A 144,179-nucleotide genomic window follows, 5' to 3' on the forward strand; every position below is an offset into this window, starting at 1 on the left:
ATTGAATCAATTTTTTTAGGTTTTCAATTGTCATTCGTATTTTGTGCGTTTTTCTTTTAGTCTTAAGTTTATGTTGTTCTTCGTTTTATGATGGTTCTGGTATTGGTTTTGTAATTTTGTCAATTTATGATTTAATCGCATAATACGTTGGACTATTGAGCTGTTTAATTTACATTTTATTTACTTAACTTTGTTATTTGCTATTTTTATCCTTTATGGTAGTTGATTTAAAGCTTAGGTTTTTGGGCAGTAGGTTTAGGTTTGCTTTTAAGTAACGAATTTTATATTATTTTAATGTATGGTGTGCATTTTTTTTTTGCATGTATATATTATATCATTAAGTGTTATTTTCAACTTTAAGTAAATAAAATTAGTATTATATTTGTAGTAATTAATTGATCTAGCATAAAAAAAATTGATTACATGTTAGTATAATTTTAATAAGTTTTTTTTAGTGTATAGTTATGTGTATTTTAGACTTAAATATTTTTTTTCAAATGTGTGACATTATTTAATTAGTTTTCGCATGGTAACCTCATGTGCATAACTCGACATTATTACATAATTTAACTAAGGGTAATATCCTTTTAATTTAAAATTGTTGAAGTGGGCAGTCATAACTGATTTGAGGTCCGCTTTTAATGATTTTAAAATAAAAGTGTATCCCGAAAGTGAAACTAAAAAATTAATTCGTCACCTAAAATTTGGGAATGAGAGAAAAAGAAATGTTCGTTTATTTAAATATATCGAGAAAAGGTTGTTATATCTTTTAAGATCTGGTCTCGATATTTGTAAATAATCGAACATTCTTTATCTTTCTAAAACAATTCGGTAATTTTAATTTAATTTATTTGAATGCTTTTGAATGTTTTTTAAATTTACATCTTTGTTTTACGGGATCAAAAACCAAATTAAGTTCGAATTTATAAAGTTCACTGCAAAGACGTTAATTAATCGACTAGGTACCGACTTAGGGCGTTGTGGTGGTGTTAATCCTTCCCCACACGTAATCGACTTCCGAACTCATTTTTTGGTAACGCAGACCTCAATTTGTTGTTTTAATTAAAATTAATTTTTATTTAAAATGACAGCATTTTTGGGTGCCCAATCACACCTTAATCAAAGATTGGTGGCGACTCTTTGAACCGTAGTTTTTGATCGTAAGGGAAATTCAAAATTTTTCGAAACGAGAGATATTTTAAATTGCATTTGTTTTTAAATTAAAAAGAGACAATTAAGAATTAATGTGGTTTTCAAAATCTCACCTTTTTTCACCTTTAAGAAAAAATCGTTTCGACAAATGTGACAGCTAAACACAGTAATGAACATGCTTGGTTTGAACCTTCCTTGCACTTTGTACATAAGCCGCATTATAGCAATGCTTCTCTCGAATTTGTAGCACATGGTTCTAAAAAGCATCAGGTTGCCGAAGGATCTGCCGTGAAAAGCCACCCTGCTTGTGGTTCTTTGATGCAAAATCCAGGTGAAATGATTGACAAGCAGTTTGTGGATGAAGAATTTGACATGGATTTGGAGTATCTTCGCATGACATATTGACATTCCCTGGTTTATCCAATGAGTCTCTTACGGATGTCTACTTGGCTAATGATGGGGACTTTGAAGCCACTGTTGACATGCTGAACCAACTTGAGGTAAATTTTACCTAATGTTTATTTTGTTGTTATAAATATCATTGTCAGAGTGATGGTTCTGGATTATTTTCCTTCATTCCTTTTCAAATTGAGTTTTACCTCTCCCTTTTCTTTTCTTAAGCCATGGGAGGATGAATGTTTGAGCTCCTCTCCTTCAAACACAGCTCCGATTGTACAAAATAGCGAAGTAATTGAATTTATGAAATTTTATCTGATTTATTGTCTAATGACAATATTAACGTGATTTTATATTTTTGGATTTGACCGAAAGCTGTCTGGTCAAAGAGTTTAGGATCTTACTCCACTTTCTGGCCCATCGTGGCAATTGGCATAGCTTTGTTTTCTTCTTCATTTGCTTAAGTCTTTTCTTTTGTGCAACTTCTGACCAGATCACAGTGTTTCTGGTTACTGGAAGTGAAAGAGATCTTTCCATCAGCTTTCATTTGATCTAATTATTTGATTTATGTGATTGATTTTTCGTACAAATTTTTTATTCTTGCCATAAGAATGCCAGTGCATACTTCTGTTGTTTTTATTCACAATCACATCACTGTTGGTTGAATACAATGTGAGGGTTGTATATTAGTTATTTTGTTCTGTAAATTTGTTTATAACATTTCTTTACTCCATAACCCATTGATAATTACTGTTAATTGGTTGGATTAAGGAGGTAGTGTGGCCAGATTTTTTGTTATTCTTTATGCAGTCTGCTTCAGCTTATCTGTAGTTTACTACTGGTTTTAGACTGAGCCAAAATGTTTAATTTGTATAAACCATGGTTAGAAAGAAGTAAAAGAAAATGTTTTGTTTCTTAAGGTGATTTGATTTCTTTGGAAATAATTTCTAGAGTATGTCATGTTTTATAGTTAGCCGATTAATTTTGAAAAACATATTCCTTCTCTTGGTATTCATGGATAGTGGATTTGGTCTTGTCCAGATGCATGCTGTAGAATCGTCTGAATCACTTCCCGACACTTTGGATATTGGTGATGTCTCTGAATCTGTGTCTTCAGCAACCTGCAATCCTCTTAAACTGAAGAACATGGCTGGCAAAACAAGTGCTTCTTCATCAGGTGCTACGAAATCAGCTGCTGTGTCATGATCGACTTTCTCGAAGGATTTTTTAGTGGGTGTTCTTTTTTCTTAATGTGTCTGTGGAATAGAAGTATACACAAGTAGGGGCTTTCTTGAAGGCTGAGAAATATGGTATGTGAAATGCTTATGTTGTATAGTTGTATGCTGATGCTTGCCTAAACTAATACTGCTGTTGTGAGCTTTTATTGTTTGGTTAAAAAGCTCCTTTTGCAGTTAACATTGCAAAATATAGTTTTCATCAGAATTGAAAATGGTTCTACAATGTTGTTGTCGACATGTTGCACTCTGTGATAACTCTAGTTGTGTGTAGTCGTCGAGGCTCGAGACGAGGAGATGGCTCGAGCCTCCTCGTGTGCTATTATTCGGATGACAATGCATATTTCGGCCACTCAAATCTTTCTCCCAATGTGCATTAGAAAGTTGTCTTCAATATCCAGCCGCCGTTTGGAATTGGCCCTCCTTAACAGCCTGCTAAACCCAATTGCTCTCCCGTTTCTCTTCAATATCCAGCCGCCGTGCTCGTCCCTCGGAAGGGACATTTGTTACTGGAATGCAAATTCACGGTCAAGAATGCTTATGAAATCACCTTCGGAACGACCAAAACACTTGTTGGAAAACAATTTGGAAGCTGCAAGTTCCGGAAAAAATACGTTGTTCCCTTTGGTTAGCTTACCGGGACAGACTTTCCACGAATCATAACCGCTGCAACCGGTTGATACATCCTGTGCAGCTCTCAGCGCTCCTGACGAGACGATACTCTATACTCTTCGGGATTGCACGGTTGCTCGTGCTGTGTGGCGTTCTTTGATTCCTCCTGAACACACGTCGACCTTCTATACCTTCCTCTTCAAGACTGGATTTTGAGCAACCTTCCATCTCCTTCTGTTTGTGCCCTTATCCACTGCTCATGCAACTTCTTATTCTCGACCATAGCTTGGCATCTCTGGAAGGGGCGAAATACGACTGTTTTTCAAGATATTTCGGCTGAACCGGGTGGTCTAAATACTTAAACTATTTTATAATTTATTCAATTACACAACATTACTAATTACATAAATATTTATTTAACTTTAAAAACCAAACCATTTTGGAACAAAAAGGGGGGAAATATCCAAAGAAAAATGGCCAAACTCATAATCCAAAGGCCTTGCGCCCTCTTGCTCTTCAGCCGACTAAAACCCTCCTTTGTTTCTTCATTTATTTTCCTTTCTTCTCCCATTTCCCAGTCTTCTGCTGGTTCCTTGCTTCTTAACATTACCCCTTCTGTATTCATCCAGATTCCCAGCAACCCGAAGAAGTTCAGTTCACCTCTTGACATATATTAAATGCAATTGTATCTCCAAACTCCAACCTTTCACTTCAAATTTCCATGCCTTTTAGTTTATCTTCTGCACTTGCTTATTCATGTAGACTTTGCAGAAAGTTCCGCTTTTTAGCCACTTTCCCACTTCATGTGCTCTTAGTGCAGTAGATTGCTTCAAAGAAGTCGACACCCATGTCTCCGATTATCCCGAATTGCAGCGCAGCATGCGGGGTTATGCTATCTCGGGTGACTTTAACAATGCCCTCTGTGCTCTGAATTTGACGAAACGCTTTGATGGGAATCCCACAGTGTATGATTGTAACGCCTTGTTGTACTTTTACTTGAAGTCTAACAACGCATGTTGGCAAGAAAAATGGCTGTCTCTTATTCCTATATATAATGGGGTAAGGAGAAGTAAGATAGTAGCCTGTCCCAACATTAAATTGAGAGTAATTTTCGTAGGAGACCTCCAAATTATGAAATACTCTCCGTATGTTGACAAGAGTTGGTTGAAATGTATATGGGGATGAAGAGGTATGGGCCTCGGCCTAATGTTTCCACTTTTAATACCCTTCTTCGTGGAATGTTGATTCTTGGTAATTTGGAACATGAAGTTTTTATTGTTGAAGAGATGTATAGGAGTGATTTTGTGCCATCGTTTACTTCTTTATCGAAAACCTTGAAAATGGCGATCAAGGTACGGACTTTACTCCACTGTGTTTTTATTGCTTTGCTGTCGCGCGCTATTTTTTGCCATGTATTTTTATTCATCTCCAACTTATTCAACAAGTTTTAAAGCTCCATTGTTTTGTTTGCTACGACTTGTATCTCTTGCTCTCTTTGAATAAGTAGAAGGCTTAACATAAAAAAAAAAAAATAATAAGTGATTAAATTTTATCTCGAAATACGTTTTAGTGTTTTAAAAAATTCGTTAAAAATAAATATCTAATATTTTATCAATTATACTTTTATATGTCTATCGTTTATTTTTTTTTTAATAATAAAAAAATTATTTTTGATTAAAAAATAGGGAAAAAATTAATTTATTTATTAAAAAACTCAATTTTCATTGAAACTATAAAAAAAATCCTAGAAAGTTAAAATCTCTCATTTCAACCCCATTGTCAACCGTCGACGGTTATCTCTGGCCACCATCGTCATCGCCGAACAATCACCTACCCGTCGTCACTCACTCAATGATCAATCGTCGTCCTTACCGTCACTCAAAACCCCTAAATCTAAAATCTCCGATATAAAAATTCCTTAATTTTAAGAATTATTTTATTTGGTTATGGTTGTTATATTTTTTTGTAGTATTATATTATTATATTTTAGTATAGTTGTTTTATTTTTGTACTATTATTCAATATTTCGTTTAGTTAATATAGATTTTGTATAATATAATATATTTTTTTAATTATTAAAGTTTTGTTGCCATTTAGAATTTCCATGCTCTAGTTTTGTAGTACGATATTATTATATTTTAGATACTTCAACTTTTTTTCCTATCATGAGATTATCCTTCAACTTTTTCAAGGTATAACTTTCTCTTTTACTCAATCTTATAACGTAAGTACGAATCGAGTAATCTCAATAGAAAAAATTATTGCTATTCTTTGATGTTCGAATACGAACACTATGAATACTAGAGATGTGAGCGTTCAATATCATATGATCGATAGTTATCTTTAAATAAACATTATCTTATACTTCCCCAGATTAATAAAAAAAATTAATGCCCTCACCACGAACATCATTATAATTGTCTACCTTGTTTACCTCACCTATATTCACACCATTAGTTTTCATACTATCAATTTTAATTCATTTTAATACTTAAATTTTTATTTTATAAAAAAATTATACCTAAAATTTAATTTTTGTTTCATTTTAACACTATCATTAAAAAGTTTATTTTTTATTTTATTTCAATACCTATGTTCAAAATTTAACATTAAATTTTGAAAAGATTAAAAATTTAAATTCTAAAACGAGTCAAAACTGATAATTTAAGTACTAAATTCATTAAGTTTTTAACTGTGAGATACTAAATGAAAATGAAAACTAAACATTAAATATGATTTTGAAAAATTTAAAAACTTAGATACCAAAATGACCAAAACTGATAATTTATATATTAAATGCGTACTTTTTAAACCACCAATCCTTAAACTTGATGGTTCCCCTTTTCTTTCGCATGTGAGATTATGTCGCTCACCTCTTCAAGGCGTGATTAAGTGGACGAGTAGAGCTCTGTGGAACATAGGGTTGGGCATGAAACCAAGACAATGCAATCCAAAACACCAAATAAGACAGAAACGAAAGGTCTGGGAACTTAATAAGGAATGTCCAAGTTAAACATACAAGGTTACATATCATGCAGTTTATCATACAATGCTAGCTACTGGGGGGTTTTAGGGAAGCCGAAATCGGGACAAACCACGACATGGACACATTTGAACAACCACAACAGCCATAAACTAGCGATTGTTGCAGATTAAAAGAAGAAAAACAAAACAAAACTAATGGGAATTTTATCAGGATGTTAACTTCAAATTCTGCTAACAATTGTACGACTTCCACAATTTAACAAACCTGTCATGACTAGCGGAAGAAACCAGCCCCGTCACAGGTGAGACTGCCAATGCAGCTATTAGTCCTTCATGAGCCGGCAATGTCTTAGTCTGATTCTCTGCCATATTCCACAGCTCCAAAGACTGTCAAAGAGGATCGTAATAGTTGAGAAAGTAATTAGATCCAAGTTATGATAAAGAGGAAAAGAAAACCAAGAGCGCCGTGATTAGAGCCAAATGAGAAAGCTTTAAAAACATTTTCCAAATGTTCACAACAGATTTTCACCTGATTATTCATGCATGTTTTGCGCATGCATGATCAACTATTCATGCAACCATGATTCACGGTAAGTTAAAGTCTTTCAAGAAGAAATATAATGTGGTCATAATAAAAACTGGCATCGTAAATACAGGCCATACAATACAAACAAGAAAGTTACTTGCCTGGTAACATCCAATGACCAGCAATGATTGACATGTAGGATGGAAAACACACGAGTGAAACTTCTTGCCACTACAGCTCAATTCATGAACACATTCCCCTTCACTTCCTGATCCAAAGCTCCAGACTCTGACGGAGTCCTCACTGACAGATGCTAGGAACTCACCCGAAGAGTCCCAGCACACAGAATGGATCAGTTCTGTATGTCCCTGTCATAATAAAATGAATAAAAACATCACGATCCTTATATACATGTACATATAAAATTTCAAAGAGTAAATAGGTCAACAACACAGAAAGAGCAAATCTCTCAAATTAATCCACATGATTCACCTGTAATGAGTGTCGACATGCTTGAGTTTCTGCATCCAATATAGATACAACATTCTCTGCAGCTAAAGCAAGATATTTTCCAAGGCGAGGTTGAAATCTCAACTGGGTCGTACCAGGAGCAGTAGCACCCTAATCCACACAAAGGAGACAATCTTAACAGGCACATATCAACCTCAAAGAGAGAGTCCTGAATTTGATTTAGTCGCACTGCAAGAAAATCTGATGTAAGATCATACCTTGAAAACTCTTGCACAGCTCCCGTTGTTGATACTCCAATATCTGATTTCACCATCACCATCACAAGAGCAGATAAGGTCATCCTTAGTCGGGTGGAAGTCAAGTGACATAACATTACCGGAATGTCCCACAAAGGTACGAAGTGAGTAACCAGGCTTCAGAAGAAGTCAAGAAAAGCAAATGTTAATTAAAAAAAAGGCGAGAACCTTCTGACGCAAACAAGCTCCCAAAAATTAGAGTTTTCATCAAAAGACAAAATCTAGACATGCATTAAACTAGAAGTTGTGAGAAATAACTGGCTGCACCATGCTAATAAAGAACGTAAGACATAAAATCTGCAAAATAAGGCATCTTTAAGTTATCTCGATGCAATTGCATGGATATCCAGAAGAAAGAAACTTAGAATGACAATAGCATGAACATGCACAGCATGTTTTCAATTAACACTTCTTTTTTTTGGATAGAAAATTAACACTTTAATGGGTATAAGCAAGAGAGCGTCATACACAAGTTGAAGAAGACATCATTATCCCAAAAGTTAAAAAAATTGAGTAAAAGAAAAGGAAAAATGTCTACTAACACTATCAGCATCCCAAACTCTGACAGTTTTGTCAAACGAAGATGTTGCAAGACGTGACATGCTTGGACTGAAACGAACATCAGTAATTAAACAGGAATGCTCTTCAAGTGTAGACTTTGGCTTCAAAGTATCTGCATACCATAATACAGCCTGTGTTGGGGGCGGGGGGGCGGGGGAAAGAAGGTGCAAAGGATTTCAATTCTTAGCATGATTTCAAAACGAAAACCAATTATGAACATTTCAGAAGTAACCAAATTCCATCTCTCCTCTGGGAACTCACCTTTTTATCATGGCCACCACTAGCAAGCAACTTTCCATCAGATGAGAAATGACAAGACGTAACTTTGCTACTGCTTGCTCGAACAGAATTTACTTCCATAAATGTGAAACCTGAAGAAAAATTAAAATTTGGTATACTGTTAAAGCATGGAAGTAATCCACTTATGATGATTGCAAATAAGGATAGATATCAGCACCAATACAATAGGCTCAATTTCTTTTGGTCAGATTCAATTAGCATTTTAACATATAAACCTGTGGCAAACAGCCGTGTGATTAGTTAGTAGAGTGCTGAACTCCTGCTTCCAGTGATCAAGGCTGAATCCCTTGTAAACTCAAGTGCCAAAACAATATCGATGTGGCAAGATCATGAACTTAGTAGTAATAACCAACAATTAAAAGGTCAATTCAGTATGAATAACACCAAAAAACATGTGGTGGATTCCAATGAGTATGAATCAATTGCAATAATCATTTCACAAACAATTTAACTCGGGACAAAAAAAATTCAAGATAACAGAACTACAATATTCAAGAAAAGTGGCGATATAAGATTCCCAGCAGCAGAGTTTAACAAGTCATAACCATAAAAGTTATTTTATAGACCTTTAGTGGCATCCACACATCGGCCAACTGCGTCTCTAGGATCAGTATCATCATGGGATAAAAAAGATTCAACATTATCATCAAGTGATCCATCCTCCACAAATCGATCCATATCAGCCTGCAATTCAAGATCTTTATCATCCCACTGCCAAAATGGAATTCCAATGAGAATTCAATCAAGAAATTTTGAATTCCTTCATCAACATGCAAAAATAATAACGTACTCACCAACTGGTTTGATGGTGATGTAAGTGTGCCAGCGGCATCAGCGCCAAACATCATCATAGGCTTGGAAGAACTACCACTCTGAGGCATTGCGGGCATTGAAATCACATCTCCAGGGGTGTGCGTTGACGGTGTGGAAGGTGCTGAACTTGGGGAAGGACCAGCTGTGTTTGCTGTCCCTGTGCTATTGGCTGGCCCCGAAGAAGATACTGGCTGTTTTCTCTTTCTTCCATTCTGATTTTTTGGAACCTAAAAATAATTCAGGAAACTATGTTAGGAACGAACCAGCTCAGATATTTACTTAAGCGCAGGTTGCAGTGTACTGAAATAGAACTTATAAATGCGATCCAAAATCGCTTGAACAGGAAAAAGAAATAAGCAATAAAGCTTAAGACCATACATTACAGGTTATTCTTGGAATGATTCTACGAGATAAGTATTATAAAGAAAAGGCGAAGAAGACGGTAAAAGCGTGGTTTTAAGCTAATCTATTATAATATTAGGGAAGAGCAACACATAAATAAAACATTCATGGTTCCATCCAAAATAAATTAATAAAAATGGGACATTACAAATCTCTACCATGCACCACAACGAACACCCAGAAGAGTGCCACATAGAAGCAAGATAAAACCATCAGGAATCCTTTTGGCAAGATGAATTGAAGGTAACCAGAAAAGGGCAGACCTGGTCATTCCCTCGAAATGAGTTAGACATGCTACCATCCACGGTGACACTTCCTCCACCAACTTTATCTTGTTGAAGTAGACTTGGATTAGAACTCTGTGGCTGCTGATTCAAGAGTGCATGCTGCAGAAGCTGCTGCTGCTGCTGTGAGTCACTGTTTTGTTGCTGTTGCTGCTGCAGCTGCTGCTGCTGTTGCAACTGAGCCAATTTTAACTGCAAGGCAGATTAAATATCTAAGAAATTGGAAGATTATAGAACTTATGTCATAACAAAATACCTAGCAAACAAAAGGGATTTAAGGTACCAGCTTCAGTATACAAGACCCTAAACTCTATTATGTCAAATTTTTTATGGGGTGGAGGAGGTGGGAGAAATAAAATCCATTGGGTAAGCTGGTCCAACGTTTGTAAACCAAAAATTGAAGGAGGCTTGGGAGTTCCTAATTTAAATACGATGAATAGGGCTTTATTGGAAAAGTGGGCTTGGAGGTTTGCTATGGAGAGGAAGGCAGTTTGGAGGGAAATGATTTGCACTAAATACAAATTGGATTCTTCATTGATGCAGCTTGATAGTAAGGTTTCTCCTAAATCTTCTTGGATATGGAGATCTTTGGTGAATAATCATTTTAAAGCTGATTCGATGGGCTGTAGTATCAGAAGCAATTATAGCTACAAAATTGGCAATGGGAGGAATATTCGGTTTTGGCAAGACAATTGGGCATTGGATCATCCTTTGAGGGTCATGTTCCCTAGACTATTCTCTATTGCAGTGAACAAAACCGGAAGATTATTTCAGTTTGGGGATTACAGTTCTGGGGGCTGGTTTTGGAACGTCCAGTTGAGAAGGGAGTTGAATGACTGGGAATTTGAACAATGGTTAAACTTGATGGCTGTTATTTCAGAATTTTCTGTTTCTACTGATGCGGTTGATGGACTGTTGTGGAAGGGGAATGGAGAAGGGGTTTTCAATGTTAAATCATGTGCCAATCTATATTATTCGGGTATTTCTGATTTGGAGGAAGCTAATTTTGGAAATCTATTGTTTGGAGGGGCATGCTGCCTCCAAGAGTGGAGACTTTTCTTTGGCAAGTTATCTTAAAGAAGCTGGCAGTGAAGACAGCTCTGGTTAAGAGAGGTGTTCAGGGCATAAATGATTCTATGTGTCCTTTTTGTAATCTAGAAGAAGAGTCTTCATCTCATCTATTTTTTTCATGTTCGGTTGTTTGGCCAATATGGACTAAATTCATGGGTTATTGGAATTTTCAGTCTGTTTTTCATGAAGATGCAAAAAAATTCCTAGTAGCATGGACTAACCTAAAGACCAACTCTCTGATGTGGTCATTTATCCCTGGAGTGGTCTTATGGACAATATGGAAAACTAGGAATTATATAGTGTTTGAAGGAGGGAAGTTTGATCGAGTAGAAATATTCTATCTAGCTAGGTGCAGGCTTGCTTCATGGTTTCTAGCTAGGGAAACTCAGATTTCTATTTCCAAGGATGCTCTTATTGCCGACCCGTCCTTAGTGGATTCTTGCTCGTCTTATACTAATCGGATTTCATCTAAGGTTCCTTGGTCCCCTCCTCCAGAAGGTTTTATTAAACTTAATGTGGATGCGGCTACTTCTAGTGATTGGAAGAGGAGTGGTTTAGGTGGCGTTCTGAAAGATAGTTCTGGTTCGATTCTCGGCTCCTTCAAAGACCCTGCTGGTCCGGGACCTCCAACTTTGATGGAATTGAAAGCTATCCTAAAGGGGTTATTTTATTATGAATCTATTCGCCACAAATTTAAAGAGAGATTGATTATCGAGAGTGATAGTAAGGTGGCAATTGGTTGGGTCAAGGATGTTGGTTCTTGTCCTGTCGTTTATGTTCAAGTTGTTAAGGAAATTATTCAAAAGCTTAGTGTTTATGAAGGTCTTATTAGATGGGTTAGTAGAACAGCCAATATAGAGGCGGATGTTCTAGCTAAGTCTGGTATTGGTTGAGTATTATGTTCTATTAAGGGCTGGTTCTTTTTGGCTTTTTATCTCTGGAGGGAGATTAGACATTGTATTACTTTGTAATGTTTTAAGATTAATGAACTCCTAGGGCACTCTTTTCCTCCTTCCGCTGATTAAGGAACTATTTTCAAGTTCCGTTAATCATGAAGGGGGTTTTTAGTGAGGCCTACTATTCCTATCAAAAAAAAAAAATTTTCTTCCAAGAGAAAGGGTAGGAAAAGACGTGTCAGAGGCAATAATACCTTCATCAGCATATCTGCATCTCCCCGCTGCATCAGCGGACTGCCTGCCTGCAAAGACGATACATTTGGAACATCACCAACAGAATTTGAAAGGCTCATGGTTCGATTATTATTCAACAGCATTCTCAATCTTCTGTTTTCATCACTTCCAGATGGTGATGTCAAATTCTGCTGAGCAAGCATGAGTTGTTGCTGGTGTTGTGGTGTCAACATCTGAAGCTGGTGGAAGGGCTGAGGAGCCTGTATAAAAGGCTTTTGTTGTTGTAGTAACCCAGATCGCAGTTGGTCCAGTCCCTACAAATGGATAAAACGATGACCTTTCAAAAGAAATACATGAAAAGTAAAATTTACAATTCATAAATACATGAGATGAGAAAAAATATTATTTCAAATAGACAACTATAATTCTTATCACTCCAGTGCAAAGCAACTCTTTATAAAACTTACTGTTAAAGGCCATCCTTTTAAAGTCAAATTATTACCACCTTGATTCGAGCCTGAAAAAAAAGTTAACATTAACAATTTATTTTTCAAATTTCAAAAGAGCCCAGCATCACAAGAACAAGCAAACAGTAGTTGAGTTAAAACTATAATTTTTCTTCATTTTCAAAGTAAAGATGCAATTCAAACAGAACCTGAGAAAGGGAAACAAGCCTACCCGGAATTCCTATTAAAGATCCATCTGGACCAGCAGCCCTGGGATTCAATACTGGATTTATCTCACTCTTTATGTCCTGCAACCAGATAAATTTTAGAAAATGACTCAGAGAAGCAACAAATTAAGATAATATAATGTGACCCTACCGGTGTTGTTCCTGGCAATTGCTGACTTCGAGCTTGAACTTGCGGAGACATACCACCAGTAGAACCATGCAACACTTGCCTGGGATTTGCAAGATGCCAAACAAGTTTATAGGTACAAACAACCAAGAGCAGGATGCATGAACAACCCCTAAATGTGTTACTGGCTATTTTAGATAAAAAGAAGGTGAAACAATTCCATTTGTTTGTGGTTGTTCTGTGGCTCAAATTCATGTTAGAGCAGAGTAACCACAAGATTGAAGGGAGTTACCCTAGATTTTAAATCTAATACCTTGCGAAGCATTTTTGCAAACAGTCTTAGTTAACATCCATATGACCTTGTTCAGATTGCAACACAAAATCATCTGCAGCCAAAGGCTTTTGAGTAATAAAAAATATGAAAGTTACTCACCCTGAAGGTTGGCTGGTTGCTGCCGCAGGCTTCAATAGTGAGGCATGATTTGGATCCAAGAGCTGGCTAACATTCTCGCCATACCTTTGCTGCAGGGAGTTTCTTGATGGTTAACAACTAAAAGAATAATATGTTTCTAAGAAATTAAAGATGATCCACCTACCTTTATGGCTGCATGGCCCGCATCATCCAAAGAGTCCCTTTGAAGTGGCAACTTTAGTCTTTCCTCATACATCTTTGTTGCCATGGCATTAGCAGTTGCAGCAGGCTGACGCATGAGAGTGTCATTTCCAACAAGTCCATTTGTACTGCCATTCAGGAGATGAGGCCCATCCCTTCTTTGCTGCAGCTGCTGCTGCGGCTGCTGCTGCTGCTGTTGTTGTTGCTGCTGCTGCTGCTGTTGTTGCTGTTGCTGCTGCTGTTGCTGCTGCTGCTGTTGTTGTTGCTGCTGCTGCTGATGTTGTTGCTGCTGCTGAGCATGCCTCTGCAATAAAATTTGTTGCATCTGCAGTTGCTGCTGCTGCTGCTGCTGTTGCTGTTGATGCTGATGTTGAGGTTGTTGAGGTTGCTGCTGCTCTCGTGCTTTAATCAACTGCGTCTGCAATACACAATGCACCATAAGCATCACTATATCTTAAAGACAAAATATCATTAGGAATGGTTAAGGATTTGATATGCTATATTTGTAAATGATTAACAAATTTAGCAGAATTCAACAGTGATACTTGCCTAGCCATCAGTCACTAAGTTCATAATGCAACATCCTTTCAGGGTTCAGGAAAAAATTCAATTTCCGTGTAGAAGTACAATATGCAATGTGTGACTTGCTGGTGTCTCTAAGTTTTCATTTATCAACAAAACAATTAAATAATAAATACTCAGTACCATATAGCAAGAAATACAAGAACAAGTTACAGGGATGTACACTACAGATAAACTGTAAGGCATCCCAGATGGCTGTTAACCTTGAACCCAACCCTTTCTCATTGGTCCCTCTACCCAACAAAAGATGCAAAAGGAAAAATGTTGACGCTAGGCCATCAAAGTAAATTGACAGTTTAAAAATTGAGAAAGAGAAACAAAATCAAAACTTACCTCGATATAAGATGCAGCAACCTCTGAGTGCTTCTCATTAGTCCTGGCGATGAATATGTCCCAGAAAACGGACCACCATTCAAAGAGAAAACCTCCAGGCGCATCAATAGCTGGATATCCGGAAATATCATCATTATAATCAACAAAAACGTTATATTTTTTACAGGAAAATTTGATGCTAAGAGTGAAAAGAAGAGAACCCAGACAAGCAAGAAAAGTCTTCTTCGGCTTTTACATAATTCATGAACCCCACTTAGTTACTTACCTACGGGATCTGATGATACTTTCCCTTCAGCTTGAAATGCCTGAGCTGAAGCCTTTAAATCCCTCTTCACTAAATAATCATGGATATACACATCTAACCTGTTATTGAGAAAATAAATAACCAAAAATCACTAATTATAGCAGCAAATCAAATTTCACAACCCTACCAGCAAAGGCAACCGAATCTATAGCAAAAAAAGTAACCCATATTCAATGAAAATCAGATGAGCAGCTTCATAAAATTTTGGATTTTAACAAAGCTATTGCACCAAAAGAGTTCTTCAAAAACATAAACATAAAAAATACCCTAAATCAAAAATAAAGAAAACAACTAATGCAAAACAGCATAAGGATAACTACAAGTGCCAGAAAGAAGCAAACCCTAAGAACTACCAGCTTCAACGAACTAAACTTGGAATCTAAAACACTTCAAAAAGAACAAGGCTAATCCCATAAAGGCATACATAGCCAGAACTCAAATCAATCCAAAAAAAGGAACTAAAAATATTATTGAAAACCAAAAAAAAAAAGTAAACTGTGATAAGAAAAGGGGGAACAAGAAAGGACTTACATTTTATCAGCTTCCCAGTTGGTTTGAGACATCTTGTTGAGCCTAACAACTGCCCAAAAACAATTTAGAACAGCTCCAGATTCCTAAGTACTAGTCTGAAACAGCTTCTCTTCAAGTTTTAATGGCTAACCAGAAAAACAAAATCAAAACACTAACTTATGAATACACCATTAACCCATAAAAGAAATGATTAAAGTGGTAGAAAAAAAGGAAAATAAGAATAATCTATGCTGGGGAATAAAACATGGAAAGGTGCAGAACCTCTCTAATTTTAGCAACATGAAAATTATACAAATTTATTTATAAAAAGAAACAGAGAATTAAAGAGAGGGAATGAATTGATAGAGATACCTGCAATCCATAAAACGTTTATTGGGGTATTTTTTTCAGAACTTTCTCATTTTTTTTTTAGTTTTCTGTAGCTTTTGGTTCTATTTGGCTTGCTGCTCCAGATATCATAATGGCTTTGTTAGTTGAATTTACACCAAAAGCCCTTTTAATGTATCTAATTTCCAAAACAAGACCGATTCCGAGAGACAGCTTTAAGTTGAAATGACTATTTTGTCCTCGTCGTTTGCTTCACACTACGCAGTGTTTTATGTAGGGGTATGAGTTAGTTGAGGTTATTGAGGAGTAATGGGTAAATTCATTAGAAAATAAAACTCTGCTTCTTTTTCGTCGTGGGACTTGTACTCTTTAATATTTGTGAATTAACACCGATATTATTGATTTTTTGTGATCTCTAACCTTCTATTTTATTTCCATTTTCAGTTGTACCCCTTGGTCTTAATTTTTTTTCTGTAAAAAGAATTGAAATATACATTTATTTTCGGGAAATTGAATTTTTATTGTTTAAATAATTTTATACAGATTTATGAATATTTCATAATTCATATAAAATGAATTATTATGACATGAATATATTTAAACTTATTATATTTTAAAGTTAAACGCATATAAGACAAATTGTATTTATAACGTAGTTTTTTTTTCTTAAATTAGACTAAAATAATAAATTATTTAAAATTAAATTGCTTAATTATTCACTAAACAATGTCTTTGAATCTACGATTAGCGCTTCTCATGTGACAGTGGGAATAGTTTTTATAAAAAAGTTATATAGATAATTTTTATTAAATAACAAATTTTAATGTATTTATCAACAATCTCTATAAGATATAATTAAAAAATGAGTAAAAATATTTTAAAAAAATAATATATATTTATAAAGAATAATTTCATTCAAAAATAACAAATAAAGTAAAAAAATATTTAATTTAGCATTAGATTCTCTGGAATCAGAATCTCATATTATCCAAAAGTAGACCTATTTTTTTCTATAATTTTCGTGTTCAACTTATCAACTTATTAATTCATATTATGTATTATAAAAATTTATTATGAATCTAATTTTTTTTTTGTATTTTTTATAAAAGGGTAACTTTTACTCATGTAATATACCTAATTTATCACTTTCGTATTTTTTATCAATTTAGTCCTGAAATTTATTCAATAATATCGTTCTATACCCTATCACTAACTTAAAACTATAAATTATAAACTCTGAACCTAAACTATGACACTATAACCTCTAAATCCTGAATAATAAATCTCAGCTTAGGGCTTATAATTTAGGATTTTAAGCTAGGGGTAGGGCATAGAATGATGCAATTAAATAACTTTGAGTGTTAAATTGATGCGAAAATACGATAGGGCGAAAATGATAAATTAAGTCTACTACATAGGTAAAGATGACTCTTAAGCCATTATTTTTTTATATTGAGATTTGAATATTTAATCATGTGGCCAATTTGGTTTTCACGAAACAAGCATTTTCATACGAGGAAGAAGACAAGCATCACGAAATTTACCCTGTTCATTACAAATTATTGTCGTGAATTCAAAATTGTTCATAGCATAATTAATGTTCCAAGCCAAGTGCATTTGGCACGATGGCAACCCTCTTCTCTCCCGTGGGTGAAGGTCAATTTCGACGTTAGCTACAATCCTGCAATAAAGGAGGGTTGGTCGGGGGTGCTAGTTCAGGATGATGAAGGTCAGATTCTTGGAACTTGCATAAGGAAATTAGCTTGGTCTACCTCTATGTTTGGGGCTGAAGTTTTAGCGGTCGTGAATGCAGCCCAATTGGTGCTCGATATTGATTTTTCACATGTTTGTTTTGAAGGTGGTTCTAGAGTGGTGATTATAAAATTAAAGGATCGGCAAACATATTTTTCTAAAATCGAAGCGATGATTTTTTATGGCCGAAGACTTACCCCGCTCTTGCATGCAAGGTCCTTTCACCATGTCTTTAGATCTGCGAACGGGGCGACTCACATTTTGGCGTCGCTTTCTTTCGTCTCCGAGGAGGATGAGTTTTGGGTCGAAGAAGTCACACCCTGGTTTTGTTCTAAGCTGCTGAAGATCGAAGACTTTCCAGGTCGAATTTGTTCCGACCCTTTTCTCTCAGTTGAGTCAGAGCAGGTTCCACACCTGTTGCTTTTCAATTCCTTGTTCAAGTTTTAGTTTGTAAGATATTCTCTCCAGGAATTAGATGTCGGATTTGTTCCGACCCTTTATTAAATTATATTTTACTTTAACGATATTTGATTGTTTTATTATTTTTAATGGATTTTAAAATTCATGTTCAATCCGTCGACATATTGTTTCATGGATTTTTTGAAACGATCACATATAAAATTAATTGAATTTAGATCATTTAAAGAAAATGATATTTATATCACCAAGATCATTCTTTAAATATAATAGCCTATTATTTAATTAATAAATAAAAAAATAAGTAGCCAAAAATCTCGTTTAGTCAAACAAATTTCTTGTGAACATTGAAACGGAGAGCGAAATAATGCACACAAAATAACAATAAAACTTTAGTTCCATGGTCAAAATAAAGACAACCTAATAATTGAATGACTGACCCAATATTTTACCCCATAACTTTTAATCGATGTAAAATTCGAACGCCTTTCTTTCCCGAACTCGAGGGCGAAGTTGGGTTAAGTTTTCAGGATTCAGGACTTTAGTTAAGCATAATTAAGTTATGGGATTAAATTTAAAGGCCCATAAGTTTGGGTCAACTTTGACTAAAGATCCAACCCATTTATTTTGGATCCGAATGGCTATGATCAAATTATTTAAAGGTATAGCTAGGGATGGGCATGGGTCGGGTTTTTGATCCACCCGAACCGACCAAAACAATAGTTCACCCGATCCGATCCCGACTCAATATATAACTTAGAAACCCGATCCGACCCGACCCTAAATAATAATAAAAATATTATTTTTATTCAATAAAAATAGTGACTTAATTGAAAAAATATATATAGAGAGGGGTATTATTGTAATTATTAATTATTCCTAAATATATAATATAAAATTATATATTTTTCAGGTCGGGTATTTTTCACCCTAAACCCAACCCGATCCGAACATCAACCCAACCCGACCCGACCCTGATTTTTTTTAAAAAAAATCCGGCCCAATCAGGTCGGGTCGAAACCCGTCAGGTTCGGGTCTCATTCCCATCCCTAGGTATCGCCTTGTCCATCTAGCTATGATTTAACTTAGTAATTGGGTTGAAGGTTTTTATTTTATTTGAATTAATTTTATTTTATTTTAGGCATTTTTTGGATTAAAAATTTAAAAGTTTTAGATAGGTAATATATTCAAATAAAATATTGTTATGCAAATAGAGATGTTGATTTTATTAAAATATATTTAAAATTATAATGAAGGTTGTAAACTAAATGTATAATTAGAATATATGTAATTATTGACACAATAAATTAGTTATTTGAGATTATTCAATGAATTGTTAAAAGTTATTCTTTGAGGTCCCGAGTTTGAGCACTAAAAATGTTAAGGGTGTGAGCGTTTAATATCAAATGATTGAAAGTTAATTTTAAACAGATATTACTGTATACTTAGCTTAGATTGATAAAAAAAAATTAAAACACATAAATTTTCGAATAAAAACAGATACAAACAAATCTCATTTTATTAATAAAGAAACCACAATAAAATATTAAATTATTAAAAATCGAGCGTCTACGAAGATAAATTATTTCTCCAAGTAGGCATAGAGATGTCTCTTTCTTCCTATAAGCATATTATTTCTTCTCTCATAATGTCAGTCAACGTGCCACTCAGATCAAGTGGGCCCCTGCTCTCGGTTCCATCATCGTCATCAAGATCCAGAGAAGAAGAAGAGAATTTTTCCAAACAGTAAACCAAATTTGTCCTTTTCAGAATCTGCATGATTGGAAAACCCCATATTTATTCATCGGTTTAAGAAAAACCCAGAAAAAAAAATGAAGAGAGAACCCCATTGGGCAGGCATGCATGCATGCATGCAACAGATCATCAGTCTCTTTGATCACTACATTTGCATGCCGTATCATGCCAGCCTATTCTTTGAATAGACATGCCCCCTCTTCATCGTTACACCCAGCGAGTCCTTACCACGCGCCGTCCTTTCGACAACTACCCTCACAGGGTGGCGCGTGTATCAAAAAGGCGTTCATTTGCCTGATCATTAAAAACCATTCAAAATCTGCCTGCCACCTGACTGTGAAAATGTCAGTGAGAAGAAAGAGTAACGTAAGTGACTGAATACCGTAACGCATGCCACTGGAAGCGTGTGATAGGGATTTTCCAATTCAATGCTCCAAAAGCATTTCACTGTTTCTTTCTTTTTTTCTCGGTCAGGAAAAAATGCATTCAACTCTTGTGGTTAAGGAGTTTTGATTTATATAGAATTTGACTTCACATTCTTATCGAAAGTTGTCTCATGGCGGCAGCAGCAGCAGCGTTTGCGATTGTGATTGCATCAGCAATGGGTAATGAACGAAAGGTGACGGTAATGTGAAGAAATAGAGGAAAGAGGCAGATTGCTCCATCATTGCCTCAATTATCAGATAATAGTAAAAAAATCATACATATGTGTAGGAGTCTAGTTCAAGAGGGTTCAAATATGAGTTAAATGAATGATTATTATTCTTAAAGTTCAAAGATTCGAACATTAAATATAAGGTGTTCAAGCATTTATTGTCAAATGATCGAGTATTTATAACATATATTACCACTTGTAAACACCCTAGACTAATAAAAGAATATATGTATTAATATCTCGTTTACGAATTTACTTTTTATAAATAATTTAGATGTTGTATAGATAGTAATAGACTCAAGTATGAATAATTAAGAATTCATCGAGAGGACTCAATGGTTAAAGAGTATGTTGAACACTCTTTCTAGAGATTGTCAGCAGAAAAAATCCGGTCACAAAACATTATTATTTTGTACATTGTCAACGGTTAAGAAAGAATTCAAACAAATACTAATTTATAATCACCGTTGACTATTAAAAAATGAATGATTCCAACTTTACTGAATAGAGTTTTACACGGTTAAAATAGATATATTTCCATTTTAATTTAATATGTTTTTAAATTTTGAACACGTTAAAAAATATATTGAAATTATATAACTCTATTTATATAAATAGATAAATGTATAATGTCTCCATGTATCTTTCTTTATTATATAATGATATATATAAAATTATATCTCAACCACCCATCTAAACCAAATCAGTCAAGAAGCTATGCAAGGAAAAAGTTTGAAAAATAATTTAATTTTGGTGGCATATTTTGACCAATTTAGTTAATTGGGAAAGGAGCATGTACACACTCAAACAACCAAGTTCAATAGCTACCATCTAATAATGAAAGCCATTATGAATGAAAGGACCTAATGTGGTTAAAGCTATGTAGCAAGAAAGTCGGTCCATCCTTTTATCTAATTGACAATAATAAAGCATAAATATTTAGGTTCTACTAGGCTTAATTCCCGAAAAAGTACCCAAACTATTCCTTTTGTGTTAAATGAGTGCCTACGGTTTTTTCCCCATCCGGCTGTGTCTAACATTACAAACATTACCTTTTTAGGTGCTCAGGTTGTCAACGCCGTTAGTTTTTCCCGTTAAGTGACATGTGTCGACAGTGGTAATTTTAAAAAAAAATTAAAAATAAAATTATATATTTTTAAAAAAGGAAAAAATAAATTTTGAAATAACTCCTAAACTTTGAAAAATTTCATTTCAACCCTAAGCCCATGTCGATTATCGCCCTTTATCGTCGAAGAAGCTCCACCCTGCCTCCCCTCCCCCGACGACCATAACCCTATTAAATCTTGACCGACTGACTATCAATCGACCACAAATTAACATTTTAAACCTCACGAACCCTAGGATGAAAATCATGATCCCACGCGATTTCGACGGTGAATCGGCGACAACTACGACGACATATAACTAGGATAATGTCAATGACTATGTCAGCGACGACGATGGTGGCCGGAGAAGGCGCGAGAGGCAGATTAAGGTTATAATTTAATATTTTGGGGTTGTTTTATAATATAAGAAAAGTTAGGTTTTTTTTATAAACATAATAACATTTTTATAAAAAATAAATTTTAAAATTATCAGGTGTTGACACATGATACTTAACGGTGAAAACTAACGGTATTGACGACCTGAACACTTAAAATGATAACGATTGTAACATTAGACACTCAGATGGTTAAAAAAATTGTAGACACTTATTTAACAAAAAAAAAAAGCATAGTTTGAGCAATTATTTGAGCATTAAGCCGTTCTACTATGTAGATTAATACTAATAGCCTTTGACAAGTCTTCTTGGCCCTTACTTTCCTCGCATGCATTTGGACACGCCGTCTTATTAATAATATTTATAGGTAAAAATATGCACATATATTTATATTAAAAAAGTAAAATTTTATTAAGTTAATGTGATTATAAAATAATATTTATTTTAAAAAATTTAATTATTTGATAATTAACGTTCAATCGTTCTAATGCAGTCGCTAATATTTGAATTTGTAACTTTAAGAACTAAGTTGATTTGTACTATATTAAACAAGTAAACTTATAAAAAAATTTAAAAAAATAGAAAAATATATTTAAATTATATAAAAATTTAAAATCTTTATTTTATAGAGATATTGTTTGATTATCATATTATCTTGTTTTATAGACAACAACATACTTTTTATAAGTTAGAATTTTATATTTTGGATAGTTCTTTTTAGATAAGAGTTTAGTGAATATTTTACTAGCCATATTTCAAAAATAAAATGGGTTAATTATACATGTAGTATCTAAATTGTCAATTTTAGGGTTTTTAATACTTAAATTTTTAATTTTTTTGAAATCATACCTAACATTTAGCTTTCATTTCATTTTAGTACCCACCGTTAAAACTTAACGAGTTTAGTACCTAAACTATCAGTTTGGTCTGTTTTAGTACCTAAACTTACAATTTTTTCAAAACTTAATGTTAAATTTTGAATAGGGTACTAAAATGAAACAAAAACTAAAGTTTTTAATGGCGGGGTACTAAAATGAAACAAAAACTAAACCTTATGTATGGCTATGAAAAAGATTGAAAATTTATGTACTAAAACATATCAAAATTGATAGTTTAGGTTCTAAATGCATAATTTAGTCAAATAAAATATATGAACTGAAATTTTCAAGTCATATAGACCCTCACATACTTGTAAACAATTTCAAAGACAACCTTATAAACAAATATTGAAAGCACATTATATTTATGAAATTAATTTGTACAAAGTTAACAATCTTACATCATCATCATAATAACCCATCACAAGAGGTTCAAAGGATAGATGGACATGCAAAACTCCTTTGAAACAAAATTGGTACATTTACAATATTCTAAGAGGAAGGCTAAAAAAGAAGGAAAAGAAACCATTGTATCCCCCTATGGAATCATCTTCTTTGAGCTGGATAACATGACTGTTGTTGTTAATTGACCGCCATTGTTGAGCAATGTCTTTAGCAATTTTAATGGCGTCAGAAGCCGTTCCTTGGAGCCCTCTTCTCGAGAACCCGACCGTGTACAACCCCTTCTTGGCTTTCCATCCGTCGGGAAACGGCGTTACCGGCATCCCGTCCTGGTTGAAAAACGACTCGCATCCCTGTGTTTTCGAATGAGGTTATCCGGAATCGAATTCGAGGTTAATGTAAAACAACACAGTGTGTGATTGTTACCTTGAGCCAAGTAGGCACGTTGCTTTTGTACCCAGTCGCCAAGATGATTGAATCAATCTCCTTGTCTTGTCCATCCACAAACTTTGCTCCGTTCCTTGTAATCTCCTTCACGCCTTCCATCACCTTAATTTTCCGGATTTTATCAACGATAACGCCCCGACGTCGAGCACCGGCGTCTTCCCAGTGACGTTCTTGAGCTCGATCGGACCCGTCTTTGGCCGCCTGAGACCGATTCGATCGGTGTTGCCTAGGATGAAATTGGATACCAGCAATAAGAACTTGTCTACTAGTCTCAATGGGAACCATTTGAGAAGTGACATTGCTATCCCAAATGTTGAGGAACCAAACATTTCTCTTGGTAATACATGCACCTGCAGAAACGGGAGATGATGTTTGTCAGCAACAACGAACACATAATGTCTTTTGGACAATGATTTTCCGACAATCGAATCACGAGTTCTGGACTGACCGTGTTCCGAACAACCGTGTGAGGGATGGCATTGTATCGACAAAGGTCCAAGCTGACCTCCATGCCGGAGTTACCGCATCCGACGACCAAAACCCTTTGGTTTCTAAACTCGAAACCGGACTTGTATTCGCTGGTATGAACGACGGAGCCGTCGAACTTGTTGATCCCGGCGATGTCCGGTATTACAGGTTCTGCACTTTCGCCGGTGGCAACGATGAGCCACCGCGAAATGTACTCGGAATCTTCCGTTTCAACCTCCAAAACCCCGAAACATGATCATACTCGGCGCTTTGCACTGCCTGGTTGAACCTTGGGTGAATCGAGAAGTGTGAAGCGTAGGATTCCAAGTAGGAGACGAACTGGCGCTTGGTCGGATACTTCGGGTAATCTTGAGGGAAACCCATTAAAGGTAACTGGCAGAACTGTTTGGGGAGATGGAGTTTGAGACGATCATAGGTTCGGTGTTGCCAAAGAGAGGCCAAGCAATCGCTTTTCTCGAGGATAATGGAAGGGACGCCTCGTTGAGTTAAGCAAGCTGATGCTGCTAGACCCGAAGGTCCTGCGCCTACGATTATAGGTCCATGAACAAGAACGCAGTTTGTATCGTTCTGATGATGATGATGATGTTGAGAAGAACCCATAATCCCAAGGATAGTGAAGTAAAGCTTAAAAAGAAGTAAAAAAGAAGACACTTTTTTTTCTTTTCTGCTAACCTCTGTACTTTTCACTCTGTAAAGCTCTGTTTCTTTTTCTTTTTTCTCACTACTTCCCCGAGAAAAATGATAGATGAGGTAGGATTTATAAAGGGAGACGAAAGAAAGAGGAGGGGAGGGCAGGGGGTCAATGGGAAGATGGTGAGCAGGGAGAGGGCTTTTAATGCAGCACAAGAGTCTAAAAATATTTTTTTAACTAAAGGAGTAAATATTGAGGCAATTTTACCCGAATTCCACCCTAAAATATATTATTTATTAAAATATCACCATTTCGTCAATATTTATCAAAAATGTCATTTTTTTGTATGTGATTATAAGGGGGCGTATGGTTGGCGGCATATTAGATTACCAGGGGAATGAAATGTCATTCTCCCGTTTAGTTGGCAAACATTCTCATATATTACCGGGAATGTGAATACTACATTCTCTTAGCTATAGTTGGATTACTGGCGTTTTGGACTAAAATGCACTTAAATTTTTTTTTTCAAAAATATTCTTATTTTGTCTTTGAATAAAAAAATCTACGAATGTTAAATTATAAATTTATCCTTAAACTATTTTAGATTTACAAAAAAAATTCCATAATTAGAATTTTATATGAAGTTCAGGGATTAAAATAAAATTTTACCCTTTTATTAAACCTATTTATCTTTTCAATTTTGTAAAAAAATTATATAAATTTTATGAATTTAAAATCTGTAAAGAAAATATATAAATTAATTATAGTAATGTTATAGTAGAATTCAACTTGTTAAAAAATAAATATATAATAAGGACAATTTGGTAAAATATATATTCCAATAATATTTTATTTCTTTTAATCAAACACTGTAATCTTACATTCATGCTAAACGAACCAAACACAAAATACAATATTCCTAGTAATCTTATTCCCGCCGGTAATCTTATTCCTACTGATAATCTTACATTCCGTGAACCAAACACATCCTAAATACATTCTACACAATGCGTTTTTGGAGTTTTACGAAGTTCGTCATTTTTTTCGACATTAACTTTCATAAACTCAAATCAAATTGGATAAAAAGTGAAAGAATTATACTCGAGTCAAATTTATATACACCACAAATTTAATCTAACTCATTATCAATTTAAGTATAATTATGAATTTCGATTATAGATAATAAACAATTTTTATAATAAAAACTCTTAGTTGACACTTTTTCCCTCTTAAGTTATGAATTCAGTGCGAACCAACTTGCTTTAATAGTTAAATAAATCATTGTTTTTTTTCTAGAGATCTCGAGTTTGAGCACCAGCGATAACAGTTGGGTGATTGAGCATTCATTATCAAATGATTGAAAGTATCTATAATATATATTACTATGTAATCACCGCTTAATCAAAATAGTAATGAGTTTAATATTCACTAGAAATAATTTTTTTTCTTTTCCACGCCTAAATAGGAATTGTTCATATATATATATATATATATTATAATAATTCATTATATTTAAAATGTAGCATTAAGAAAAACTTATTGGTCAACGATTAATGTAAGAATTTTATGTTTTAAAAAACTCATGATTTAATGTAAAATTACTTGAAATCAATGTTTTATTGGTCAATGTGTTTGTTTAAATCTACTTTGTAAATTCAAAATATAAGAAATTTATATGTATATATGAATGTGTTACAATAATTTATCTATAAGTACGTAAATATGTTTTAATTTTTAGATAAACTATTTTCTCTTTACTCACTCTTCATTTATAATTTAACACTGATCTTAAAAAAAAGTAAAAGGGTAATTTTTGATCCTGTAATAAATTCAATTTATCATTTTCACCTCTGTCGTATTTTCGTATCAACTTAGTCTTTGAAGTTGTTCAATTGCATCATTCTATACCATACGTCTAACTTAAGACCCTAAATTATAAACCTTAAACCTTAACCATATAACCTCTAAGTCATAAACCCTAACTTAGGTTAGGTTTTATATTTTAGGGCTATAAGTTAAAGGGTAATGTATAAAATGATACAATTAAATAACTTCAAGTACTACAGTGATGCGGAAATATAATAAGAGCGAAAATAATAAATTTGACCTACTATAAGAATAGAGGTGACCCTTAAACCTAAAAAAACATCAGTCTTTGATCGTATTAAATCAATTGGTAATATAAATAAATAAATATATATATATATATATATATATATATATATATATATATTGAATAGTATCAAACTGATCTATCTATATTATTTAAAATTTATTGATTTAAAAAAAAAAGAACAACTATTAGATAAATCTAGTTTAGATCCTATTCTATATATAATCAACCGACTTGAAGAACATGCGCACTGGCGTACGTTAGCCATGCAATGAAACGAATTAGGTCCACCGTTACTCATATTAATAAAGATTAAAAAAACATACAATTTAATAAACAACGAAATCTCTTACATGTTTCTTTTAAAAAGGCTTTCATTAATTAATAAAATTATTCCAGTAAGTTAATAAAAATAATATTTAGTATATAATCTTCAAAATTTACAAATAAAGAGTCAATCGTATAAAAATAAACTAATATTATTAAATAATAAAATTTAAATAAATAAAACACTTAACAAAATTTTATTTATTTTCACACAAAGAATGAACAAAAAGAACGGATTGGGACAATCGTCCCCTCAAAATTTTAAATTATCATTTGCTTCGAATCATACTTCCAAAACTTTTTAAATTATCATTTAATCTGAATATTTTTTATATTTTATGTTAATATTTAATTTTCGTTTATATATGTATATATATATTTATAAATTCGTTTTTTTTCCTAAAATATAAAAAATATTCCTAATAAAAATTTCACGTTCGTCCCAATTCTGTACAATACAAATAGTGTGGGGCAAGGGCATAGGAAAGTCTACATAGCATGAAATTGTGAGTCGGAGTTGTGAGTCTTGACTCGCACATTTTTTAATTTTGTGATAAATATTTATATTAATTATAATATGTATAAAAATGATTAAAATCCTTATTAATTATAGATAACAGATATGTTAAAATAATGCAAGTAATGAATTATATAATATAATATATAGTTTTTATACGACATTCCACCTTAAAACGTGTATTCAGTATTGAATATTGATCAATACCACAATCTATGCTTTAATATTTACAAAACCAAGAATTATAAAAATTATCAAAACGGATAAATTAAATTATAGAATATAAAAATTTAAAAAAAAGAATAACATATAGGTTAAATTACACAATTCCTCATTGAACTATACCATCTCTTATTTTACTCAAGTACTTTTAATTCTTCTAACTTACTCACTGAACTTTTGAATTGCTATGTTTTGATCACTTTGAATTTTTTTATATTATTTATGTATGATGTGATATTTATTATTAAATATAAAATAAAACAGAATGTGGCCGAACACCACCGCCAGCAGTTAGCTACCGTCATCCCAAATTTAATGGGTCGCTTCGTCTCGACACCGTGAGTCTGAATATGACATCTATTTTCTCGAAAATTGCTCCGAAGTCCACGAATTATAGATTGAAAGTGATAAAGCCGAAACGTTTCAGTCGAGATTCACAGATTTTGGGACATTTTTCGATGAAACAACCATCAGATTCGGACTCAGGGGGTCGAGACGAATCGACCTATGAAATTTGGGACCGAACGACCACCATCTACGACAGTCGACGGTGGCCAACAGTGGCGTCCGATCACCTTATGTTTTTATTTTATATTTTTAATTATTTTATATTAAATAATAATAATAATAAAATGTCATGTCATACCGAAATAATAATAAAATAATTAAAAGTAATCAAAACACGAGTAATTTGAAAGTTCAATAAATAATTAGATAAAAATAAAAGTATGGTGAGTAAAATAAGAGAGAATATAGTTCTACTTGAATCGAAACAATAATATTAATGGATATTTTATGCGTGATTTTGGTGATTATCGACAATAAATTAGGTGTGAAGATGAAGAAATGAATAAGATTATGGAATGTTTTTCATTAGCCGTATATTACGGTTGTCGTACAGTAAAATTACCCTGAAGATTATGTATATTAAGAAATGTAATTAATTATGCATGGATTTCAATATTTTTCGTATATCCCATTTCAAGATTCATCTACTCTCTAGGATTACCCATCTACAGGTAACTTTACTTGCAAGACACCGTCTCTTACCTTATCTGTATTATTTTTAACATTACTCGAACTTGATTCGATTCCTTTTAAAAATAATTGATCTTATAAAATCGAACGTAACTTGATTCAATTTTCATCCGAGACCCATCCTCAATGACAAGCGAGTGAGAGTATTGTGAAATGTGAGATGACATTAACATATCCTAAGGAGAATAGTAAAGGCTAAAGGGTCCCCTTGTCGTTGAAACAGAACTTAACCCAGCAGCTGAGCAGATCAGCTCATGCATGCATCCATCTACGTCTAACACAAGGAATTTTGGCAGACACCTTGCTTACCACTCTGCACATCTTTAAATGCCCATTTGCCCCTTTCTTTGGATATACATTGTACCCCAATATATAATATTTTATTTCATCTACAATTTAATCAATGATTATTTAGGGTAAATTCTGTGTTTAGTATATACATTATCAGTTTTGATACATTTTAGTATCTATTTTTTTAATTTTTTTCAAAGCATACCTAAAGTTTAGTTTTCGTTTCATTTTAATACGCCGCCGTTAAAGACTTTAGTTTTTTTTAAATTTAGTACCCAAGAGCTGAATTAGGAATTTGTTATTGCGCGGGTTAAAATATTTTTTTATTTTCTATAAATACAATTTTTTAATTGAGGAAAGCATGATAATTTTCTTTCTTTATTTTTTAAAATATATATATATATATATATATATATTAATAATTAAAAATATAATTGGCGGGGACCAAGGGTCCCCTTACCCTCCCATTGGTTCCGCCCATGAGTACCCCATTCAAAATTTAACGCTGAGTCTTGAAAAAAATTAAAAGTTTAGATACTAAAACAAACCAAAACTGATTGTTTATATACTAAATATGTAATCTATCTTTTTTAACTCATCAAGACTTCTCGGTAGTTAAAGAGATGATTATTTTTTTCTTAAAGTTTTGAGTTTGAATTTCAACGGTTGCATTTGCAGGATGTATATACATTATCAATGATTAAAAATAATTCAAAAAATAAATAAATTTACTCTTTCAACTATATTCAAATTCTGTTTTAACTTTTTTTTTAATTTAAAGTATCTTTAAAATTTTATTTCGTCATTATTTTTAATCATTTTTACTGAACATTAAAAAATATCATTCTGAACAAATTAATCATTTTTACAGAATGTAAGATTATCGGCAGGAATAAGATTACCGACGAGAATAAGATTACTGAGAATATTGTATTTTGTGTTGTTAGTTAAAGGAATAAAAGATTATTAGAATGTATATTTTACCAAATTGTCCTTATTATATGTTTATTTTTTTAACCAGTTAAATTTGACTATAATTAATTTATATATTTTCTTTAAAAATTTTAAATTCATAAAATTTATATAATTTTTTTTTACAAAATTGAAAAGATAAATAGATTTAATAAAAGATAAATAGGTTTAATAAAAGATATATAGGTTTAATAAAAGGGTAAAATTTTATTTTAACCCCTGAAATTCATATAAAATTTTAATTATGGATTTTTTTGTAAATCTAAAATAGTTTAAAGATATATTTGTAATTTAACCTTCATAAAAAAAAAATTTATTCAACGACAAAAGAATGACATTTTTGGGGAAAAAAAATTAAGAACATTTTAGTCCAAAACGCATGTAATCCAACAATACCTAGGGGAAGTGGGTAATCACATTCCCGATAATATACTCCCAAAATATCACTGTTGAGAATAAAGGATTACAGGGGGTTGAGAATGTTTGCCAACCAAACAAAGAAATGACATTCCAAACCAAACACCCCTAAGGATATGTATTTCATTCTTCAATATGAACTAAATTTTGTTTTGACCTTTAGTTTATACAAGGGTTTTATGCATACTAATGTTTGAAAGACTATTCGGTCCATACAGGAAGCCGATACGATGATCTTATTCAGAATCCGAAGCAACCTAAAATTTATTAAATTCTGATGGTAGAGTAGTAGGGTTTTATTTGGCGGAGAGAAGAGCATCGATTTTGTGTTCGATGTGTGCTTCATGGTCCTCTAGACGAGCTGCGACGACTTGATTCTTCGAATCCCAGAGAATCAAAGTTGGGACTCCGGTTAGCTTGAATGTTGAGTCGACCCGCCATGGATGTCGAGGGTTCCTCCATGTTGGCCTATCACCCACATAAGCTCTCAGCAGCGCAACATCCCGGACGTTGCTTCTTCAAGTTTCTTGTATATAACAGGTTCAGCTCTAACACAGTCTATAAACAAAAATAAACAATCTCAAAATTAGAATACTTCACCAATCCCCGTTGCGTAACCATAGGCTGCCAACATAGCTCTATTGCGAAAGATTAATAAACAACAGCAAGGAGAAGTGTACCGGGACACCAACTAAGAGAGGTTGACGGGTCTTTATCGGCCAAGAAAAGGATGAAATTGGCTCTGTTGTTGGGCGTATCCGATTTGAATTTCTCAAAGATACTGCCAAATGTTGAAACCGTCGAGTCCACCACCTTCATCGGCATTCATTTTACTACCAGTGTTTCTTTCTCCTAAAGATTGTGTGATTCAATAACCGAAAATCATTCTCAACACTCACCATCAATGTCGTCTCATGCACAAACATTCAGTAAGAACAAATCAAAGCAAAAAACATACAATCACAACCACAACCACAACAATTGTTGACTATAACGATAACACATTTTGCTCTCCAACCTATGATAGTATGCCGTTTTAATCTATTCGAACAGCAATAGACCAACAATAGGCTAACTGTAATTTATCTTTAAGCATTAAGCCGTAGTTAGGAATACAAACCTCAAACTGTAATTTCAATTGTCGTCATTGTTGACTCTATTTGAACTTTCCAAAAACTCAAATGATGATAGATTACAAGTAGTACATATGCATTGACCAAAGATCAAGTACTTCATGGTTTCTATTTTTCTTTTCTATTTTACTTCTCTCTTCAAGTAGGAGCCAGCAATCGTTTTTTACATCCGGTTCGATCGGTTTTCACACATAACCGACTTAGCCTACCGACCTGACCTATCTAGGTTTTAACCTACCTAACCGAACCCCATGGTTTACCTTTTGGGTCTTAATAAAGCTTGAAGATTGAATTAGTTGAACATTAGCGGAAGATCTAGGAATCGATGTTCTAAGCATCGGAGGCCATCAATCGAGAGAGAATGGAACTGATTATTTAGGAATCTGTTTTCACACATAATCGAATTTTCATTTCAACAATTGACCTACCTTTACCCTAAAATAGATTAGGAATCTGTCGGACTTTATTCAAAAGATAAACTATTTCATGATTGTAAAGTAAGCCCTTCAAAGGAAGCAATTGAAACTCAGAGTCTTTGGAAACAAGATTACAATTTTACAACATACAATTAAAAAAAAGCCCTTGTTTGTTACAAGGTAAGAGATTGAAATTTCAAACAAACCTGGAGCGATGTGAAAAAGGAAGATGAATAATACACGATAAGGAAAATGGAGGCTGAAAGGGAAGCAACCGGTAGCGGCGGCGACAAAGAGAGTAATTATGTTTTAGTTGTTTAGGCCATAAGGTTTTCAATTCCATGTCTTTCTAAAAGTAAAATTTGTCATTAAATTTGTTGAAATGTTATAAAACAGGGTAAAGTACACAAATAATCACCTAATTATAGTGTGTTATTTTATTAAGTTGTCTAATTATTAAAAGTTATCGAACGGTCTTTAACTATAGAATATTGTTTTATTGAGTTTTCAACTATTAAAAGTTATAAAATAATCAAATATCAATTCATATATTCTAAACTCGTCTTTTACCATTTAAAAAATGATAGGCGTCTAAGTTGGATGTCAACCTGTTAACTAGAAAATGATAAAAATCTGATCTTAGAACCGTTTGAGTTGTAATTTGTGGATAAGATTTTATAATATCCTATTTATTATGTTAATTTTCAGCTCAAATGGTTGTCAATTTTTTAAAAAAAAGACGAATTTGGAATATATGAACTGTCAAGATGACCATTTTATAACTTTTATAATCAAGAAACAAAAAATTAACACTCTATACTTGGGGACCATATTATAATTTCTAATAGTTGAGGAATTCGACAAAGTAATATTCTATAATTGGGGGACAATTTGTATACTAAACCCTATAAAACAATCATTTTAACGTTATAAAATTATCATTAAATTTAATGAATTGTTATAAATAAAACAAATTATTATTATTTTTATCAAATTACGAAATGATCATTAATTTCTAAATAGTAACAAAATAATCATTAAGTTATATAACGTTATGATCATAGAAACATCATGGTGACTATTCTAACAATTCGATAAAATCATTTTATAGCTATTAAAAGATTAAGGCTTAATATTAAATAAGTGCTTAAATTATATCACTTTTCACGAATATGTGTTAAAAGTATTATTTAACTCATTCTAATGTCTAACGTTATAAACGTTATCACTTTAAGTGTTCAGGCCGTCAATGATATTAATTTCCTGTTACATGACACATGTTACAATTTGGTAATTTCAAAAAAATTGTTTAAAATTAAAAATTACGATATTGACTTTTTAGACTTTTTAGTCCATTAAAGTTTCAAATTCTGTTACGCGACACATGTTACAATTTGGTAATTTCCATCACGGATCTTGTAATGTTGTATAATGCCTATGGATATATTAACTTTTTTACTCAATACTGTTCTCACTAGGGGTGTATTCGGTTCGGTTTTTTACCAAAAATTGAACCGAACTGAAATAAACGGGTTTTCAATATTTAAACCGAAACCGAATAGTTAAAAAACCGAAAACACGGAAATCGGTTTTTTCGGTTCGGTTCGGTTTTTTTAACGGTTCGGGTTTTTCGGTTCGGTTCGGTTTATCGGTTTTTCAATAAAAAAATCACTTGAAACTATAGTTTTTTTTTACAAAAATTGCCTATTCGGTTCAATATGGAACAAATGGGTTCCATATGGAAAACCCGAACCGAACCGAATCAAAAAAATGAAGCCTTTAAACCGAACCGAAAACCGAACCGAACCGTTTTACTCGGTTCGTGTCGGTTTTCTCGGTTTCGTTGCTCAGCCCTAGTTCTCACTGCAGCGTAATCGTCTGTGAAGGCGTTGCTATCTATGGTGTTATTGTAGCAATTATTTTACAAACAAAGTTAGAGAGTGTTCCATCATCACAAATATATGCGCCAGAGTCTCTTAGAGCTGGATATGCAATCTTTGCTTCTGGAATTATTGTTGGCTTCGCCAACCTTGTTTGCGGGTTTTTCCCTTATCCTTTTCTACATCTGAAATATTTTAAAAAATTGGTATCTAAATAAATATTTTGCTTATTTCTGTGTACCTTGTTTTGGGGACAGATTGTGTGTTGGAATAATTGGAAGCAGCTGTGCGTTGTCTGATGCTCAAAACTCCTCACTTTTTGTGAAGATTCTTGTGATTGAGATTTTAGGCAGTGCACTTGGACTGTTCGGAGTGATTGTGGGTATAATCATGTCAGCTCAAGCGACATGGCCTGCAAAATCAGTGTAATTTCATGATCTTAGAAGAAAATAGCAATTCGATTATGTGAGAATGTAGCCTGTTTCATATGTCGGTTACCCGAAATGAGCTCCCCCTTGTTTTGTTGTTATTAGTAGTAATGTATGTAGAAACCCGCCTGGAAGTGTCGCCCTGTTTTTTTTTGTTAGAACACATTTGTATGAAAACTTGCTTGAAGATTTTTCGTTCTTTGATCCTATACCCCACATGTTGTGCCAACGTTGTTTGTTCTGTCGACATTTTTCTGGTGGATAGCCACCCTTTTGTGTGCTGCCGATTTCTCTTATTGCCATTCATATTTTGAAGTTACAGATGCAAAAGAAATGAGACATAATTCGTCAGTGCATATGGAAAATGTTCCCTTTGTGTATTTTGATGACCATGGTGAACAAAGTAACAAGCAGGTAACGGTTGAGAAGTTTGACTTGCCAAACAAGTTAACTTATATATCATTTTTATTTTTCATCTTTGGAGAAACAAACAGTGTAAGCCTGCAAGATTGGATCAACTAATTAATGATTAATCGTGAAGAATGGCATGTTCTTCTGTTGAAGATCGTTGAGATCCTCCGGACATGCTTTCTTTGGATCAAACGGCTCTTGATCGGGGAGATGCAAGCCTTGCTTAATCTGACCCAGCCACCGCGAGTGCAGCACTTGTTTAGAGGTAACAGGGAACCTAGTGGACTGATATTCTTCCAGAGCTGAGTGTAAATTTTCCACTCCCCAGTTCTCGAGGCATTTGCCAAGAACTGCTGCATCTAATATAGTCATGTTTGTGCTTCTTAGACCATGAGGAGTTGTTGGGTGAGCAGCATCTCCTATCAACACTACATTGTCCCAATAAATCAGCTTTAGAGGATCACAATCATATATGGCATTTAAGAAAAGGGTCCTTGATCTCCTTCATGACTTTTACGAGCTCCGGAACCCAAGTTTCCTCGGCTTCTTTGATTATCTCATCGATCATTCCTTCACTTACTTTCATGGTAAGTGAATTTCTCTGTACACGCAGGAAAGAAAAAGAAAGATGCACACTTTCAGATATTCCCAAAACATCATTGACAACATGAAATTGCTATGTAAGAAGCATAATGTATGAGATTAGAGCAAGCAAGAACCTTTATCTCAGGCTCGATTTGGTTGACATAAAAGATCCAATTGAGCCTTTTGTTGAGCAATTCATAAAGCACAGCATGTGTTCCGGAGCCAAGGTCGAAATACAAGCATTTCCCAAGGTCAGGGTATGCTTTTCGGATGCCTTTAATGGTTTCTGAATCCTCCTTTCCTGAGAAATCAAGAACTCCTCTCCATGCACAGTAACCTGAATACCTGCAATGAGCATTATTCGTTGTTCGCCTTCTCAAAGAAGAAGGATGTTCTACACATGAATACGAGCATAGAATATCCAAAGACGCTCTGAATACATGAAAAAGTACTCTTGTCACACACATACCCATATTCGACTCTTACACCCGAATCTAACTAGCATTCGCTATGGACTTAGAATTGATTACACCTATATATATTGAAATACCTCAACTTAAGGGCAGGGAGAAAATGCTGGCGGGTTAAAGAGAGGCACCTATCTGCTGCAATGAGTAAATCACCATCTATCTCAACGCCGTTATCATTTCGAAGAAGTTTAGCCTTAACTCTGACATGGGATTTGTCATCAGAGATGGTGAAAGAGATAAATTGATGGCCTCAGAAGAATACATCAGGTGACAATGCATCGTATAGAAGGCCATGGATATCAGACCAATGTGCTGCTCTAAAATTGAATTCCTCATCTCTGGTCAGTGTTCAGCTCTCCTTTGTAGCACCATCTGTTGCTTGGTTCTGTTTAAAAACCCATTTCCAGAACATATGAAATGTTAATTATTGACAGCCCCAATCGTCAAAACAAGGCATACCGAAAGTGTAAAATTCACATAGTACCTGATCGATAGTGAGGGGCAAGGTGGCCTGGTGAAGGAGCTGGGGATTGCTGATCCATGAAGTGATGAGCGTTTGAGACAAAGGGTCCAGCCTCAGTCCGGCACCGGTTGGGCTGCTGGTTGGGGGAGCGCTGGTTTTCTCGAGCACAACAACTTACCATCCTATTTAAGTGAGGGCATGGGCGCATGAGACCCCGGCTATACTCCCTCCTACTATGATTGCTTTAGCTTTCTTCTTCTCATGGTGATCCTCAACCATTTCCAGAGATTTCTCTCGTTCTCGATGGACCACGAATTCTATGGAGAAGGAAAGGTAGTTGCTGATGACAATAGGATCTTCTGATTGCAGATGCGGACACGTGACAAAAATATGTAGTACTCCGCTAGTCCGCTTGGAGCATCCTGAGAGGTGAGATGGGCATTCCAATCATCATGGTCATTTTTCAATGAAGTACCTAAAATATTTTTTAGTCAAAATAAGTACCTAAAGTATTCAATTTTTCATCTAAGTACCTAAAGTATTCTTTAATTAATATCACATGTCAACTTTTTTAGAACTTAGATGAAAATGTTCGAATATTTTAGGTACCTATTTGATTAAAAATATAACTTAGGTATTTATTTTGACCAAAAATACTTTAGGTACTCAAATGAAAAATAGAATATACTTTAAGTATTTATTTGTATTATAAGCCTATATATATATAATGAATAATTACTATTTATTAACTTCTTTATAATTAGGATAAAATAAAAAAAATTATTTTCAACTTTTATCCCACTCTTATTTTAGTAACTAAAGTTTACAAAATTTCAATTTACTCCTATTTTGGTCATTCCGACGTTAAGTTATGATCACACATATTTCTCTTAAAAGTTATGAAATGACCTCAACTTTATTTTCTTGTGAAAGAACCCTTAATTTAGAATTCCATTTGATTTCTCAATGATGTATTTTTTTCTAAATTCTAATGGTGCGAAAGTGGAGACAATGGAAGGAAGATTTTACGCTGATTAGAAGGAACTTTTATGAGTTTATAGTGATTTAGGTAAAATCTAAACTAATGAGATGATAGGAGACAATAAAATAAATTTGTTGATATCTTGAGTGGTCAAAGAAAACACTGAAAATGATCATTACATCACAGACATGACACAAAGATGATAATTACATCGTCGGTAGATTCAAGTTCCTTTGTGGAGTACTGATAATTTCTTCATACTCAACAACATCGAGTTCTTGAAGATGTTCGGGAAGGAAAAACTTCGAAAGGATGTGTCGTCTGGTGCTAATGAGGAGAAAGAACGGTAATGGAAACAAGATTCCAATTATATGTATCCATGTTAGGGATTCAAATAACAGTCCGTTATCAAAATAATAACCATTATATAATGGTTAAGGTTTCGTCCTAAATTGTTATTTCACAATTGCGATACCCACAATGACTACACTAACACCCGTTATTATCACAATAGCGATAAACCCAACCGGAAACGTGATACACAAATTAGAAGTGTAAACTTCAAAAAAGGCACAGATTCCACAAATGATGCATGCATGCTTGAACTGTAAACGGTAAACGGTAAACGGTTCTTCCTCAAATATATGGATGAGGTATTCTTCATACACAGACACTGTGCTCAACAGTTCTTATCCAGAGAAAATTTCAATTGAGCAGAGGGGTTTATCTTGTTTCAGAGAAAATTTCACAAGGTAAAGTAGGGCTAAAAAAAACAAATCGTAGTTCATCTCATTAACGCATGGCAACATCCTTTGTCATCAAAAGAAACCCCAAAGTATTAAGAATCGATAAAATTCAATAAGACAAAACGACCGACAACTCCCGAGAACCTGTTCTAGCTTTGAACCGTTATTTTTTCACTGGAGATTGAGTGATGAACTTGGTGAGAACAAAGCAGTCAGGAGGGTCCATGTTTGTGTAATAGTTCTTGATCGTCTCGGTGATTTCGAACCCGAATTTCTTGTAGAAGTTGACGGCATCATCGTTGTTTGTCTGAACATGCAAGTAAATTTCTTGTATGTTTTGCTTCAAACAGAGATCGATAACGTGGTTCAATAGCCTCGTACCTGCATAAATGCAGATTTTAAGCAAACTTTCATACAAACAAGAAACATGAAGGTGCAAGGTTCTTAAATAACTACACTTTTCTGTTCAGAATCATGGAGAACAAAATTTCAGTGACCAGTTACTTGCATTTTGCTCTTCGATTCTTCAATGTTAACCTCATCAGAGAATGCTCTCAGCCATCAGGTTCGATTATTCTTTCGTGATAGTTGAGCATACCAAGTAATACTTGGACCGAATTAAAAACCAATAATCATGGATTAAGGTTATTGATTCCTTTGCAAGACCTATGCCAGGAACAAAAATATTGTGTACTCACCAATGCCTAGCCCACGATATGGTGCTAAAACACCCAATGTCATGATGTACGCACGGACAGACCTACTTTCCTTCTTCTCCAGCCGGCAAACAATCGATCCAACACATATGTCACTGTAATATGCTGAATTAGAAAGAAAAAAGAGTCATCGTTAAAATAAACATGACAACATTGGATAGTATTGCTCATGTTTTAAGCATTCATCAAATTTCAGCCATGTATATATATATATATAATATATATATATATATATATGAAAATCACATTATGCTATTTGTATGTTAACCCTACAAAATTGGTTTTCACAAACCATCACATAGCAATACAAGGTCATTATCGATGCACCGTCATAAAACAAACAATACAACATTATCCATACGATGACAACACATCGCAGATGTTCTCTGCACATTTATAAGATGATAGAGTTAGACAAGACCGAGGACGACTTAAGTATTAAAGAGAACATATAATGTATATAGTTATCACGACAGACGGAAACGATATGGTAATTCTTCTTCGAAAAGGAACAGGTTTTGAAATGTCTATAGTTCCAATTAACAGATATGGAGCATAAATCTCAATAAGCAAGTACCTCCTACGCAGCATCGTAATTTTCGGAATGGGGAAATGTTTAGCCTCGGATTTTATGGCTTTTAGAAGTTCTCTAGAGAAGTTAACACTGCCACAAACTAGTACTAGAAACTCACAGGAAAAGCTGGATTAAGAGAAGTTAACATTCCACAAACCAAGACTGCCAATTTCATCACTTAACAACCACGTTTCAATCATGTGTATATCGCATATCTGTCGTATACAAAAACAAACTGGCCTAGTAAATCTGACATTTTCTCAATGCAAAGAGCGAAAACCCTAAAAAAATTATAAAGCCAAAACCAACAGATCAATGAAAGATCCCCATAATATGATTAAAAAACACGTGCAGCAGGGAAACAGCGACCATAAATTACCCAATGGATGGAATACAATAATAAACATTAAAGAAAAACCCAGATTTTAAAGAAAGACCTAAACAACATGCAATAAACAGATAAAACTGAGCATTGATTTTTAACACAAGATAAGGAAAACCCAGAAAAGAATGGAGAAAAAAAGGGAGCAGACCAAGCTTGGTTAAATCGCCAGAAGCGAGAGCATCCGCATAGTACTTTTCGTTATAACGAACAGGGAAGAGAACAGTGTTGAGCTTCTTCAGCTGCATCACGTTCTTGTCCCTCACTCCATCTAATGATACTGAAACTTCCCGGCCACCACCCATTTTCTTCTACACAAATTAAAACAAAACGAACTTCAGCGGTGGAATAAAATACAAGTTTTTTGCTGCCACAATGGCGGGGGAGGGAATGGTACGGTCCAAAACTGGAATCCTCTTGTATGTACGACGATGGTGAGATTTTATAACGAGACAAAAACGAGAGAGGGATTGCTTTCCTTGGATAATTTTGGGTTTCTTCATATTTTATAATTTCTTTTTCTGTTTGTTTCCCACGACTTTACATTTTTCGTTTACCGTTTTGAAATTCGATTCCAAACATACACGATCATGGAATGAGAGACAACTTGATCCCGTAGGTCACGCGGCTAAAAATTGACCTATTAGATTCATCTTTAAAATTAATTTAGGATATACAATAAGTATCATAATATAAAATAATTTTATCATTTTATCTAAATAATATTATTTTATTTAAATCACATCGAAGTGATAATTTCAAAAAAAATATTTTTTTATTAAATTTTTTTCGTATCAAAATAATAAATTCTAATATAAAATTTTATTTTATTAAAATTTTAAACCATAGTAATAAATATCATAACACCCAAAACAAAGATATATAATGTTTTATCAGACTAAATAATTAAGTCATCTATGATATTAAGTCAATTTTACATGGAATAATATTTTTTGGAATTCAACTCATATTTAGATATATTTTCTTCAAATAAGGGTTTTGGGAAGGAGATATGCCGATTAGGGATAGCAAACGGGTACAATTTTTTAGATTTTGTATCGTATCCGCTTCAATTAAAGCGGGGATGGGCATAATTTTAGTGGGTAGTGGGTAGGTGTGGATTTAGAAAGTGGTACCCGTCGCGGATATTGGGTGGATGATGAGTTTGAGACCTTACTCGCCCCGCCTCCGTCCGCCCACTAAATACCCATTAAATTTTAGACTATTATAAATTTAGATATAATTTTAGGGTTTGTCATTTATGTGTGTCAAAGAATAAAAATATTATGTGTTTGTCATTTATGTTTTTAGATTTTAATTATGTCTTTTATTATTGTGTTTTATATACTTTAAGATCTATGTTAACATTTAACTCAGATAATCCTTGGTTTATTTTATAATGTTTCTTAATGGACATATTTGCTTTATGTTTGTTGTTTATGTATAACTTAAGGTTAATGTCAGGTTGGTCTAGCCAGGTATGTCTCCAGTTGAGTAGCGGGTGTGGGGATGAATTTGAAAATGTACCCACCATACGGTGTGAATTTAAAAAATTTTACTCATCATAAAAGATGGACGGTGATAAATTTAAAAATATCAGATGAATATAAAAATAAGAAAGAGTTTATTCACACCTGACTCACCTGTTTACGAACGCCAACAAATGTTAAATGTTGTAACCCATAAATTTATTAGGGTAATATTTTAATATAAAAAATCTCAGTCATGAATTGAAGGTTATTTTAAAGATATTTCGTTTTCTATTAAATTATTATTTTTCTAGAAATTACGAATCCTTCCCTGAAAACAAAATAAAAAGGGGAGTCTCAGAACGGGACTGGTCTGTGGTAGAGAGCAAGAAGAGAGAGTAGCCAAAATGTCGTCGTTTTTGCAGTCGTTTCTGGATCCGAAGAAAAGCTGGTTGGCAGCTATGCACATGAAGTCCGTTACCAAACGCCTCCGCAATTACGGTACGTTTTTCCCCCTAAAAAATCTAACCCTAATTTTTTTTAAATTTTGATTGAACTTTAAACGGTAATTTGTTTAGGTCTTCGCTACGACGATTTATACGATCCTTACTATGATCTGGATATTAAGGAGGCGTTGAACCGGTTGCCCCGTGAGATCGTCGATGCCCGTCACCAACGCCTTAAGCGTGCAATTGATCTCTCCATGAAGCACGAATATCTTCCCGAAAACCTTCAGGTTTCCTCTTTCTTCATTTAGTTTGAGGTTTTAATTAAGATTTGGGAGAATCTTACTTGAGTTCTTAATTTTGCGGGGGACCTATTTATCGTTTATATGTATATTCTGATTGGATGGAACTATTATATGCCAGGATCCTAGAAGGAATCCTATTACCTTTTAATGTTATGCTGTTGATGTTTAAAATGCATATGCGTGTAATCTCATATTGGGATAGAACTAAGGTAGAATGATTCACTTGATTTATAGCTATTATTTGTTGCTACAGTTAGGGCTCTCTTTCTTTTTGCTGCTTCTAATCAATTGGTAACAACATGAATTGAGAAACCCAATTATTCTCGATTATTAATGGAAGTAGAAAAGCGGGAATTAAACTATCGTTTTACCCTTAGAGCTCAATCATTATAAGGTTATTAACCAAAATGGATGCAGTTGAGGAACTTAAATTGCATGATTTGATAATATGATTAGGCAATGTCAATTTTTGTTAAAATCAGTGAGGAAAATATAGCATTAGACAATCAGTGTTTTTGATGTGAACATGTATCTTCATTTCGTGAATCATGACTTTATTTTGACATCTCATTATTCATTGGAATTTTTATTCTTCACAGAAAATGCAGACACCATTTAGGAGCTATCTTCAAGAGATGCTTGCCCTAGTAAGTTCTTGAATGATAAAGCTCTATTTACTAATTCCCTTGAACTCATTTTTTGGCTTCGGTTATATCATGGAATTACAGACATCTATAAGTTGTTAACTCAAGTGTGTTCGGTTTATTCTAAGTTTACCTAATATGAATTCATACATTCATATTCGTGCCTACTTTGAGGGTTCATGCTACTCTACATAGGTGCTCTAGACTATGTTTGAAAGTTGAAGGAAAGAAAAAGAAACCCTCAAGATATTAAAGTATTACATTTAAAAAAAATTAATCCTTTCCCCTCCATTTCCTCAAACCTAGGGTAGTTACAAAGTGGAGAATTTGAGCGAAAATTAGGGGGTGCACTACCCCCTTTCCTGTTTTATTTAAAGTTTATCCAACTGAGGAAATGCTCATATGTTTCTTTTCATCTCTTTCCCCCGTATTCTCTTAATTCTAAAATAGTGTTAGAAAAACAGGAAGTTGGAGTGATATTGATGTTACATGACTAGTAACAGGGTTACAATTCATATTTTTATTGCATTTTAGCTTACTAGGGAATTAATGCTCATGCTGTAGCCCTTTTGTTAAGGGCGCAAGGGGCACTACATTGCCAAGGCCGAAGGTGCAAAAAACATGCAATCCCTAGTTAAGTAAGGCACAAATATATAATATATTTCTAAGAAGTTTTATGACAATGTATTGTATATGATAAGGTAGACTTTTAACATGGAATATGTTTTGATGAACTCAAAAAAGATCACAATTAGCCTTTGAGGGAACCAGAAATTTTAAAAACTCTGACCCTGATATGAAATAAATAACTAGAGCTAGGATTTCTGTCTTTGTCTTCTATTATCCCTTGGTTACCTCCTCCTATGGGCTTCATAAAACTGAATGTGGATGCTGCCACTAGTGGTGATTGGAAGAGAAGTGGTCTTGGAGGTATTTTAAGGGATCATTCAGGTGATATACTAGGATCTTTTCAGGACTCTGCGGGTTCGGGACCTCCAACATTGATGGAACTTAAAGCTATTCAAAGGGGTTTTTCTTACTTTGCATCTATCCAAGGGATGGTTAAAGATCGGCTGATTGTTGAGAGTGATAGCAGGGTAGTAGTAGACTGGATTAACAATGTTGATTCTTGTCCAGTTGTGTATGCTTCTATTGTTAGAGATATAGTTGTTAAACTTAGAATTTTTGGGGGGGTTGTTAGATGGGTTGCAAGGACAGCAAATATGGATGCTGATGCTTTAGCTAAGGCTGGTATAGGCTGAATTTTATGTTATAAGCGTGGTTCGATTGGGTTTCTGGGTATTGTTCGGAAGGGGGTTGTTGCACTTTGTAAGGGACATTTGTCTTATCTTTTGTTGGGGTGTAATTCTTATTTTCTTTAATGAAGTTTCTAAGGCACTCTTTTCCTCCTTCCGCTGATTAAGGAGCTTCCATAAAAGCTCCATTAATCAAGAAGGAGGTTTTTAATGAGGCCTTCAAATCTTATAAAAAAAATTATCCTTATTTAAATAGATAAAGCATGTGTTTATTTTTCTGAATTTTAAACTAAAAACTATTAAAAATTCCTATTTATAGAAAAACGGAAAACAATTCACTCAAGCATGCTGTGTTAGCACCTTTTCCTTAAAAAATGTTGTGCTTAAGTGCCAGAACCCACTGCTCATTAAAGGTTCTTTGCATAAAGGGTAACGAGTGCTTTTATTGTTTACTGTTGTGCCTTTCCATCTAAGAGTGCCTAGGAATACCATTTGAGTCACTGATTATAGTAATTTTTCCTTGATTTTACAGCTCGTATTAGCTGTGGTCTGTAATGTCGTATTCAGATTTAATTCTGATACCCCAGTACTCAGATGTAGGAATTGCCTCGTTTGGATTGCTTTGTCTTTTTGTGAATTGGATCTTAAGATTTCACTGCAATTCCTGTAATTTATTGATCCTCTGGGATCACAATTGTGACGTTTGATATGTGAATTTGGTTCTACCATTTAAATTTGGCAGATTTAGCCTCTGCTCCAATTATAGCAAATTTAATCCTTACAATCTTATTACAAGTTGATTGACGGAGAATCTTTGTGGTGTTAAAATATTTCATTAATTTGGAGATGTACATTCTAGTGGTGTCATGACATGATAAGATGGATTAATATTTGACTGTGGTACACATCATATCTCAGTGTATAAAATAATAAGTAATAGCTTTTCAGGTTAGGTTTCGAAAAAACATTGCCCTTTTATTTTAAAAAATATGTATTTTTCACATTGTGTTAATGCGTGCCTTGTGGTCGAAATATTCAGTTTTGCAATTCTTGTAATCATCAAAATAAAACATGGCTGAAACTGATGATAATTTTTCATTTCCATCTTGGAATTCTAGATTTGTAGTTATTATGTGTGTTTTGCTTATGTAACTCGTTTGAATGAAGTTTATTATTGCAATTTTTACAAATTGAGAGGAATTTTATGTGGTTGAAACCTTCTATTTTGCTCTGCTAAAGTTTACCCGTCACATTACAGTTTATACTGCTTATCGTTCCTATTTTGCTGACATAATCGGTAGATGTAGTGCACCTTATTTATGGAATAAAATATTATAAATTTTAATCTAGCATATTAGTTTTTTTTTTTTTGGTGTTTGATAGAAGCAAATTTTCTTTTTTGGTTATGTTTCGAAGGTGAAGAAGGAGAATGCTGAGAGAGAAGCCTTGGGAGCTTTGCCTCTGTACCAACGAACCATACCATGAGGTGTGCAGTATCTTATGGTAACTGGCTGTTGAAATCCATTCATCTTCAAATGTTTATTTTTATGCCAAATGTCTCGAGTGAACCCGAGTTTTGCCTTTCCTATTTTGTTAGTTACGCAGTGATCTCTGCGTTGGGTTTTTTAATGGAAATACTTTTTGTATCTGCTGCCATGATGATCAGGGGTACTGGGGTTTCCTGAATAAATAAAATCCTGATTTTGAACTCAAAAGCTACGTTATTCGGATTCCCAATTATGTGATTTGGATATGATATAGTATTTGACTCGGAACATGACATGGAAGTGAAGAAAATAACGAGTCCATGACACACAAAGCAGTGCACATGTCACATGATGCCTAATTTGAGCTACTATGTACCCGTAGGTTTAGATTGATTGGAAGGGGTTTTACTTTGGATATTCCTAATTATATGTTTAAAGATAATTCTTGACTATTTGAAATTTAACATTTTCATCAGTGATATTATTGATATTCGAACTTAAGATTTCAAGAAATAATAATGATTCTTTTATCATCGAGAACGTGTAAACAATTATATATTTTAAATAGACTCGATAAAAATTTATTTATTTATTAACAATGATACGAATCATATGATTATTTTTTTTGGCCGATTAAAGAGAAATCTTGAACAACAAAAATCTAATTTTGAACCCAAAATCTTACGAGTGTAAAATAAATATTTGTTGTCAATTCATTTAAAAGCCAAATAAATTTTATACAATGGAGAAGGAAAGTTGATATCTTTTCTAGGATAAGGAAAGGACAATGGTTCACATAGAAGGAAAGTTTTATCCGCGGCCTTAATATACAGTTAAAGAAAGACGTTGTCAATTTTATTATTATTATTTTAACAAAACCAGTAAAAAATTATCTAAAATATTATTATTTCGATTAGTTTTATTATTATTAGGTACTTTACCGAGCTTGGTAATATATTAAGTAAAACGTTACCTAAAACATTATTTTTCTACCGGATATATTATCACACCCGGTAAAACGCCCAATAATAATAAAATCAATAGAAATAATAATATTTCTGATAATTTTTTATCGATTTTATTTTAAAAAATAATAATAAAACCGATAACGTCTTTATTTAATTTTATATTAAGCTGCCGGACGCGACAATTCCCAGGTGATAGCCTGCACCTCTCCTTATTTATCAGCTGTTTTTAATCAGTTAATCAATGGGATATTGGCCCACGTGTTCTTCTGCATGAAACAATCCACGTCTTCCCCACGTTTTATGTCTTCTTTTCAATGAACAAATAGAAAAAATAAAAGGAATTAGGTCAGCCGAGATTGGAGGTCGAGTAGAGGCGGTCGTACCTTTTAAGATTTAAAAATCGACATACATTAGAGATTTATATATATTTTTTATTAAAAATTTATTTTTATATCTTTTAAATTTTATATCTTCAAATTCATTCATTATAATTTTAGAAATTAAAATTTATATATATTTTATATGCTAACCACATCTTAGTCGAATTAGTAAGGGCTACAATGAACACCTCAGCTGTTAAAGCTTTATTATATTTCATTTGTAGAAAACGAGTTAAAAGATTAATCAATGTGCCGTCATCTTTCATGCTTTGCTTGCTACCTTGGGACTGAAACCATTGTTTTCTAACCCCTAAGGATAATTATAACGAATGCAAAATAATAAAGGGTTAATTACACGATTAATCATTTATATTTATGTTGTCTTTTTTTTTCTCAGTGATTTTAAAAACTATAATGTATGATCATTTTCGTTTTTATTTAATTAAAATGTAGTTATCAAGTTAATTATTATTAATTATTTTAGTATAATCACACATTTGATTCATGAATTTACACATTCTCTCAATTTAGTCATATTTTTAATAAATTAAAATAAATTTAATATCCTAATCGAATGATGTCGTGTCATTAGTGCAACAAGTCACCATTAGGGCTAAAGGTATTTGAACTGAAGTCTCTTCGGAAACGAAGTATGTACCATACCATTGAGCCAAGATCAATGCTTAGTTTAAAATAGACAACATGGTGCATATATTTTGTATTTTAGTGTAAAAATACTTAACTTAAAATTCATAATATTTTATATATATTAACTTTGAAAAATTATATTAACTTATTAAATAAATTTTATCATTAATTTAATTTAAAAATATTTTATTTTAAATATATATATATATATTTTATGTTAGAAGTTAAAATAAGAATAAAATATATTTAATAATTTATATTAATAATATAATATATTTTAAAATAAAACTAAATTGAGAGAATATATAAATAACAGGGATCAAATATGTGATTATACCAAAATACCATGTCACCTAATATGTTAACCCGTGGTGACCCAATCTTAATTAAATAAAAACGAAAGTGATCATATCTTAATTAAATAAAAACAAAAATTACCATATATTATGTTTTTTAAATCAACGAGGAAAAATAGACAAAACACAAACATAAATGACCAATCATGTAGTTAATCTAATAATAAAATACGATTGTATCATCTTAATAATAATTTTTTTATTAATTTGGGATAAATACAATATATATTTTTTTAAAGATAATTCTCAATCATTTGACATTAAAACGCTCACGATATTTTTAGTGCTCGAACTCATAACCTAAAAAAGTAACAACATTTTATTTACCACTAAGGTCGCTCATCTCACTAATAGTTTTTAAATTATATGAACCAAACACAAATCTAAAACTTCGACCAGTAAGCAGCAACAACAACAAAAAATCAAAGCAAGAAGAAGATGTAAAAGATGAACTTAAAATATCTCAAAATACACGAAATGATAAGTAAAATAAACTACATCCATTATTTTTTTTTTAAAAAAGGAAAAGACAGATTACTTGAACTGGAGAAGAAGATGAAGTGGATGCTGAAGCAGAAGAAGAAGAGGGAATTGAGGATTTAGAAGGTTTAGGAAAATCCATGCTTTGAAACCCTAATCAAAGTTAATATCTGCATTTCTTATTTCCCCCCCCCCCCTTTTTCGAGGGTTTGGCAGCGAGACGTAGGCAAAGGAGGAGAGAGGCGGGCATTCAAAATCCGAGCAGGAAACACGGCAAAGAAGTTACAAAATGATTATCTAACTATTTATTATATTCTAAATTTATTCTTTTATATTAAAAAATTGATGGTATTCTAAGGTGAACGTTAATCTATTGACTGCGATATGATAAAATTTTATTTTAGAATCACTATTATATCTTAGGCATCATATTAACGTCAACTTAGGTAACTGTTAAATTTTTAATGAAAAATGACGAGTTTGGAACATAATAAATAATCGGATGATCATTTTGTAACTTTTAATAATTAAGAGACTTAACAAAGTAACATTCTATAATAGAAGGATAATTTTATAACTTTTAATAATTAGTGAACTTAATAAAATAATTTTCTATAGTGGGTATGTTTTACCCTAATTCCTAATCCTCTCCGTTGGGTATTCCTTGTTTGTTTGATGAAAATACCTCTTAGGTTCCTCTAGATTTTAAAAATTGATAAATTGATCCTCTTGAAAATGGATGAGCGATTTAATCCATCTCAATTTCGAAAGTGACCAGTTAAAAGAAATTGATCATGTTTTTTTTTTTATGTTTTCCGTCAATTTTATGTCACTTTGATTGAGAATAATAATAAAATTAACCTTTGGTGTTTACCTATTGTGCACGAATTATACGACTTATGTGGTAAAGGAATTGTTGTTATTTTTGAGTACTCGAGTCCGAGCACCATAGATGTTAAAGGGTGTGAACGTTCAAAGATGAAAGTTTAAGAGTTATCTTCGAACATATATTATCTTGTACTTCCTTTAGATCAATTAAAAAAATATATTGTGTTAATTTATACAATTTTTTTAAATATTCAACAGATTTTTACCCAAAAAAAATCAACATATAGTTTACTTTTTTATAAATTTGCAAAAAGCATCAAAGGTCTTTGTATTTTTAAAAAAAAAAATCAATGTAGCTTTTGTATGATTTTTTTCTCTCTCAACGTGACCTTCTAATTCAGAAAACAAACTCAATGTAACTTTTTGACCAATATTTTTCATCGTTTGACTATTACAATATTGATGTAGCAATTCACGGTGCTGGCATGACAGTCCGTCTGCCATGTTTGTGTCACCAATTTAGCTCATCTACTATGTTATCCGTCAGATTATCAACCACCGTGAATTGTCACGTCAACACCATAAATCATCACATCAACACTGTGAAATGGCATATCATAATTGTAACAATAAACGACGAAAAATGTTGGTCAAATTATCACATTGGACCTATTTTTTGAGTTGAAACCTTAAAGGGTCACATTGAGAGAAAAACAATTTTACAAAGGTCACATTGATTTTAAAAAATACAAGAACCTACAATACCTTTTTACTTTATAAATTTGTAGGCTAAATTTATTATTATGTTATTACTATATTAATACATTTTTTTCTTGGTAAAGAGGACTAACCAGAACTTATTGAATGATATCATTGATAAAAAAATGTTTCTTGATATCGAGAGGGACGTGAAAGCAAAGCTTAGGAATCAACAATCACCAGCCTTGGGAAAAACCAACTCCCCAAGAAAAGACTTTTCATTACACATTGGAGCTCTGCAATCAACGTTATTTGTCACCAATTCCTCATCAAAAAGTGACTCTTTCTTACAGAACTCTCATGGTCCACTAAATTAGTCGATAGAAAACCCATGTTTCAACTGGTTTCTGTTTTCATTTTCCTTCTTTTCATTACCAAATCTAACGCTTCCAGAACTTTTATTCTTCTCGTCGACCTTCTTTTAAAATCGTTGCCTTTCCGGCACCAACCATATCTTGAATCATGTGAAGTACTTGCCAATTATCAATGCTTTTGTTCACCCTTAATCTTCTAAAATAAACAATGATCGGTGAAATGGCTAACTAAACATCATAGAGGTTTTGATGAGGTGCTCTTTGGACCAAAGCTAATCCCGTGTAGAAAGAAGGCGTTTCCTCGATACGTAATCGACCTCTCCTCGCTCCCTACGCACCACAAGTGGCCTTGCAACTCCAGAATCCCTTTCATACCTGATGTTTCCCATACAAACTTAAATAACCCCAGAGCCCTTTCTAATTGCTTAACCCCACTCCAAACCATCTTCTCCTCGTTTGAAGTTAGAATTCTTCCCATGCACAAGGTAAGCTTATTATCGGAACCATTCCCGTAAACAGCTCCACACAAATCCACTTCGAGATCTCTAACCTGGCCATAGAGGTAATACAATAAAAGTGTGAATAAGCACTGTGATGAGTGTCCTAATGTCTTACTCAACTTCTTCTGTACGAGGCTTTCTTGGTGCCCAGCATCCTTATACCCAATACTATTATCAGCTAACACATCCCTAATCTGAGAGACACCTTCTTTCATTACCTCTATCTTTTTCAAATGGTAAAGCCGATCCTTTTCACTCTTTAAACAATTAATGAGATCATTAAACATCTCGAAAACATCCTCCCATTTACGTGGAGAGTCGACAACTTTTGCAGGCGAAAGCCGAATCCATGAAGCGGAATCAGGGTCATAAGAACCAGCTGATTCATCCAAGAACTTAAGGCAACTACAAACTATCTGCTGACCCATCTTGGTTCCTTTACTTGGGAATTGGCAATTCAACAAACCAATCTCTGTTTTCAGTTCGTTCAATATTTTCTCAAGGGCACCTGTCCATATCTTGTGTTGCGTAACCTGTGGACATATAGTTAGACGCACCAGCTTCCTCTGTTGAGCAGTAACATTCAAAACATTGCTCACCGTGGTTAATGAATTCACAATCATGGGCTCCCTTTCACTAGGTTTACCGAAACAGTCAAATGCAGAAATTTGTTTCTTTAGCATTAGTTGAACTGATGGGGATCCAATGAAGACCCTCATAACCGACTTGAAAGTATTCATTCTACGATCAATGCAATCGTCACTGATGATTGAATCGTCATTCACATTCACAAGCCGTCCGTCAACTAAATCCACATCTTTTAACAAGTGGGCTAATCTTGTCAACTTAGGAAATGCTTTTTCATACCATTCATAAGGCAGCACCTCTTCGTTTGAATCACCAGTGCAGTGATATAACATTGCATTAAAATGCAGAGCACAGTTTAGCTTCATTTCGCAATACTTTGCATTTTGGAGAACCCTTTGAACGACCTTAAATGTCCTCATCAGTTAGAGAAATCTCTACTGTATATAAAAAAAATCTGAACCTCAAAACCACTGATCCTAAAACAACATAAGTACATCATCCACCAACATCAGCATTAGTTCTGCCTTTCCATGGTTTCTTCTCAATGCTTTTCTTCCTCATTCACTGTTACATCCAAATAGATTTCATAACTCTTGCTATAAACAAAAAGAACCAACTAAAAACAGAAACCAATATGGCTAAAAGAGTACAAACAGAGCAATATCAGTAGATCAACAAATCATCCTCAAAAAGTTGAAAATTGAACTGTGAAAACCCATATGCTAAAATATGAAAATAGTAAAATCTAAGCACCACCCAAACTGAGAAACAACGGGGGAAAGTGAGCTAATGAATCTAGGGAGCATTGGAACTAAAAAAATGGAAGAAACGAATGAAATTAAACTGGAAAGAGGGATGCGGAGAATGAAAAGGAAGAAATAAATCTGGTATTACATAAATGAGATGTTACTCAGCCATTCTCTTGACGGCGTCGATGATGCTGTTATTTTCCCAGAGACCTTTCAATTTTCGCAGCAGCAGAGAAATACACAGAAGGGGAGACCGATGATTTTGGTGCGGTGGGATTTCTGTTGAATCTGGGAACGCGACACTGCCTTCTGAATCTCTGGTAGCGAACGGCGCCTTTCACTGCTGGTGGTGGTGTGCTGACGGATAAATACGACGGCGGGATTGACTGTTTAGGGTTTCGCAGTTAATTTCATATTATCATATCTTCAAAGAGTGAAATAGATAAATGATTCATATTATATTTATTAACTTTACTGATTATTAAAAAAAAATTGACGATCATATAATCAGGATGTTCACATGTTAATTAAAATACGATACAAAAAAATCATGACTATTTGAGTTGTATTTTATAGATTGAATATCTGTTTATATTATGTTTGTCGAGTTAATACTTGAAATATTATATCGTCGAGTCAATGCTTAAAAGCAATAACGGTGTCAGTATACATCATTTAAATATAATTTTATCATATCTCAGTCAACAAGTTAACATCTAGTTTAGGCAATCGTTAATCTTTTAGTATAAAAGAACAAGTTTGAAACATATGAATAATTGAGTGATTATTTTGTAACGTCTACTAGTCGGGGTTCAATAAAGCAACACTCCATAGTTGATGTATCATTTTGTAATTTTTAATAGTTAAGAGACTCAACAAAACAATATCTTATAGTTAGGAGACCATTTGTGTACTTTACCCATCTAAACTATAACATTAACCTCTTAACTATTTATCACTTTTACTATCAATCTTTTAATTTTGTCAATCAAACGACCTAACTATTTAATTGTAGTACAGTCGTTAACAATTGACGGAAATACTAAATTGACAGTTAAATAATTTTGTATAATTACACATATGGTATTTATTGTTTACATATTATTTCAGATTAGTTTTATTATAATAAAACCAATTAGTAAGTCCACTCAAAGATCTCTTTTCTCCATTTGTTTGATTATAATAAAAAGCTACAAGGGTACATGGAAAGCAAAGTAGTACGAAGCACCAACCACGAGTATATTTAATAAGATGAAATATTAGATATCTTAAGTAATATAAAAAATTTGAATTTTTAACGATTACGAATGAAATAAATTAAGTTGATAGGATCGTCTTTATCATAATATTCGATCTAAATTAATAAATTAAATATTGATAATTGAAGACACTCAATTTTGTCTTTTATTAATATTATTGTATTCTATAATTATATATATATAATATTATTAATTAAATGGTACAGGCCCATTTTAAAAAATTAAATTATATTTGCAGGTCCAATAAACCGCTGGAGTGTAGCCCATCGTGCAGAGGAATAGGGTTCCTGGAAACCCTAGCTCATCCCAGCCGCCAGCGTTAATGACCGTTGGATCTAGACTAGATCCAACGGTTCACAACAGACCCCACTTTAGGGTTTCAACCTCCAGTCATTCCAGCACCGCACTCCACTCATTGAAGCCCCCAGCCGCACGCCTCGCACAGCGACCCGCATCATCCGGTGATCAAGACTCATGTTCATCACCAAAAACCGTAAACCCAGCATTAGAGTTTCATTAGGTTTCAAATATGTAATCTAAAGTAGGGTTTTTTTTCAGTATAAATGAATGTAAAAATCAACACACAAAATGGGGGATTGACACTGGATTCACACGAGATCACTGTGTAACAACCATTCACACACAATAGCCAAGAAAGTTCAAGCCCTTGTAAAGATCTTCGAGAGAGATAATAAAAAAAAGGTAGCTTTTTTTTACCTTGTTCATTCGATTTCTTGTCTTGCATGCCGTATCTCCTGTGTTATTTGTTGTGAAATGAACCCACAAATCGCTCCTTAGTCGATGAACAAGGGGCGTTTTCAAGATCTACTTCGGTATATCTAGCCCCCGAGGCTTGATTTGTTGGAAAACCAATCGGATATTTGAAATAGGGGAGTTGGGAACTTGCGAAAAATTAATTTTTTTTGGGTTTTGTCGCCGATGAACGGTGGTCGACGCCGTTCAACGGCGGCGACGAGGCGGCATGGGTCACCGGAATCTGGAAATTCACGCCGGCGTTCATGTGTTCTTCAGGAACACAAGAACTGGCGAGAGAGAATAAGAGAGACGGGGGTCTCGTTTTGGCGAGAGAGGAGAAGAAATGAGAAGAATAAATTTTTTTTTGATATTTATACTCAGGCCCATGGACCCGAGCGGTGACCCGCGCGTCGACCCAGACCCGGGGAGGATCCGCGTTTTCTAATAAAATAGGGAAAATTCCCCTTTTAGTCCCCTTCTGTGTCAAAAGCCCCATCTTTGTCCCTAAATTCGATTTTGTTCACTAATTTGTTCCTAAATTTGATATCCATGTTACGATTCTTTCGATTTGATCACTTTTGAAAGCCAATTTATTTATTTATTTATTTTTACTTCCTCATTTTTAATTTAACCTATAACTTTCATTTCCTTTTAATTTGAGCACCTAACTTGCGTAAAATTCAAGTTAATCCCTCTGTATTTTTTTTATTACCTATTATATTTTTTATTTTATTTATTACATATGTATATGTATATATATTTTTTATTCTATTCTTGTTATTATTATTTTCTTTTATTATTTTTATATATGTATATTACTATATATATTTTAATTATTTGCTTGTTTTTTGGACATTACGTTATATATATATATATTCTAAGTCTGTCACTATTATATTTATTTGGTTTACTTTCTATATTTTATTATTGTATATATACATATATTTTACTTTTTTGTACTCGTTTTTTTCTTATTACTATCGTTTTTTCCCCTCTAATATTTAATTATTTATCATTAATATTACTATTGAATATACATATACTTTTATTTATTTTATTTGTTTTATCTAATATATGTTACTATTTTACGTTTCCTTTATCTTAACATTTATATATAGATATATGCATGTTTTACCTTTCGGGTACTTTCATGTTCCTACCTTTAGCACCTTATTATGTATATTTACTATTATCCCCTTTTTATCTTATTCTTTTATTTTCGTCTCTATTTTTTTTTCTTTATTTTTTCCCTCGTGTATTCTGTTAATTAATCTAACATTTTTTAAGTGTACATCTTCAAATAATCAAAGGTAAGTAATTCAGGATCAAATTTTACCTTTTAATTCAAACTTTCAATTTTCTTAATTTAAGACAACTGGAAATTATGTAGTACCGAAAGGGCAGTTCAAGGGTGCTAACCCTTCCTTGACTGTAATCGACTCCCGAATCCGACACATCCTTGGTAAAACGCAGATCAGGTAAGAAATAGGGTATCCGATCAACCCAATAAATAATCGGTGGCGACTCCAATCCATTTTTCTAAGTCGAAGCCCAATTTCAGGACACAACCGAAAGATTGCGATAATAATTATAAAAAATTATACGTACACGAAGCCGAATTATGAACGAGGAATGGAGATGAGAATAAAGTGCATTATATCATCCTTACCACACATCATCGCCGCTTTCGCCTCATAATTGCCCCTTTCATGTAACGGAAGCAATGTATCATCAATAATGCTTACTTCTTAAGCGTTTTGAGTTAGTGATTTAAAGATTAACATCACTAAATAATTTGGCGTCTTTTACATATCTTTAAAACCTGCCCCTAAATATATTAAGGTAAATTGTATTTTAATATCTCAATTAATTTTTATTTCGATTTTTTTAAAGAACACCCAAATCCTTGGTTTTCGTTGTTTTAAGAGAACAGAGCCTGTTTGTGAAGCGAAGGTTGGGTTTTGAACAAATGGGTGCCTAAAAAACTCCACTTTTTTTTAGAAAAGGTGCAATAAAAAATCAAAATTTTTAAACAATCTCAATAGAAGAGACGAATGGGGGAAAAAAATTAGAATCGTTAAAAAGGATGAAAATGGGAGAGAGAAGAGAGTAGAATACGTGAATGAGTCCGATTCTCTCTCTCTAACAAGAGAATGGAAGGAGCACCAAAACCCAGAAGCTATATCATATCATATTAATATAAATACATCGGTGTGTTTTGGTTGGCATGAATCTCTTAGAATTAAGGGGAATTAAAATCCAATTCCATCACTTTCCCATGTTTGGTTCAAATTTTCCAAGGAAATTGGAATCTCTCATGACTTCAACTTTTTATCAAATGAGGGAAAGTGAATTACATCCCTTCTATGATAGAATTCAATTTCCTCGTTGGAGTGAATTGAAATTTGATCATACTACCTTCATCAATCTTTTAGTAACTTATTTATATATTGAATAAAAATATTTTTTTATTATTTCGAGTCGGGTTTCTAATTCATATATTCGGGTCGTGTCGGGTCGGGTCTCGGATGGAGGTTCCCTTGTTCTCGGGTCGGGGTGGACCAAAAACCTGACCTAACCCGACCCATGGCCATCCCTAATTGGGACGATTTTAACTTATGATGTTTATTAACATAATTTTTATAATTTATTGAAATGAATAATCAATCAATAAAATTATTTTTTTAAATTTTTTATAATATATTACTACATGTAATTTATAAAACAAACTAAAATTAAGAGGAAAAAAATAAGAAGGACAATCATGTCATTTTACATTATTGAAATCAAATTCATCTCACATGTCTACGAATCAAACAGAATATGAAATTAAATTCCAATTCAATTTCCTGTCAACCAAACAGAATATAAAATTAAATTCTAATTCATTCTAATTCTTTCACATATTTTAATTCTCCCATAAACATTATACAAATTTATAGCTGATTTCACTTCTTTTCCAGCCAGCACACAGAGCCTTTGGGTTCTCGAGAAGGCAAGCCGGAATATCTGCCTTGTAAACTCACACGTATGTACTTTTAATATGGTACAATACTGTCGATCTGTAAAATTGTAGAGATCAAAGTGTAGATATGGTAAAGAAAAAGTGGTGATTTTGATTTGAGTCCAAAAAGATGGTGGGGGAAGGGACAGAAAAAGAAAGATTGTTATTTGATTCTATAGGCAGCCATCAACTACCAAGTCTGAAATAGGTCTTCTTCTTTAGTTCTTGACATGTTTCCAGACTTCCAGTGCCTGCTGGTCAACTTGGTGTGACCCTTTAGAGCGTAGCTTTAAAATTTAAATCGTTATTTTATTTATTTTAATTTATTAATTTATTAAAAAAATACATAGATAAATTACATATTTAATCATTTAATTATTCGTGTAGTTTTATTTTTATCATTTAATTATTTTTATTTTTAAAATCATAATTAAACTTAAATTTTTGTTTTGTTTTAATCACTCAATTCAATTAAATTTAATTTTTAACAATATATAATAATCCATTTCTATCTCATGTTTTTTAAACTCAATACATAAATTTAATGTATAATAATAAAATATATTATAACATAAATAACATACACCATATTTAGTTATTTGTACTTAACATTTCGATAAAATAATATTATATTATGTATTTTGTAAATATACATGTTTTAGATAAAATTTTATAGAGTTTTCTTCTTAATGATTTGTCGTGCTTCTAATTTTATCAATGGTAATGGAGAACTCTTTTTTCAAACGCCATAGTTTCGATTCGAGTCGGACTCAAACTCGAACTAAATCGAACAAATAATTTGAAATGATTTGAACTTGTGGGGGCGGTTTTTATTACGTTATTACTATGTATAAAAGCATTTATAATTTATACAATTTTCCGACAGCCACTGCAATTCCCACAAGCATTGCAAGCAAACCCATGTTCTGTCCTGGGGGCAATTCGTCCATTTCGAACATGCTTTTGATCACATCGGCACCGCCGACGTACTTCCCCTTTATAAAATCCTGGGGGCAAAGTCACGTTCTTCGCTTTCAATATGCTCTGCAACTCTTTCTTATAAGCAGCAACCATGGATCGACCCAAAGTCTTAACCCTCTAAAAATCATCATCATGGTGTAACAATCCTTGTAAGTTTAAATATTGCGTGATATAAATGAATTTTTATATATATGTAAAATTAAAAAATAAATCTAATCACTCTGGGTGACCAAAACGAAACAAAAAACTTGAGTTCAGTGACGATTTTGAAAACATAAATAGTTGACTGACCAAAATAGAGCAGCACGAGTTAAGTTGAAGCATAGTCATGGATTCATTCAAAGCTAAATAAGTCATGAAAAAAATTAAAGGCATTGATGGAGTCTTTCACTTCCATTGTTGCAAAACGTAAAACAACTCAACCATTTATGGTACTCAGAGTTCAACAAGAAGCTAAATTAATCGGTCAAAAAGAAGAAAAACAACTTATCCAATACAAAAGCAACATATTCCTTAAAGGGTGACAATATTCTGCCCGAGAATTTCAGCATGTATTAGCCACAATAGCAAAATCCTTTTCCTCGAATGAAAAACCACTATTATATCGGGTAGAAATACACAGCTCAATAAAATTTTACCTGTCCTTCACAGATCCACTTTACGAAATAATACACGTTGCTTGCCTCAAAAATGGGGGGATGTCGTCGGTAGGGGACTAGTATGAAGTGGTGATGAGCAGAACTGCGGAAGCCATCACGGACATTGACATTAAAAGGGGCATGCCAAAATTAGAATAGACTCTGACAGGCCTTGACCTCAGATGCCTGAGCTTCCAACAGAGCTTGTCCTGAAGGATTTGAGCTAACAATCCGGATTGCTGCATCAAATACAATTTTTTGGTACATGTTGTATTCCATCTTCTTAAGGACTTCCTTCACTACATTAAAGTCTAATCCCCCAGCCAAAATAAGTTTCCCAGTTATTTCTCCGAAATTATTTGGCACTTTTGGTAAATCGATGCCAATATCATCCAAAAGGGCACCGTAGAGTAGGCATCCAGTCCCTATGTCTCTAGTTGTAAGAACTTTCTTGATAAACAAGTATTCTATAAGCTTTGAAACTGGCTCAACACAAGGTGGAATTTTCTCCAAGGCAATGGAGATAGCTTCTTTCACAACCTCAGGATGGTGTGACGGAGATCCTAGTTCCTCCACACACTGCAAAGCTTCATCCAGAAGCCTAACACTGAAATATTCCTCCAACAGGGCCCTTGTTTTTCTACTAAGGTCTGCTGGATTTAGTTTTGAAGCTGGTGTAAGTGGTTTCTCCGAAACTGGAGACGCAATAGCCACAGGAACAGATTTGGCAGGAAGAGAAGGTTGTGCCACAGGCTCAGCACCCAAAATCGGATTGGATGGCTTAGCCGATGGGGTTGAACTTCCCTGCAACAGGGCACTTGTCTTACCACTCATTAGACCACCACTACCTTGAGGCAACATCCTTGGATTGACTGAAGTTGACTTATTGATTAATGATGAAGGAACACGCCCTCCAGGTTGTGTACCTGGTCCATCACCCCTTGGCATTGACCTTGTTCTAGGAACCTCCCAGTTATCATTGTCCATTCCCGGCATTCCCGGCATCCTCCTAGTTCCCGGCATTCCAGGCATCAAACCCCCAGTACCAGGACGAGTGATAGGAAACCCCCCAGGACCAGGACTCATTGGACCACCAGAAACAGGTCTATTTCTAATACTAGCAGTAGCACCTGGACGCAGCCCAAGGTTTTTTTCAGCTTCAGAATGGATTTCAGTAATTGTTTTGGCTTTCACCTGCAAATTTAGTACAACAAGGTGACATTATCAAAACCTATTTAAAGCAATATGTCAACATCTTTCTAATCTTTCTAACCTAACACAGATATTGATGGCGCTTAGGAGTGTTACCTCTTCACGCCGGGGAACCCAATTGTTAGCACGCAGATCAAGAACATCACGAACCATAAATTTCAGTCTTGAAGCATGCTGGGGATTTGTGACCAAGTCCTTCAGTCTAGTGAAGTAGGTATCATTTATGCGCCGTGATTTTGGGCTCTCATCAAGTTGCTTACCAATAGTATTGAAGAACTGACAAATGGCTTCAACATTCTCCTCCACAGGGCAAGCTTTAGTATCATAGCCCAAAAGTTCCTGATGGGAAAACAGAAAAAATATGATTTAACATAACTTACTAAAAATCTGATTTGCACGGGTGACAAGAAGTATTGGCAATAACCTGCACAATGTGATGAACTATCTTCTCAGGTACCATTTTCTGCTTCAGAAGCTCACCAATTAAACGAATGTTACCTAGAGTACGGAGCTTAACCAACCTTTCTTTATCTCTCCGCTCCATCTCTTGCTCAGGGCCAATCATCTGAGACACCTCTTCCCTAAGCTTGTCAGCTCCCTCAAATGCCTCCTGGCAGTTATTCAAGAGGACACGCTTAAATGTAATGTCTTTTCCACCGGGTTCATCAGATGGGAACGAGGGTAGCTTGTCATTAAGATCAGAACATAAAAGAGCATACATAGGGCAAAATGTGGGTTCCAAAACAGCCTTCTCAAATATTAGACTGATAACATCCTGTAAAGAGGTCAAAGATATCCCATTAGTAATGTGTAAAGCATGTACATTTTATACAAACACAGACCTAGAAATTGTACAAAAGGTATGTAGCGATGCCAAAAGAATAATGGAAATGCGGAAAGTACCAACCTTCAAGATATCAGCTGATGTAATACCAGAATCAAGAAGTTGATCCTTCAAAAGATCATACTTCTCAGGGGTCAACTTGTTCAGTATCCTGCACAGAGAAAATAACCATTCAGAATAACCATAATCCATACTAGTGCAATCTTGACAACAATGCACTTAGCAAGTTCCCTAAAAATGGAAGCCATCTTGTATTCATCAGCTTCCAAAACTAAAACCTTAATACCAACCATACTAAAGAAACCTATATTCTCTATGAATTTAAGAACTTGACCATGATATTCCGATCTTGGGAAGTTCAAAGAAAAGCCTTCGGTTCAATAACTTAGAAACAAAAGAAAATGTTCTAACATAGATTTACTATAAAGATTATCGGCATACATCATGCTAAATGAATAAGATAAATAAAAGGCTTTTTTTGTGGTAGGTTGATAGAAATAGAAGAGGCATATAAAATGCATGAACCTGCTTTTATGATTTCTCAGCAGGAAGTGGTGAAATATATACGTGCAAGAAACATTTTGAATGATTACCCTTTTACAGTCTTTAGAACACGGTCCTTCTCGGAAAGATTCCCCTTCTAGCAGACCATGGCACCTCAGCCTTGACCAAAGCGGGAGTTGTCCCCCCTAGCTCAACACACAAAACCAAATGTTAATGCCAAAGACAAATGACAGGCATATCTTGCAGCACAGATACACTTGCTACTTACAGGAATAAGTACAAAGCTAATATGAAGAAACAAATGACAGATATCTTGCAGCACAGATAAATTTGCTACTTACCGGAATAAGTACAAAGCTAATATGAAGAAATTATAAGTTGAAGAGTTCCTTGAATTTATCATTATGGAAAACAAAAACAAAAACACTCGAATTTGTGTGAGGAACAAACAACTGATTTGCTTTGAAATTGGTGTGGAATAATGCAAGGTAACAAAAGCAAACGAGTTAATATATGAAAAAATAAAATACCAAATGTAATGTTACTAAAGGTGTTGAACTACTCATGATTATAAATAAAACAAATTTAAAGAAAATTAAGAGCAATAATTACTGATGCAACTTCTTGAACAATTTCTCCCAGAATGATATTAAATACTGGTGGTTTAAGACGTTAAGTGGATCTGCTGATTCAAGGACTAATTCCTAACATAAAAATTCAACAATAAATGTTTTAACTACCTGCACCACCCCCTAAAAACTTGAAAATTCTGGCAAAGCCATAAAACAATAAACACACCAGAAATCTTATATAAGGAAAAATAGTTCATATTGTGTTATGTCAATTACCATTTGGTTAGAAAAGATTTGTTCCCTTGAGTACTGAGAGTTGAGTTGATCTTGAAGATTAAATTGACTAACTTCTAGATGTCTGGAGTCATTTCCCAATTCTCTATCACGAAGAGACTCCCAGGACCTATCCCCTCCATCAGGAGGTGCTGAACGGTTACGCCAGTCACGATTATCAGGCTCAGAGTAACGGTTGTGACCCTGACTTTGTTTTGGTGGCTGGAAAAAGTAAAGGATGAAGAACAAGCTTTAACAAATAATGATTGCTTGACAGCAATATTAAAAAATTATGGTATTTCATCTCGGTAATTAGTTTCTAGCAAAATAAATCAATTGATCAATAAGAAGCAAAAGACCATTTAGAGCTCACATTGCTTTCTCCACGACTCCAGTTCTGCTCTTCACCAAAGAGTTCCACCTCAATTTCTCGTTTGATGTTAAGAATCTCATCAGCAACTTCTACCACCTAAAAAGGCAAGCAGCACAATCAGATATTATATCAAACAGTAGTTAAAGTGCGATGGAATTCAATAATTGAAACAGATATAAGTGAAACAGGATACTGAAAATGTTGAATAACTTCCTTAGATGCAAACAAATAGCATAATTGTTATTTTCTAGTTGATTTACAGAATTAAAATGCTACAAATAGTTCTCTGATGCACAGATGAAACATATTACCATGCACAAATTCGTAAAATTACCTCCCTAAGCTGAAGAAGCTGGTCCCTAGTGTACTGAACTTGGTCACGACCCTCAAAATGCGTGTCTCCAGCCTACAACAGTAAAGCAATTGATAACTTCATATTTTGGGAAATCATTATATTGTTTATTTGTTCTTCCACATCCAATATATCAACAATATGTTCACAATATTCAAAAGACAACTAAGAGGATTGACACACAATTAGAAAAAGGTCATTGACTCTTTGATCAATGGAACACCTCTATCTCTATCATATAAGATTCTAAATGTTTTTAGGTCATTTATGGGCAGTCAATAGCTCATAGACTTAGGCACCTGTTTCCAGCAAGCACGTGTACTATGTGCCCAAGGAAGAATTAGAACTAATCACATGTGCACACTTTTAATGGCCTAATAATATGCATCTAAATATTCATTCGTTCGTAAATTCAAAGGACAATAGGGAAAATACCAAATTTGCGGCTGAAAGCACAATGGAAAACATAAGTCTTTCAGACGAAAAAAGATCAATGCTTTTATCTCAAAGAATATCAATAATAACAAATAAAATCAAATCTACTAGCTAAGATCCAATATTGCAAGGAGCGTTTCCACGCATATACGACACTAAAAATTTAAAAAGAAACCCCATTTAAATCCAATAGCAAAACATCTAAAAAGACCAACCCAGAACAAATCAATCAAAAACCAATAGAAGAAGACATTAGAAGGTTAGATCCAGAAAAACTGAGATATGGGTTTTGAAAATAAATGGATAAAAAGATAGAACCTTAATAGAAGAACCGCCATGAGGACGAAAGAGAGGAAGATCGGAAGAAAGAGAACCAAAAGCAAACAGAGAAGAAGAGGAGGAAGACGATGAAGAAGGACCACCAAAAAGCCTGCCCCCTCGACCACCACCAGGTCTTAAGCTCAACACCGTCTGATCACCTTGCTGCATACCTCTTTGACGTGAAATTCAATCTCCGGGGTCCGATCATAAAAAAATCAAAAAAAAAGAGAACAGAACGCTGAAACTGACTATGAATATTAAGAGATTGGGAAGAAAAGATTTGGATTTTAGAGAGATGAAATGAAAATAAGATATATTCCCTGTCTTCTGCGGGAGAGCAAGGGGAAGAGAGAAATGAAGTATGTGAGGACGGCATACACCAAAACAAACCCTTATTTTGGAGAGAGGGTATTTGTTTTCCTTTTTCTATAACTAGTCCTTTTACTTTTTGGACTTTCAAAATTTAATTCCTCTTCTTTCAATTATGATTTGTCTCCCCATTGGTCTACCTTAAAAATTAGAATACAATTAAGGGTAAACTTCGCATTTAATACTTAAAATATTAGTTTTTGATCTGTTTTAGTACCTAAATTTTAAGTTTTTCAAAATCATATCGAACGTTTAGTTTTGTTTTATTTTAGTATTCATCGTTAAAAACTTAACGGACAAGCTAATGGGGCACTATTAACTTCCTAAAAAGGCTACTTTTAAAGCCTTTTTCACTTAAGTTGTTGTTTGTTTAAAAGCTCATTTTAGTCAATTTAGGATCATGTAGTTGCATATAGTTGCATTTGTGGTGGATGTGCTATTTATTTCTTAATGATGTTGTTTGAGGGAAAGGTGCAGTTTGTCTATGGTGTGCAGGGAATAGCAAGGAAAAGGATTCTTTGGGAAGTAATGCCGCGGCATCACACGTTGCTAAAGTAGATTGAAATGCCTTGGCATTTCTGGCGCAGAAAAAGACAAAAAGATATTTCTGCATGAGGACAGCTGGCACTGGACAGCTGTCCCTGCACGTGGAGGACTGTTATAACCGCCTGCCAGAGCTACCAATGGACCACTGCCACTTGGAGGATAAGGTTCATGCACAAAATGTGATTCTAGGGGTATGAGGGGTATTTCACACCCAACAAACTCATCATTACCCCTAGATATTTTATTTATTATATGACACCTCATGGGGGAGAAAAACAAGGAGAGTGAGCACACGTATAGAGCAGAAAAATTCAGATTTTTATTTTCTTTTTCCTTTCTTTTTCCTTGGAATATTCCTCCATTGATAAAGCTCCAAGGAGTAGCAAGCTAGGTGACGAAAGGAGCTAGCGAGCTAGGTGGTTCGTGGTGGCTGAGAGGAGACCTCCGGTGGCGCGTCGAAGGCTTCTTCTCACTTCCCTTTTTGTTGCTATTTCTTTATATTATTTTGTGGGTTGTTGGAACGAATTTTCATGACTTTGTGTTTGGATATTTCGAACCCCACCATGAACTAACTTATTTGGTGGTGGTTGGTTGAATGGTTGTTTAAACTTTATTTTTAATGGTATATTTAAGTTTATTTGGTTCTTTATTTGCTTTGCTTATGAATGCTTCACTATCTAGGCTTGTAAGAGGCATGTAAATGTCCATCTCTTAGATGAAGGTTAGGTATTCGGAAGAATCCTAAACTAAAAATACTTGTAAGTATTCGGAAGAAACGCAAGATAAGATCCTCATAAGCAATGGGTTATGGTATTTTCAAGGGGCTTTGAACCGGCCTAGGAATATTATAACTTAATCCCTTAGATCTCGGAAGAGACTAGGTTAGGATTTCAACGACTAAAAAGGGTGTCTTCATCAATAGGGTAGGCTGTCCAACATCGTTGAGTGAGAGCAGATGCCTTGGCATCCTATTCTGTTAGGTTCTTTTGAGCACCTTAGGAAAGCTCTGTCGAGTAAGTAAAGACAAGATAGCTTAAATATACTTGAGAAATAAGTTTAGCAACCTTAGACCAATCCTTACCATTCATTTCATTGGAAGCTTGTCACGTGAGGATTATTTTCTTCTTATTTTATTTATCTTTTTATTTACTGTTTTTACCATTTCTCATTGCCTTGACATTTCACCATACTCAATATTAAACATCCATCATTGCCACTGCATTTTCATTTGCTACACCATCACACCATCAATCCGCTTCCACCAGCATACACATATCCATTGCCGTGACATTTGTATATATCAAGACTAACTATACTTAGATAGAATATTGCATTGCTTTGGTTAGACTTTTGTGATTTCACCCAATCCCTGTGGAGACGATACTCACTCATCATTATTACTTGAGTGATTGTGTATACTTGCACATTATTTGCGTATATTTTATAGTACTCACAACACGCAACAAGTTTTTGGCGCCGTTGCCGGGGATTGGCAGCCTGAAGTTATTTAGTTTTGCCAGAGCATTTTATTTTGTTTTGCATTTTTATTTTTTTTATAGTTTACTTGATATTTTTGTTTTATTTTTCAGGTTTATTTAGTGTATGCCTAGAAGAAATTCTGAAGAGCCTTTGGAACCAATAGAACCTGAGATTGAAAGACTCTTTAGAAGAAGAAGACGTGCTCAAAGAAATATGTATCAGATTGGAAACCAAGGCATTGGTCAAGATGAAGGAAATCAGAATGCCGAGGCATTAAACAATGTTGAACCTGCTATCAGGCCTCGTGTTATTCGAGATCATTTAAATCCGATGCTGGATTATCTGAATCCTGGGATTGTGGTACCCGAAAATCAAGCTTCACATTTCGAGCTGAAACCAGTCATGTTCAACATGTTGAATTCCATTGGGCAGTTTGGGGGTATGCCAACTGAAGATGCCAGGCAGCACATTCGCAATTTTCTGGAAGTTTGTGATTCTTTCCGCCAAGAAGGAGTGCATGAGGATTTTCTGAAATTAAAGCTTTTTCCGTATTCATTGCGTGACCGAGCAAGGGCTTGGTTGAGTGGTGTACCAGCCGGTTCGATAGAATCATGGGCCGATCTTTGCAAGAGCTTCTTATTGAGGTACAACCCACCGAATATGAATACGCAGCTAAGGAATGAAATATCATCTTTTTGCCAGGGCGACGACAAATCCATGTATGAGTGTTGGGATCGTTACAAGAGTTTGCTTCGAAAGTGTTCAAATCATGGTTTTCATGATTGGACTCAAGTAGTCATGTTCTATAATGGAGTCAATGCACCCACGAGGATGTTACTGGATGCCTCGGCAAATGGGACATTGCTGGATAAATCACCTACGGAGGCGTTTACTATCTTGGACAGAATTTCTAACAATGATTATCAATTTCCTTCCTCAAGACTTGGGAGTGGGAGGAGAGCACCTGGAGCATTCGAGTTAGAAGCCAAAGATTCGGTGTCCGCTCAACTCTCCGCTATTACTAATATGTTGAAGAACTTACAATGTTCCACTGATGTGAAGGAAGTGAAAACAACTAGTTTGGCATGTCTGTTATGCCAAGGCAATCATCACGAGAGCGAATGTCCAACCAACCATGAGTCCATCAACTTTGATGGCAATTACAATCGAGGCAACAACAATCCTTACTCAAACACTTATAATGCTGGATGGCGTCAGCATCCTAATTTTTCATGGAGAAATCAAGGAGCCCACAATGCTAATCAACCTACTAGGCAGCAGAATCACAATGAGCCTCAAAGTTACCAAAATGCTATGCCATGGCATAATTCTAACAAAGGAGCTTCATCTTCAGCGAGCATAAGTTCCTTAGAAGCTACAATTCAAGAATTCATATCTACTACGAAGACAATGTTGCAAGACCATTCTACTTCAATTAAGAATCAAGGAGCTTTACTTCATAGTCAATGCGCCTTACTTCAAAGCCATAGCTCGTCTCTGAGAGCTTTGGAAGGTCAAGTTGGTCAGATTGCTACGGCATTGCAAGAGCGTCAGCAAGGACGTTTTCCAAGTGATACTGAAGTCACTAAAGGGCCTGGAAAAGAGCACTGCAATGTGTTAACTCTTAGGAGTGGAACACAAATCAATCGATAAGTCAATGATAGTGGGCCACAGCATGATGATTCTAATCCCACTACTGAAGCTGAATTACAAGATGATAGAGTTTCTAAGAAGGACAAGGAGGAGGATTCTGCCAAGGTACCAGATTCTGATGCCAAGGCAAAAGAAAATTCTATGCCTACAGCTAAGGAAGCTAGTCCTCCCCCACCCTTCCCGTAAAGATTGAAGAAGCACAATGATGAAGTTCAGTTCAAGAAGTTCGTAGACATTCTTGATCAGCTCCATATCAATATACCTCTCTTAGAAGCTGTTGAACAGATGCCGATGTATGCCAAATTTTTGAAGGACATTTGTACCAAGAAGAGTAAAGTAGAGACTGTTGCCACGGCAACAGAATTTTGTTCTTCATTGAGTAAGTTACCGCCAAAGAGAAATGATCCGGGCAACTTCATTATTCCTTGTTCAATTGGAGCTAATTTCGTTGGAAAGGCTTTATGTGATCTTGGTTCAAGTGTCAACTTAATGCTGAAATCGATATTCTTGAAGCTTGGCATAGGAGATGCAAGACCCACCTCAGTTATTTTACAACTTGCCGACAAATCCCATGTTAAACCTGAAGGGAGAGTCGAGGATGTCATAGTAAGGGTGGACAAGTTTGTGTTTCCAGTCGACTTCTTAATTCTGGACTGCGAAGTTGATGCCAAGGCACCAATCATTATGGGAAGACCTTTCTTAGCCACTGGACGTATCTTGATAGACTGTGAAAAAGGTGAACTCACCATGAGAGTGGCTGATCAGTGTGTGACTGTCAATGTTTTTAGAACTCTCAAATATGTTGATGACACTGAAGAATGCCAAGGCATTTCTGAATTGAACTCATTAATTGAAGAATAGACTGAACATCTTTGCCAGAACAACTTCATTCAGCTAGCAGAAAATGAATATTGGGTGGATGATGAAAGCTTAGTGGAGTCCGACGACTTTCCAATTTTGGAGGAGCAATCTAGCTTAGTACAAGTTAGATTAGGTATGAATTTTGAACCTCTGAATTTTGATGAATTCATTTCTCCTAAGCATTCATTATTGCATGCACCCAATCTAGAGCTTAAGACTTTGCCAGGGCATCTTAAATATGTTTACTTAGGTAGCGATGAGACTTTGCCGGTGATTATTTCCGCTAACCTTACTGCTAACCAAGAGCAAAGTTTGTTAAGTGTTTTGATGCAACATAAGAAAGCAATTGGTTGGACTATGGCCGATTTGAAAGGCATTAGTCCCACGATCTGCATGCACAAGATTCTGCTAAAAGATTGCCACGGCAATTCAATTGAACCACAAAGAAGACTCAACCCTGTTATAAAGCAAGTGGTGATGAAATAAATTCTGAAATGGCTTGATGCTGGAGTGATCTACCCTATCTCCAATAGCTCATGGGTGAGCCCTGTCCAATGTGTTCCGAAGAAAGGAGGCACGACGGTGGTTACGAATGAGGATAATGAGCTATTACCCACTCGCACTGTGACTGGATGGAGGATATGCATGGACTATCGAAAACTCAACAAAGCTACGAAGAAGAACCACTTTCCTCTACCTTTCATCGACCAAATGTTGGATCGATTGGCCGGCAAAGCATTCTATTGCTTTCTGGATGGGTACTCGGGGTACAATCAAATTGCCATCGCACCAGAGGACCAGGAGAAGACTACATTTACTTGTCCCTATGGCACTTTTGCCTTTAGGAGGATGCCTTTTGGACTCTGTAATGCCCCGACAACGTTTCAGCGTTGTATGCAAGCTATATTTTCAGATATGGTTGAGGATTTTCTGGAGATCTTCATGGATGATTTTTCTGTTTGTGGAGATGATTTTGAACAATGCCTCGGCAATTTAGCAAAAGTTCTCAAGAGATGCGAGGAGGCTGAGTTGGTCTTAAACTGGGAAAAATGTCACTTCATGGTGACTGAAGGCATTGTATTAGGCCACAAAATTTCACACAAGGGTATTGAGGTAGACAAGGCGAAAATTGAAGTGATTGAAAAATTGCCACCACCAACTTCGGTCAAGGGAATAAGAAGTTTTCTTGGACATGCTGGATTTTATAGAAGATTTATCAAAGACTTCTCCAAGATTTCTAAGCCCTTGTGCACATTGCTTCAACAAAACCAACCCTTTGTGTTTGACGAATTATGCCTCGGCGCATTTACTGAGCTGAAACGACAACTGATCTCGGCACCCATTGTAGTCCCTCCCGACTGGACATCACCATTTGAGCTGATGTGTGATGCAAGCGACTATGCCGTAGGAGCTGTTTTGGGGCAACGTCGAGGTAAAATTTTCATGTTATTTATTACTCTAGCCGCACTTTAAATGAAGCACAATTGAACTACACCACCACTGAGAAAGAATTACTTGCCGTGGTATTTGCTTTTGATAAATTTAGACCTTACCTAATAGGCACTAAAGTTATTGTTCACACTGATCATTCGGCTATAAAATACTTAGTGAACAAAAAGGATGCCAAGCCTAGACTTATTAGGTGGATCTTACTTTTGCAAGAATTTAACTTAGAGGTGGTAGATAGAAAATGAACTGAAAATCAAGTTGCTGATCACTTATCTAGGCTAGAGAACAATTCTGAATGCCATGACACTGTAGATATCCAAGAGGAATTTCCTGATGAGAAAATTTTATATGCCGCGGCAATCCCGTGGTACGCTGACCTTGTTAATTTTCTTGTTAGTGGAATTGTGCCTTTTGATTTGAATAGCCAGGCTAAAAGGAAGTTCAAGCATGATGCAAGGCACTATTTTTGGGATGAGCCATATCTGTTCAAACATTGTGCCGATCAGCTCATTAGACGATGTGTACCTGAAGAGGAGCAAAGTGATATTTTGTACCATTGTCATTTGGCCCCAAGTAGAGGCCATTTTGGTGGAGCAAGGACTGCTGCTAAGGTCCTGCAATCAGGCTTTTACTGGCCAACTTTGTTTAGAGATGCCCAAGCATTTTACAAAGGATGTGATCGATGCCAACAGACTGGAAACATCTCCAGACGACAAGAGATGCCGCTGTAAAATATTTTGGAGATAGAGCTGTTTGATGTATGGGGCATCGACTTCATGGGACCATTCCCATCTTCTGAAGGAAAATTATATATATTGCTTGCTGTGGATTATGTGTCAAAGTGGGGGGAAGCAATAGCAACATCAAGGAATGACTCCAAGACCGTACTCAAGTTTTTGCACAAGTATATTTTCACTCGGTTTGGAGTACCTCGTGCTATCATCAGTGATGAAGGAACCCATTTTGATAACAAGTTGATTGCCAAGGCATTGCTGAGATATGGAGTTCGACACAAGATTGCCACGGCATATCATCCGCAGACAAATGGCCAAGCTGAGATATCTAATCGAGAGATCAAGCAGATTTTAGAGAAAGTGGTGAACCCAAAGCGAAAGGATTGGTCGCCAAAGTTGGATGAAGCACTTTGGGCGTACAGAACAACATTCAAAACTCCTTTGGGGATGTCACCCTTCAAGTTAGTGTATGGTAAAGCTTGTCATCTCCCAGTTGAGCTTGAACATAAAGCTTATTGGGCTATCAAACGATTGAATTTCGATGCTCAACTAGCTGGGGAGCAGAGATTATTAGAACTTAATGAAATGGAAGAGTTTAGAGCACAAGCATATGAGAATGCTCGGATATACAAGGAGAAAACCAAGAAGTGACATGACCAAAAACTGATGCCACGGCATTTTCATGTGGGGCAACAAGTTTTGCTTTACAACTCCAGACTTAAACTCTTTCCTGAGAAGCTAAAATCTCGATGGTCAGGGCCATTTGAGGTGCATTATGTCTATTCCCATGGAGCTGTTGACATCAAGAGAATAGACAATGGGAAAATCTTCAAGGTCAATGGCCAGCGTCTGAAAGCCTACAATGGAATTCCACCACCGCACAACAAGGACGTGTTACGGCTGCACGATACTGAAGCGTGCCCAGAGGAGAACCAAAATTCGATGCCTCGGCATTGAATTTGTGTCTGTGCATAAATAAAATTTAACATTCAATTTTTTTCTTTAGTTTTATTTTTATTTTATTTTGTAATTAATTTTTGATCTGATTTGTAGGGACCACACTACTGCAAACCGTACAAGGAGCGGTTACCAAAGGGAGGAAATGACAAAGCATTACTTGGAGAGATATTCTTTTGATTTGTTTCTTTTTATTTAATTTAATTTCTGACATTTACTTTTCTCTTTCCACAGTTTTTGTCCAATCACATCATTACTTTTTGGCAGTTTTTCCTTCCCCATACACGCACAACCCCCACCCACTAATTTCTCTCTTAACCGTCCTATCACCCCTTTTCCTTATTAAATTTTTAACTTTTTCTTTTATCTTTCATTATTAATTTTTCTCTTTCATTTTAACTTTTACCTTTTCTCTTTCTTTCATTCATCTTCTTTCTTTGTTATTTCTCCATAGCCGAAATACATCCAAGTTTTTAAAGCTTTCAAAAGCTTCTTCCTTTTTCATTTTTCTTACTTCAAAAACACTGAAAATGGTGCGCTCAAGACCGGCTCCAACTGATACGACCGCTTGGCAACAGTTTGAGAACGATGAGGCTAAGGCTCGGTTCCAAAACTTCAAGAACCGAAAACTCTTTTTAAGTTAGGATTTATTTTTACCGAGGAAACCGATTGTGGTTTTGGACCCGATGTTATGGACATCGTGACGCCGCTCAAATGGCAGAAGTTTGCCCGTCATCCTGGTTCGGTGAATGCCTCTTTAGTTAAGGAGTTCTATGCGAACATTTCCAAGCCCAATAAACACTCCATCTTCGTTCGAGGTAAGCAAATCCGTTTTACATCCACTGTTATTAATCGTTATTTTCATTTGCAGGATGTTGTGGATAACCATGCCACGTTCGAAGAGGAAGCAGATAGCAACACATACGATGGGATCTTGGAGGACCTTTGTCTCGAAAACACTGAGTGGAATGGTCGCCAGACGAGTAGATACTCGGTCAACCGGGAACTTCTTCAGCCGCGCGCAAAGCTATGGAATCACTTTCTCAAGCATAAACTAATGCCACCTCCCACAACACTACGGTATCACTTTCACGCTTATTGCTTTTGCATTCTATAATGGTATCCTGTTCGATCGATGTGGGGCATATCATTGTTCAGCAAGTTCACGACTATTTGGGTAAAAAGACAAGTGCTTTGGTGTTTTCTAAATTAATTACCGCTTGATGTCGTAAGAAAAAGGTTGAGGAAAATGCCTTTGATGAAATTTTACCTGGATTATCGGGCATCACTAGGGCTAGACTTCCACTATTGTTGGGAATTGAAAATCCCAAGTCTAACGACCCTGTTCATGAGCAATCTGCAGGTGCTACAGAATCGAATGCCGAAGCAAGGTTACTTGCTCTCGAGGAAGCTATGACGCAGACTCAAGCTCAAATGCATGCTTTACACGGTGACATCCGTAACTTCTTTGGATATGTGAAGCATAGAGATGCTGTGGTGGAATCATTCTTTCAAGAAATCATTCCCCACGGACAACGGAATTTTCCTGGATTCCCAGACGAAATTCTGCCGGCATTCAATGCCGAGGCATCTCCAGAGCCTGAGCACGATGCACCTGATCCTCCTGCTGATGACCCTACTCCTGATACACACCGGTCCAAGACTCCTGAATATCCGCCCACTGTCCCTGTCGAAGAAACACCCAGCCCCGTCCCAGCACCCAATCCTTCTCATGCACAACGTAGTGGTCGCCGCACCAAGACCACGGCTGGACGCATTACGCACTATTACTCCACTTCTTCCGAGTCCAGCCCAGCACCTATCCGAAAGCGCACCCGACGAGGAGCTGCTAGCACCTCCAAAGCACCACCATCACGTAAACATTGAGGTACCTCTCTTGCATCCACTTTCATTTAGTTGCATTTCATTGCATAACATATAGTTTAGTTAGTTTAGTTTTCTTTAAAGCATTGAGGACAATGCTTCCCTTAAGTTTGGGGGAGGTATTATTCTTGGTAGGTCATATGCATGATAGCATTAGCATAGTATTATGCCATGGCATCAGTAAATGGTAGGACAGTTAGATAAAATGTTTTGAGGATACACGATGATGATAATTTTGTTAGGCTAGAATCTGAATGTAAATGACTGTTGAGAATGATAGAACTCACTCTAGGGCTTGATGCTTGGTGAAAAATATTTACACGATTTGTATGTTCTCTATACTTAGAAAATTTAGGAAATTTTTATGAAGGAACTTTAGTTAGCCTTGGCATTGACATATAGTATGTTGTTTAAAAGAAAAAACAAACTCCCTTAGAAATGAAACTGTGAATAAATGCTTAAGCATAGCTGTAGAGGGACACTCCTCTTTGCAGTAGCATTTCCTGGAACTTTCTTTAATAAATGGAAGCCTTGTGCATATGAGTGAATGAAAGATGTCACAGGATGACTCTACTTAACTAGCTCGGGGATGGAATGTATGCTCCATTTAATCTAGAGTGTGGGAGAGTAGGTGTGATGAGCTGACTCCCTTCGTAACAGTTTAAAAAAAATCAAAGAAAATTGAGTAAAAATGTGCTTAATGATAAGTAAATGCCTTGACAAAAACTAGGGGACTTGATTAGAAATTGTCTAAATTCGCTAAGTATATATTGGATACAATCACGCACACACACTACCACAAAGGATTTTGACCTAGGGAAAAGTACTTGAATTCTTGATAAGTCTAGCATGTTGAAGCCTATCGTTCTGAGGGTTGAAATTCAATTTTGTCCTGCTGTTTTACTATCGAACTTTGCCATGACATTATACTTATGTAACTGCTATCCATTGCTTGAGGACAAGCAATAACTTAAGTTTAGGGGTGTGTTAACTTCCTAAAAAGGCTACTTTTAAAGCCTTTTTTCACTTAAGTTATTGTTTGTTTAAAAGCTCATTTTAGTCATTTTAGGATCATGTAGTTGCATATAGTTGCATTTGTGGTGGTTGTGCTATTTTATTTCTTAATGATGCTGTTTGAGGGAAAGGTGCAGTTTGTCTATGGTGTGCAGGGAATAGCAAGGAAAAGGATTCTTTGGGAAGTAATGCCGCGGCATCACACATTGCTAAAGCAGATTGAAATGCCTTGGCATTTCTGGCGCAGAAAAAGACAAAAAGATATTTCTGCATGAGGACAGCTGGCACTGGACAACTGTCCCTGCACGTGGAGGACTGCTGTAACCGCCTGCCAGAGCTACCAATGGACCACTGCCACTTGGAGGATAAGGTTCATTCACAAAATGTGATTCTAGGGGTATGAGGGGTATTTCGCACCCAACAAACTCATCATTACCCCTAGATATTTTATTTATTATATATGACACCTCATGGGGGAGAAAAAACAAAGAGAGTGAGCACACGCATAGAGCAGAAAAATTCAGATTTTTTTTTCTCTTTTTCCTTTCTTTTTCCTTGGAATATTCCTCCATTGATAAAGCTCCAAGGAGTGGCAAGCTAGGCGCCGAAAGGAGCTAGCGAGCTAGGTGGTTCGTGGTGACCGAGAGGAGACCTCCGGTGGCGCGTCGAAGGCTTCTTCTCACTTCCCTTTTTGCTGCTATTTCTTTATATTATTTTGTGGGTTGTTGGAACGAATTTTCATGACTTTGTGTTTGGATATTTCGAACCCCACCATGAACTAACTTATTTGGTGGTGGTTGGTTGAATGGTTGTTTAAACTTTATTTTTAATGGTATATTTAAGTTTATTTTGGTTCTTTATTTGCTTTGCTTATGAATGCTTCACCATCTAGGTTTGTAAGAGGCATGGAAATGTCCATCTCTTAGATGAATGTTATGTATTCGGAAGAATCCTAAACTAAAAATACATGTAAGTATTCGGAAGAAATGCAAGATAAGATCCTCATAAGCAATGGGTTATGGTATTTTCAAGGGGCTTTGAACCGGCCTAGGAATATTATAACTTAATCCCTTAGATCTCGGAAGAGACTAGGTTAGGATTTCAACGACTAAAAAGGGTGTCTTCATCAATAGGGTAGGTTGTCCAACATCGTTGAGTGAGAGCAGATGCCTTGGCATCCTATTCTGTTAGGTTCTTTTGAGTACCTTAGGAAAGCCCTGTCGAGTAAGTAAAGACAAGATAGCTTAAATATACTTGAGAAATAAGTTTAGCAACCTTAGACCAATCCTTACCATTCATTTCATTGGAAGCTTGTCACGTGAGGATTATTTTCTTCTTATTTTATTTATCTTTTTATTTACTGTTTTTATCATTTCTCATTGCCTTGACATTTCACCATACTCAATATTAAACATCCATCATTGCCACTGCATTTCCATTTGCTACACCATCACACCATCAATCCGCATCCACCAGCATACATATATCCATTGCCGTGACATTTGTATATATCAAGACTAACTATACTTAGATAGAATATTGCATTGCTTTGGTTAGACTTTTGTGATTTCACCCAATCCCTGTGGAGACGATACTCACTCATCATTATATTACTTGAGCGATTGTGTATACTTGCACATTATTTGCGTATATTTTATAGTACTCACAACACGCAACAGGCACACTGGTGGATGGACGACCAATCTGAATGGTGACCATAAGAGAATGATGAGTCGACCAACATAGTTCAATTTCAGGTCGATCAGACGGTAAACGACGGAGATTGAAGGATAAAGAAGTTGAAGAGTCTATCATCAATTTGGGGAGATATAGGCATTTTTTCGGTGAAGTGAAGGTCGAAATCACGTTCAGGGGTTGAAAAGGTGCAAACTGGAAAGTTTAGACTTCATTGGCCAATGGATGCGATAGCTGGCGAATGTAGGCATGGCAGTCAATGAGCACATCCGTTAAGTTCTTAACGGCGGTGTACTAAAGTGAAATAAAAACTAAACATTATATGTGATTTTTAAAAAATATTGAAAGTTTAGATACTAAAACAAACCATAACTAATAGTTTAGGTACTAAACGAATAATTTACCCTACAATTAATAACGATGTTAATAAACTTAAGTTATATTTCGATTTTTAAAGAAGATTATTTAAAATAAATTTTAATAAGAAGGCTTAAGGTAACATTTGCTCTTGTAGTAGACCTAAATTTATTTATTTTAAATATTTTCAACTAATTATTCTTTTAATCACTTAGGTAAATTGATTATGCTTAGTAAGAATATATTTTACTTATTAATATTAAAAAAATTTAGATATTGTCGAATGGACTTAATTAAATTAATTAGTGGTTGATGAAATTAAAATTTAATTGGACATATATATTCAAATTTAATAGAATTCAATTAATAATATAATCAATTATATTTTAATTTTTAAATCAAATAAATATAAATTAAATTCTTAATAATAAAGATAAAATACCAAATCTTACAAGTTCAAAGAGAAAAGAGACCGAAAGCATAATTAAATCATTTTCGAAAATGCACTCTCGTTTTCTTTATTCGTAAAATAACCTCTTGAGTTTCTCTTACTTTTGGATTTAAGCGGATTAGTCCCTCAAGAAAGATCAATTCAGTCCTAAAAGTCTTAATTATGGTGAAAAGTTAATGTTGTGATTAATCCCTTATGTTATTCTTTATACCTTGACCCGTTTGTTAATTTCCGTTAGTTTGATGAATTATTATAATATTTTGATCATCGAACTGTTAATTTTTGTTAGTTTCGATGACATGATATGTTAAAAAAGATTAAATTTTAATTTGACCCTTAAACTATTGCTAAAACACTAATTAAGTCATTGGTTTTTGAACTTTAATCGATAAGGTTCAAATAATTTAATCAGATTTTTTGTTTTAGTGATGGAATTCTCACAATTCTCACATGTATTTTGCGGCTGAACAGCCATTTGTTACTGAGACTGAATAGATTTTAAATTTACATTCATGACAAGTGCATGTGCATTGTAAATACAACAATCAGATTGCACAAAGAATTGAAGTAGTTTTGTAATAATGTAAGTGAATTCTTCTACTACATAAATGTATGCATATGCATATAATATTTCCTGAAACAATTACAGGGAAATGATTTACAATTACAGGGAAGAGAAGATTTTTGTAATTTAATCTCACTTACAGTGGTAATATCGGCATTAGCAGCCGGTCACGGTCACGGCCACGGAAATGCTTTGGCTGCCGTGGTTGGCTGCTTACTCTTCTTCAAAGGTTGTTTTGTTTGCGTGAGATGAGCCATAAGGCTGCATTCTTCCAACTGCTCGATAACCAAAGATATTGTCAAAGATAGATATAATAGAGATGACAAAGTGAAATATCCGAAAATAGAAACAAAACTTTGCACTTGCATATCCATTTGATAAGGATGCCAAGGGTTGGTCACTTTTATACCTATCGAATCGAAAAGGGACTAGTGCATAATTGAAGAAAGGATGGTCCCGTTTACAGACAGCATTCATCGGATCAAATCGGTTCAAAATTTATTTCAGGTTAATGCGTACTCACTTGCATAGCTGCCGTTGAAGACAACAGCGCTTCGCATTGGTCGAGCATGTTTTTCTCTTGTGCACCAATTGCAGCAAGCTCAGAAACCCTATAGTTTACCCCTTCCACCTATATCATATAAAATATTGAGAATGGTCAAGCATCTGGAATTAAATTCAAATATAAAAAGACATCAACAATAAAAGCGCAAACTAATAATATCAAAATCCGAGTTTTCACACTGACCAGCAGTGGATCAAAGCGAAAGTTGTAAATGTGAAATATTGAGTCATTAGCAGACATATGCTATACATCATCAGATATAGATAATCCAAGATGAAATTGAGAGTCTCGACACCTGTAAAATAAACAGAAATAAACCTTCTCTACCTGTACCAAAATTGAATTTTCTAGGGAAGTATACTAGTAAGCATCTTAAATTTCATTATCAAATGATGGAAAACATCAAAGCAATCTATGACTAAGCAAAAGGAGCAGGAACTGAGATTCAGAGTCACTATGACATTGTTGATAACGAACCACAAATTGTAGTGGGATTAAAGGTAACATTCCGCTTACAGTGTGAGCATTTATGTCAAAATAAAAGTGAAATGGTGGCTTGTTAAGATAAATACCTTTGGGAGTAAAGAACAAATGGAGGATCCCATAGCCTGCATCACGTCGACAGCAGAGCAAATAGCAGCTTTCAATGATTCAATATCTGCCTGGTGAGTACAAAGTCCAGTAACGATGTCAAGATCTCTCTTTTCGGACATCAGTCCATGGTATTTGTCTAAACTAACTTACCTTTGCCCCACCAGTTATGGGAATAAGGAGGGTGCTTGCCTCTAGATCTTCTTCTGCTCCAGCTAAGGAACTTATATGATCTCTCTCAAGTAATGCCCAGTTATCGAGGTATGCCATCTGCATGAATCATGTAAAAACATGTAATTAGATAATGGAAATTCTATGGGCTGACAAAAGAAGCCTACAAATGGGTATTCAAAAGCATGACTGAAAGTTGAATATAATTTTGGGTAAACAGGCATGTCTGGTTGTCAAAGGAACCAGATGCAGACTAGTCATCTGGTGTTCTTTTATACCCTCCATGATTACGCGTGATAGTTCCCTGCTTGCTTCTCCTGTACTTTTAAGTTCTAAGTTTATAGCTATAGTAATCGAATATTTGAATCTAATGAAGTTCCTATCACCAACTCAGATGGGAAGGTTCAAACATGATTTGAGCCAATCAAAATGGAATTATTTGTCAGGAATAAACAACAGGTCTTTCTTCTGATATGACCAATTATGGATAGGACCCGAATGTATTAAACCCTCTAAGTCCTAAAATTCTGAAGTTTGGGGCAAAGCATACTGCAGAATGAACCTAGTCATGTCTTTTCACATAACTGTTAGATTTGACCTTCTTCATTCGGTTAGAAGGTTAGCACAACTAGAAGATTATTAATTACAATCCTGCAAGACCTCTAAATTCACTTAATAAGCATCTCATAAAATTTATTGGCTGGTGAAGGCTCTCTGTGAATAGCCTGGATTATGGCTTACTGTTTTAAGCAAGATGATTATTGGAATATTACATCTAAACCCCATTTCAGCTGGACTCTTAGGAAACTTATCAAAACGAGAGAACAGGCTGGCTGTTTGTTTACTGCTACCACTAACTGGTCTCAAGTTAAGGGTGGTTGGATTTGGGACAGAATTAGAGTAAGGAATGACAAAGTGGTTTGGCATCGACTTATATGGTTCCCTGCACACATACCTAAGTATTCTTTGATTGCTTGGATGGCTATTCTCGACAGATTGCCAACCAAGGAGAGATTAGCTCGTTTTGCAGTGGTGACTGATACTCGATGTGGGTTATGTGGGGCTGATTTAGAGTCGAGAAGTCATCTCTTCTCGGATTGTGTTACTCGGGGAGTTTGGGATGCTATCTTACTAAGTTGTGGATTGCAGCAGCAAAGCCTGAGCTGGGATGATCGGCTGTGCTGGTTGAATAGAAGTTTAAAAGGAAAGTCTCTGCTAGTTCATATTCTCAAATTAGCATGGACAGGGTACATTTACTTCATTTGGGAGGAGAGTAATCGAAGAATTTTTGGAGGTTTATCTCGCCCGTATGCTGCCATTGTAAATGCTATCAAAGAGGCAGTTTGAATTAAACTGTATTATTAGCAGGTTGGATACTGTAAATAGTCAATTATGTACTGATTGGGGGCTTGTATAGCTGGTTTGTTATTTTGTAGCAGCTTGCTGACAATGACTGATTATCCAAAAAAAAAAAGAGAAGCATGGAGGCTCATATCAATGCTTCCAAAATAAAGTAGCTTCCCTACTGATCAAGATGTTTCCAAAAGCCATGTGAGTGGATACATATTCCATTGATAATAAATTCAGACCTACAGTGGACCAAGGCGTAGCTTAGTGTTATTCAACTTTCCCCTAAAAGGAAGATTAAAGTTTGAATCCTCTTCCCTAAGATGTTCATAAACTATTCCTATAATGTGAAAAATATAACGGTGATTCTAGCATCAAGAATGTAGAGTAAAAGTTTCCTATAGATGAACAATATTGCAGAGAGAGGCATTACTTGATGATTCAAAAGAGAGTCCAGCTTGAGCTCTAACTTCAACCATTGGAGATTGATCTTTTCCTTGATCAAAGCGTTGCAGAGATCCAAAGTATCATTCCATACATTGTACAAAGTTTCCTGATATAACAGATCATAACTTTATTTGATAATAGATTTAATATGTTATGTTAAGATGAAATTCACAATCTATGCCATATCAAAAGCTCTAAGTAAGCCCATCATATGCATGTGACACTGTAATGAAGTTCTTCATAGTAGGAAAAAGATAGTTGTGGAACACGATGCAAATATGCAAACAACCCAGTTTTTTATATTGAAATTAAAGAACTGCATCACAGAAATAAAACTTTCCCACTCAAAATCATCGAAGGTTATCTCCACGAAATACATGGATAATATTTGCCGACACATATTTGTTCCCTAAGAGAAGAAACTTACCTCTGAATTTACTTTCTGAATATCAAATACAGCTTCTGCATGGGCATTAGCAAAACGCCACTGCAGATAGCGATTGTAAAGAAGACGCAGTTGATGAGCATCCTCCATTGAGTTGACACCTTTTCTTCCCTTCTTACAATCTGTGACAAAACTGAGAACTGACGTTGAGCTATGGGATTGACTCGATAAGGTGGATGTCCTCATCCGAGTAGGACTGACTACCCTTGGAGTTGGATTGACACCTCTTGGAGTTGGACTGACACCTCTTGAAGTTGAACTAAAAACTGAAGTTGAGCTATGGAACTGACTTGATGAGGTGGATGTTCTCATCCGAGTAGGACTGACTACCTTTGGAGTTGGACTGACACCTCTTGGAGTTGGACTGACACCTCTTGAATTTGAACCGAGAACTGAAGATGAGCTATGGGATCGACTATGGGTTTTTCTTGATGAGGTGGATGTCCTCATCCGGGTTGGACTAAGTACTCTTGGAGCTGAGCTGAGGACTGAAGTTGAGCTATGGGATTGACTTGATGAGGATGTCCTCACCCGAATTGGACTAACTACTCTTGGAGTTGAACTGAGAATTGAAGTTGAGACATGGGATTGACAGGATGAGGCGGATATTGAGCTTTGGGATTGCTTGGATGAGGCGGATGTTGAGCTTTGGGATTGACTAGATGAGGTCGATGTCCTCATTTGAGGTGGACTAACAAACCTTGTAGTTGAACTATAGGATTGACTTTCTGAGGTGGATGTCTTCATCTGAGTAGGACTGACTACTATTGGAGTTGAACTGAGAATTGAAGTTGAGCTACGGAATTGACTGAATGAGTTAGATGTTGAGCTATGGGATTGATTGGATGAGGTGGATGTCCTCATTCGAGTTGGGCTGACAACCCTTGCAGTTGAATTGATAACTGATGTTGAGCTATAGGATAGACTCGATGTGGTGGATGTCCCACTCGTAGTTGGACTGAGAACTGGAGTTGAGCTATGGGATTGACTTGATGAGGTGGATGTCCTCATCCGAGTTGGACTGACTACCCTTGGAGTTGGACTGAGAACCGGAGTCGAGCTATGAGATTGACTTGATGAGGTAGAAGTCCTCATCCGAGTTGGACTGACTCCCCTTGAAGTATGATTGGCTCCTCTTGCGGTTGGAGTTGGACTGATTGAAGTATGACTGGATCCTCTTACTGTTGGAGTTGGACTGACTCCCCTTGAAGTATGACTGGCTCCTCTTGCAGTTGGAGTGGAAGGTCTTGGTAGATGTGGACTGACTCCCCTAGAAACAGAGGTCTTACGAGGTGACTGAGATTGTGATCCTGAAGTTGTTAATGGCGTTTTGTCCAATGAACTAGGAGAAAGGATGCTGGCAGGAAAAGATGCCCGCCGAGGCTTATCATCAATTGAAGTTGCCGCAAACCCTACTCGACCAATGTCATCAATTGATAACAGCCTTCCAGCATCATTAGAAGATTTCAGCAGCGGTTTAGCTGAACTATCAGACACTGGCATTCTCTTCAGTGAAGATAATTCTAGATTTGGTGTGGATAAATTTTTTACAATTTTACACCCCTGGTCCACACTTTTGTTCGGTGAATTGGAAGATAATTTCCCACCAATTCTACTAGGCCATCGATGATGGTCTATCAATCGACTAGGCAAACCATCAACAGGTTTTGCATTTTCAGACTGATCAGGTGCATTTTCCCCTTCAAGATGGCTTCTCTTTCTCTCTGGGCTAGGCTTCCTTGATAAAGTAGAGGTCTCTGATTGTTTTATATGAGCCACATTTGAAGAAGGTCTCAAAGTGCGATCCAAGGAAACATTACTAACCGGCTTTTCTTTTTCCTTTTTGCTAACAGGAGAAAGAGTACCAGACTGAAACGGAACACTAAGATTTCTCATGGTAGAAGGCCATAAACTATCTGGTATACGTCCAGTTGATAGCCTTCTAGAGGATATTGGCGCAGCTGTTGATGAATCATTAACTGGAGTAGAGGTAATTTGAAGTGGAGGTGGTGTTGCGGGACGTTTCCTCTCAGCCGATACAGCTCTCTTTTGCACCCCTGGGGAAGGTGTAGGGGTTGTTCTACTTGGGGTTGGAGATGGACAACGCCTAGGACCAGAAGGTGTTGATGGAGTGGGTGATTTATGCCTCGAACTAACTTCCCTAGTTCGAGAATGTCTGGTGTTGAGTGGCCCGTTGTTCTTTTCAGCAGAAACAAGGGGTGGTCTTGTGGGATCCGCAGCAGCAAGCTTGTGTAATCGTTGCTCTGGTTTGCATACATCCATCCGAACTCTCCAAACAAAACCACATTGATGGGATTTTCCAAAGAAAAAACAAACCTACACTTAGAAGCCTGGCTTTTATATGAATCCCACATGTATATAGAATAACACCAGCTGTTCTAAAAGAAGGTACTTTTCCCTGCAAAAAATCTGCCACAAATACACAGACCAAAAGTTAGATGCTTACTTACATAATGGCAGAAATGAATAATTATAAACACCATAGTGGGTTAAAAAAAGGCTAAAGGAAATAAATCTTTACAGATTATCACATCTTACCGATGAAAAATCAGAGAACTGCAAGAAATTAACTGAGATGAGTATGTTCATTTATCAAGAAAAGCCCAAATTCAAGCAGATCAAATCAAACAACAACAATGAGGCTGACAGCATCAAGTACAATGGGGGATTCTTTAAAATTCCTGTACAGTTCTATCCAACCAGTACATCATACTGCAAATGCAAAGTACTAAGGGATCCCCCATGGAAATGAGAAACTATCCTGTGAAGACCGTACAAGTTATTGTTCCTGGTGGTGAAGATGTAGGATAAGAAGACAGCTAGAATAAAGGTGAGTTGGATAAGTGAGAGAGGGAGAGAGAGAGAGAGAGAAGGTTTTTTCTGTTGTGCTTCTCACGGGAATGCCATGGTCGGCAGGGAAGGGGAGAGAAGAAAACAATTTCACTGGCAAAAACAAATACACAGCTCAACTTTGACTTCTTTCCTTCCTTCAACACATTCTCTTTTGCTTTCTATCTTGAATTAGAAAATGACCCCAACAAAGAAATGCAGCTAAAAATTTTAGAAAAAGAAAAATATTTTCTTTCCATGAAAAATAAAATTCAATTACATGGGAGTTTCACTTTGGATCACATGTTTACCATATAACAATTAAAAATTTAAAATACAATTAAATCATAATTATGTAAGTTTGTCGGTTTTATATTTGCTAAGAAAAGCAAGAAAAAAAATGAAGTTTTGCAGTGCTAATTTCTTTGAAAACATGGGAAGGGACATAAGGATAAAACATAACAGAAATTCTAAAATGACCCTTTTTTTTAATTAAACAATTTCTGAATTGACCATTTCCCCCCAGATTAAATAGAAGGAAACCAGAGTAACGAGGTAAAACATTTAAATTTTGATTGAAATTGCAATAATTAAGATGGGATTTTTTTCAATGAAAACTTTCAAAGAATTCCGATCATAACAGTGTCTCCATCAAAGACAGATTTATGTCGCCAAAATTGAAGAAAAAAAATTAAAATAACAAAACTTCATGTAAATCTCTCTGCAAGAAAGTTGCAGAGATTGTACATTGAATCCAACTGCTAAAAATAGCAACAAACTGGATTACTTCAAACTAATCTAATCTAGTGTTTTAAAAAAAAATTGCTTCCTTTTGCTCTTTATTTATCATAATTCGGTGATCTACGGAAAACGAACAAAACAAAGCATAAAGCTGAAAATTAATTTCGACATTTATGATATATCTCATAATAAAGAAAAAAGAAGAAAGAATACTGATTTTTTTAAAAAGAAGAAGAAAAAAAATCTCACCTTCATGGATCTCAACATTGTTCCAAATAGTTCAATCACAAAAAAAAAACTTATACTATTTGAATTCAAGATAAAATTTGAAATCAATAGGGTGATTGCCTGATAAGAAAGGCCAGATCGCCGGAGACTGGTCAGACGCAAGAGATGGACACCGATTTTTTTTTCTTTTTCTAAGAGAAATTTTTATTGGGAGATATAATTTCGAGGAAGGGATGAAGAAATGAAGAGAAAAGAAATTTAAATGGAAAAGAAAACGGTTTTTCAGTTGAGAGGGACTAAGAATGACGTCGTTTTCGCGCCACCTCTTATGTTGTGATTTTTAGAGCTTCCATTCTCACAACTTCCGAGATGAAGACAACTTCTCTTATTTTGATGTACTTCATACAAAAATAAATATTTAAATTATATATTCAATTAATTTATGATGTCTAAAAATATATATTTAAATTATATCTTAAATTAATTTTTGATGTTTAAAAAGTTTTTCCTTTAAAAAATATTTAATGTTTTTAATATTATATTTTTAAGTTTCTGGATCGTAATTAGGTTTAATCGTTATCTGGCACTTGATATTTTTTTAGAATTTTAAAAAAATTATTTAAACACACACTTAATATTATAATTTAAAACGAAAACTCAAAATTTATTTTTTCCACTGTCGATCAGTCACCTTTAGTCTATAATTGTCACCGTTAACACTATCAGAATTGTTTTATCGTCGCGATCAAAATCCAATTCTCCACTCACCACGAAACTCTGTAGATCGTCGTGAAAAATACCGCGAAAGGTCTTCGAATTTTGAGATTTTCCTTTTCTGTTTTATGACGATTACGACGAATCTAGTTGTTCGTACGTTATACAATCGTCACCATTGAGTTCCTCGTTCTGCTTCAATTCAAAACTCAACCGATTGTGACCCTTAACTGTCGGAAGTGGAGGGATGGGAGGGAGAGGTTGATCTTTTAATTTTTTTTTATATCAAATCTCTTTTAAGATCTTCATTGTATTAATATATCAAAATCGATTAAATCCAACTCTTAGATCATAAAAGAAATTTGACACATGATAAAATTATACTTTGATCAACTCAAATGATAAAATTTTAATTTAATCTTAAAAACCATAATATTATAAATTAATATAATAATAAAATTATATTTTAATTCTAATAAAATTTGTAATAATTTAATTTTAATCCCAAAATTGTTATTATTTTCTTTTTCCGAATTCGGTACCTCTATAACCGCATTGCATCGATATCACACGTAAAGGATGAATGTCTCCTTGAGGGGCATCATCATGTGGCACATGGAGATGAGTCCCTTTTCCCCTTACAAGTTGAACTTTCACATTTTGGACCACACCATTCGGCTGCAACCATTTTCTTAATTATTTTTCCTAATAAGTTCATGCATTTTCTTTTAGTGACAAATGGTTCCAAATTTGGACCTTTACCTGTCGAGTATGGTTAAAGATTTCGAGGCACCAAGTTATTAGCAGAGTTTGCATGTGGTGTGACGATCCTTTCGTATTGTCTCATTAGTTGACATGTAGCTTTCCCTTGCTTTGGCCCTTCTATTATTCTTGTTCTTATTTCATTTTTCTTTATGTATAAATAGCATAAATTATTGGACAAATTTTATTAATAACCACTTAATTATGAGAGAACTTAATTTACTTATTGATTTTATTATTTTATTAATCAATTCCTTTAATTATTTAAATGATACCAATTACGTTATATTTCATTACCATTTAAAAGAACTGATGTAATAGTTGATGAAATTAATATAATTACATATTATATTAATTTAAATTACATTTAATAAATATTTTTTTCTAATTAGATGATGACACATATAAACTTCTACGTCAAATGCTAATGATAAATAATTTAACTAACATCATTTAAATAATGGGTAAAGAATATAAATGACCCCTCGACTATAGGGTATTGTTTTATTGAGTCTCTCGACTATAATACCATATAGTTGGGGTCCATCTATGTACTTTACCCCTAAATAATTAAGTGATTTAATAAAAACTTAATATAAATATCCGCATAATTTTATGAGTGTACTTTACCCTAAATTATATCATCAATGTATACATGTGGTGCCAATTAACATGTGAGCATGGGGTGACAATTTTGTTTCTTATGATTTCAGATAAAGCAAACTTATAAGATAATGAGTGTATGTTTACATTATGAGGGAAAAAACAAGTATAGATTAACAACTATTTTATAATGAATTTCAATATTTATTTAATTATGGCTTTCATGTCACACATGACAATTATAAGGCATAAAGGAACTTGTAAATATAAAATTAACAAAAAAATGAAATGATCAAAGAAGTTGTCCGGATTAGGGCTGCAAATGAGGCGCGACAGATTGCGAGCTATTCGAAATTGACTCGATCAAGGCTCGATAAATACTCGGATCGGATGGACTCGAATCGAGCTCGAGCTCGAGCTCGACTCGAGTTCTTAACGAGCCGAAACGAGCTACTTAATATTCGACTCAAAAAACTCGCGAGCAGCTCGAAAATATAATATATTAAGATTTTATTTTTTTAAAAAAAATAAATTATTAATATTATTAATATTTATATTTATGTATTGATTTTTTTTAAAATACATTCAGATTTTCATGTATTTAAGGTTCGAGTTCGAGTTTGAGGCTTCAATCGAGTTAAGTTTAAGATTTTTTTTTATTTCGAGCTGTTCATGAGCTTCAGTTCAGAATTTCGAGTTCGAGTCTAGCTTAAAATTAGTGTTCGAGTCGAGTCAAGCTTCATTTCAGAGTTTTCGAGTCGAGTCGAACTCAGTAATACTCGAACTCGACTCAGATCGTTTATTAAATGTATTTGGCATAGGATACCAGGCCAACCTAAATGTACTTTAATATTCTAACCAATGAAAAATAAATAAATAAAATAATATATTTTTTACTAGGTTAATTAAATAATAATGAATTATAGGATTCCCATTAGGAGAAGACAAAGAAACTAGAAAACAGAGAATGTCTTGGGTTAGTTTAGCAGCTACAGACCTCTATTTGATCTTCCATGGCCAATGTGTTGGGTTAAAATGGAGCTGTGAAAACAAGAAGTGCAACAGGTCCTTTCAAGTACCTCACCACTCCGGCACTCTGAGCCTTACCCGGAACCGAATCTACGTCGCCGTGAAAAATTAATTCGTTTTGCCACGGAGAAACCGGTATACATGCCATCGACTGCTGCACTTACAATCCCACCGGCGTAACCTGCTCCTTCACCAACCGGGTAGAGTCCTCTTAGTGACAAGCTCTAGTGTCCTCTTAGTGAATACATAAATGATCCTTCATTGTATGATACTACTTTATTAAGTCTCTCAATTATTAAAAGTTATAATGATTCTTCAATTATAAAATATTATTTTATTGAGTCCTTCGACTATTAAAAATTATAAAATGATCACCTGACTATTCATTATGTTTCAAAGTCATTATTTTTTGTTAAAAATTGACAATATTTTAAGTTGAATGTTAACTTGATGATTGTGATAGGATAAAATATGATCCTAAAAACCTCAAACAATTATCATATTTCAACCATCACGATGACGTCTACCTCAGATGACCACTAATTTTTTAAAGAAAAAGTATGAGTTTGGAATATAATGAATAATTGGTGACTATTTTATAATTTTTAATAATTGACTCTATGGTTATAAGATCATTTTATAATTTTTAATTATCGAATGACTTAATAAAATAATACTCTATAATTATGAGACTATTTATATACTTCACCATTTTAATAAATTGTTTATTTCGGTAAATTAGCGTCCAACACGACGGCCCAAGAAGGAAAAGGAAAGTACAAGCTCCTATTCGTTACAATTTCTCCTTGTTCTCGATCAGCGTATTAACTTTCATATAAACTACTGCTAAACTACCCAATATTCAAACGCCAATGTTACGCGCCTTACATCCACGCGCCTACCACCCAAATACCCTCATTTACATCCGCTTACTTCCCCTTCCACGTCTCTACAGCAAAGACGAAACAAATCATTGTTTGAATATTACTGAATCAAACGTTTTTTTTTATTACAAATTTTGGAATCAAAACTCTCTTTCACCGGAAAAATTTCAATGGGCAACTCCTCGTCGATGCTGACTCAGTACGATATCGAAGAAGTACAGCAACACTGTAACAACTCGTGTAAATGACTCACTCTCGCAGCCATTTTGCTTAGATTTACTTTTCGAAGTTTGATCTTGTTGCGACTTACTCGTTTCATAGCCTTTGATTGTGTATTGTGTGTGTGTTTTTCTGGTTGATCTGCAGTTTCGCAGCAGGAGATCGTTTCTCTGTACAAGAGATTCTGCCAGCTGGATCGAAAAGGCGGCGGTTTCGTCTCCTCCGAGGAGTTCTTGTCCGTGCCTGAGTTTGCTGTTAATCCTCTCTCTCAGGTTTTTGCTTTTCTTTTCTTTTTTAAAAAGAAACCAATTTGTTCATTTATTTTCTTTATAGTGTGAGTTGTTAGTGTGCTTTTATGGTGAAATTATGTTTTTGGAAAATTATGCAGAGATTGTTAAGGATGGTAGATGGATTGAATTTCAAGGAATTCGTAGCGTTTTTGTCTGCATTTAGTCCTCGTGCTACTTTGCAACAAAAAATCGAATGTAATGATTCCACATTTTTGTTAAATAATATCAAATTTAGTTAATTGCTTCTTTCAAAAACTGAGATTTGCAAATTTGTTTTGTAGTTATATTCAAGGTGTATGATTCAGATGGCAATGGGAAAGTTAACTTTAATGACATGTTGGATGTTTTGCATGATTTGACTGGCCAATTCATATCTGAAAAGCAGAGTAAGGTTAGTATAGTTCTTGATTGATTTTTCTTTCAATGTTTATCTTTTTTAATTAACTGGACGAATACTTTTTCTTTTTTGCGTCATTGTGTGTCACTCTATTGCTCTTTTAGTCGGAAAATATCATAAGCTTCTGTTTCTAAGAATAAGTTTTGAGATAATTATCTTTTTAAAACAAATGATCAGCTAAAGTATCGTGCCTTTTTACTAGCTCCTCACATTAACCACTCACCAAACAAATCAATGTTGAAGAAAGGACGATGTAGATGGAGAAAACGGGTCACAATCTCAGAAGCACTTAAAATTCATTGTTCTCTTTGTGATTTAATTTATTGTAAAGAGATATGCTGTTACAGGTCTGCAAAAGTTTTTTTCTTGGATTATTAGTGATGGGACTGACAGATATGAATGTTTCTTTAGCCCATTGTTTCATTTGTTATTAGAAACGTCTCCTTTTACTAACTGCAAAGTATTTTTATTATGCCGAGAGGCGAGATACAAATTCTGTATGCAGTGTTGTGGATTAAAATCTTTTTGTTACTAGAAATTAGAATATTTAGATCTGGTTGCTTTACACTCAATTTGCATTTTGTATTTGGCTATTGGCACAGCAAGTTTTGACTCAAGTTCTTGAGGAAGCAGGTTACACTAAGGAGTCCCTGTTAGTTCTGTCAGACTTTGTAAAGGTAACATTGACTTTATATGTGATATTTTTGGTGTTTCAGCACTTGAATAGTTTCATACTTTCATTTTGTTTTAACTTAACAAGGCTAATAATGTGATATCAAGGCAAAAGGAGTTGTTTCAAAATCTATTATATGCGTAGTAGATGGTTAACTTGAAGAATTTATTGCTTGAAATTTTACCCTTTAATAGTACTATCTAATTTTCCGGTTTATTTTCTTTCAATGTTCAAACTGCCGGCATTGGTTTACACTAAATTGAATAGCATTTTCTCGAGATTTCTTTGGGGTTGCTCGCTAGACAGAAAAGGGATCCATTGGGTAAAATGGTTGGATGTCTGTAAGCCGATTGTTTGGGGAGGTCTCGGTATTAGTGATCTAAGGATTAAGAATTATGGTCTGCTCGGGAAATGGTGCTGGCTTTTTGGTTGGGAAGACTCCTCTCTTTGGAAACGCACTGTGGCAGCAAAGTATAACTTAGATCCGGGTGATATCTGTCCTCCTAACCCGAGGGATAGTGGTGTGTCCTGGATATGGCGTGATATTCTAAAGACTTTTGACTTAAAGATTGGGGAGCAAAGCTTAAGAGATTATTGTATAATTAAAGTAGGCGATGGGAAGAGAGTAAAGTTCTGGCAAGACCTTTGGATTGGTAACCGCCTGCTTATGACCGCTTTCCCTAGGATGTTTGCTCTTGCTGTGAATAAGGAAGGGACAGTGGTGGACTTCGGAACCAAAACAAATTCTGGTTGGGTCTGGGATATCCAGTTTAGAAGGAATGTTTTTGGCTGGGAGAGAGAGTAGTACGAGGAGCTATTTCGTTTACTGGTGGAGTTTGACAGCCCTGGTTCTGGTTTTGACAAGTTTAAGTGGAAGGGGACATCAGATGGGAGTTACACGGCAAAGGCTACAGAGGCTCTGCAATTTCCATCGAGAAGAGCAGATTTCTACTGGAAGGCGCTGATCTGGCTAGGTGAAGCTACAGGAAGAGGGGACTTTTTTTCAAGAATGGGACTTGCTGGTTGTTTCGAGGAAGGAGCTGTGGAATTTGCATAGGAAGGAGGAGAGCATTTGGTTACAGAGGTCAAGAGTGAAATGGAGTATTGAGGGGGATAGAAACACAAAGTTTTTTCACATGTGTGCTTTGAATAGGAATAGGTATAACACTATTTCTTCATTGAAGGTAGCAGAGGATTTTATTTCAGACCGGATCAGTTGAGAGGCTTTGTTTTTGATTATTTCAAGGACAATTTTAACTCGGTAACAACCCTAGAGGTGGACAAAATTGATTTGAATTTTGCTAAATTGACAGATGAACAAAAGAAGCTTCTTGAAGTTAGATTCTCAGAACAGGAAGTATGGGAGGCAGTTTTCCACTCGGATAGTGCCAAAGCACCGGGGCCAGATGGTTTCACCATGGGTTTCTTTAAGAATTTTTGGCCATCTCTGAAGCCATATATTATGAAATTTGTAGAAGACTTTTATAATGGAAGGAACTGGGAGCATGGGGTCAATCATTCATTCCTAACGTTGATTCCAAAGATCAGAAATCCTGAAGGTATAGAAGATTACAGACCGATAAGCTTAGTTGGCAGTCTGTATAAAATAATTTCCAAAGTCCTAGTTAGAAGGCTTGCGGCTGTTATTAATGTTCTGGTTAGTCCGTCTCAGTTCGCCTTCATTCCCGGAAGACAGCTACTGGACTGTGCTTTTTTGGCTAATGAAGTCATTGATGATTGGAGGAAAAAAGGGAGGAAAGGTGTTGTATTCAAGGTGGACTTCCGAAGGGCTTATGATTTGGTGGAATGGCCGATCTTGTTGAGACTTCTGAGAATTATGGGTTTTGGAAATAGGTGGATTTCTTGGATTGATTTGTGCATCTCCTCTGCTTCAATTTCTGTTCTTGTTAATGGTTCTCCGACTAATGAATTCAAGATGGGGAAAGGGTTGAGACAAGGCTGTAGTTTGTCTCCTATGCTGTTCAATATTGTTGGGGAATTACTGAATCTAATGTTGATTAAGGCTGCTGATTGTGCTCTGTTTGAAGGGTTTAGTGTTGGTAGGGCGGAAAATAAGTATCATTTGACGCATCTACAATTCGCAGATGACTTAATACTTTTCTGCAGGGACTCTTCTGCCCAAATTATGAATATTAGGAGAGTCTTGAGGGTCTTTGGTTTAATGTCAGGCCTTCAACTTAATTTATCTAAGAGCAAGTTATTTGGAATTAATATGGATGAGGAGGTTATAAAGGAATGAGCAACGATCGCAGGTTGTGGTGTGGGGGCTCTTCCTATGACATATCTTGGTTTACCGATAGGTACTTACAGAAACTCAGATCTGTTGTGGGAACCAGTTCTGCAGAAGTTCAATAGCAAATTAGAGGGCTGGAAAGCAATATCATTATCGATGGCAGGGAGATTAGTATTAGTGAAGTCTGTTTTGTCGTCCTTGCCAATTTTCTTCCTCTCTATTTTCAAAATCCCTCTAAAGACTAACCAAAAGTTGAATTCTCTTATGGCTAAATTCCTTTGGGGGGACGATCCCTTGAAGAAGCGGATTCATTGGGTGAATTGGAAAATTGTGTGTCAACCGTATGAGGAGGGTGGTTTGGGTGTCCTGGATTTGTCGATGGCGGATAGAGTGCTTCTGGGGAAGTGGGTTTGGAAGTTTGCTAATGATAAACATTCTCAGTGGAAGAAGATGATCTGTTGCAAGCACAATATTAGCAATTTGTCTCTTGCAATTAATAAGGCTGTTAACCCGCAAGATTCATGGATATGGAGGGGAATTGTGAATAATTATGAGAAAAAGGACGATATTGGAAATTGTTTGAGGTCCAATTCCAAGATCCAAGTGGGGAATGTTAGATCAATCGAATTCTGGAATGACATTTGGACAAATAATTTCACCTTAAAAGAACAATTTCCTAGGATTTATGCTTTATCGATTAACAAAACGAGGAAAGTTGTGGACTTTGGCTGTTATGATAATAATTGTTGGAGTTGGAATATTTGTCTGAGGAGAAATTTATGCGATTGGGAATTGGATCAATGGATATCTCTAATGACTTTGATTGATAATATTGTTTTGATTGATACTGTTGATGATTTTCTAACTTGGTCAGGGAGTGGAGATGGTTTGTTCAAAGTTAAGGCCTATAGATCAGCTCTTATTCGTAGCTCTGGAGGAAATTTTCAGTGGAAGAAATGGGTTTGGTCTGGATTGGCTCCCCCAAAAGTTGAAACATTTTTATGGCAATTATCTCATCAAAAATTAGCTGTTAGAGTGGAATTGAAGAAAAGAGGTGTTCCTTTGGAAGAGTTATTATGTCCTCTATGCCAAAAGGAGGAAGAAACAATTCCCCATTTATTTATGTTTTGTACTGTTGCTTGGGAGTTGTGGAACTTGTTCATCAATTTATGGGAGGTTAATACTGTTCTGCCCAAAGATCCCCCGTCTCTACTTAGTTCATGGTCTGTTTTGAAGGCTTCTTCTCCTATTTGGAATTTCATCCAAGGTGTTGTTATGTGGTCGATTTGGAAGGCTAGGAACTTAGTGGTGTTTGAAAAATGGAATTTTGAGAGATCTACACTGTTCTTCATTTGCAGATTCAGGCTGGCCAAATGGTTTCTAGCTAAATTTCCTAAAGCTAACATCCAAGTAGATTTATTAATAGGAGATCCAAGGCTTGCAGATGGTTTAGCAGTTAATTTGCACAAGAAGAAAAAGGATCTGTGCTGGTATCCACCTCCACCTGATTTTTATAAATTCAATGTGGATGGGGCTGTTAGAAGTGATGGTTTGCAGGGTGGAATTGGAGGTCTGTTGAGAGATTCGAATGGCTCTATCGTGATCTATTTCTCTAAGCCTATCGGACCTGGTCCTCCTCTGTTTGCTGAGTTGAAAGCCATTAAAGAAGGAATTGATCTATTTCTACATTCGGATTGGGCGTTGAAGGGAAGACTTATTCTCGAAAGTGATTGTAAAACTGCAGTTGATTGGATTTTCAGGCCTTCTGAGGCCCCTTCGTTCTTCAGTTCTTTGGTTCGGGAAATTGGGGAGGTAATTTTTGGTAGGGATATTATGGTTAGGCTGATTCCTAGGGCTTGTAATTGGGAGGCAGACAAGTTAGCTAAGGAGGGGATAGGTTGAATGTCCTTAGTGTTAGTGGTTATGTTTGGTATTTTATTTCGGGTGATGATGTAAATTATAGTTGTATGTAATTTTGGTTTATTAATATATTGAGGTACTCTTTTCCTCCTTCCGCTAGTTGCCTCTTCTCAAGAGGCAACTATGAGGGAAGTTTTTAATGAGACCTCCTATTCCTATCAAAAAAAAAGTTGAGGCATTTGTCTGGAGGGTTCTCTTCCTCAGGTTCCTGTCCGTTCCGAACTTGTGAAACGTGGAATAGTGTCGGCGGCAGAAAGTTGCTGTCCCATGTGCTTGGACGGTGAGGAATCAGTATTACATTTATTATTCTCGTGTAATGTTGCATGGAGAGTTTGGGCAGCCTTCCTTGGAATCTGGGGAATTTCTACTGCATTGCCTGATGATCCTAAATTATTTTTGTCAATGTGGAAGGAGCTTCTCTTTACTGTTTCTAAGTGCAAAACCGTTTGGGGTATCATCCCTCTAGCAGTGATTTGGTCGTTATGGCTTTATAGAAATGAGTTGGTATTTAACGTGAAGAAGTTGGATGTGAAACAGGTGTTCTTCTCTGTCAAGGTGAGAGTGGTTTGTTGGTTGGAAGAAAAGTTCCAAGGGGCCACTTTCAGGAAAGAGGATTTGATCGTGGACTTATCCGTGCTTCAGATGAGATTTTTTGAAAGAAGACTGAATTGGTGGCATCTTCCTGGAGCCCTCCTCCTCCGGGTTCCTTAAAATTTAATGTAGATGGGGCTATGAGATCGAACGGAGGGGCGAGGGGAATCGGGGGTTGTAGAAATCAGAGTAATTCGTAATTTCTTATTCTTTTCAATAGGACAAATTACATATTTATATACAAATCATTCTCTAAAGTAGGAAACTCTAAGAAAGGAAATATACTAATCCTAGGAGATACGATCCCTTAAAATAAGGGATTGTAGAATATTTACAGAATCCCTTAATTAAATGATATTTACAGAATCATATATTTCTATAATTCCTACACTCTCCCTCAAGCTGGAGAATATACATTGTATAATCCCAGCTTGAATAGGAATTTATTGAAAACAGGCTTTGGCAAAGCCTTAGTAAGAATGTCTGCAACTTGTTCTTCTAAAGGAATGTATGAAAGTGTGGCTGTCTTTTTGTTAACTTGATCAGCAATAAAATGCCTATTAATCTCAACATGCTTTGTCCGATCATGTTAAATTGGGTTCTTGGCAATTTGAATAGCAGATTGATTATCACACAAAACTTCAAAGTGATCCTCTTGATTAGTGACAAGTTCTTTCAGTAGTTTAAGTAGCCAAATTCCGTCGCATATTCCAATGCTAGTGCTCTGAATTCAGCTTCAGCACTACTTCTTGAAACAACAGATTGTTTCTTACTTCTCCAAGTTGTAAGGTTTCCCCAAACAAAGGTGCAGTAGCCACTAGTTGATCTCCTTTCAGTAAGGTCTCCGGCCCAACTAGAATCTGTAAAGATCTTAGCAGTTCTGTCTTGTGTCTTCTTAAACATTAAACCGTGCCCTGGAGTTTTCTTCAAGTACTTAAGAATTCTATTTGCTGCTGCCATATGCTCTTCAGTAGGATTAGTCATGTGTTGACTTATCACATTTACATGAAATGCTATATATGGCATTGTCAAGGATAAATAAATTAGTTTCCCAACTAATCTTTGAAATTTCTCTTTGTCTACTAAGGACCCATCTTCTTTGTTAAATTTCAAGCTTGCCTCCATTGGTGTATCATTCGGCTTACAACCAAAAAAACCAGTTTCTTTGAGTAAATCAAGTACATATTTTCTTTGGTTGATCACAAGTCTTTTGACCTTGCCACCTCCATTCCTAGGAAATACCTTAGCTTTCCCAAGTCCTTGGTTTCGAATTCCTTATTTAACAACTTCAAATTGCAAATCTCTTCTTCATCATCTCCGGTAAGAATTATGTCGTCCACGTACACAATAAGGATAACTTTCTTATTTGTAGAAGTTACCTTGATGAAAAGAGTATGATCGGTGAGGGATTGCTTGTAGCCGTTTTTTAGGATGACTTTAGTGAACCTCTCGAACCAAGCTCTGGGTGATTGTTTTAACCCGTATAGAGACTTGTTGAGCTTGCACACCTTGTTACTTCCTTCAACAGACTTTAAGCCAGGTGGCAATTTCATATAGACTTCTTCTTCTAGCTTGCCATTAAGAAAACGTTTTTTACATCAAGTTTGTGTAATTTCCAATCGCAATTTATAGCCAAACTTAGGAGTACTCGAACAGTATTCAGCTTCGCCACAGGTGCAAAAGTTTCTGTGAAATCTATCCCATATGTTTGTGTAAAGCCTCTGGCCACTAGTCTCACTTTGTATCGTTGGATGCTACCATTGGAGTTATACTTTACAGTAAAGATCCATTTACAACCAACAATCTTTTTTCCTTAAGGAAGGTCCGTAACGGTCCAAGTAGCTTTTTTCTCTAGTGCACAAATTTGCTCTTCAATAGCCTTCTCCATTTTGAATCCTTTAGAGCTTCAGCTATGCTTGTGGGAACCTGTTCTTTATCAAAGTTTGCTGTAAATGCTTGAAAAGACGGCATCAATGAATTATAACCAATAAATTTTTCAATAGGATGCTTGGTGCACTGTCTAACCCCTTTTCTAATAGCAATAGGGAAGTCATCTAGAGTAGGGGAAGTGGACTTACTGATTTATTCTTCTATTTCGGCAGTTGACCCAAATCCAATTCTCGGCAAGCATCAGATTGCAAAACAGTCTTAGGAATATGTTTTCTTTTCCTTGTATAGAAACGGAGCTGTTTGATTGGTGTTGTTTGTGGAATATTTTGAATGGGAGTAGGTGTATTTTCAGGAAGGGTATTTAAAGTGGGTATGGGTGAAGTAGTGATAGGTACTACTGGTGGATTAATGAGAGTAGTTACAGGTGACAAATCTGTAGGTAAGAACAAAATTGGTGGCAATTCTGAAGGTTGAGAATGAAGAGTAGGAGGAGATACCTGATGTGGCTGAAAATCCTTTCATGTCTCCCCCTGAATTTCAGCCTGAGTGAAATAGAGACCTGCTCATAAAATGTTATATCCATAGTGGTAAAAAATCGTTTTGAAGGAGGATGATAGCATTTATAACCCTTCTTTAAGTGAAGAATACTCAATCAGTACACACTTTAATGATTTAGGATCTAACTTGGACTTATTAGGAGCAATGTTTTGGATAAAAACAGTACAACCAAATATTTTAAGGGAAGAATGGAGGAGATAGGTTTAAAATGGGGAAAGTAATGCAAAAATATAGATTGAGGTGTTGAAATTGTAAAACCTTACTAGGCATTCGATTGATTAAATATGTGGCAGTTAATAAGGCTTCCCCCACAAATATTTTGGAACATTAGTGGTAAATAGAAGAGAACGAGCAACTTCAAGGAGGTGTCTATTTTTTCTTTCGGCAATACCGTTTTGTTGTGGGGTGTTAACACAAGAACTAATCTGAACTATGCCTTTTTCCCTAAAAAACGCACCCAAAGACTTAGCAAAAAAATCACTGCCATTATCAGATTTAAAGAGCTGAATTTTAGACCCAAATTGAGTGAGAACCATGTTATAAAATTGGGTAAAAACACCAGCAGTTTCAGATTTATCTTTTAGCAAATAAATCCAAGTTATCCTACTGTGATCATCAATGAAAGTGATAAACTACTTACAATTATCAGCATTCTTCACCTGAGAAGGGCCCCAAATATCACTGTAGATCAAAGCAAAAGGGTGGGAAGGCTTATATGTAGAAGGAGAATAAGTTGATTTAGTATGTTTGGCAAGAGAGCAAACTTTGCAAGAAAAAAAATTTGGCCTTTTATGAATGAATAGAGCAGGAAAAACTTTTGCAAGATAGTGAAAACTAGGATGACCTAAACGATAGTGCCCATAACATAACATTATCAACTTTTTCTAAAGCGGTGAAAGATTTCGAGATTTCGGTTTTAATAGAGACAGGAAGAATGTAGAGACCATTCTGCAAGCTGGCCTTACCAATCATCTTCTTCGAGTTCAGTGCCTGCAAAGTACAATCAATATCATTAAAAATTGCAGAGCAGTGCAAGTCGGTGGAAAGTTTACTAACGGAAACGAGATTGCAAGCCAGATTTGGTACGAAGAGGGACATTTTTAAGTACAATCTGGTCATTGAGAATAACAGTGTCATGTCCTTCTATTTTGCACAAAGAACCATCAGCCGTTTTGACAGCCTTACTAAAGTTTGGAAAAAAATTGCAAAACAAATCCTTATTACCAGTCATATGATCCGTAACACCAGAATTGAAGATCCAATTAGGGGACGACTGGGAGGAGAAAAAAACTGTAGCATGAGGTTTACCTTCTGGTTCTTTCATGACCAGATTACCTTCTGATTGAGCAGCAGAACCAGAAAAATTTTATGGATTTGAAGTGATCTCCGGAGTAGGAGAAGAAGTTGTGGACATCGTCTAGGTTGGAAAGAAACCGTAACCTAAGCTGATACCATGTAGAAATCAGAGTAATTCTCTGTATTTCTTATTCTTTTCAATAGGACAAATTACATATTTATATACAAATCATCTCTCTAAAGTAGGAAACTCTAAGAAAGGAAAGATACTAATCCTAGGAGATATGATCCCTTAAAATAAGTGATTGTAAAATATTTACAGAATCCCTTAATTAAAGGATATTTACAGAATCATATATTTCTATAATTCCAACAGGGGTGTCCTCCGAAACAATTTGGGTGAGTTGCTTCTCTCGTTGTCATTAAGTATTGGTAATGTTTCCTCATTGATGGCTGAGGTGATGGCGGTGGAGCAAGCCTTAGACAGGTTTATAGCTTCGAATTGGTCTGTTAATTATAGGCTGGTAATTGAATTGGACTGTGAAGTATTGGTTAATTGGCTGTCGAATGTCTCTATGGTTCTGGAGAATGGTCCACCTCGATTCTTCCTATTGCTTCTCGTATGGCTCAGGTGAAGGCGGTTATTAATTTTGTTCCTAGAAAATGCAATGCCATGGCGGACTGGTATGCCAAAAAGGCAATAGGGTAGAGGGGTTTTTTCAGGTGGAGTGCAGGTGCCAACGAGATTGGGGTGATGGTGGGTCTTGCTTCTGTTAAGGAGTGGAGCATTCTCGGGTTGAGGGAGAAGATTGCTAGGCCTAAGTGGAGTTAGAGGTTGAGATTTTTGGTTAGGTCTCCTATGTATAGCATTTTTCCGTTCGTTCGCTTTGGTTTTGGCACGAGTCAGTTTTGTTCTAGTGTTTTTCGGTTAGGGTGCACTCTTTTTCCTTCAATTAGGGTGAGGAAGGTTTTTTAACAAGGCCCCTTCCGAATGATAACGATAGTTATGCTTCTGAATAAATTTTCTTACCTTTCTAAAAAAATGATCATGGACATATCTCTGTTGAAGCTCCAAAATAAATACGCTTAGCTAGTAGACAACTGTATCCCCATTCTGAAATAGGAAAATATCAGCTTCTTGTTAACTTTTGAGAGTATACAATTTAATAGAGGATACCGATGTTAAGAGCAGAGGAAGACCAAAGGAACTAAGTAGAAACTATAAAAGAGCATCTCAGTTTTACTAGCTGAGTGAGAATATAGTGTTGAATTGAACTCAGTTGCACAATATGATGCGTGTAGCTTATTCAATGGTGATGGGGAACATTGTAGACTGTAGTTGTATCATAAACGAGGATCTCAAGTTTACTAGCTTATTGAGAATATAGTGTTGAATTCGAGTTCAGTTGCACAATATGACGCATGCAGCTTGTTCAATGGTGGTAAGGAATAGCTTAGTTATTGTTTGTAATGTATTGATAATACACCAGATTCTTGGAAAACTTTTTTTCTTTTATTCAGGATAGGGATGTTCATTAGAGTTGTCAGGCCAATCTCTATTTGAGCTAGCATTACAGGTCATCTTGGAATGTAGTACTTAACCTTTTCTTTATAACTATGATCTAATTTGTTTACCAGTTGAAATCTAGTTTCTAGTTGATAAAGACTGTGGAAAGCAGTTGAAATAGAAGGCAGTATCCACTATTTTAGATTCTCTAGCAAGCAAAAATATAAGAATAGAATGATAAGAGGTGAAGAGGTATCATGCATTAGTTACAAAACTTGTCTTATTATTTTAAACTATGTTAGTTTCTCAAGTTCTGCAAGTTTTCCGTACCATACAAGGAGGTTTTGAGAAGCTTTGAGAACACGGGGGAGGACTGCTGAAAAGGAGAAAAACTAGCATGCTCTTAGATTTAAAGCACCAGAATAAGGAGCAATGAGGCAATTATATTTTCCTACTCTATCGAAATCTCAAAACTAAGATTTAGACATTTCTTGGTCTGATTTAACTAAATCCTGATCAAGATATATATATTTTCCTACTCTTCATGTGCTTATTGGTGAATAAAAGTGCATGTGAATTTTAGTCTGATCCAAACGGCACATGAACAAAATTTGGAGTACCTTGCAAGAGAACAAGTTAACTTGAGGAGAGGACAACATGACATGACCCAAATAGAGCAAACCTAGTCACGTCTTAATTAGGTGTGCTCATGTTAAAAGAGTGTACTTTTTGCATGTCTGTGCCTACTCGTTGGCATTGTCTGTGGTTACTTGCTTTTGTCCATTTGAGTTATTCCCTGACGATCAGCTCGATTTTCCTAATTTCCATAGATCCAATTTTTGTTGCTCTTCTAGCAAATTTCCTGTACATCTAGCTCTTAGCATTATATTCTCACCATTTTTGGAATGACATACGATGCATAATCTGAGCTTCTAGATAAATGATCAGTGCTTTAGGATTAGTCTGGTTGCGGTTCACTTCGCTTTCTTTCAAGTCTTCTCGTAGCCTTGTGATCATATTACGTTCGTAATACTGTCAATAAGATAATGCTAACATCTTCCGCCAAATTTTCAGATTTATCATGTGACGTTCTCTGTGTGTACAAGCTGTTTTTCTTTTTCCCTTTTATTCTTCGCTCTTAAATTTCCATGCAATTCGACCGTGTTTCTTGCAGATTCTTGGAAGCTCCGGTTTGAAGATGGAAGTTGAGGTTCCGGTGGACTAAACTCCGGGTAACCATTCTCTGTCATATAGTATATTATGGCGTATTGAACTATATTTTGGCTACTTTAACTATCTTGAGAGTTAATCCAGTATGACCTAATGCAAACTCCACTGATATTGTGCATTAGTTTCTGCGTTTCTGCTCATATGTTTGATTGCATTAGTTTGACAATTTTAACGATGACGAGAAAAGAGACCAAAGCATGATGAAAGGGGTATACTACACCATTAGTCATCAAACTATTACTGTTTTTTCACTTTGGTCACCAAACTTTTTTCTCTGCAAATTTGACCACAAATGTCACGTCTTTTTTATTTTGATCATTAGCTGATAAAAATGATGATATGTTATTGTTTAATAACAATTTTAGTCTTCAAATTTATACACTTCATTAATTTGATTCTAATTAAAAAAAAATCATCCAATACTACAACCAAACTCAAAGTTTCTCATCTCTTTTCTTTTTCCTGCAACACTTCTCGCTTTCTCCTTTTATTGCCTATCTGTCAAATTGTTTAACCAAACATAGGGAAAAATTCTGTGAATTCCATTGCTTATAGAACTTTTCCTTTATCGGAATTATTATCGTGACATTATCACATGTTTAAAATATTAACATGATATTGTCACACATTTACAATTTTGATATGACACATTATATATCATAAGTGTTAATGTGATATTATCATATGTTTAAATCTTAATATGATATTTTCAAATGTATATAAATATTAACGTGACATATATCATTGCGTGTTCCAAATATAGGCCAAACATATATTTTATATCTTAAATGTTAACGTGTCATATTTTTGATTTGATTAACATTTATATAATTTTTATAACAGTGACATAATTAAGATACCGGAAATTGTTTTAGCGTACAATATCCAATCATAAAAAATATATTAACTTACTAAAAGAAAAAAAAATCATTTTCCATAAACTTATTACCAGGAAGCTCTTCTTCTCCAACTGTTTTCTGGGTATTTTGGAAGAATTATGAATTTCATTTTGCAATAGCAAATGAACACGTGGAGAGCACCATTGGGATTGAACTGATTTTGAGTATTTAGAATTGCAAGATGATGCATGTCAAAGTGCTGAAAACTCTTTCTTCTCACCTTTACAGAAAAGACTGGAAGATAGTGAAATTTATATACGAATTTAATATTTTTATTAATAAAATTCGATATCTATATCTTGTTATTGAAAAATATAGATCGAAGAAGATGATAAATAATAGTATGGAGTAAGAGTATTCCGAAAAAAGAGACCAATAATAATAATAATAATAATTTTTTTTGGTTTTGCATGAAGTTCATGCATGATCTATGGACCTATCTTTAGTGTTAATGTCAGGATTAAGATGATAATAATTATTTGTAGGTCGATAAAATGAATAAACCTGATCACATAGTAAAGTTAATAGTGATGGGATTGATAACAATTGGATTAAAAGACTAATGGTTTAAAAATATAAACTCCGAATATCTTTAAAAATTCAGTCAGACAAAAAATAAACAACGAAAATTATAATTAACGGATAAGACTCCTAAGAACTCCGAAAACCCTGTTAGACAAAAGATTAACAACGGAAATTACGATCAGCTGTAACATATTTACTGATAAATTGCAGTGCAAAGTGTGTTTTACATGTTTGATTTTATCACCCAATTCTTCAGTACCATTATATGTAATAATATAGTCTCTTTTTTAACTTCATATTCCTTGTGGAGGTCCTTTTCCTGGGGCATTTCATCATTCTTCCCCTTCATTTATTTATTTATTTTCCTTTTCTTTTTGTGTCTTCTTAAGCTTTGCACCAAAGTGGGATCAGCACTATGCGAATGTGTTTCTCTAAAGAATTTCTACCTACTTTGGCTCATTGAAATATCTGTCTGCTACCACTCAATGATTCGACATTTTCCCAGAATTTTTTGTCACTAACCATGCTTATTTAATATGTTATCTGCATATTGGTATTGATGGATAACTAGCTACACGTTGAGCTCGGTTCATACATAACAAAAGTTAGATAATGGATGATGGTGCCATAGGATTGCATACGGTTTATTTCTTTCGATTTGGATAAGAGACTATTGTTTAATAAAACAAAGAAGATGATAAATAACTGAGATAGACGAGAGAGAAAAAGAGTTGCTTTTCTCTGGTCTTAGTATTGGTATTAGGCTTAAGGTGACGATTATTATTTGTAGGTTGACAAGGTAAGTAAATCATGTGAGTGTGTCGGGTGTCATATAAGTATAGAATTCCATAGATTTTGAGTAACTCTAGTGTTTTTCTGATTCGACGTGCGGAGATACGATTTACGGAGAAGGTATTACAGTATCCTGTATAAAGTGTCATGTTGCCACTGCTAAACCTGATCTGTATGTAAACTTCTTTCATTTTCAAAGCCTTGTGGTTTCACAAGTTGACTATTGGACATTGATTTTCACATCAACCATTGATTATATATATAAAAAAAATCTCTAGTTCCTATCTATTTTCTTTTGCCTCAGACAATTTGGCCTACTGCAATAAGCTGCGATTTATTATTCTGAATGCTAGTGCAAGACTGAGGAATAACTGCAATATTGATTTTTGTTTATATATATATATATGAATTGTGATGATCATATACTCAAGTGGGAATAAAATATAGGGTTAAAGGCATCCACTAACACCAAGTCGTTTTAGGCAATATTGCTATGTTAATGGTAGGCTAAAAGAGAAACCGACTGCAATTTCTACATGGATATCATTCATGAAGGAAAAAGGTCATCTTTGGTTGGTTGATCACTTAAAAAAACGTTTTATGAAGGGTTAAGGTTTATTTCGATATGATTTGGTGTTCGAATTCTGACGTCTTGAACTTTTTTTAATCTTGGAATAACTTTACCAACAAAGAGATAATGTTTAAGTGAAAAAAAAATGAATACAATGATGTACTTCCTTGAAAATTTGATGTGGGGTGACAGTTTTCTGTCATTACTGTGTGATCAGATGAGCAACATCCTTGGAAGAGGGTTCTCCGGAACATTGTGGTCGGATTGGCGAGATATTGCTTTAGCCGCCCCATTTCAAGGGCGACGTCCAGCATGTTTGGTCTTGTTGAAGGGTTGTGTTGTGTGCACATGAGGCCAAGTTCAACCAGTTCCAATATAACATCACGCCATAGTTTATCATAACTTGTTGGCATTGCACCAGGCTGCACCTAACCAGTGCTTGCTTTACTATCGGTTCGAGCTTATGAGGATAGTGACTTTTCACCCATTCGTGCAAGCTCGAACCTGCTTCGTTGTCAATTGGACGCCTTCCCGAGACGATTTCCAACAAAAGGACCCCGAAACTGTATACATCGCCTTGAGTCGAAGCTCGTTTCCCCATTCCATATTCTGCAATTAACCAAGTGAAAGATCAATAACAGACAGTATCAACTAATAAGTAATAACACAAGTATAAAATCGAGTTAAGTTTAGATCGAAAATTGGAAATGCATATACCAGGAGCTATATAGCCAACAGACCCACATAACAAGCCATCTGCAGAGTTGTAGGAGATTGAATCATTTGCAGAAGTAGTCTCATCGACACCTCGAACCAGCCTTGCGATTCCAAAATCTGTTACCAAAGCTGTCATGTCTTCGTCGAGAAGAATATTACTCGGTTTAAGATCACAGTGAACAACTTTAACCGGTGCGTAATGGTGCAGATAAGCAACACCTTCAGCTACATCGCTGCAGATGTTCACCAATTGAATAAAATCTAGGCCATTTCGTATTCCGTGGCTCGGGTATAGGTGTCTCTCGAGGCTCCCGTTCGGCATCAGAGGAAGGACCAGAGCCTTGAAATCCGGCTTGCTGCAAATTGTTATGATCCTGATCAAGTTTCTATGCCTTGTTCGCTTTAGGACTTCACATTCTCTTTTGAAAGTCCCTGAAATTTCCCCTGCTGTCTTTGTGTCCAAAACTTTGACAGCTATTTCATATTGTCCCCGAGAATTCCTTTATAGACATGACCAAAACTGCCCGAACCAATGAAGCTCGATGCACGGAACCCACCAGTTGCTTCAATGAGTTGTTCATATGAGATTCTGGGGTACTTTAGCTCTTTCCTTTCGTTTTCTTCGTCTTCGAAATCCTCTCCATCGACAACGGCCATCCGGTTCCCGAACTTCGATTTGTTCACCAGAGGGTCTCCGAACATAAGCAACAAAGGTGTCACAAGCAATGAGGCGATGATAGGCAAGAATATAACCAAACGAGAAGGATATTTCTTTCGGCATTTCTGCAGGCCTTTAATCGAACCACAAAGACCATCATTCCCTACGAAAGAATCTATAGTCAGAGATGAAAATGCCCCCTTGTCTGATATATTTCCATGGAACTTGTTGAAAGAGAAGTTCATTGACACGAGCGTCATCGATGCCTGAAATGTTGCCGGTATGTCTCCGCTCAACTGGTTGAAACCAACATCGAGTTCTTTAAGGTAAGGCAACTGTCCTACGGAACCTGGAAGTTCACCTTCCAAGGCATTACTCAAAGGTTGAGGTGCTCGAGGGCAATGCAGTCCCCGAGCTGCGACGGAATGTTGCCCGAGAGATTATTGGATGATAGATCGATGGCTAACACCATGTCCATTTTACTAAGCTCTAGTGGTAAGGGTCCATGAAGGTGATTGCTAGAAAAATTCAAGTACAACTTCAAGCTCCTCAATCCAGCAACCTCACCAGGAATTATCCCGGAAAGCTTATTGTGAGAGAGGTCTAAAATCTCCAGGTTGACACATTTGCCTAAACTCAAAGGAATTGTCCCTGAAAGCTGGTTTCCATAGAGTAGTAATCTTCTTAGCTGAGCGAGGTCGGCGAAACTATCCGGAATCGAACCCGAAAGCTTGTTCATCGACAAGTCCAACAGCCCCAAATGCGTAATGTTTCCTAGAGCAACCGGAATCTCACCGGAGAGCGAATTATTCGACAGATAAACTCTCTCCAGTCTCTCCATTCTGCATAGCTCCTGTGGGATGGAACCATTCAAAAGATTGCTAGACAAGTTCAAGAGGGTGAGGTTCACAAGGTTCGAAATCCGAGGCGGAATCAGACCGTATATCAGATTATCATCGAGATGAATCTGTACAAAATTGGTGGAAAGATCACCGATAAAAGGAGGTATCTGTCCACCAAGGTTATTTCCTGCTAATTCTAGTTCTTGAAAGTTAGAAGAATTGAGCAAAGCAGTAAAAAAAGGCTCCAGGTTAGTATTACCATCATGGCTAACGAAGTCATTGTAGGACAAATAGAGGAACTGCAACTGTGGCATGTTACGTATAATTTCAGATGGCAACTCCCCACTTAACCTGTTGGACTCCATATCAAGCCATTGAAGCTTCGACGAGTTCGAAATGCTTGAGGGACTCGACCGACTAGTCGATTCGACCAGAGCAACAGAAACCTCAACTCCCTAAGTGAACATTTACTCGTCAGAGGAATTTCACCACTAAGAGAATTGTTGGAAAGATCTATGTATTGTAATGAATAGGATCCATTGCAGAAAAGTGAAGCTGGGATGTTCCCATCGAGTCGGTTGCTTCCGAAATCGAGGTATACTAATTGAGGAAGAAATCCCAATTCAGAAGGGATGTTTCCTTGAAGAAGGTTCCATGACAGGCTGAGTTGTTTGAGCCGAAAGAGCGAACCGAGCTCGGTGGGATGTGACCATGGAACAAGTTCTTTGACAAATCAAGGACCAACAGAGAAGAAAGATTGGCTAGACTAGGAGAAATTGTGCCCTTGAGTGACCTGCCACTAAGGTCAAGCTGCACCACTTGGTCTCGTTCATGGTTGCAACCGACACCCGACCAGTTGCAGACATGTACATTGGTGGAATTCCAATGTTCCAGGGAGTTTCCAGGCTCGAAAACAACACCGACGTGAAGGAAAGCAAGGCGACTCGATCGTTTTCGAGTTGAGAATTCTCGTCGGCTGCCGATACGAAGAGAATGGTGATCAAGAAAAGGAAACTGGACTTGGAAAATTTGCAGAACCCCATTGTTAACAAAAGAAGTAAAAAAAGTGGGTTTGATTCGTTTTGCAGTTTGCACCAGTAGAAGAGCCCGTAGCATTCGAGATGAATATATATACATAGGAAGAGGAAGCTGCCTAACTAGCGTTGGAGGAGGGAACGTACGTTTGGCGCTTATGATCTTTGACCTATGCAATTAAACTGAGACATGGACCAATCCAGGGTCAACAAGCGTGTACATCTACAGTTAAGTATATCTTAACACGAGATTATTTTTTCTTCTTCGAATAATCCGGGATGATTATTTAATTAAAATCTCGAACTCTACATTTCGAAAAAAATTTTAAATGAACCAATCAGACGTCAACACATGTCATGTAACACATCGACGGCTTAACGAGGCGTGTGCAAAGGTGGAGTACATGTCAGCAACTAGTAGCCAGGCCTAACACTTTAGGCTAATGTTGTTAAACTGGGAGAATTAGTGGATGATGCGTGGGTTTAAGGAGATCTTTATAAGATAATCTTGGTTTAAAATATAGATTAAATAGGGACATGCGTTTTCATTTAATATATATATACACACACGTATTCAAACTTATTGATTTAATCTATACTTATTCAAATTATGACTCTCATTTTTGGTTGATCCTTAAACTTTTAAACATTTCAAATTCATCTCCAAACCATGATCTTGTTCTAAATTGGTCGCCAAACAATTCAATGTTCTAATTTCATCCCAAACTTTTGAATGATTCATGTGTCATTATTGGAACGTTTAAATGTTTAGGGATCAATTTAGAATGAGAATCATAATTTGAGGATGAATGTGGAATGTTTAAAAGTTTGGACACAAATTTAGAATCAGAGTCGCAATGTGAGGAGGAAATTAGAATGTTCAAAAGTTTAAGGACCAGTTTAAAATGTGAGTCCTAATTTAAAAATATATGATACAATTAACTCTTATTTAAAAAAGTTTACCAACAATGGGAAAAATAAAAGGGTAAACTACGCATTTAATACCTAAATTATCAGTTATAGTTTCGTTTTAATACCTAAACTTTTAATTTTATTAAAAATCATACTTAACGTTTAGTTTTTATTTTATTTTAGTACCTCTCCATTAAAAACCTAATGTGTTTAGTGTCTAAGCTATCAGTTTTGGTCCATATTAGTATTTAAACTTTCAATTTTTCAAAACTTAACGTTAAATTTTAAACCAGATACTAAAATGAAACAAAAACTAAATTTTTAACGACGAGTACTAAAATGAAACAAAAAGCTAACCTTTAGGTATATTTTTGAAAAAATTGAAAGTTTAGATACTAAAAACCGGACAAAAATTAATAATTTAGATACTAAATACGTAATTTACCCAAACTAAAAATAGAATAATATATATTTTTAAAATATCAAATGACACTTTCTCAGATAAAGTTGTCGGAGTTTTGAAGGATCCAAATGGGGAAGCTGCCTCCATTATTCCTCCCACCATTGATCCACTTGCTATATATATATATATACACACACTAAGCATGAATTTAGAGCTTTTAGTCATGCTATATTTTTATAAAAGAGAAAATACACGTGTGTTTTGATCCACCTGCTATATATATATATATATATATATATAGTCATCCCACCTTTGCCTCCATTGTTAAAGCTTTGTTCCATTGACCCCAACAATCATATAAAAACTCGAAAACGAAGAAGGAAGAAACTCGTATGAAATGAGTTGACTCAAAATGAGTAGGTGAATGTATAAAAGAAATTAGAAAAAAAGTAGCTTTAGATGGCGAAGAAGATGTCTGCAATTCGGCAAAGTTCAACCATTCCATCTTTAAAGACCTCAACTAGCTAGGATCCAAGAGTCATGACTCGGTCTTAATTCCCATATGAATGAATGAATCGTCATCATCACGACTGCATAATTAAGGGTAAATTGTCTCTATATATTAAGACAGTTGGCTTTAAAGAATTGCAAGTAGCCTTTGTCGACGTTGTGCAGCACCATTCCTACCATGGAGTTCGACTTATTACACACGTTCAACCCGTTGTAATAATTTGCCTTTAAAGTTTTTTATATTACTTATATCTGATCTATTAATCGACTCATTTGGATCGAATATTACAGAGACAAAGACGATCCTCCCAACCAAATTTACTCGTATGTCTTTAGCGTTTAGTTCAACTTGGTTATAATATTATCTTTAAAATAGAATTTTATGATTTATATTATTAAAAAATAAGAATGTTAGGAGTATATTAAAGTCTTTGATTTATTTGATAGGAATTTAAGATTATAGTATATTGTTTGAATGATAAATATAAAATTAGTTAAAAATAATTTTTACCAAAATATTTTTATGATATATTGAATTAAATAAACTAAATTTATGAAAAAACCCTCCAATCATATGATGACACGTGTAATAACACATTCTATTAAATTTTATTAAATTAAACTTAAAACCAAATTGATATAATATACAAGTAATTGAGACCAAAAGTGTAATTATGTCAAATTTATTAACTGCCACGTCAATTCCTCCATAGAAGGTTAACATCAGATTATTTGATTGATGTCATTCAAATAGTTTGATTATACTAAAATCTTCCTTAGTTAAGTGGTTATACGTGTAGTTTATCCTAAATTCAAAGATGAAATCACAGGATTCATCCTCATTTAAACTTTGATAAATAAAATTGTTCCATTGACCCCAACTAGGATTCAAGAGTCATGACTTGATCTTAGTTCACATATGAATATCATCATCATGATTGCATAATAAGGGTAATTTGCCTATGATAAAGTTTAAGATACTAAGGGTTTTTTTCCTTACTGGGGTGATTTTATGTTCGATATAGATATCAAGATATGATTTTTTTTTCTAATATACTTCACTAGATGTTAAATTCTAAAAGGGGCAAGCTGCAATTAAACCATTTCAGCAAAGTTCACATTTCAACTGAAACTTTTTGATTGAACTGGACATGTTCTGAGAAGGAAAGAAAGATGTTTTTGGACTGACATCACATCAATACAATCCCCATAATTAGAGAAGTTATTGAGAAGGCATTTATTGAACCAACCCAGAATTCAGGAGTCACTGATGAGTTGTTGAGAGCCAAAGGCAGCAGCAGCCATAGCTGTTCCTGCTAAGAAAGCTTTGAAGAGCGTGAGAGTTGTTTCGGCCTATGCAAAGGGACTTCGTGCCCGGCTCCCCTCACCGAAACGAAGTTGAGCCCTTCATATTCTTGTGTCCATCCTCCTACCTGTTCATTCATTCCCCACTTTTGTTAGTCAACAAAAATGCTACGAGCACTGCCGAGTTACCTCCGTATCGACTATTACTAGTTACTGTCCAAAGTATTTCAAACTGAAAATGACTTGTTATGTGTGTAATTATGGTAATGAAAAATCCAAGTATTTCAAGGTAAATTACCTGGCCGTCATCGTACCATGGACGCCATGGGCTCACAGTTGGAAGCTTGAGAGCATCTATACTGTAGCGGTGGATGTAATTGGGATCACAGCGTCGGTGTCACCACTGTCAATATGGTACAATGGAGGTAGAGAAAAATGTCTGAACTTATTTCCAGGAAAGAAATGGGAAAAAATGCATCCATGAATCATGATCCAAATTACGTAAAAGACGAGTTGTTATTTTTACGTAAAAAATGCAGTCTTCTAGACAGAAACCTATGCAACCATGAACTCTTCTATCTTATAAATGACCATGAATCAAGATCCAAATTACGTAAAAGATGAGTTGTTATTTTTACGTAAAAAATGCAGTCTTCTAGACAGAAACCTACGCAACCATGAACTCTTCTATCTTATAAATGATAAATTATTTATAATGAAAAGTTGGCCCCATAGCTTATATTGTTAAGTGTTTTAGCAGGAACATTTTTCTTTTGCAAAAGAGCTGTAGCTTCAAAATATGGGAAAGGCTGGGATCCGGACTTCAAACCTATTGAGTGTCACCTTTTAAAGGAGGTTGCATAAACCGACTATGCCAGAAACCATGGTTTCTTAGTCGGAACACTTTCCATCAGCTTTTCATCCGGAAATACTACTGAGGTATGTCTTATTATTCACTTTATAGTCTCAAAAATACTTTGTTTAGAGCCTATCTCGTTAATTCCAAATTGACTATTAACTATCTTACTCAGAATCATCATTTTTCTTGAGGCACTTGTGTCTGACACATTCAAATACTGTTTGGAGAGTTGGTTTTTGGTTGTGGGAGTGTTGTTTTTTGATGAATAGATTAAACATTTTATCTTGGAACATTAGAGGGTTAGGGAGGAGAGAAAAATATTGTTGTTGCAAGGCTAGTAAAGAAGGTTAGACCAGTTCTGCTTTTTATCCAAGAATCAAAGTTAGAAAAATGTCATGTATCAATTACGAGGAAGATTGGAGGAAATTTCTTAAAGGAGGTGATGGTGTCTCCAGCACAGGGGTCAAAGGGTGGTTTGATTTCTATGTGAAATGATAATGCGTTCAAAGTTACAAATAAGCATGTGCACAATAGGTTCTTGGCACTGGTGGGAAATTATATGAATGACCAAGAGGAATGCGCTTTTATTAATGTCTATGGTCCTGTTATTGAATCTGAAAAAGATGAATTTTATGGGGAGTTGTTATATTTTGTTAGTTTGTTGGATCTACCGGTTTGTATAGGGGGTGACTTTAATGCGTATCTTGATCCACAAGAAAAAAATGGGAAATCACAGAATTGGCATACAATTGATATTTTCAGATCTTTTGTGCAACATGCAAATCTTATTGATTTGCCTATGTCAGGAGGGACTTTCACATGGTGTAGCAATAGAGAAGATTCTACATGGGTTAGACTAGACCGCTTCCTAATTAGTGGTAGTTTCCTAAACAATTTTACTAAGATCTCACAGTCCCTTCTATCGAATTCTATGTCTGATCACAATCCAGTTTGTTGGAAGATGTTAGTATCAATTGGGGCCCTAAACCTTTTAGATTTTTTAATTACCTTTAGAGGAAAAAGTTTGATGGATGGGTAGAAGACTTGGTGTCTGAGAAGAAGAAGATGAATAATGGGGGGATTTTTAGGATGTTACAGGCTGCTAAAAACAAATTAAAAGATGGCCTGGAGGTAGTCACTTTGGGTTGTCAGATTCAATTTCGATGCTTGAAGGGAAGATATATGACTTGGAAAGAAAGTCTCAATGTCGAATCTTATCTAAGGGTGAATGGGATCAGTGGGTTGACTGCAAAAAAGAGTTGTGGAGGTTGTTTAGGATCGAGGAGAGCATTTGGTATCAAAAGTCCAGAAGTAGGTGGATTAAGGGTGGAGACAGAAATACTAGGTTTTTTCATCTAAGTGCTATGAGAAGGAATAGAGTAAACTCCATTCATTCATTGAAAATTGATGGAGTTTTAATTTCGGATGCGGGAAAAATAAAAGAAAGTGCGTATAATTTTTTCAAGTCTGCATACAACTCCTATTCGGCCTTGGAGGCAGAGGACTTGAATTTGGATTTTGCACAGTTAATAACATCTCAATGCGCATATTTGGAGGAATTCTCGGAACAAGAAATATGGCAAGCAATTTCTTCTTCGGATAGTACTAAAGCTCCTGTACCGGATGGTTTTACTTTACAAGAAATACTGGAAAATTCTTAAGAATCAGATTATGGAGTTTTTCTCAGATTTCTATAAAGGAAAGAAGTGGGTTCATGGAGTTAATCATGCATTTATTACCTTGATTCCTAAGAAAGGTAATCCTGAGTGTATTGAAGACTATATACCTATTAGTCATGTGGGCAGCCTGTACAAAATTCTATCAAAAGTTCTTTCCAAGAGACTAATATCGTGTATCGATGATGTTATTAGTTTCACAGTTTGCTTTTATTCCGGGAAGGCAATTGTTAGATTGTGCATGTTTGGCCAACGAAGGTATTGATTCTTGGAGGAAGCAAGGACTTAAAGGGGTTGTATTTAAAGTGGATTTTAGCAGAGCCTACGACACTGTAGAGTGGCAGATTCTGCAAAAGTTAATGTTAAAGATGGGATTCGGCAAGAGGTGGTGTTGTTGGATCAAACAGTGCATTTCAACGGCTTCTATCTCGGTTCTAGTGAATGGTTCTCCTACTGAAGAGTTCCCTATTGCTAAAGGTTTGAGGCAAGGTTGCAGCCTTTCTCCTCTTTTGTTTAACATGGTTGGGGAATTACTACATTTGATGCTGTCGAAAGCAGTGGACTTTGGTTTTTTTTCAGGGGTTCTCTTTTGGAAACAGTCAAACTCTTTACTTTGTCTCACCGGCAATTTGCAGATGATTTAATTATTTTTTGTCGAGATTCAATTACTCAGATAAAGAATGTTAGAAGAGTTTTGAGGATTTTCGGTTTATTGACGGGGCTCCAACTGAATTTAGCAAAAAGCAAGCTGTATGGGATTAATGTGGAGAGTGACATCCTTATGTTTGGGCTAGGGATATTGGCTGCTCTGTTGATTCATTCCCGACTGTTTACTTAGGTCTACCTTCAGGGGAGAAGAACTCGGCAAAGCTTTGGGAACGGTCATTGATAATTTCAGCAAGAAATTGGCAGGCTGGAAAGCTAATTCTCTATCTATGGCCGGTAGGTTAGTACTTATAACTCGGTTTTATCTTCCCTACCTATTTTTTACCTATCCAATTTTAAGATGCCTTCTACTATTTCTCACCGGTTAAATTCCATGATGTCGATTTTATGGGGTGGAGGGGATGGAAAGAAGAAAATTCACTGGGTGAGCTGGGATAAAATTTGCAAACCGTTGAGTGGTGGTGGTTGGGTGTTGTTGATTTGAATGTTTCAAACCGAGCTTTGTTGGGTAAGTGATTTGGAAATTTGCAAATGACAAAAATTCGATGTTGAAGAAATTCTTATGTTGTAAACACAATGTCAGCTGTCAGACCATGGATATTAACAAGGTTATTCTCAAATGACTCTTGGATGTGGAGGGGAATTGTTAATAACTTCATTAAGGATGATTCCATTGGAGGTTGTCTTAGATCTCATGCAAAGATACAAATTGGGAATGGGAAATCTATATCCTTTTGGTGTGATACATGCTTGGGGAGTTTCCTTTGAAATTTCTTTTTCCAAGCATTTTTGCCCTTTCTACTAATAAAACGGGTAATGTTGCAGACTTTGGGAGTTTTGATTCAACCGGATGGGAATGGTGTGTGAAGACTAGGAGGAATCTTTGTGATTGGGAGGTGGAGCAGCTGGTAGAGCTATTGGATAGGCTGAAAAATGTTAAACTTATTGAGTCATTGGATGATAGGTTGTTGTGGATGGGTTGAATGTGGGGATGTTTTCTGTTAAAGATTGCAGGAAAGCTCTTTATAATTTTAATGATGAATCTTTATTTTGGAGTAACTGTGTTTGGTTGGGCTTAGTTCCTCCTAGAGTAGAATCTTTCATTTGGCAATTGTCCCATCAAAAAGTTGCTGTTAGAGTTGAATTGTTGAGAAGAGGGGTTCCTTTAGGGAAACATTCTCTGCCCACTTTGTAACCTGCAGGATGAATCAATCCAGCATCTTTTCATTTCATGTCGAGTTTCGTGGGAACTTTGGTATAAGATTATAGCGTACTGGGATTTTCGGTTAGTTTCACCGCCAAACCCTCCTTCGCTGCTTAGTTCTTGGGCTGATGTGAATCCTAAATCTGTTATGTGGAAGTTTATTTTGGGGGCAGTTTTTTTGGTCAATATGGAAGATTAGAAATGAGATCATTTTTGAGGAAAAGAAGTTGGATAGATTATCATTGTTTTCACTGTTCGGTTAAGGTTAGCCAAATGGTATTTGGCAAAATATCCACTTATCCCTATTCAGGTGGATTCTTTAATTGTTGACCTTTCTTTGGCTGATAATCAACAGAGTTCATAGACATGAATAGGAGGGCGATTTGTTGGAGTCCTCCTCCAGTGGATTTTTTTAAGTTGAACGTGGATGGGGCTGTTAGTACGGTTGGTATGTAGGCTGGAATAGGGGTATTCTCAGAGATTGGAATCGGGATATTTTTTTCTCTTTTTCAGAAGTGTCGATCCTTATCCTACAATCCTAGCAGAGCTGAAGGCTATCAAAAGGAATTGACCTATTTGTTTCATCACAATGGACTTCGAAGGGCAGACTAATTATTGAAAGCAATTCAAAGATAGCAGTGGATTGGATTAAAGGCCAAGCTCTTACACCTGCTTTCTGTCAAACTTTGTCAAGGAAATTGTGTCTATTGTTTCTGCTATTCAGGCTTTTGTTAGGTGGATTCCTAGATGGTGTAACTGTGAGGCCGATAAGTTAGCAAAGGAAGGAATTGGGTAATTTTTGTCGTTGCTTAGGCAGGTTTGTAAGCCTTAAGATCAAAGTACCCTCAGGACTGTTTTTAAGTTTTATGTAGTTTGCAAGACTGTTTTTAAGCTTATGTATCTTTTTATTATCAATAAATTGATGCACTCTTTTCCTCCTTCCGCTAGGTGTCCTAGCTTTAGGCAGAGGACCACTATGAGAGGTTTTTAACGAGGCATCCTATTCCTATAAAAAAAATACAGAACATATTCGTGTTGGATCTTGGATGTATACTTGAATCCTACAGTCACTTCGAATCAGGATACATGGAACATTATTGTACTAAGGCAAGTTTGATCATCAAGTTTATCCATAGGATTTTAGTTTCTCTCTCCAATCCTATACTTTCTAGCTACGAGTTATTAGCAAGGTAACAGGAGGATTCCACTTGCTCTAATATATTCATGAAGATAAAATTACAGAAGGAAAAAGGTTCTGAAATGATATACTGTTAGTTTCTCTATTCATCCATTGCTTCGAACAGTAAAGCACATATGGTTGTTGACCTTTTTTTACCCAATCCAGGAACATGCTTTCCATATAGAAAATCAACATCACAAATTTAGAGATAAACCTGAATATCCATATGCGAAGTCCTTCTTGTATAAGCTCATGGTAACATCCAGCATAGTTATGGAGAATCCTTCCAGTTGGTATTTATGAGTTCACTGCAAAAATGAAAAAGAAAGAAAGGAAGCCAGTTTAAAGGCCCATGTCTCCATGTATGTTTTCAATAGAAGTTGGTTTACTCATGGTAAATTTCGAAGTCACAAATTTAATTATAAAAGGCAAACCATGCCGTATGAACAAGATTCAATGCATCTTTTGGAAACTATAAAATAAGTTCTATAAAGGGCTAAAGCTGGAACATACTTTGTCAGTGATCTGGTTACATTTGGTAAATGAGAAATTAGAGTCTACAAAAAACACTTCGTACCTGCATGTCTCCCATTTAGATAGTGCAGATTCAGGTAAACATGAAGTGCCTTTTGAACCTCAGGTAGATTGAAATATACTTCTGAGTGTTGTGCAAGGATCATACTTCTCACTGAGCTGCCCAACCATCTGTTGGATATATCAAATGTCCTTAACATGGTTACAATAAATATCAATACCCTCGAATTCAGTGGAAAGCAAACAAAATCAGGTCTTTTAATTATGATATATGCTAATTCTGGTTTGTTCTGGCCAATGAGTTCCCCAGACCATGAACCCTAGGCAGCTTAATGGAGCTACAGTTTGGAGAAAATCATAAAGAGAATTATTAGGTCCCAGAGAAACTTCTATAAAAAATATGGGTACGATGATTGAATCCATTCAGCATTGTTTAACAGGAGTGCTGTCAAACTTATTATACCAAATTCAATTAAAAACATTTAACAGATTAAAGAAGAAAAAGGTACTTAAACGTGAAGATGTAGAAGTATCAAGGTATGTACTCACAAGCCTTCTTTTCAGCAGCCATTTCGCCTGCCTAGCATTGGCAGAGCAGGGGAGTGTAGATGCTGTACGGGTCAATGTTTCCCATTCTTCACTTGTAACATCCAATATGCCATTACAAGCACTTGAGGAGTGAATAAATGACTCATTATCACAGTACGTTCGATAGCTTGTATGTTTCATCGGAAATCAAGCCAGCTGACCACAAAAATTGAAAGAGCCCCAAATGGTCATGATAATCATCAGTTAGAGCATTTCCAACCTGCATATTGCATACACACTATGTTTCAGTTTGCTCAAACAATGTAAAACTGTTTTCTTTAAAGAATAGAATCTATACCATATAGCCCTTTAGGTTAATTGCTTTTGCCTTGGCGGCCTGTGTGTCTTACAATGGCTTGGCTTAGCTGTGGAACATAATGCCCTGCAACACATTCTTTAATGTGAGGAGAAAAGAAAAAAGAAACTACAAATACAAAAAACCATAATGACTTATTGTTCAAGAGCAATTAAAATGTACAAAATACGATTGCAAAGTTCCAAAGTCATCAAGGGTATCAAGTAAAACATTGAAAGAAATCTTATTAATGTTAACTTAGCCATGGTCCTCAAAAGAAGAACTGCATGTTATTTGGCTTGAGTAACAAAACTAGGAAACCTCATTATTCCCATCTGTTTTACTCGATGCGCTTTCATATTCCAAAAGAAAAGAAATTGTGCTTACAATATAATATAAATGAGAAATTACTATACCTCCATAACTCTCTCCAGCAATGTAGAAATCCCTGTCTTTATACTGAGGAAAGCGCTTAAGCCACTTCAGCAAATTTCAGCGAATCCTTGGCTGTATGTCAAAGGGGAAGAAGGTATACTTGCACAAGCTAGCCAAATAAAAGATTCAAACAAAGCTATGAAGTAGAAATGCATGAACCTTACCAGTACTTTTTATCACCGTTGTTAAGCAATCGGAGGATGTATTTGAATACGAAAAACCAACTCCAACAGGAGAATCAAGAAATAGAATGTTGGCAACTACAAAGCAGTAGAAGAACCTTGTAACAATGCAATTGATATATTAATATTTCTAACATTCACATCCCCAAGCCGAGCCTTGACATGAAGTAAAACAACCCCATCTTACACCAACTTTCACAATGAACTTTTAAGAAAGTGATTACCTAGATTCCAAGAGTAAGGGTTCAAGTAAAGGTCTTCCCATCAGGCCTAATGTGGAATGGACCTATTTCCTCAGCTAATCCATAAGCATGGATGAACATCCAGGTCCTGTGGACATAATAAAGCTCTAAGTTGTTCAAAAAAACAATGAACAATCAGGCAAAATTGTTAATTTATACTATAACCACATCATAAACAAGTAAAGAGTCAACACCACCAGACTAAAACTAATCAAAAGAGCTGCAAAAAAAACAGGAAGTCAAAATGATACAAGAATCTTAAAGTTTTCAAAGTAAACCTCCATTGAGCCAGAGAAGAAGAGGCTTGGAATCAGGATCCTCAGCAGCTTCAAAGAACCAGTAAAAGAGAGCTCTCCCCAAGCTTTTATTGACGGTAACATAACCAGCATAGTGTGCAAAGCTGACATCGAAAGCCTGCCCTGGAAGCTTAAGAACCTTATCAAGTTTTTGTTGGGCAGTCGAGTCTTCCAAAGAAGCTGCTGCAATTAAACAATACCCAGATAGAGAGAAAGGCTGATAAAGATCAACACGGAAACCCATCTTGGATTTGCCATGTATTCGTTTTAGGGGAGTTAAATTGAAGACTATTTTATTGGTTTTCCCAGGGTTTATATAGAGGCAAACAAGAAAATAGAAAAGCTTGGGTCAATTATCAATGACCTATCAACTTCCTTTGTTGGCTTCTATCATTCCATTATGTGATGGAATCTTTATCACATAAAAAATGAACATTTAGTTCAGTGGAAGAGTATAAGACTTTAATTTTGAGGTCGTGGGATCAAATCTTACAGAGAGTATTTTATAATTTGTAGGTCTCCTACTAAAGCTGCTCAACCTGCGTTGGAGACAGTCTACTATCTTATCTCCCACTTATCACATTACATATGAGAATAAGAATCAACTAATTTAATCTTTATCGCATAAAAAAAAGCTTAAAAAGTAAAAAACTGAAAATTGCTTTTCTTTGACAAATGAAAGTGACTTTAGTAGACTAGTGTTTGGTGATGGTTAGTTTCTTAGGATGCTATTGTTGGAAATGGAAAGGGATGACATTTATGACAAATATAAATTAGGGTATAAAATAAGGCTTCTCTAAGTCACAACTGATCCTAGAAATAGTTTAAATGAAGTTGATTTTGGAAAAAATGTAACTTACTCGTTCAGAATTTTGAGTTTCATTTTAATGTTAGGATAAATTACACTATTAGTCACCCGACTATTACTTATTTTATTTTAGTCATCAAACTACAAAAAAAATAATTTTACCCATACAATTCGGGTTGGTTCTATTTCGATCATCTTTGTTAACAATTAACGGAATACCGATGCCACTCTTTGTTTTGGTCACTTCTCAATACTCACACGTTATTATTTTAATCTTGATTCTAAATGATTTAACAAACTAAACCATTCAAATTTATGAATTATATCAATTTGGTCTTGAAGTCCAAAGTCTTTGAAAAAATTGGTTTTGATTGTTCAAACTCAATTTGATTGAGTTCGGTCAAAAAATTCAAAAAAATTGCAAATTACTAAATTTGACTAAATATATATTCTAATTAGAATTCATTCCAAGCTTGAGTTGATGAGAATTTTAAACTTCAAGTTTTCACTTTTACACTTAAACTTTTTAATGATTATATTTTAGTTCTTGACTTTTAATCTTGATAATTTAGTCCTCAATTAAAAATCGATTCAAATTATAATTGAATCAAACTAAAATATTTTGGGACTTATCTTGGTATTAAGCATACAAAAAGTATTTGGTTTTAAAGTGTAATAGAGATACATGACTTTTGTCAAACCCTTAGAGATTCCAACTTCGGAGCATGCGACCTTAGTCGCCTTAGAACACTTCTTAGACAATTTGTGGCTAAGTCAGCCAAAAACAGTAAGAATACTTAGTAAACACGCGAAGCACAAAGAACTAGAAATGAGATGACTCTCAAAGAACAAGAAGAGAGAATTGAGTGAATGCTATGTATTACTCAAGATGAAAAAAGTGAAGTGTTTACAAAGAGGTCGGGAGACCACTATTTATAGTTGAACCCACTTACAATGAACGACTAAGATCAAACTAGATCAATGTCTAAGATGAGCCCTATTAATTGCAAATCTCCTATCTAAGGAAACTCATCAATCACCCTTTATCAATCATATTTAAGGCAAGACAACCAACAACATCATCTCACATCAATTACTTTGATTTTTCCTTGGATGGTGTTCACACTTGATATGGTAAATTCCTCCACAATCTGATTTATTATCTTTTCATATATGTGCTTCCTATGTGGACACAATATAAGATGTCACTCTGTTTATACATTCAGTGTGAATGGGTTCGGTCCTTTTGACACTCTCCACGTTTTTTGCCAAGTCTGACAGACTATCATGCCCAATACCCTTTAGAACTCTATCGTAGATTCTAGTGCACAAGTTTCAGGCTTAATCCCGCAGGGCGTGACAATCTCCCCCACCAAATCTAACGACAACCTCCTCGCTGCATCAGACTGTACTCTGACTTGGCCACTTTGAATCCCACTCGGTGTATTGGCTTGTTGCAGTTCACTCGTCCCCATATAACTCTATAATCTCTCATCTCTATGTGTACACCTCGATTGTATGAACCCTTTCCTACTCGTCTATATTGCCTTGGTACGAACCATCTCAATCCTTCGATAAAAGCTTTGATGAACCTTTTATTAAACTCTCAGACTCATCGACATCCTTGATATGCCTCTTAAACTCTGAAAGATATGTATGTCCCTCCGAACCTTTGTCCCCTTCAACCTAATGGTTAGGTCTCTCCCGACCTACACTCATCGAAGATTGCAAATTAGTCTTAACAACACAAGAGTTGAGTTCGAGGTACTTTTTTCCATCGGTCACATTCACCCAAAATTGCATCAACCTTCTTTCCCTACAGAGTCTAGTGCCCCTTGCATCGACACTTCATTCTAAAGTTCGATGCCCCTTATTACATTGTTTATTCTCTCTTGAAGTCTGGCCTTTACGACCTCACTCATTGATGGTTCATTCATGTTCCTCGAACAGTTTGTCTCTTCATTGGTTATGCCCCCAATAGTTGCCTTCAAGTGATACCTGCCTCGCTTGAAAGATCTCATTAAATTGGATGACAGACATACTTGACCCTTTTCCCTTTGTCTCAAGACATTGGCACAGTGCATGGCCAATGTGGATAAGTGATGTGTATGGTGTCTTGGTAAGGAATGACGGGAGCTTGAATTTTTTTAAAGAAATTTAAACTCGACAACAAATCAAAGTCATCAAACGAAATTACCTGAAATATTCCTTGCCTCTACTGGTCAACTCGAAGCTCTATCATCCTCATTACTTTAAAAATGTGTATTTTCTTAGAGTGAAAGTCTTTATGTAATTCTTCGTCTTCTTTCTTTGAGAGTGAGATTACCCACTACTCTCTTAGACATAAATAGATCGGTTGCCCCAGAGTCCACTAGGACACTCTCGGTTGTCCCGCAATGTTATGTATGTACATCAACCATTTCTGTCTTTGGCTTCATTCAGCTTGATAGAACCCATAATCATTATGCCAAACCTCATTGTCCTCCTCGCCTTTGGACTCATCATTTCCCTTGGACATCTTGCTCAATCATCACAATCTTGTAACCTCTATGTGACCCATCCCTTAGGTCACTTCTTTTACTCCGCTTCTACATTTAGCTTGCTAATATTGATGATTGCAATTGTGCCAAGTATGGTTACCTCATTTTGTGACTCATCTTCTGACTTAAGATGGCGGCCACCATGCCCTTCTTCGGGAAATCCCTTGCGGTGGTTATCCTTACAAACGTAACTTTAAGATGACCTTTTGGTCTCGGTTCACGGAATAAGTGGTTCTTTTCTTTTATGGTTTCCCCTTATCATTTGATACTCTTCATATTCATCATTGAATGATTTCTCTCTATCCCCCAATGTTTCCCTTGTGTTTTGACTTTAAGATTTCAAATTCTGATATGGCCTTGGCCAAAGTTATGGCATCGAAAGGTCTTTAACTTCATCTGCAATACTTCTACGCTGACCCATCATTGTAGTCTTCCCAAGAAGGCGTCCTCATCTTCACTCATGGTCGGGATTTGTAACTTATGTCCATGAATCAACTCATATTTTTGGATTTGACCATCACGCTTAAGTTCTTTCATCTTCTTTCGTGCTTCTAATTCAACATTCTCGGGGAAGAATTATCATTCAATTCAACCTTGAACTCACTCTACTTCCTCGTAGGAATCCCTCAGACATCTATATCGCTACCACAAAAGAGCATCATCAGTCAATAATTTGAAGCAATATTTATCTTGGTGAAGTCCTCCTCATGCCTCGAAAATATTGCTTATGCGCCAAATAAAGTTCTCAAATTCATAAGTCGATCGTATCTCCTTGAACTTGTTCGGTAGAACATCGATCATAGTCCTACCCATGGGTGCTACTCTTACAGCCAATTCACCATGTCCGCCCTATAACCAACCAATTTACTCTTGAACTTTCCACTCCTTCATCACCTCCGCCTCATGGCCAAGTACAAACTCTCAATACCCTAGTCTGCTCATTGAACGCCCACCTTGTTAATGAGTATTGGGTCTCTTCTGAGTCATTTCTCCACAGATTCTAACTTGGCCAAGCGAGATTCAGTTACCTCTGTATTCTCTTGACTTCATCAGCTCTTTCTTCAGACCTAACACCTCAGCTCTCACAACATTATACTCATATGTCTTCTTCTCATAATCATCAAGGACCTCCTGCACATCCTCCATGACTTTGTCTTTGAAGCCTTCCAACTTGTTGAGTCATTTCAATGGAATCCACGATATTCTAGATCTCCTTGCTTCTTCTCTATAGTTGCACGAATCACACTCCCTCTCCAATAACTAGGAGTTTTCTTGGTTTTGTGTTATATATCCCAAAACTAGCTGAAAACCTCATTGTGTCACAACGAACTAGCTCTAATACAACTTATCACACCCTTGGAGATTCTAATTTCAGCGCGCGACCTTAGTGCCTTGGAACACTTCTTAAACGGTTTGGTGGCTAAGTCAACCTGAAAACACTAAGTAAGAATACTTAGTAAACATGCGGAAGTACACAAATAACTATAAAAGATGGATATCAAAGAACAAAAAGAGGAATTGAATGAATGCTCTGTATACTCAAAATAAAGTAAAAGCGAAATGTCTACAAATAAGGTGGGGAGACCTCTATTTATAGTTGAATCCCCTTACAATGGACGACTACTGTAACACCCCCAACCCGTATCCAACCCGGATACGAGTCCGAAGTGTCACATTGACTTTTCCAACCTTGACTCTTAAGAAAATCCTGGGAAATTTAAAACTTTATTTAAAACAAAATACAGACTTATCAGAGTGCTTGTACTTAATGACTTATTACATGCCAACACTTATACATAACCAAATACATACTTTGTCAAATATTTCTGATATGATCTTTTGGTAAGGAAAACTGACATGTCTTGCTCCGCATTACTCTTTACTCTTCTCGAAACCTACGTGTGAAACAATCACACGCTAAGTAGAAGACTTAGTGAGGCATAACAACTTATAATGCACCTTATATCATATACCGATACATGCATGTTATGTTCTATCATGTTATAGCAATTCCATGCATTTTCATATCGTATAAAATCATATCAGATTAATTACCGTAAATCCATACATACACATAATTCATCATTAACAGTTATCATGTAATCACATACTTTTTCAATCAAACTATCCACACACAACATCATATCATTTCTATAGCATTTATCATACCACTAACATATATTTGTTCATATCTGGATTAGCCCATGTACATATGTGAGAACTATCATATGTGAGTCTATAGAGGTTGTGCACTAATGCTGTCACCACAGCTCGTATAATTGCACCGAAGTGCTGCGTAGAATTGCACCGTAGTGCCTATAATGATGTCCATAAGGACCACATATAATTCCTTAAGAATCATATACATATGCTAGGGGATCAAGTATGTGTCTTTCCAGACTTCACACATGTTCCAAGAATATACATATGTCCCGAAGGACCGCGTAGAATTGCACCGTAGTGCCATATAATGAGTCCTAAGGACCACATAGAATTCCTTAAGAATCATATATGCTAGGGATCATATGTGTCTTTCAAGACTTCACACACATGTTCCAAAGAAATTACATATGCCCGAAGGACGCGTAGACCCTCGACTTGGCATGCCAACTATACCCCTAGCTCTCATGATAACATGGGCGTTATAATTTATTCATTTCAAATATTCACATCAACTTGTAATTCACTTTCACATATCACGTATCACATAGCTTCTTTTCATATTATCACATAGTCACGTAGTTCACTTACACGTAGATCATTTCCATATAATTCACATGTCACATATGTCATGTTTTCATAATTTCTATCATTTCTCACACAATCACCTTTATTCATGTAAACATACTTATCATATCTTGTTCATAAGATCATATACTTCATATAATATATCAAAACACCTAGAACACTTTCACGTAGCTTATAGTCATAGGTCTTATCTCATAACATATTATGTAACATTTATAATAGAAATACCTATAAGTCATATCACTTAGAGCACATATATACTTATAGTCACATTGCTTATATCTTAATCTTATGCCTTCTCTTAGACATATATATTCACATGTTCAGGTAATCCACCATTCACATAATTATGTATTCATATAACTCATTTCATTGCATTCATATTTATCTATCTATATATATCCTCAAGATTTATCCTAATAAAATCATATAGCACTCTTATAATTCATATTCATATCATCTAGGGCAGACTTATAAACATATCTCACTTCTATTATTTCTTTATATATATAATCTAATCTGTTTACTTAATTCAATTTCATATAACTCCATAATCTTCTCATATAACTTCAAATTTCTATCATACAACCCATGTGTTATAGTTTTATTTAAACATATGAATCTTTCCCATCTAGCTTATCTTATATGATCATCTTATCATTTATGTTCAAATCTCCTAGTTAGTGTCCTATTCTCACTTCATCCTATAGATTAATATTATCCAGCTTATTTCACTTATCATATAATAATAATTATATTTTACTATGATCACATAGTTTATATCTCATATAATTCATACCTTTCTTATGTAATTACTTATACTTTATCATCTAACACATAAAAGAACGATCAATCCATATAATCAAGCATACATACATGCATATTCAACTCATGCCTTTAATCATGCATTCATGTGTAACACTTCAGGAAATAGACTCATCGCAAGTCTTATTCCCATCGCACATCATATACTATTGAATATGCACTCACCTGGCCTCACTAGTCAATTCAATCTCTTATCTTTCCCTTGATCGATCTTACTTGCCAACGTTCCGGAATTGCTTTATACGTAGAATCTACATAAATGTACATTTTGAGGCAATCATTAGATACCTACACCTTGTAATTGAATACTAGCAACTTAAACGAACTTATTAAACCAATATGCACATTTTCCTTTAGGGGGAATCGATTCCCTACTATGGGGGTATCGATTCCCTAATGACATTCTGGAAATGTTGTTCGTTTGAAGGGGTATCGGTTCCCCTTGAATGGGTACCGATTCCCCTTGCCCAGAAATCATATTTTCAACCCGAAAATTACTTCATTTCCACTCAAACACTTCATATATCATCCCCTTTTCATTCTTAACTCTAGTACACATACCTAAACCAATCTATATTCATTTATTTCATCTTAAACCTCAAAATTCTATCTTCCATATGAGATTCAAAAATCATACCAAATTTTCAATGTGTTCAAATTCCAATTCTAACACTTCATACTTCTTAATTAGATTGATGACAAGTCAAATTCATCCATAAAACTTCAACAACCATACCATATCAAAATTTCATCTTAAAACTCATATTGCAAATTCCTTCATAATTCCTTTATCTTATTGTTTAAATCCCATATAAGCTTTCCTTAAGCTTATTTAATACCCAAAGAATCAAAACTAAGCTTAAAATTCCAGAATTAACCAACTAAAATTAAACTTACCTTTGCCTTGCTCTCCCACGTATGAAGAAGAAGAAAGGAACAGAGAACTCTGGATGCTTCTCAATTGTCCCACGTTTATATTACCTTAAAAAAATTATAAAAAATCTTTCTGGTCAAATGACCATAATACCCTTAATTTCCTTTAATAATTACCAAATAACCTTCAATATATATTCAAGTAATCATTGAATTCTTTCATTCTTCTACTTTAGTCACCAAATTCTGAAACTTTACAATTTGGTCACTAACCCGGTATTGCGGATGTTACAACTACAACCTTATTAATTACAAATCTCCATATCTAAAGAAACTCCATCAATCATCATCTAATCCAATCTCTATTAGGGGAAGACAACCAAACCACCATCTCATCACATCAATTACTTTGATTCTTTCTATGGATGATTGTTCACACTTGATATGGTAAGATTCCTTCAGAATCTCCTCTGATTTGTTGTCTCTTGCCATATTTACGCTACATATGTGGACACAATCTGATAAGATGTCATTTCCATTGTTTGTACGGTCAGTGTGAAAGGGATTTGTCCTTTTGGTACTCTTTACATTTTGGGTCAAGTCTGACGGACTAGTCACGCCCAATATGTAACATCCTCCATGTCGGGTTAGTGATTAAATTGCAAAGTTTCAACATTTGATGATTAAAGTAGAATAATTATATAGTTTAAAAAGTATGGTTAGTAAATATGAGATGGAGTAGGGACCAAATGGTCATTTGCAAGGAATTTTTAATTAAAATAAAATGTTATGGGGTATATGAGAACCACGTGGAGTATTAGGTTCCAGAATACTCTCATTCCTTCTTTCTCATTTTCTTCTCTTCCTTCTCTCAGCGTGTGGCTTGCAATTAAGGTAAGAATCTGAACTTGGTAGTTTCTTTGATGTTTTAAGATTAGAAAAGAAAGCAAGACTAAGCTATAAATTCTTTAAATTAGTAAGCTATTAAAGCTTAATTGCAAGACATAGACATCTGATGATCATCTTAAAAATTATGTTTATGTAGATACCGAGCCTACTCGAGTTCGGGAACAATCTACAAGTAGAATCGATCGGGAAAAGGCAAGAAGTATAGGTGAGTGCATATGCATAGCAGAATATAGTAGTATATTCAGTTCTAGACTTGTGATAAGTCTAGATTCCATATTTTGACATATGATTACATTCCATATTATGATACATGACATGAATTTGTATTAAATGTATTACATGACATGAATTCATATTATATGTATTACATGACATGAATATGCAGAAAAGTTATATGCCTATGTGATAAGGTATGTAAATGAATGCCTATGTGTTAAAGGTATGGAAATACTATGTCTACGCGATATGAACTACGGGAATGTATAAGCCCATGTTATGTAGATGAGAAACTATAGGTATAGTTGGCTGCCAAGGGTAGAGGGTATACTCGGTTGGACATATGTATATCCTTTGGAACCTGTGTGAAGTCTTGAAAGACACATACTTGATCCATAGTATATGTATATGATTCTTAAGGAATTTCTACGTGGTCCTTATGGACATAATCTACGGGCACTTCGGTGCAATTCTACGGGCACTTCGGTGCATTTATACGAGCTGTGGTGACAGCATAGTGCACAACCTCACATTACTCAAATACCTTAGGTTCTCAATATGCTATCATGGGCCAAATAAACTATTAATACAGAATAATGAATGTTACAGTCATACGCTTACAGGTATGGATATTGATAAAGTATACTACATTGATTAGTTACATGTTTGCATCTCATCTCATATGATCCTGACATTTTCATTTCAATACATTGCCTTGTTATTATTATTGCCTCACTAAGTCGATGACTTAGCGTGTGAGTATTTCACACGTAGGATCCGGGGAATAGACAAGACATGTGAAGCAGCTTGACAGTATTACTCCTGCAACCATCAGATCAGAAGCAACTTAATCAGTAGGTCATTTTGTGATGTAAATAGCAGTTGGCATGTAATTAAAGGGTTAAGTTGTGTATGCTGAATATTTTGATAAACTTATATTACAGTATGTATATTATTGTATTTTTAATACAAGTTCAAATTTTTACTATTATTTTTAAGAGTTGTGTTTTAAAGTCAATGTAGTATCTCTGACTCATATCCGGGTCGGGTATGGGTTGGGGGTGTTACATTTAATGGTATCAGAGCTATGGTTTAGCCGATTCTAGGCTAAACCAGAGTCTATGGAGTCTGTAAATGGAATACATGCCAAATAGCGAGAACTTCTGATCTGGTATAGTATGAGTATGCTGTTTTGCTAATAGAACAAGTGTTTATTCTTATTAGATGTCCGGACATAATAGCTCCCGAAGTGAAGCGGGAGAAGATAGCATGTTGAAAGCAGTAATTCACCTGCCCTGGCCAGGCAAGGTGAAGAACAGCATCTCAAGGAGTGCCTGTACAAGATCAAGATACGTTCTTCAGAACGTTAGACGCTATTCTGACGCGTCTTCAACCTCCTGTTCCACTAACTCCAAGAATTAATGTAGCAAAGAGTTGAGAAGTTTAGGAGCTCCCGATTTAAGGGAGAAGCTGAGGAAGGTCCAGTGTCAGCGGATCTGTGGTTGAATGATTTGAAAATCATGTTAGATGGTCTCACTGTTCCGAAGTGGAGAAATTAGATGGAGCTGTGTCTTTATTAAGGGGTCAGGCGAGGATATGTGGACCAATGTCACCATGGGATGTCAACCGACCAGTTGACTTGGTCTTTGTTTTTAAAAGAATTTAAAAACAAGTATATTGGAGATCAGTTTATCCGCCAAATGAAGCAGGAATTATGAGTTTGAAGCAGATGAGCCGCTGTGTATGAGTACGAATGTGAGAGTTTAAGCTGAGCATGTTTGCAGCTGAGCTTGTGCCTACTGAAAAGATGCTTGCGAGTGGTCGTGGAGGGCTTGCGCCCTAGACTTAAGAAATGTTGATAGTATTAAACTTGTCCCTCGTTCCAGGAGGTGATCAATCGTGCAAAAGCTCTTGAAAGGGCTCAGAATGAAAGATTTGGGGACTCAAGGGTTCAGATCAAAGAGGATGACTACTTATTCTGGTTCAACACCAACAAAAAGGGGAAGAGACTCGGATTTCGATCACAAGCTAGATCAGAATCAGTTGCATCGTCTGCTAGGGGAGCAAGTCAGGCAGACCTAGACAGACGCAGTCAGTGGAATCTGGTGTTGGGAGATCTACTCGGGTCAAGGGAGACAGTGTCAGCAGTGTGGGAAAAACCATTATGGAACTGTCGTATGGCAGCTGGGACTTGTTTTCGATGTGGAGAGGCCGGACATTTTGTCCGTGATTGTCCATGATTTGGTGAGCCGGCACCATCTGGAAGAGCTGGTTCTTTCTCACAAAGAGGACGAGGAAGAGGCAGAGGAAGGAACCCGTGAATTCTGCTCAACCTGAAGTTCGATCCACTGCTCGAGTATACAACCTAAAGACAAGTGAAGACCGTGATGACCCTGATATTATAGCAGGTACTTTTCAGTTGTATGATAATTAGTATTGGTACTGATTGATCCGGGTTCTAATTATTCTTATATTACAAGTAAGTTAGTAAAGGAGTTGGGGATTCCCTTAGAAGCTACGAGTAATGAGATTATAGTAACGACTCCGTTAGGCCAGAGTGCCCGGGTGAATAAAGTTTGTAAGGGTGTCCCATAAAGATTCAGGGAATTGAATTCCCTGCTAATCTGATGGAATTACCCTTTGACGAGTTTGAAGTGATTCTGGGAATGGATTGGTTGTTCCGGTATTATGGAGATGTTAGTTGCAGATTGAAAAAGGTAACTCTGAAAAGTCCAGACGGAATAGATAAGTGTGAACAGTGAAAAGTTTAATCCGTTAGCGAATGTAATATCAGTGATGTCTGCCAAGAAATTATTGCTACAAGGATGTCAGGGTTTCTGGCAAATGTGATTGATTCAAGAGCTCAAGAGAAAAGGTTAGAGGAAATTTCAATAGTCGAGAGTTCCCTGATGTTTTTCCTGCTGAATTGCCAGGATTACCTCCGGATAGAGAGGTAGAATTCCAAATTGAAATAATGCCGGGAACAGCTCCGATTGCAATGGCACCTTATCGAATGGCTCCGAAAGAATTGCAAGAGTTAAAGAATCAATTACAAGAATTGCTAGAGAAGGGATTTTATCCGACCAAGTGTATCGCCTTGGGGAGCTCCGGTGTTATTGTTAAGAAGAAGGATGGATCAATGGTCTTTGCATTGACTATCGACAGCTCAATAAGGTGACCATCAAGAACAAGTATCCCCTTCCACGCATTGATGACTTGTTTGATCAACTAAAAGGAGATGGTATTTTCGAAATTGATCTACGTTCGGGTTATCATCAATTGAAGATCCAGGAGAAAGATATTCCGAAGACAGCTTTCAGAACGAGATATGGTCATTATGAATTCATATGCCATTCGGAGTAACGAATGCACCTGCTGCTTTCATGGATCTTATGAACAGGGTTTTTCAGCCCTACTTGGACCCAGTTTGTTGTTGTCTTTATTGATGACATGGTGTACTCGAAATCCCCTGAAGAGCATAGCACACATCTGAGGATCGTCTTGCAAATTTTAAGAGATAAAAAGTTGTATGCCAAATTGTCCAAATGTGAGTTCTGGTTAAAGGAAGTAATTTTCCTGGGGCATGTGATCTCGGCAGTTGGGATTAGAGTAGACCCTCAGAAAGTTAAAGCTATAATGGATTGGGAAGTTCCTAAGAAGTGTCTGAAGTTCGGAGTTTTCTTGGACTTGCCGGTTACTATCGAAGATTCGTTAAGAATTTTTCGATGATTGTGCTAACTCTAACAAAGCTAATGAAAAGAACGTACCATTTGTTTGGACTTCTGAATGTCAAGAAGTTTCGAAGCTTTAAAGAGAATTCTGACGGAAACTCCGATATTGGTTCAACCGGATCTGGCAAGAATTTTGTTGTATACAGTGACGCATCCCATAACGGGTTTGGGTGTGTACTAATGCAAGAAGGAAAAGTGGTAGGTACGCATCGAGACAGTTAAAACCACATGAAAGGAATTACCCACATGATCTAGAAATGGCTGTTGTAGTATTCGCTCTCAGGATTTGGCGTCATTATCTTTATGGGGGAACGTTGCTACTTATATACGGATCATAAGAGCCGAAGTACCTGAGACTCAAAAAGAATTGAATTTGAGGCAACGTAGATGGGTAGAGTCTTAAAGGATTACGATGTGATAATTGACTATCATCCCGGAAAGGCTAATGTGGTAGCAGATGCTCTGAGTAGAAAGACGTTTGCAGCTTTACGAGCTATGGATGCAAGATTATCTTAACGGAGATGGTGGTCTTTGTGCAGAATTAACCCTTAAACCAGCATGGTTGGAACGAATAAGAGAATTGCAAGGTAAAGATGAAATGTGTTTGAAAAGAATGAACAAGTCAAGAACAAGAGATTAGAGACTTTGAGATTAAGTCAGATGGAAATCTATATTGTAAAGGAAGAATTGTAATACCCGACAATGACGACTTGAAGAAGGAGATATTAACAGAGGCTCATTGCAGTCCGTTAAACGATGCACCCGGGTGGAACCAAGATGATATGGATTTGAAGGATCGATTTTGGTGGTCAGGGATGAAACGAAGCATCACAAAATTTGTGTCTAAGTGTTGATATGTCAACAAGTCAAAGCGAGCATCAAGTTCCCTCAGGATTATTGCAACGTTGTCCATTCCTCAATGGAAATGGGAAATGTTACGATGGATTTTGTTTCGGGGTTACCCTTGACTCCGAACAAAGAGAATCAATTTGGGTAATTGGATCGATTAACTAAGTCAGCACATTTTCTCCCTGTTAGAACGGATTCTCTATGGAAAAGTATGCAGAGTTGTATATTAGAGAAGTTATTAGATTGCATGGAGTACCTGTTTCATAGTCTCTGATCGAGACCCTCGATTCACTTCTAGATTCTGGAAATCGTTGCTGGAGCGTTGGGGACTCGTTTAAACTTTAGTACGGCTTTTCATCCTCAGACTGATGGGCAATCAGAGAGAACTATTCAGATGGAAGATATGTGAGAGCATGCGTAATGGAATTTAAAGGATCATGGGAAAAGTATTTACCGCTGGCAGAGTTCGCTACAAATGTTATCAGTCTCGTATCAAGATGGCCCCTTATGAAGCATTATATGGAAGAAATGTCGTACTCCATTAAATTGGTATGAACTCAAAGACCGAAGTGTTCTTGGTCCGGATTTGATTCAGGAAGTAGAAGGAAAGGTCCAGATAATTCAGCATAACCTCAAAGTGGCCTCTGATCGGCAAAAGTCCTATTCTGATCTTAAAAGGAAAGAAATTGAATTTCAAGTTGGAGATAAGGTGTTTTTAAAAGTGTCTCCATGGAAGAAGGTGTTGAGATTTGGTCGGAAAGGAAAATTGAGTCCTCGGTTTATTGGACCATATGAGATTGTAAAGAGAGTAGGACCGGTCGCATATCAGCTAGCTTTACCACCTGAGATGGAAAAGATACATGATTCTTTCACGTTTCAATGCTTCGAAGATATCGATCGGATCCCTCCCATATTGTAAATCCAGAAGAGATCGAGGTACAACCGGATATGACTTATGAGGAAGAACCGATTCAAATTTTAGCACATGAAGTTAAGCAATTGAGGAACAGGATTATTCCTTTGGTCAAAGTATTGTGGAGAAATCACAGAGTAGAAGAAGCAACGTGGGAGCGTGAAAAGGATATGCGACATCAATACCCTCATTTGTTCGTGCAATGAAAATTCGAGGACGAATTTTCTTAAGGGGGAGAGATTTGTAACATCCTCCATGCCGGGTTAGTGATTAAATTGCAAAGTTTCACATTTGATGATTAAAGTAGAATAATTATTAGTTTAAAAAGTATGGTTAGTAAATATGAGATGGAGGTGGGACCAAATGGTCATTTGCAAGGAATTTTTAATTAAAATAAAATGTTATGGGGTATATGAGAACCACGTGGAGTATTAGGTTCCAGAATACTCTCATTCCTTCTTTCTCATTTTCTCTCTTCCTTCTCTCAGCGTGTGGCTTGCAATTAAGGTAAGAATCTGAACTTGGTAGTTTCTTTGATGTTTTAAGATTAGAAAAGAAAGCAAGACTAAGCTATAAATTCTTTAAATTAGTAAGCTATTAAAGCTTAATTGCAAGACATAGACATCTGATGATCATCTTAAAAATTATTTTATGTAATACCGAGCCTACTCGAGTTCGGGAACAATCTACAAGTAGAATCGATCGAGGAAAAGGCAAAGAAGTATAGGTGAGTGCATATGCATAGCATGAATATAGTAGTATTCAGTTCTAGACTTGTGATAAGTCTAGATTCCATATTTTGATATATTACATTCCATATTATGATACATGACATGAATTTGTAAATGTATTACATGACATGAATTCATATTATGTTACATGACATGAATATGCAGAAAAAGTTATATGCACTATGTGATAAAGGTATGTAAATGATATGCCTATGTGTTAAAGGTATGGAAATACTCTACGCGATATGAACTCGGGAAATGTATAAGTCCATGTTATGTAGATGAGAAACTATAGGTATAGTTGGCATGCCAAGGGTAGGGTATACTCGGTTCTTTAGGACATATGTATATCCTTTGGAACCTGTGAAGTCTTGAAAGACACATACTTGATCCATAGTATATGTATAGATTCTTAAGGAATTCTACGTGGTCCTTATGGACATAATTCTACGGGCACTTCGGTGCAATTCTACGGGCACTTCGTGCAATTCTACGGGCACTTCGGTGCATTTATACGAGCTGTGGTGACAGCATAGTGCACAACCTCACATTACTCAATACCTTAGGTCTCAATATGCTATCATGGGCCATAACTTATTAATACAGAATAATGGATGTTACAGTCATACGCTTACAGGTATGGATATTGATAAAGTATACTACATTGATTAGTTACATGTTTGCATCTCATCTCATATGATCCTGACATTTTCATTTCAATACATTGCCTTGTTATTATTATTGCCTCACTAAGTCGATGACTTAGCGTGTGAGTGTTTCACACGTAGGATCCGGGGAATTAGACAAGACATGTGAAGCAGCTTGACAGTATTACTCCTGCAACCATCAGATCAGAAGCAACTTAATCAGTAGGTCATTTTGTGATGTAAATAGCAGTTGGCATGTAATTAAAGGGTTAAGTTGTGTATGCTCTGAATATTTTGATAAACTTATATTACAGTATGTATATTATTGTATTTTCTTAATACAAGTTCAAATATTTTACTATTATTTATTAAGAGTTGTGTTTTAAAGTCAATGTAGTATCTCTGACTCATATCCGGGTCGGGTATGGGTTGGGGGTGTTACACAATATGCCCTTTAGAACCTTTGTCGTAGACTCTAGCGCACATGTTTCAGGCTTGATCTCGCAGGGTATGGCACTTTCTTTTGGTTGAATTCAAGTTCAAGAAAATTATATTCATCATTTAAAACAGCAAAAATATAATGGTTTTAGTTTAATACTATGGTCAAATTTAGGTTACAACGATAGGAACTCAAAAAATATTATGAGGATATACTTTAGGACTTAATTGATAAAACTCATAAATTTGAAGGGTTTAATTTAATAAATTATTTAAAAGTACTATTAAATTAATAGAATATTTAAGACTTGAGATATAAATGTGTTATTATAGCAATACAAAAAATTATGTCACCAATTATGCTAATGATTAAGAGAGAGTGATCAAAACAAATTATCCAAAATATTAATAAAATTAAAAAGTTATAGTTTTGTGACCAAATAGAAATATACAATAGTTCTGACATTGTTTAATTCTACCCTAACTTTTATATTACACTATTAAAGGAAAACTATATATATATATTTTATTTAAATAATTACTTTTTATTTTATTCTCCATTCAAAGTTCAATGCAGGTAAACTTTTGCTCTCTATTTTTTCACAGTTAAAGTGATAAGCAATTTAATATCGTTTAAGTATATTTCGAATTCGAATTCTTGTATGCAGAAAATTTTCATCAGGAGACTCACCCACTAAAGTCAGGTGTGCGACCCGGGTCGATCCGAATTAATCAAGACGAAGCCTTGAGAACAAATTATATTTATACATCTTAACTTATATAATTTTTCTTTTATAAAAGTAATTAAATTAAAATTTAATTAATTTGATTATAATTAAATGGGTAACAAAACACTAATCTAATACAAATGAATTTGTGGAAGTGCCTTGAGAAAGGCATGGTTTAAGTAATAAGTAGCTTGATATTGTTTAAGCAATGTCTTAAGTTTAAGTCTTTGTGTATGTAAAAAATCTTATCTGGGAGACTCACTCACTAAAATTATGTGTGCGACACCAATCGATCCGGATTAATCAAGACGAAATCTTAGAACCAAGAGGACAATAAAAAAATACATAAAAAAACAAAGTGTATGGACATCATTATGTCCTACAGCATAAACAATTATTCCATTGTTTTCTTTAATTTATTGTTATATTTTTATTTTATGTTAGATTCACGTGATACAAGGTATAAATGAGATATTTATCGTATTTAATATATATATTTTCTCATTGCAACAATATAACTTAATGTTAAAGAATATTTGTATGTTGTATTTTACTAAGGTTATTATTTTTTTTATTAAATTAAAATGATTATAAAATAATATATATTTTAAATATTTTTAAATATTTAAAAATGAACGATGAATTTCCATGTTACGAGAATAAATCCTAACATATTTCCATGATAATCAGAAAATAGAAGATAATGTATTTTTATTTTATTTTTTGAATGGATGAATGTGCAGGAAAAACCAGAAGGGCAACTGTCATCATTCAAGCATATGGAGCATGTGATGATGAGAGAACAGAGACAAAGACGAATACTGCAGCCCACGCCGATTCCGTTTGATGTCACAGTTAGGGGTGTAAACGAGTCGAGTCGAGTTTGAGTATTGTTAAATTTGACTCGATTCAAAATCTTTGAAATGGAGCTCGACTCGACTCGAAAACTCGCGAGCTTAAAATTTTTAAGCTCGAATCGAATTCGAAATCCTGAACTGAAGCTCGTGAGCAGCTCGAAAAGGCTCGAAATGAAAAAAAAAATCTTAAACTTAACTCGATTATAGCCTCAAACTCAAACTCGAACATTAACCTTAAATACATGAAATCTTACTGTATTTTTTTTATTAAAAAATACATAAATATTAATATTATTATTAATTTATTTTTAAATAAAATCTTAATATATTATATTTTCGAGCTGCTCACGAGTTTTTCGAGTCGAATATTGAGTAGATCGTTTCAACTCGTTAAAAACTCGAGTCGAGCTCGAGTCGAGTCCATTCGATCCGAGTATTTATCGAATCTTGATCAAGTCAATCTCGAATAGCTCGCGATCTGTCTCGTCTCATTTACAGCCCTAATCACCACCGCCCGCTTGTCCCTCACTCCTATGCCAAGACAAATAAATAACATATTTTTTATTTATAATTTTTAAAATTTTATAAATTTATTCTCTTAAAATTAAGTTTTTTCCTTAATATAATTCTTTTGATAAAATCATTAATTTTATATAAATAATACCTCAAATTACAATAAAATTTTTTAATCATAATTGTAAATTAAACACATAATTAGGAGATTATATAAAGTTAACAACTTAAGATCACATATGACCATACAAAGAAAGATTAAAAAAACCTAACCAACACGCGAACAAAAATAAATACAAACAAATCCGATTGCATCGACAAACATATTGCAAAAGAAAATCAAGTCACTGAAGATCATCGATAAAACCTCAAACTAGAGTCGAGCCACGTGAAAAACTATCTATGAACACAAATCGAGTATCTAAATCCAGTCTAATGGTCCAAAGCAAGAAGATCAACAATTCAACATGATAACAAACAAGCGTCGTCTTAATCAGCCGTGACTCTGTCAAATCAATCCTTGAAAAAGATAAATGAAAAACAACGATCAAATGATAAAAAAATGTGTTAAAAAGCACAGAAAGACTGCATAAAAATTAAAAGATAATAAAATTAGTAAAAATTAAAAATAAAGATGCAATATAAAAATAAAAGAATAATAAAAAACTTAAATTGAAATAATTAGAAATTTAGATTAAATCATTATAAATATTTATAATTAAATTTAAATAAAAACTCAAAGAAATCGATTCGATTCGACTTAACCGGATACATACTCCTAGATTCCAAGAGTATGGGCTCAAGTAAAGGGTCTTTCCATCTGGCCGAATGTGGAATGGACCTATTTCCTCTGCTGCTAAGCCATAAGCAATGATGAACATCCAGGTCCTGGGAACAAAAGCAATGAATAAAAGCTTAAAGTCATGTAAAAAGGGTCACCCGCCTCTATTTTTCTATTAGTATAGCCCTGGGTCCTATGTATGATGTCCATGAGAAGAGTCATGAGTCATCTGCCAAGGGTGCTGCTTGTGAACGTGCATATCAAAGCCAACATATGTTACATACCACATCAAGGAGGTCAAGATTGTGCATATCGAGCGCCGGACGGTGAAGCCACTGCCGTCTTCAACCAATAGACCTGGTCATGGTAGGGCAGATGTCATGGATCAGCTGATGTATTCCGCCACGTGACGGAAACGGAGAGGTCGACCATGAATTCCGGATCAAGATGGAACTTGTATGATCTCCGGATCGGATGCGAATACTTCCTCGTGACGGTAGCCATGTTACCTGATACCCATTCATTCACCATCTCCTCCTTCAACTCCTTCCTGGTCCCTGCTCTGTAAGCAGAAGTTGACATGATGGAAGAAACTGAATTGTACAATTGGGTCATAAAAAGCCATCATGCTGGTAGTGGACTGGATTTTCTTTTTGTGTATATATCCCAAGCATTTGAAATTCAATTTCCCAAACACATTATTTTTCTCATGGTTCATGAATTTTTTTTGTACATAGGATGTCCAACACACCTTTGAACTTATTATTTTGCTCAACTTAGTCCCTTAACTTTTTTCCTTTATTAGTCCTTGAACTTGACAACACTCAAACAACATGTTAGATTCTTAGGTCATCAAGAGGACCATCAATCTAAATTGAAGGACTAAATAAAGAAAGTCTTTAACTTTTGAAACTAAAATATGTAAAAGAAATCAGGGATCAAATTGTAAACAACAGTTATATTAGGGGTAAACACCATTTATCCTTATCAGATTTTCAGTCGACAAAATCCCAACCCACCTAAACTCCTGCCCCAACCTTAAAAAAACTATAAAAAGAAGAAAAAAAGGCAGAGTCCTATGGTAATTAGGAGACTCGTACGAAGCAGTAGACTATATATATACATATAGATGATCAAACTCTGAGCATTCAACTATATCGATCTTTTTCTCTTGAAAAATCCTTCTTCACATCAAATACTTCCCATTCCCAGATTTCCCTTCACTTACATTACCAGTGTACGATTTTGTTCTTGATCTTTCTTTCTGTCTTCAGTTTTAGTTTCTGGGATTGAGGGTTTGGGTTCAATTTGAATTCTTTCTTCAAGAGCATATCGTTTGTTATTTAGATTTTCAGGATTCCCTTCGATTACAATGGCGACAAGAGATAAAGATCAAAGACGATCCTTCTTGGACTACACGAACAGGCAAGGGCCCTTTAATTTCAATGGCCGCATTACCTTGTTGCAGTCTTTTATACTTTTGGCCCTTTAACGTTCTATATCAGTATATGCAAAAAGTGACACATAATCTTCGAGGTCCCAGGAGGAAGGCAAGCGATGGCAATTCTAAACGCCGCAGCGCATCCCATTGTCCGCCCGTTTCAAGTACAGGCATCATTTGCTCGATGGGGCTTTGAGCTCCGGTCGAAGTAGAGGACCTCTGACTTTTCCTACAACTCATCAGTCTGCTACCTCTTGCCTTGGTGAATCTTCTCAAGGCACTAACCCTGCTTTAGGAACTACATTGGCCCCTAAACGTAAGATCATTCTTTGTTTAACAATTTCATTACCAGTTTTCTGTTGGTGGAATTGTTGATTTCATACATGTTATGTCAGATGAATAAGCAAACCATGTTGACATGTTTCTGGTTGAAATTCAGGCTAATATTTGCTTCTGTAAACCAGGTTTTTAGCATCAATCAGATAAGATAAAGATCAAAGCTTCAGCCCCATTGTTAACAATAGTGGAACGAATTCAACTTCAGTTTCTAGGATTTATAAGAAGAAAGAAAACACAAAACAACCTCCAAGGAGCCACTAGTTTGTTCAAGAGAGAGAAACTAGTACAATTATGCAATCAAAGCAGCTTACACCAAAGGGAACCGCCCAACCTGTCAAAGATCCAGAAGGATTGGATAAAAGAGTGAGACTAGTAGAATTGGGACATTGATACAGTCTACGAAGAAGGTAACATCCCAATCTAGCGGAAAACCGAATACGGTTGAGAATGGTCGAAACAAAGGAATTTTGGATTCGAAGCATGTTATGCAGAACAAAGAAACAGCTCAACCTCCCAAAGACTGTTCAGGGTTGGTCAAGAATGGTGGAACCAGTAGGATTACCGAATCAAAGCATGTTATGCAGAAAAGGGAACAAGCCCAAAATCCCAAAATCCTGTAGGATTGGTAAAAATATTGGAACTAGCAGAACTCCAGCATCAATGCAGAAAAGAAAGCGATCTATTTGCCAAATGACTCCGGATCATCGGTTAAGAAGATTGAAGCTACTGCTAGAAGTCCAACATTGAAGCAGTTTACTCCGAAAAAGGAGAAAAAGGACCTTCCAAAGGCTCTGCTGGTGTAGGAAGCAAAAGTGGAACAAGCAGAACTCCTAGACCGGTTACACAGAGAAAAGAAACAACCTTTGACAATCGAAGACAAAACCAGCATATCTACGAAGATCATATAGTTTTGGAAGGTATGTGTACAAGTTGCTTCTGGAATATTCTACTCTTAATCCAATGCGAATATATTTTCGCATTCATCCAAGACTTTTCCCATGGATGAGTGTATTGGGGTCCTATAATTTACTTGATCAAGTAACATGTATATTGCATACACATTTGACTGAAAAATCTCAGGGAGACATCCTGAAATGTAAAAGATTTGCATTTGGATAATAGAAATAGAACTATATGGAGACAGCTTGATGGTTTCTGTAATCTGCTATGCAATGTCGAAACTCCAAAATAGTGACAATGAAAGAAGAGAAACATGAAGTTTTACCATAACAATTTCTTTCCGATTTTGCAGGTTTCGATGATCGCACCAGGCCGCTAGGGATGAGCTGTCTATTATGTGAAGGTGATCTTGCAAATGAACCCGAATACAATCCAGATAGGGAGTGTCGTAATCCTGCAGAGAATGCAGTTCTTTCATGTGGTCATGTCTTCCATAGCCAGTGCTTACGGCTGACAGTAGCTGATGAGAAGTGTAGAGATCCTCCATGCATAATATGCGCCAGTATTTCATCTTAAATCCCTGTGTATTGTTTCATTTTCTTGAGATCCTTTTTCGAGTCTTGCATTCTTTTGCTGTTCTACGAGTACCAGGAAAGGAGAAACGAAATCAAACCATACATTTCAACTTCCTCGGTCTTGAATTTTATCGAACTGTAAAACAATCAAAATCAAATTCCACAAGCTTCGTGTACACATTGTAGCATTGCACAGAAAAGTTACAATTTACTTGCATATTCCACAAGCTTATCACAACAAATAATTTTGCTAAAGCACCTAAAACTTTTACATGGATTTTACCAGAATTCTTCATCAAAAGAATTTTCCAAATCCAGGTAAATCTCATTGACCATGCACCCCCTCCACTTAAATTTGATACCATAGACATCCATCATATTTCCTGCTAACACGAGGGAGGTTGCGAAGCTCGATATTTATCATTTAATGCAGTTGATAAACAAGAAAACTATCTTCTCTAGCTTCTCTCTTCATCTTCTGAAATGTTAAACAATAATTTTGGGAGTGATGCGATTCGGGGAAGATGAAGCAACAGCTCCCCAAATGAGTCTTTTCTTGACATTCCCTGTGCCGGCTTGCTACTAGAGACTTCTTCTATATCCCCTTCAAAATCCTTCACCTCACTCTTAGCTATTTTGTTTAGCTGGAAATCTCTTCCATCAAGTCCGTCACGGTTTCCCCTTTAGCCTGTGAGTTTGCGACTGTAGTGCCGTCCTTTTCAGAAAGATACTGTTCAATATCGTTCATAAGATCATTCATGGAGATATATGGATGAAGTCCAGGCACTTTTATCTGGTCCAAATTCATTGGCTGCTTTGAACCCACTGTATCACAAGATCCACTTCCTTCAGTGGCACAAGAGTCCGTCACTAATACGAGATGAGAAATTATTAGACATCGAAGAAAAGAAAGGGTGTTATTCATTTTTAAAAAAAATGCTTTAGAAGATCATAATTCATCTTTTCATTCAGCTATAAAGCCAGGAAAGAAGAAATTGCATTATTGCACATACTAAGTCCACAAAACACTGAATAAATCAAATATATGTATATGCAGAATTCATTATATACATTATTAAAAGCTTATAACTTAAAGACTGTATAACAATTATAAAGTATAGTTCAGATCAAATGTATTCAAACCATATTAGGGGTCAGACTTCAAAGAGTAAATAAAAGAGAATGCAAAATGACTACAAAACTTAAGAAAATTTCCCATCAGCACATAAAAAACAATCCATAAGTTCTCGATTGTACCTGAACTGGGGGATCGAGGTCCCTGTACATAGTTTCCAAGGTTATAACAGAGAAGTCCCCTTTCCCGATCTCCAAAGACAAAGACCGAGCTGCAGATGGTGATGCTACATTCTGGAAGCCATAGGTAGAAGATCCTTTACCAGTCTCTCCCTGTCTGACATCATGCCCTCTCATTTCATCAGGATCCTCAAACGGCAAAGCCTGAGACTCAAAATATGGCGAATCCAAAACTATCTCTGGTTGTCTGCTTAAACAGTTTAAACGCATGTCACACTGGATGAGCTTCTCAAAATGTTTGTTTAGCAATCCTTGAGGACACTGCAAAAAATGCTGCCTGCACGGCCGAAATATAAATTTTCCACCTATATATTAGCCAGCGTAACTATATACACACAACTGAATAAACTTTTACCTATGTATGCTAGCTTGACCATCTGTAAAATCTGAAGTTGCCTGCCATAAGGTGTGTTTTTCTAGGCTGCAGATTCGTCTCCCGGAAGAAAAGGGGCCGCCTTGCGAGCTGCGTCGTGAAAGAAACAACCGACGTCATACATATTCATCGAGAGAGAGATTAAAACAGAGATGATAGTAAGAAAAAGAACAAAGAAAGTTTACCACAACATTCAAAGTCCCCGGTCCATCGTCGGGACAATTCGCTTTAATCGCCATGATATCCGACCACTGTATTTCGATTTTACTCTTGAGCGCACCTTCCAATACCTCCCAAACAAGCTTGTGCTTCGCGAAATAACACTTGGCCACTAATCACCTTCGTACCTCGACTTATACTGCAAATCATCAAGCGGACAATTCTTCAGCTACTTGACCTCAAAATACACGCAGTTTGTAAAACAAAACTCGTTAAAAAGATGCAACCTTCCAATTGCCGATTCGTAGAATAGAAGCCGGAAAGTTTGAAGCTTTAAGCTTATCAGCAGCGTGTTTAGCCTCCTTCTTGGCTCCGGAGCTCAGGACTTCAGCTTGGGAAGATGAGCCGCTGGTTTGGGATTGAGAGAGGCGCATTTGGATCAAATCCAAAAGTGACGGACTCTTCCTTAGCGTCAGACCAAGTGGACGTGGCTCATCCAAAGGATTAAATTTCGAGTTCCACTGACCAAAAAAACAAACTTTAAAACCTCTTACATAAGCTTCTTATTTCCCAAAATAGTTGCGATTACTAAAATTACGTAATTCCATTTCGTTATAAAAAGGAAAATAAATTTGAAAGAGAAAGTACAAGTTGAAGATTTGGAGATGGTTTTGATCGTTTACTCGGAGGTCCATGTTTTTCCTCTAAAGAATCTTCGACGATCTCCAATTTCACCGGCGCCTTTTCCGGGAACGCCGTCCTTGGTGGCTCCGGCCTAAGATTTCCGGATTTCATCAACTGAACCGTTCAATCAAACAGAAATCTCGATTTCACAGCCCAAAATTTTCTCAATAATCCTTTTTTCTTTCTTCGTCTCTGAGAATTGAAGTTAAGACTAAAAAAACGACGACTGTTTTTCTGACGGCGGACACGTGCGAGATCCCGTGATACTTTGAGCCACCGCGTGTGCGATGAAGCTACGGTATTTACTTCAA

The 144,179-nt window shown here is 35.5% G+C and overlaps 8 protein-coding genes and 7 pseudogenes across 16 annotated transcripts; 4 read left to right on the plus strand and 11 right to left on the minus strand.

Annotated features, from left to right (window-relative positions):
- The first annotated feature begins 1,341 nt into the window (after positions 1-1,341).
- LOC120202265 (polyadenylate-binding protein-interacting protein 6-like) lies at positions 1,342-3,009 on the plus strand. Of its 2 annotated transcripts, XM_039202703.1 has the most exons (3): positions 1,342-1,652; positions 1,774-1,839; positions 2,590-3,009. In XM_039202703.1, exons 1-3 carry the CDS (start codon positions 1,635-1,637, stop codon positions 2,752-2,754), a joined length of 249 nt encoding a protein of 82 aa, XP_039058634.1. In that variant the 5' UTR covers positions 1,342-1,634; the 3' UTR covers positions 2,755-3,009. The 2 variants fall into 2 exon arrangements, 1 of the variants encoding a protein (XP_039058634.1); XR_005523722.1 differs by lacking the exon at positions 1,774-1,839 and having other exon boundaries at positions 1,344-1,652.
- Positions 3,010-6,360: 3,351 nt separating this feature from the next.
- On the minus strand, positions 6,361-15,845 carry LOC120202276 (transcriptional corepressor LEUNIG-like). 2 transcript variants are annotated; one of them, XM_039202727.1, is made up of 19 exons: positions 15,749-15,845; positions 15,398-15,522; positions 14,828-14,925; positions 14,563-14,672; positions 13,631-14,065; positions 13,468-13,556; positions 13,059-13,137; positions 12,913-12,988; positions 12,702-12,751; positions 12,255-12,548; positions 10,013-10,225; positions 9,329-9,574; positions 9,101-9,218; positions 8,496-8,605; positions 8,216-8,365; positions 7,635-7,790; positions 7,399-7,527; positions 7,068-7,274; positions 6,361-6,767 (listed from the first exon to the last, which is right to left on the minus strand). In XM_039202727.1, exons 2-19 carry the CDS (start codon positions 15,427-15,429, stop codon positions 6,612-6,614), a joined length of 2,748 nt encoding a protein of 915 aa, XP_039058658.1. In that variant the 5' UTR covers positions 15,430-15,522; positions 15,749-15,845; the 3' UTR covers positions 6,361-6,611. The 2 variants fall into 2 exon arrangements, with proteins under 2 accessions (XP_039058658.1, XP_039058650.1); XM_039202719.1 differs by having other exon boundaries at positions 9,101-9,245.
- A 3,668-nt stretch (positions 15,846-19,513) lies between these two features.
- LOC120187323 lies at positions 19,514-24,620 on the minus strand (annotated as a pseudogene).
- A 6,019-nt stretch (positions 24,621-30,639) lies between these two features.
- On the minus strand, positions 30,640-32,411 carry LOC120202335 (annotated as a pseudogene).
- Positions 32,412-33,367: 956 nt separating this feature from the next.
- On the plus strand, positions 33,368-34,474 carry LOC120187419 (V-type proton ATPase subunit c''2-like). Its single transcript, XM_039191160.1, has 3 exons — positions 33,368-33,387; positions 33,949-34,137; positions 34,235-34,474. Exons 1-3 carry the CDS (start codon positions 33,368-33,370, stop codon positions 34,404-34,406), a joined length of 381 nt encoding a protein of 126 aa, XP_039047091.1. The 3' UTR covers positions 34,407-34,474.
- A 360-nt stretch (positions 34,475-34,834) lies between these two features.
- On the minus strand, positions 34,835-36,701 carry LOC120202299 (annotated as a pseudogene).
- Positions 36,702-37,935: 1,234 nt separating this feature from the next.
- Positions 37,936-58,566, minus strand: LOC120202325 (N-alpha-acetyltransferase 50-like). The gene is made up of 5 exons (XM_039202766.1): positions 58,561-58,566; positions 47,613-47,625; positions 39,886-40,047; positions 38,761-38,883; positions 37,936-38,443 (listed from the first exon to the last, which is right to left on the minus strand). The coding sequence occupies exons 3-5, from the start codon at positions 40,037-40,039 to the stop codon at positions 38,226-38,228; spliced, it is 495 nt and encodes a 164-aa protein (XP_039058697.1). The 5' UTR covers positions 40,040-40,047; positions 47,613-47,625; positions 58,561-58,566; the 3' UTR covers positions 37,936-38,225.
- On the plus strand, positions 41,532-45,500 carry LOC120202310 (cytochrome b-c1 complex subunit 7-2, mitochondrial-like). Of its 2 annotated transcripts, none has more exons than XM_039202755.1 (4): positions 41,532-41,704; positions 41,782-41,939; positions 42,554-42,601; positions 43,573-43,887. In XM_039202755.1, the coding sequence occupies exons 1-4, from the start codon at positions 41,611-41,613 to the stop codon at positions 43,858-43,860; spliced, it is 588 nt and encodes a 195-aa protein (XP_039058686.1). In that variant the 5' UTR covers positions 41,532-41,610; the 3' UTR covers positions 43,861-43,887. The 2 variants fall into 2 exon arrangements, with proteins under 2 accessions (XP_039058686.1, XP_039058690.1); XM_039202759.1 differs by lacking the exon at positions 43,573-43,887 and adding an exon at positions 45,271-45,500 and having other exon boundaries at positions 41,536-41,704.
- On the minus strand, positions 49,945-52,306 carry LOC120202292. The gene is made up of 2 exons (XM_039202739.1): positions 52,057-52,306; positions 49,945-51,726 (listed from the first exon to the last, which is right to left on the minus strand). The coding sequence occupies exon 2, from the start codon at positions 51,579-51,581 to the stop codon at positions 50,310-50,312; it is 1,272 nt and encodes a 423-aa protein (XP_039058670.1). The 5' UTR covers positions 51,582-51,726; positions 52,057-52,306; the 3' UTR covers positions 49,945-50,309.
- LOC120202345 lies at positions 58,400-63,812 on the minus strand (annotated as a pseudogene).
- A 13,733-nt stretch (positions 63,813-77,545) lies between these two features.
- LOC120202356 (AUGMIN subunit 8-like) lies at positions 77,546-83,502 on the minus strand. 6 transcript variants are annotated; one of them, XM_039202793.1, is made up of 9 exons: positions 82,203-83,502; positions 81,837-82,133; positions 81,336-81,488; positions 80,998-81,272; positions 80,557-80,676; positions 78,759-78,875; positions 78,587-78,676; positions 77,973-78,080; positions 77,546-77,724 (listed from the first exon to the last, which is right to left on the minus strand). In XM_039202793.1, exons 1-9 carry the CDS (start codon positions 83,296-83,298, stop codon positions 77,623-77,625), a joined length of 2,358 nt encoding a protein of 785 aa, XP_039058724.1. In that variant the 5' UTR covers positions 83,299-83,502; the 3' UTR covers positions 77,546-77,622. The 6 variants fall into 6 exon arrangements, with proteins under 6 accessions (XP_039058724.1, XP_039058751.1, XP_039058741.1 ...); XM_039202820.1 differs by having other exon boundaries at positions 77,547-77,724; positions 80,998-81,260; positions 81,366-81,392; positions 82,113-82,133; XM_039202810.1 differs by having other exon boundaries at positions 77,547-77,724; positions 81,336-81,392; positions 82,113-82,133.
- Positions 83,503-88,874: 5,372 nt separating this feature from the next.
- Positions 88,875-101,885, plus strand: LOC120202396 (calcineurin subunit B-like). Its single transcript, XM_039202825.1, has 6 exons — positions 88,875-89,066; positions 89,193-89,317; positions 89,434-89,530; positions 89,617-89,726; positions 90,335-90,409; positions 101,596-101,885. The coding sequence occupies exons 1-6, from the start codon at positions 88,997-88,999 to the stop codon at positions 101,644-101,646; spliced, it is 528 nt and encodes a 175-aa protein (XP_039058756.1). The 5' UTR covers positions 88,875-88,996; the 3' UTR covers positions 101,647-101,885.
- A 1,316-nt stretch (positions 101,886-103,201) lies between these two features.
- On the minus strand, positions 103,202-107,698 carry LOC120187513 (annotated as a pseudogene).
- A 2,905-nt stretch (positions 107,699-110,603) lies between these two features.
- LOC120202416 lies at positions 110,604-119,329 on the minus strand (annotated as a pseudogene).
- Positions 119,330-141,800: 22,471 nt separating this feature from the next.
- LOC120202407 lies at positions 141,801-144,082 on the minus strand (annotated as a pseudogene).
- Between the last annotated feature and the right edge of the window lie 97 nt (positions 144,083-144,179).

Source organism: Hibiscus syriacus, unplaced genomic scaffold, assembly GCF_006381635.1.
Source record: "Hibiscus syriacus cultivar Baekdansim isolate YM2019G1 unplaced genomic scaffold, ASM638163v2 tig00000340_pilon, whole genome shotgun sequence".
NCBI classification, from domain to species: Eukaryota; Viridiplantae; Streptophyta; class Magnoliopsida; order Malvales; family Malvaceae; genus Hibiscus; species Hibiscus syriacus.

What these genes read in the sequence shown, in the direction of transcription:
- LOC120202265 (XM_039202703.1), top strand. An exon ending in CGATTGTACAAAATAGCGAA is followed by an intron (nt 1,840 to 2,589) that starts GTAATTGAATTT and finishes GGTCTTGTCCAG; the next exon opens with ATGCATGCTGTAGAATCGTC.
- LOC120202276 (XM_039202719.1), bottom strand. Translation starts at nt 15,429, where the DNA reads ATGTCTCAAACCAACTGGGAAGCTGATAAAAT. An exon ending in AACTGGGAAGCTGATAAAAT is followed by an intron (nt 14,926 to 15,397) that starts GTAAGTCCTTTC and finishes TCTCAATAACAG; the next exon opens with GTTAGATGTGTATATCCATG. An exon ending in ATGTGTGGATGCCACTAAAG is followed by an intron (nt 8,606 to 9,100) that starts GTCTATAAAATA and finishes ATTTTTCTTCAG; the next exon opens with GTTTCACATTTATGGAAGTA.
- LOC120187419 (XM_039191160.1), top strand. Translation starts at nt 33,368, where the DNA reads ATGACACATGTTACAATTTG. An exon ending in ATGACACATGTTACAATTTG is followed by an intron (nt 33,388 to 33,948) that starts GTAATTTCAAAA and finishes TTCGTTGCTCAG; the next exon opens with CCCTAGTTCTCACTGCAGCG. An exon ending in TTCGCCAACCTTGTTTGCGG is followed by an intron (nt 34,138 to 34,234) that starts GTTTTTCCCTTA and finishes TTTTGGGGACAG; the next exon opens with ATTGTGTGTTGGAATAATTG.
- LOC120202325 (XM_039202766.1), bottom strand. Translation starts at nt 40,039, where the DNA reads ATGGGTGGTGGCCGGGAAGTTTCAGTATCATTAGATGGAGTGAGGGAC. An exon ending in TGGCGATTTAACCAAGCTTG is followed by an intron (nt 38,884 to 39,885) that starts GTCTGCTCCCTT and finishes TTTCTAATTCAG; the next exon opens with CATATTACAGTGACATATGT. An exon ending in ATATCGTGGGCTAGGCATTG is followed by an intron (nt 38,444 to 38,760) that starts GTGAGTACACAA and finishes GCATTTATGCAG; the next exon opens with GTACGAGGCTATTGAACCAC.
- LOC120202310 (XM_039202755.1), top strand. Translation starts at nt 41,611, where the DNA reads ATGTCGTCGTTTTTGCAGTCGTTTCTGGATCCGAAGAAAAGCTGGTTG. An exon ending in CAAACGCCTCCGCAATTACG is followed by an intron (nt 41,705 to 41,781) that starts GTACGTTTTTCC and finishes TAATTTGTTTAG; the next exon opens with GTCTTCGCTACGACGATTTA. An exon ending in TTCAAGAGATGCTTGCCCTA is followed by an intron (nt 42,602 to 43,572) that starts GTAAGTTCTTGA and finishes GGATCTTTTCAG; the next exon opens with GACTCTGCGGGTTCGGGACC.
- LOC120202292 (XM_039202739.1), bottom strand. Translation starts at nt 51,581, where the DNA reads ATGAGGACATTTAAGGTCGTTCAAAGGGTTCTCCAAAATGCAAAGTAT.
- LOC120202356 (XM_039202793.1), bottom strand. Translation starts at nt 83,298, where the DNA reads ATGGATGTATGCAAACCAGAGCAACGATTACACAAGCTTGCTGCTGCG. An exon ending in TCAATCCCATAGCTCAACAT is followed by an intron (nt 81,489 to 81,836) that starts CTAACTCATTCA and finishes TCAGCTCAGCTC; the next exon opens with CAAGAGTACTTAGTCCAACC. An exon ending in ACTCTCTTTTGAATCATCAA is followed by an intron (nt 78,876 to 80,556) that starts GTAATGCCTCTC and finishes TGATTCATGCAG; the next exon opens with ATGGCATACCTCGATAACTG.
- LOC120202396 (XM_039202825.1), top strand. Translation starts at nt 88,997, where the DNA reads ATGGGCAACTCCTCGTCGATGCTGACTCAGTACGATATCGAAGAAGTA. An exon ending in GCAACACTGTAACAACTCGT is followed by an intron (nt 89,067 to 89,192) that starts GTAAATGACTCA and finishes GTTGATCTGCAG; the next exon opens with TTTCGCAGCAGGAGATCGTT. An exon ending in TATCTGAAAAGCAGAGTAAG is followed by an intron (nt 89,727 to 90,334) that starts GTTAGTATAGTT and finishes CTATTGGCACAG; the next exon opens with CAAGTTTTGACTCAAGTTCT.